The 144,179-nt window shown below is 40.7% G+C and overlaps 3 protein-coding genes and 1 non-coding gene across 7 annotated transcripts; 3 read left to right on the top strand and 1 right to left on the bottom strand.

Annotated features, from left to right (window-relative positions):
• Positions 1–45,441: 45,441 nt before the first annotated feature.
• LOC111751864 (U6 spliceosomal RNA) lies at positions 45,442–45,548 on the top strand. Its single transcript, XR_002786924.1, has one exon. It is a non-coding gene; the product is annotated as a U6 spliceosomal RNA (small nuclear RNA).
• Positions 45,549–52,358: 6,810 nt separating this feature from the next.
• On the top strand, positions 52,359–67,067 carry CDKN2AIPNL (CDKN2A interacting protein N-terminal like). 2 transcript variants are annotated; one of them, XM_003404780.4, is made up of 3 exons: positions 52,359–52,636; positions 54,484–54,583; positions 60,193–60,317. In XM_003404780.4, exons 1-3 carry the CDS (start codon positions 52,398–52,400, stop codon positions 60,202–60,204), a joined length of 351 nt encoding a protein of 116 aa, XP_003404828.1. In that variant the 5' UTR covers positions 52,359–52,397; the 3' UTR covers positions 60,205–60,317. The 2 variants fall into 2 exon arrangements, with proteins under 2 accessions (XP_003404828.1, XP_010588996.1); XM_010590694.3 differs by lacking the exon at positions 54,484–54,583 and having other exon boundaries at positions 60,193–67,067.
• A 495-nt stretch (positions 67,068–67,562) lies between these two features.
• Positions 67,563–85,997, bottom strand: UBE2B (ubiquitin conjugating enzyme E2 B). 2 transcript variants are annotated; one of them, XM_003404496.4, is made up of 6 exons: positions 85,848–85,984; positions 83,720–83,800; positions 82,366–82,391; positions 77,245–77,334; positions 73,889–73,977; positions 67,563–71,136 (listed from the first exon to the last, which is right to left on the bottom strand). In XM_003404496.4, exons 1-6 carry the CDS (start codon positions 85,889–85,891, stop codon positions 71,008–71,010), a joined length of 459 nt encoding a protein of 152 aa, XP_003404544.1. In that variant the 5' UTR covers positions 85,892–85,984; the 3' UTR covers positions 67,563–71,007. The 2 variants fall into 2 exon arrangements, with proteins under 2 accessions (XP_003404544.1, XP_064132390.1); XM_064276320.1 differs by lacking the exon at positions 77,245–77,334 and having other exon boundaries at positions 85,848–85,997.
• Positions 85,977–135,457, top strand: CDKL3 (cyclin dependent kinase like 3). Of its 2 annotated transcripts, none has more exons than XM_064276348.1 (12): positions 85,977–90,317; positions 92,803–92,997; positions 105,878–106,056; positions 109,770–109,882; positions 111,369–111,508; positions 124,475–124,563; positions 126,519–126,672; positions 126,782–127,104; positions 129,449–129,542; positions 131,082–131,244; positions 131,989–132,086; positions 135,076–135,457. In XM_064276348.1, exons 1-12 carry the CDS (start codon positions 90,153–90,155, stop codon positions 135,133–135,135), a joined length of 1,773 nt encoding a protein of 590 aa, XP_064132418.1. In that variant the 5' UTR covers positions 85,977–90,152; the 3' UTR covers positions 135,136–135,457. The 2 variants fall into 2 exon arrangements, with proteins under 2 accessions (XP_064132418.1, XP_064132423.1); XM_064276353.1 differs by lacking the exon at positions 135,076–135,457 and adding an exon at positions 134,351–134,621.
• Positions 135,458–144,179: the final 8,722 nt, after the last annotated feature.

The following is a 144,179-nucleotide window of genomic DNA, read 5'->3' as shown; positions in this document are numbered from 1 at the left end:
GGCTTCCTATAGTAGGAAGGGCTGTGGTCTGGGATCAGGGAACTTGTGTCCTAAAGCTACTACTAAGTGCCACCTCTGTGTGCCAGCCATGGCAGTAGGTTCTTCACATATGTTGCCACATTTAATCCTGCCTGTAAGGCAGATACTGTTATTACCCTCATTTTACAGATAGTAAAACCAAGGCTTAGAGAGATTAAGTGATTTACCAGTTGAGGAGGCAGGATTCAGACCCAGGCAGGCTGCCTCTGGAGCCCTGCCCTGCCCTCATTCTGGTTCAGCTTCTTGCCCAAGTTCCAGCTCAGGTCCTTTGCCCCCTGTCATGGATTGAATTGTGTCCCCCCAAAATATGGGTCAACTTGGTTAGGCCATGGTTCCCAGTGTTATGTGGTTGTCCTCCATTTTGTGATTGTGACTTTATGTTAAAGAGGATTAGGGTGGAGTTGTAACAACACCCTCACCCAGGTCACATCCCTGATCCAATGTAAAGGGAGTTTCCCTGGGGTGTGGCCTGCACCACCTTTTATCTCTCAAGAGATAAAAAGGAAAAGGAAGCAAGCAGAGAGGAGGGACCTCATATCACCAAGAAAGCAGTGACAGGAGCAGAATGTGTCCTTCGGACCCAGAGCTCCTGTGTGGAGATGCTCCTAGTCCGGGGAAAGATTGATGAGAAGGCCAACAGAGAGAGAAAGTGTTCCCCTGGAGCTGACACCCTGAATTTGGACTTTTAGCCTACTTTACTGCAAAGAAGTAAATTTCTCTTTGTTAAAGCCATTCACTTGTGGTATTTCTGTTATAGCGGCACTAGATGACTAAGACACTCCCTCTCTCCTCCTTCTACCCTACAGTGGTCTTGAAGGCTGGTATCCAATGGTCAGGCAGATTGTGCCCAGCTGCCAAGATCCCTGTCCTTGCCTGGCACCCTCCCTCTTCCTCTGCCAGCTACCCTGCCCAGCCACAGCAGCTTTGGCCAGCTAGAGACAGGCTGGCATGGGTGCATTAGACCTTGTGCATAGAGACCAGGGTTGACAGGCTGGGATCAAAGCCCAAAACTGCAGGAGATAGATAAGATGTTGGGGCAAGGGTCTTGGCTGGTGCTGGATCTTGTGTAGCAAAGGAAGACTGGAGAGCAGGCAGCCCTGGGGGACCAAGAAGTGAGCTCAGGCATCCTGTTACCTGAGAGCAGATCCCGTTCCATAAAGGTTGAGGAAGATTCAAGCTAGTTATTCAGGAAAACTGTAAGGCTAAGGGTGTCCTAACTATAAGATGGTGTTGGAGGACCCTCAAGGTCTCCCGAAGCCCCCATATTGTTCAGTCAGAGTCATGGTCTAGCCTGGGGCATCCCTGCCTTGCAATCTTCCTGGCCATAGTGGAAAACCTCAGTTCAGTGGCATTGAACCCCAAAGGTGGGCTCCTCCTTTAGCTAGAAGAGCCCCCTTCTTGTCCTCTCACCTGCACTCCCAGTCGACTCTTGATCTTTCCTTGCAAACAAATTGCTCCCAACTTCAAAGCATTATAATTCCCCCCAAAGAGCAATCTTGAGAATGTCAAGGAGAAATTATTGAATTATGCTGGTTGGCAGAAAAATCTAATTTATAGCAAAGCATTTCTCCTGAAGTTTTAATAGATTTTTTTTTCTTCCAATGGGTTTTAATGTGCAGTTGTTTCCCGGGCTTGGAAGTTTAGTTTGAAGCACTGACATTGCTTTTCAGTTCTTGATTTATTACCAGCTCCCTGCTTTTGAGCCCAACAGCAAACCCAATGTCCTATCTTCTCTCAAACGTGAGAAGACTGTGCTCTCTGATCAACCTGTTGTCATCTGCTGGCATTGCCATCTCATTAAGGTTATGAGGGGGCCTGGAGACCTGGCTGAACCCTTTCTGCCCTCCTTGCCAGACTCCCCAGGGCAAGTCCCCTCCTTGAGGATTTTACTGGAGCGGAATCTCAATACTATGTCTGTGAGGATATGGCTGGCCTGTGGGGCCCCACTGGGGCAGGGGCATGGCTAATCTTCCTCTCTGCCCACTCCTTGCTCCCCAGCCTGTCAAGATGTCTGGCACAAAGTAACTGCTCAGCAAACAGATGTGGGATAAAATAGACAGGGGGTGTCAGCATTTCTGCTTGGGCTAATGATATAGCTCAGGCTCCCATTATCAAAGTAATTTTGTGTTGCCATCTTTGCCCAGGCTCCCATCCAATGGAGTGGAATAGTCTGGGCACAGCATAGTAGGAAGCAGGCAAAGGTGCTACCTGGAGGTCTTGAATTATGGGACCATGGCCAGCTCTAGGGAAAGGGGCTGGATGGCACCTAAGGCATCAGATAAATGCATTCCCCCTTGGAAGATGTGAAGCTCACTGAGCCCCCTGTCACCTTTCAAGAGAATCTGACTAGGGCAATGCTTAATCAAGACTTGCTAAGGAGATTGAGATTTTTAATGAACGATGGCTGAGAATGGAGATATTTAGGTATAAAATAGATTTCTTTAGCCCTTGGAAGAGGAGCCCTGGTGGCTCAGTGCTTGGCTGCTAACCCAAAGGTCAGCAGTTTGAACCCACCAGCCACTTCATGACAGAAAGCTGTGGTAATCTGTTTTTGTAAAGATTACAGCCTTGGAAACCTATGGGGCAGTTCTACACTCTCCTATAGGGTCACTATAAGTCAGAATCAACTCCATGGCAATGGGTTTGGTTTGAGTTTTAGTCTTGGATGATGACACCCATTTTAAAAATGCAGAAATCAAGGCTCAGAGAGGGGCAGGTGCTCATGAAGATTTCGCAAGTGGCCAAGGTAACACTCAGATCCAGGTGTTCGACTACCTTGGGGCTCCTCTAATAGAAGCACGGGAGGCTGTACCAGGCCCTTTGTTAGCCTGACCCTGCTGGATCCAGGAGAGACCAGGCTACTATGGGAGAGTAGAGATCCCTCAGGTCCAAGGACGCTACCACCGTCCAGTTTTGGAGCAGATTGACAAGCCTATGGAGGCTTCTTCCTGAAGGTCACAGCTGTTCTCTGAAGGTGCCTTCTAGCAATCCTCCTATCCTTACCCCATTTGCCCAAATATCCAAAGCCGCTGGAGGTTTCAGCCTCTTTTTTCCCAGTTAGCCCTGATGTGGAGCCAAGTGGGAGAATGGCCTGGTTACAGACGGGTAGGGAACAAGTGGCAACAGGCAAAGGGTCTGCCTCCTTCCCCTCATTCCTTTTCTCTATACTGTCCCCTTCCTCATCCCTCCCTGACTTCCTGGCCCCTCAGCCCACCTGGGAACTTGGGTTTCCTATCACAAATGAGTATCAGGACAGAATACAAATGGCCTGACCCCAGGAAAGCCTTTAGTAGTTCCTGGGGGCCAAGGGCTCACCCTGTCCAGAGTCCTTATCTGGACTTGAGGTGGGGTGCATGTGGGTGGGTGGCGGAGTCACAAGACATGATCCCATAAACAGGAGAAGCCTGGTGTGTGGGTTGCTTTGTTTACCACCCAGAGCAAGATGGCAAGCCAGGGAGGGGACTTCTGTCCCCACTCTTTGCCCAGGATACTGGGGCAGAAGGATGGAAAGGAATCTGTTGCACTTGGCAATGGCAGATGAAGAATGGAGATGGAGGCAATTGTGTGATTTGGGGGAGCCCCTTGGAGACACCTTGTAGAACTCCTGGTGGCTGGAATGGAGGAGGCTTCTTGGGGAACCCACTGCTGCCAAATTCCCCCCAGATGGCCTAATCCAGTCACCATCAGCTCCTCTCTTTACAGCCTCACTGGCCTTTGGTAGGCCTACCCCCACAACCTGGCCTTGGCCTGCTTCAGCAGCCTCAGCAGCCCCCCTTCTGCATACCACCAGGCCCAGTAACTACCTGAAGTGGGCACTGGACACTCTGTGAGCCCCCTCCCACCCCAGCCAGCAGTCTGGGGCATATTGATGAGCCAGCCAGGAGGAGTGTTTTGGGGGGGAATGGGGGCAGAAGTCAGGGACAGGTGTTTCTGTTCAACTGTAGGGACAGAACCAGTCCTGGAGCTGAGGATCCTGGTGACCTTGCTCCTATAAGGAAAGTGTCTTCCCACCTCAAGTTACAGAAGCACAGGATAGGAGGCATCATAGGGAGAGAGCAACCTGTCCAAGAAGCCATTTCTCCAGAGGCCTGCCTCTCAAGGATACACCAGACAAACTCTTGCTCAGGAGGGAGGGGAAGCTGCCACACTGTGAGTCTATCCTGTCCCTCTAGACTTCATGATTTCCCAAAATGCCACCTCTTCTGGGACAACTCCCCAGGCCTCCCTCTCTGCCAGAGGCTCCGTCCCAGCCAGCCAGAGCTTAAGTCGCCTGACTCCCTTTCCAGTGCTCTTTCCTTTACCCTCTGGCAGGCATGTGACTGCGCCAGATATGGCAGTGAGCCAGGCCCAGGACATCTTTGTAGCTGGTGGGGGACAGGGGCTTGTATCTTTTTAAAGTGAAAGGAGAAGGAAACTTGAGCAGGCTGGCCATCCGATCTCAGCTCCTGGGGATGGGGAGCTTGGGGGAGAGGCCAAGGATGGGACTCTTTCCTGAGGGGTGTCGGGAAGCAGGGTTCCAGCACCGACTGACACTTTCTACAAGGGCGAGATGGAATTTAGGGATCAGAAAGCTGCTGATGGGACCCCAAATGCATGCAAGTCTGTCAGGGTAGGTCTGGTGGCTTTGAGGGTCCCAAATAGGGAAGGTTCCAGAGAGGCTCAGCCCATGGGGTCCCAATCCCATCTGCAGTCTGGTAAGATGAGAGGTAGGGCAGCCCAACCCTGGAAGGAGCCTTGCCTAGGCAGGGCCCTGGCCTCACCCTGGAAGCCCCCCAATGCCACGGCCCCTGCCAATCAGCCATTCTGAACAGACCATAGGGCCAAAAGCTTTGCCCTCTGGTGAGTAATTTCTCAGGGTTTGTGTCTAGCATCAAGATCAGAGGTTTTGCTCCCCACCTCTCAAGGAATCGCAAGGAAGAGCCCACTTGGGGGCCCTGGGGGATGCTTCTGATCTGAGAGATGGCTCTGGAGGTAGCATTGGGGGAGGTGTGTGGACTTGAAGCACTTGGGGCAGGAGGCTCCTGTACTGGGTCCTCCAGCCCACGTACCCTGGCACAGGATCACTGGGTCTGAGTCTGACAGGCACCAGAGGTTGGCATGCCTGACAGTGGTCATACAAAAGGCATGCCTGGCACCTCGGCCGCCTGCCCATCCCTTAGTCCCACTGCCCCTCAGCACAGAGCAACAAGGGCAGACTGGGAGGGACTGAGCTTAAAGGGCAGCCTGGAAGAATGGGGTTAGATTCAAAGAACTTTCGGAATATAATGAGGGAGTTGGTGAGCTGAACATTATTGCTCTCAACAACCCTCAACAACCAGGTGCCAGCCTTGTCCCTTTAACCTGTTCTTCCACTGATCAGGTCTTAGGAAATGGCATTACTGTTCATCCACCCCACACCCAAACACTCTGAGCAGCAAGACCCACAGCCAATCTGGCAGCAGGGCTTGGTATATCTTCCTCCAAAACACATCCGGAATCTGTCTGTAGCCTTCCACCTCCACCACCACCCACCACCCAGGCCAAGTCACTACCAATTCTCTGGATGCCTGCTGCAGGCTCCTCACTGTCTGCTCCTACCCATGCCCCCTGCTGTCCATTCTCCACCCAACAGCCACAGTAAGCTTCTCAAAATGCAAGTCAAATGGCTCTCTCCCCTGCTCAGACCCTCCAGGGTGGCTCCGATACTCTTTGGGTAGAGGCCCTGCCCAATCAGGGCTCCAGCCCCATCTCCTGCTACCTTGGTGGCTGCACTCAGCCACGAGGACCTCACTCTGTGTGCACCTAGGTCTTCACTATAACTCTCCCATCTCCCTGGCCTCTTGACTGTCACCTACTTATCTTTTTAAGACTAGGAAGACTTTCTGAATCCACAGTCCCCTCCAGGGCACTCAAAATCCCTGCTGAACCTGAATCCATCTCGCCCCAGCATCTGTCATCCCTTCCTGTCTTATGCCTTTATACTTAAGTCTCCTCCACTAGGCTGGAGGTGCAATGGTTAAAGCGATTGTTAACCTAAAGGTCGGCGGTTCAAAACCACCAGTGGCTCCATGGGAGAAGGATGTGGCAGTCTGCTTCCGTAGAGATTTACACCCTTGGAAACCCTGGGGGGTTGCTATGAGTCAGAATCAACTTGATGGCAATGGGTTTGTTTTAATGGGTACTAGGGTGGCAGTCACAATAAAGACACTGTACAAAAAACAGACATGTGAAATGGACACAGTCCATCATCAGTCATTTTCACCAACATCACCACCATTTCTAACTCTTACTGAGCATATTTTATGTGTAAGTCACTGTTCCAAGCATTAGAGGATTAAGTCATTTAATCTTTACTACAACTTTATGAGGTCAGATTTTTCTTAAATTGCAAAGGTGCCCCATAAGAGGTCCACTGGGGCCTGAAGTGGACAAGAAGGCTCTGCGGTACAGATAGGAGTGGAGCTGGGGCTCCAAGGATGAGGAGCAACTGGTAGATGGGGCAGGAGGAGGACATTTCAGACTAGTATGAAGAATAATCATGACAGTAGTTATTTATTGAGCACTTACTATGTACCGTTTACTGTACTTAAGTGCTTTATATTTATTATCGTATATGATGCTTGCAACGACCTTGAGAGGTGGATATCATTATCCCTATTTTACAGACAAGGAGACTGAGCAGCTATTGTGGGCCTCTCCCAGTCCCAAACAAACACACGAATGAAGGGGAAGAAATAAGGGAATACGGGTCTATAGGAATATTTAAGGCATCTGATCTGGACCAGAAAGTCAGTGAGATTTTTCCTGAGAAAGCAGAGACCTAAGGATGAACAGGAGCTAAACAGACAGAGGAGGGGGAAGAATATTTCAGGCAAAGGGAATAGCATGTGCAAAGGCCTGGGTTGGGGGAGGGGGACACTCCCTGAGAGGGAAGGGGTCCATCGAAGGTTACCTGGGAAGCTGAGGCCAGAACTGAGGCTTTGGGGTTCCTAGGTTATATTCTTTCCTCCATATTCCACAGCCCAGGGTCAGCTGCCACTGCCTCAGACAGCACCCCCAGTTCCTACTGGTTGGGTGCATCCACTGTACCCCCAAGTGCCCAGAAAAGCCCAAGACCAAACCAGAAGGCAGAATATCAGAATTGTGCAAAGAATACCTGATTGTGTCCAACTTTGTTGAAGCTCCTTGAGGTCCCTGTGGCTTGTGGGAGCCTCTGGGTTGTGTTAAATAAAGTATAAAGACTAAAGGACCAAAGATTGAGCATCAAATAGTGAAATGGTTCCAGCACAAAATCTAGGTTCTGAGCAGGGCTTTGAACCAATTTGTTCCAGTTTGAACGCCTGGTGAGAATCTGCACTTCCATCCCAGATATACTGAATCAGAATCTACATTTTAACAAGATCCCCAGGTGATTCTTATGTATAATAAAATTTGAGAACCACTGCCCTACTAGGAACTTGTTAGAAATGCAAATTCTCAGCAGGGGTTTGAACCAGAATGAACCAGTTAGAAGCTCTGGTTCTAAGGATGAGGTTGAGAGGGAGAAATGGAGTTAGTCACCAACTGTCTCTATTCTGTATTCAAAAGCAAAGCTTTTTGCTGATTGACTAGGGACATCGGGCTTGCAAGTCAGGTGAGCACTAGGTTGGCAGGAGGTGGTCTTCTGTACACCTGGGGCATCCGTTTCAGGATTAGTGCGTCCAGCTGCCTCTGTGAGTACGTGGCATGCCCAAATGTCATTATTTGGTGCTCCATGATATGCCCCAGTCAGGTCTTCACTGATGTCAGCAGGTGGGATGGCCAGGTCAGGGCTTATCACTTGCCACAGGGCTTCATTGTTTTAGGCATGAAAGGGGGTGGAGTGCCCCAGACCCTCACACCCTGAATCCAAGCCAGTTAACAATTGGTGGCCAAGTGCAACTCTGGATCTGGAATCCACATCTACAACACTGGGCCAGGGTCCCCTTCCTTTCCCTTACCCTACCTCCTGTGCTGTGTGAATCCTACCTCTTCTCTATATTCCACTGCCTCTGCCCTAGTCCAGGCCACATTACTGCTCACCCAAAGGTATTGACTTCCTCCAAAATTATCACCTCCAGCTCATGGTGTATACAGCAGCCAGAGTCATCTGTCTTTAAGCCTCTGCTTAAAATCCTTCCTTGTCTCCCCTTGGCCATTGGGACAAAACTTTTTAGCCTGGCAGAGAAGGGTATGCAGACCAGTCAACCTCTCCAGCCACTCCCACCTCGCACACTAGGCTCAGCCACAATAAATTTTCAGTTTCTCCAAAGTCATGCTTCCTTTCACCTTTAGGCTCTTGGTGTTCTCTCTGCAAGGAATGCTATTTCCAACTTCCCCTGGCCACTTCCTGCTCATCTTGCAGGTGTGGTTTAGATGCCAACACCTTGAGAGAGCCTTCTCTGAGGTCCCTAAGTTGGGTTTAGGTGTTCCCAACTTGGTGCACCACAGTACCTTCTCCCCAATGAAATATTTATTAGAATTGGGGTTGGGGGAGAGATGTGGTCCCTCATCTCCCAGGTTATTTGGGGAAGATATCTGTTCTCTGCCCTCCAAAATCTCCAGAAGTATGGGCTGGAGTCCCTGGAGAAGGAGATGCCAGTGCAGCCCTAGTCTTTCGCCCAGATCCATTCTAAGGACAGGGGGTCCATTTATTCCCTGAGTGGAGTCGTCTTCTGGGACACACTATAAGGAGAATCACTGCTTTGCCAGCAGGGCACACAGGTTCTCTGTTGTTTGGTGGTAGAGGGGCTCTAGGCTGACCAGTCAGAATGTAGGAGGTCATAGGGGTTAAGGAAGGCCCCAAGTTGGAGAAGGAATGCCCTGATTTCCAGTCTCGTCTCTCTCTAGCTGATCAAGTGACCAGGCCACTGAGGCTGCAGACTTCAATTTCAGCTCAGCCTGGGCTTGTAGTGGGGGGTTGTGTAGGCCAAGATGATTCTCCAGAGGCCTGGTTGTGTCTTGATCTTGAGTTTCTGGTTCTTCAGTTAATATAATGAATATTCCCACACAAAGTAGAAACGCCTCCCTGGGGCTCTGTACTTTGAACCTACTTGTAAAGGAACCAAGGGGTCTCATGGCTGAACTTGAGGATTTCCCCACCCCCACCCCAAGCCAACCCAGGTTGTCACTCTCCAAAACCTTCCACTAACTCTGCTCATCCCCACCTCTACCCTGCTACCACCTTGTCAACAAGTGTTTATAGAAGGGCCCCTCACATGCTGGGTAAAATAGGTATCAGTATATGTGTCTGTCTATTAACTGGGGTGAGTTGCAGGGAAAGGGGAGTGGGGATGACAAACACTCATTTTACTGTATACACGTCTGCAATGTGGGAATGTTTTTACAAGCATGTGTCACTCCTGTAATTAAAGATGCAAATCCAGTAACAAGCTCCATCCCTTAAGCCATAGGTTCAGAAGGCAGAGGATGGCAGGGAAGACTTGCTAGGTGAGACAGCATGGGACCTGGGCTTGGTCAGGTGGGTAAGGCGTCTACACCAGTGACAGGGAGGCACGTGGACCAGGTAAAGGCAAGCTCCGGGGCCCCAGGATGGGAGAGATTTGTGGGCTATAGTATAAAAAGGATGGTTAAGCACACACGTGGCTGGAGGAGGAGTATATGGATGGACTGGTGAGAGGTGAGTTGGTACCAGAGGGGGTAGGGCCTTGAATTCCAGGCTGAGTAGTTTGTAATTAAGGGGGTTTCTGAGCCAGAGTCATGTGACCTGAGTTAGACCTTGGGATTAGAGCTGGCAGAGGTAAGAAGAGGGCTAGGGCTGTCAGGAGGCTCTTTATACACATTTGTGAGGAGGGCAACAACCAGGGGTAAGGGGTTCCTGGATGAACACATTGGGCTGGCCAGAGCCTAAATGCCAAGAGCAGGACCTACCCTCCATCTGCACTACAAATCTGCTCATAGCCTCACTGGGCACTGACATCTCTGTGCCTAAGGTTCTTCGTTCATCTGTAGCAGGAGACAGGGTGCTATCCCTGTGTGGCTCTGGTTTAGCCTAGTACCTGCTGTTCCCTACGGTATCCCAGCCCTAGAGAGGAAGTGGTACCTGCTGGATCTTGGGGCCCCTGGTTCCTTCTGCCTTCATAGACCAACTCCAGAGAAGCTGTTTGTTTTCGGGTCCCTGGTGAATTCATTTGCATCTCACATTTTCTTGGGTCCTGGAGGAACAGGAAGCTTGTACACCACAAAGAGAGTAACTGGGGTTTGCCAGCATGAGCCAGCTCTTGTTCTCACACTGCAGGGCCAGCTGCAAGAGGCAGGATGGGTGTTTTGGCAATGCTGGGGGCTCCCAGGCTTTCTGGGGGAGGCCCAGAGACATCAGGGGACTAGCTTTGACAGCATTGGGGGAGGGCCAGAGTGTTCCACTCAGCCCACCACCTAGTCTTGCCTTCTGCCCCATCAGAGGTTCCTGGGGACAGTCAGGCCCACAGATCTACCAGGGTCACTCAGGGATCCACATGGAGAAGTACTGGGGCCTAGGCTTGGGCAGGTTCTCTAAGTCCCAGACCCGGAGAAGCTCCCACAACCCTCTTCATCATTTTTGGTACCTCCACTATCATGGCCAAGTACTGAGGACTCAGAGATGACAGGAAGCCCAACAAACCCTACAGAAAAGGAACATCTTCCCCCCTCCTCTGACTCCTCTGAGTTGCTTAGTGGAAAGAAATCAAAACCACACTCCACTACGAAGGGGCCCAGAAAGTTCAGAGTATAGTAAACACATCAGGCAAGGAAATTCCCTTACCTCTACCTCAGGCAGTTTCACAGCTCAGGACTCTGGGGTCTGCTGTTTCCTCTGCCTGGGATTCCCTTCCTCACCTGACCCTTTTTGCAGGCAGCATCTCTTCTGTGAAGCTTTCCTTTACTACCCCACTAGCATGTGCCCTTCCCCCATCACTGCATATTGCACCCTCTGCTGTTTTGTTTTATTTGTGTGTCTGGGGTGATGTCATATAAGCCTTCCTCTGCTCTGTGTCCCGAGGGTGTAGCCTAGAGCCTGCCCCATTGCAGGTGCTCAGTAAGCATTGGTGCAATGGAACCGTGAAGCACAGTCCCAGACTGACTGGGCCAATTAGGACTGTTTTCCCTTCCTCACCAATACCTACCAGGGACCTCTCCCTCTGCCCAAGCTTGGAGCCTGACCTCAGCCATACCTGGGGGTGTCTCTCTTGAAAGAGCTCACAAACTAAGAGTTGGCAGAGATCCCATGAGGCCTCTGGTGAACTTGGGACTCAAGCCAAGGCAGAGTGGGAAGGCTGGGTGTCATGGATTGAATCGTGTCCCCCCCAAAATATGTGTCTACTTGGCTAGGCCATGATTCCCAGTATTGTGTGATTGTCCATCATTTTTCATCTCATGTGATTTTCCTATGTGTTGTAAATCCTACCTCTATGACGTTAATGAGGCAGGATTATAGGCAGTTATGTTAATGAGGCAGGACTCAATCTACATGATTAGGTTGTGCCTTAAATCAATCTCTTTTGAGATATAAAAGAGAGAAGTGAGCAGAGTGACATTGGGGCCTCATACCACCAAGAAACGAAGAGCCCAGAGTGAGCGTGTCCTTTGGACTGGGTGGCCCTGCACTGGGAAACTCCTAGGTCAGGGGATGATTGATGATAAGGACCTTTCTCCAGAGCCAAAAGAGAGAAAAAGCCTTCCCTGGAACTGGTACCCTGAATTTGGACTTTTAGCTTACTAGACTGTGAGAGAATAAATTTCTCTTTGTTAAAGCCATCCGTTTGTGGTATTTCTGTTAAAATAGCACTAGATAACTAAAACACTGGGCACTGTGGTAATCCCCTCACGGCTCTGAACTGGCCCTTGTGCAGGAGCACAACATAAGGAGTACAAGGATCCTTCAAGGTAAGGATCCACCACTGTCCAGGCAGGCTGTGGCACAAGGAGAAAGCCAGCCCCTGCCAGAAGAGCCTTGGCAGTACCTGCTGTCCCCTTGGGCACCCCAGCCCCAAGCTTCTTGCTCCAGGCTTTGCATTCTTCTAGGATCACAGTTTCTTCTGTCACTGGCCACTTGACCAAGCCAGAGCTTTGCCCTCCTCCTGCTAGGGCGGCTTTTCTCCCTTGGACTTCTCTAGCCTTAAAACCTTCCAGCCAACATAAACCAGAGACTACATCAGCCTGAGACCAGAAGAGCTAGATTGTGCCCGGCTGCAACCAATGACTGCCCTGACAGGGAAGGCAACAGGAAACCCCTGAGGGAGCAGGAGAGCAGTGGGATGCAGACCCCAAATTCTCGTAAGAAGACCAGACTTAATGGTCTGACTGAGACTAGAAGGACCCCGGTGGTCATGGCCTCCAGACATTTTGTTGGCCCAGGACAGGAACCATTCCCAAAGCCAACTCTTCAGAGAGGGACTGGACTGGACAATGGGTTGGAGAGGGATGCTGGTGAGCAGTAATCTTCTTGGATCGGGTGGACACTTGACACTATGTTGGCATCTCCTGTCTGGAGGGCAGATGAGAGGGTATAGGGGGTTAGAAGCTGGAGAAATGGATACCAAAAGAGAGAGTGGAGGGAGGGAGCGGGCTGTCTCACCGGGGGGGAGAGCAACTGGGAGTGTGTAGCAACGTGTATGTAAGTTTTTGTGTGAGAGACCGACTTGATTTGTAAACTTTCACTTAAAGCACTCACAACAACAACAACAACAACAAAAAAAAACCCTCCGGCCAGCTGATGGCTCATCTTCTGCTTGGCCAGGCCTCCACTGCCCAATCCCCACCCCCACCCCACCCAGCTTGAGTCAGCACCCAGCTGACTGCTCAAGCTCTATCTCTAAGAGGTCTCTGGGCAAATTTGCAGCTCAGTTTTAAACACTTCTGCATTTGGTCTCTTTGATTCATTGATCAGGAATCATGATTTTTTTAAAAACACAGCTGGTAGAGATGTCCATCTGTGCTTCTGCATAGGGATCAGTAAATCAGGCTGCCTGAAATTTATGTAAACCTGCAGGTCTGGGTGCAGAATGAGGCTGCCCTCACATTGCCTCCTGGGATGATATTCTCATTTTCCGGACCATCTTAATTCTTGGGACCACCCTTGGCTAGGCTTCTAGGGCTGGGTCTGTTTTTTATGCTCATTTGTCTCCTGAACTCCTCTAAGGACTACTTTCTCTTTAAACTGAGATTCACTAATTACAGGGCAAAGCTCTAATCTGCACTCCCCCCTGCCCACACACACAATCATTTTCCAGACAAGATGGGTCATAAGTACTTAGCCAGGTCAGTAACCCAAGGTAGTGATGCTCTCTATGCCTCCTTCCCCCTACCCCTCGCCCAGTGTAACATTCACAAGAACACTGCTGATGTGGCAGAGACTGCCAACTGCCCTCCAGGATCTGGTCTAGTTGAGCATATGGCCCTTAGAATAAATACTAAATTTTCTAGTCTCCCTTGAAGCTATGTGGCCAAGTTCTGACCAATGAGAGATAAGTAAAATGATGTGTCTGACTTCTGGAAAGCATCCTTAAAGGAAAAAGGCATGCCCTAATTCCTTTCTTCCTTCTTCTTGCTAGCTGGAATGCATCCTCAGTGATGTGATAGCTGGAGTTGGAGCAGCTATTTTGGAACATGAGGATGAAGTCACGCTTTGAGGATGGCAGATGTGGTAGCCAGTTTCCAAGATGGCCCCCAGTGATTCTCACCTTCTGGTATTATGTCTTTGTGTAGTTCTCTTCCACACTAGATAGAGCTGACCTATGTAACCAATAGGATATTGCAGAAATGAGTGTGACTTCTGAGGCTAGGTTATAAAAGATGTTGTAGCCTCCACTTTACTCTGTCTTGGATCACTTGCTCTAGGCTAAGGGAAGCCAGCTGCCATGTTGTCAGCATACTCAAGTAGCCCTATGGAAAATTATAGGTGGTGAGGAATTGAGGTGTGCTGCCAGTAGCCAGAATCAACTTGCCAACACTGCTGCAGTCCCAGTGAAGCCTTTAGATGACCACAGATGCATATGACATCCTGACTGCAACCTCATGAGAGAGCTTAAGGCAGAACCAGTTAGCTAAGCCACTCAAATTCTTGACCTACAAAAACTATTTATTGTTGTTTTAAGCCACTGAGTTTTTAAGTAACTTGTTATGCAGCAATAGAGCAGAGCAACAAAATTGAAGGAGCTTTGGCCCTCTGAAACTGTGGAGGGTCAGAGCAACCCTTGACTCACTCTTCCCTTCCTTCCTTTTTCCCTCCCTCCTTCCTTTTCTTCCTTCCTTTCTTTCGTTTGTAAAAAAGAAATAAACTTCTCTTATTTTCACAACTATTATTTTGAGTTTTCTGTCACTCACAGCCAAACCTATTCCTGTTTTGGCACCACTTATTCAGGCAGGACCTCTTCTATGAATTGTTAGCTGGAAGTGCCTTTTGGAGACCATCTTAGTCATCCCTAATGCCAATGGCACATTGAAGCCGAAAACCTCCTAAGGTGATGGGCAGCTTATGTCTAAAAATGTCTGCAAAATTTTTTTTTTTTTTATAAATGAGACTAAATGGGCACACCAGCCCAGAGGCAAGGAAGAGAAGTACGAGGGGACAGGAAAGCTGGTAATGGGGAACCCAAGGTCAAGAAGGGGAGACTGTTGACATGTCATGGGGTTGGAAACCAATGTTACAAAACAATGTGTATATTAATTGTTTAATGAGAAACTTGTTTGCTGTGTAAACCTTAATCTAAAGAACAATAATTTTTTTTTTTTTATAATGAGAACCACAAGCCAAAGATCAGGAGACCCTGACTCCACACCCTCCTATGGGATCACACTCCATTTTTGTGACCTGACTTGTCACAGGAAGATACTACCTGCTTATGGGGCTTTCTGGGATGTCCACGAGGCCCAAACAGATTTGTAATTATGTGCTTTGGAAAGTGCCAAGTCCTTCTACTAACCAAAATATGACTCCTAGTATGAGTCTGGCTATTTCTGGGTGGAGCTGGTTTACCTCAGCATTTGCAAGTGTCCCTTTCATGGACCAACTTTCAGGTGTGCATCTCATATGGCCTACTGAGCAAATCCTTAGCAATGATGAGATGGCCGGCTCCGATTCATTCAGCCATGGCAGCTGACAGGACTCTGTGATGGCAGTCTTGTTAGTCTATTCTTTTTACTAAAATGCTCCTTCAGGATACTCTGGTTGTAGGAAAATGGCCAGCCTCTCTGAGGTTTTCTGTCTTCTTCCTCCCATGCCGAGTCCTGCTTTCTCAGAGACTACAACATCCCTGTGACCTGACAAACACAATTCCTGGATCTGCTTATGTCCCTCACTGTCTTCCACCTGGTTCTTGTCACATCCTGGAATAGCTTCTCTCTGAAATCGTAGCCTCCTGAAAGCCTCTTAGACTGTCTATCTCTCTAGATTTTTCCAGTACCTCCTCTCCTCCTGGACTTGAACCTTAATAAAATCTTCAGTCCTTAGAGACCTCAACTGTTTCCCCATCCTAGCCCAACTGAATCATCTGAACAACCATTAGTCCTCTCTAACTCTGTATTAGTTAGGATAATGCTAACTGCTGTAACAAATAAATCTCAAAATATATACTGACTCTGACAATATAGTTTATTTCTTGCTCGCATAAAACCCCAACTGGCCCTAGTTTCATGAGCAGCATCTGGGGTCTTAAAAACTTGAGAGTGGCCATCTAAGATACAATTATTGGTCTCTACTTGTACGGAGCAAAAGAGAATGAAGGAAACCAAAGACTCAAAAAACAAAACAAAAAAAAAAAAACTAGTCCTTAGGGCTAATAGCCCACATGAACCACAGCCTCTTCTAACCTGAGACCAGAAGAACTAAATGGTGCCCAGCTATCACTACTGACCACTCTGATCTGGGACACAATAGAAGGCCCTGGATAGAATGAGAGAAAAATATAGAACAAAACTCAAATTCCTAAAAAAAGGCCAGATCTGTTGGACCGATAGAGACTAGAGGAACCCCTGAGATTGTCATCCTAAGTTACCCTTGGAACTAGGCACTGAAGTTACTCCTGGAGATCACCTTTCAGCCAAATAATAGATCGGCTTATAAAATAAAAAATATCACCCTTGAGTTATGTGTTCCCTTAAACAATTAACTATATGAGACTAAAGTGTCAACATTTACCCAAAAGCAAAGATGAGAAGGCAAGAATGGGAAGGAAAGCTAGATCCATGGAACAGAACAAACAGAATGGAAATAATGAGAATGCTGATACATTGTGAAAATTATAACCAATGTCACAGAACAATTTGTATAAAAATTATTAAATGGGAACCTTACTTGCTGTGTAAGCTTTTACCTAAAACACAATAAAATATTTAAAAACAAAGAAACAAAATCCAAATGAGTGTTACTTATCAGTGGGTATCTCTCATCCAAGTGACAATTAAGGGACCTAGGCTCCTTCTATCCAGTGGTTCTATAATCTCCATCATGTTTCCAAGGAGCATCAAAATAGAAGAAGGGGAAATGAAAGGTGAAGAAGATGCATCTGCTTCTTAACCATCTTAGGCTAGAAATGACAACATTCCATTGGCAATAATGTGTCACTTCGCTCCTCTCAGATGTAAAACATAGGACACTGGGAAACTTAGTCTCTGATGGGGAAGCCCTTTTGTAGCTTCAATTCTATTCTGTGAAAGTGGGGGGCTCTCTGAGCTCCATACCCTTCACTTCCTTCTGCCACACCCTCCTAGCTCACCCCAAGCCTGGCACTACAGGCCAACCTGCCATCCTGGCTTCTATATCCTAGAGAAAATCCAAGGTGGGGGAGGGGGCAGACTAGTTCCAATGCAGATTCACGACCTCCAAAGCTACTAGGCCCCTATATTACTAGGCCTGTGTCAGCTCCTCTCTTATTTCCCATTACAAATGTTCCAAACGTTCCCTCCTTGTCCCTAGGCTTCCCTCATCCTCATTCTCAGCAAGTGAGAACTGTAGGGCCAAAACTCATGATGCCCCTCCACTTCTTCCCCTGCTCCTCCCTCCCACCACACTCATAGAAAATTGTCCTTGCCCACATTCACTCTTAGTTTTTTTTTTTTTTTTTTTACATTCACTCCAGCCTCCTCTCTGCAGCCTCATAGCCCAAATTTCTCATTAAGTTTCAGACCTGTGCATCCACCTGCCCCCTGAAGGCTTCCACCTGGACGCCCACAGGCCCTTCATACTCACCGTGTCTCAAACTAAACTCATCACCAACCAGCCCATCCCTCCAAACCTGCTTCTTCTGTGGTTTCTTTCTCATATGTTGGTGACAACTTTACCACACCTTTGTCTCAACTAGAAGCTGAGGGTCATCATTTTCTTGTTTCTCAGGTTAAATTCTGGCCAAAACATTTCTTAAATCAGTTCCTTCTATGCCCTTCTCCAGTTCAGGTCATTACTTCTTGCTTGAATGACAAAAATAAAAAAAACCCAAAACAAACCCGTTGCCACTGAGTCGATTTCAACTCATAACCACCCTAAAAGATAGAGTAGAACTGCCCCATAGGGCTTCCAAGGAACAGCTGGTGGATTCGAACTACCAACCTTTTGGTTAAGAGCCGAGCTCTTAACTACTGCACCACCATGCTCCTGAACGACTATAGCTGCCTCCTAATGGGTCTTTATGCCTCCAGTCTGTTGTCCTTTCAACCTGTTCTTTACAGGCAACTGGAGTGATTGTTCTGAACTACAAATCTGACTACAGCACTCACTTTCTTGAACTCCATAATCTGTAAACGAAGCACAAGACTCTCTCGAGCCCCCAAGGGCCCATGTGATTTGGCCCCACTGACCCCTTCAGTCTGTTCCTCACCATGCTCTTCTTCCCTCGACAACTCCAGCAACACCAGACTTTCCTCTATACTTGCCCTGTTGGTCCTTGATGCCCATTGGGGTGGGAACTAGGGTGGGTACTCCTAGAATATCCTTTGGTTTTCTCTGTCTCTGCTTATCATAGTACTTAATAAAGCTCTTTTTGTATGTCTGCCTCCTAACTCCTCAAAGGCAGGAGCTGAAAGTCTTCATCTCAGTATCTCAGTACTTGGTACAGTACTTATCACACAGTAGGTGCTCAATAAATGCTCATTGAATGACTGAAGATGTTGAGACGGTACCAGTTTAAGAGATGGAAAACCTTGATTTAGATAGAGCTCTTTTTATTTTGTCTTACGCTGAATGAACATCTCTTTTTTTTAGAAGAACTGAGTGATATATATGTGTGTGTGTGTGTGCGTGTGTATACACATATATGGAAACTCTGGTGACATAGTGCTTAAGAGCTATGGCTACTAACCAAAAGGTCAGCAGTTCAAATCCATCAGATGCTCCTCGGAAACCCTGCGAGGCAGTTCTACTGTCCTATAGAGTAGCTATGAGTCAGAATCGACTCAATGGCAATGGGATATATATATATATATATCTGAAATTGGATTCTTTGCTTGAGAGCCTCCCCATCAATTAATCATGACTGGCCATTTGCACAAAACCTCTTCTCCCAAGCATTTTGCATAGAAGGGCTATTTTGCACAGCTTTCCTGCCCATGCCTCTCACTGGATCCCTATAGAGGCCCTTGGAGACAAGCCAGAAAGGAGCACTGCTCCCATTCTTAAGATAAGATTTCAGTTCACAGGAGATGAGATGATTGTCCAAGGGTATAGAGAGAGTCAAGTATTTATTATTTTCCATTTTATCATAGACCACCTTACCCCCTGCCCTCTGAGGCTGACACAAGGCCCCATCATGCCAACACACTGGCCATGGGCTCTGTGGGAAACTGCCTCATTACTGGTGAGGACTGATGGGCATCCCAGCCCCTTAGGTCCTAATACATCTTGCATGTCAGCTGTTCTCTTAGGTAGGGAATTATTGGAAGAGACACCTGCCCAAGCTGACCCACGCATAAAGGGAGATTCTCACAGAATCCAAATGCAGGAAGTCATCCCAGGGTCCAGAAGATCATTAGACAGGTAGTTTGTCTTTCTCCCAGAGCAACAGGCCTTTTCTCTCTGAGTCTCTCTTCTCTTCCCCTTTTCTCATCTCTTACAAAGTCCAACATAATCTCCAGCCCTGAGTCTGCCTGATGTACCATGCCAGTGCCCACCCCCCACCATAGAAGCAGAGTGTCAAAGCCTTGGGAGCACTTGGTTGACTCAGCCAAGGGAATAGGTTGGTTCTCTCAGGTTAGGCTTTCGTCCCTAGCCCATCATCCACAGTATGGGAGGGGAGGGTTGGGTCAGATGGTATGAACAGGGCAGCAGGGGTTGTGGGGAGGAAGAATTCTAGGAGGGATGTATGTAGGGTAGCCAATGACAAGTGTAAGGAAAAATTGTGAAAGGGTTTGAAATTCAGTGAGTGTCCTGAGTAACTTACCTATCCAGGTTATCTCTGCTTTTCGTTGTCTTTGACAAGGCTATTTCTCAACTTCCTAAAGATCGAAGTTCAGCTGCAAAAATTTGATAGTAATGCAAATAATTCTTGCCCACAGAAATGAATATTGTGTCTGGTGGAATGCAACTAATTTTTTATTGACTGGTAGATATTGACCAGTTTTGCATCCTTTTCTAAAATTATTTCAGCATGCCTTATCTGACTCAAAGTGTGATACTTTGAGTTATCCTTTGAGCTCCTTATAATATTTTACTAGTTCCCTCATTAATTAATGAGCTAAATTAAATATATGACACATGTTAATTTTTTTAAATAATATTTTGTTTTAGGTGAAAGTTTACACAGCAAGTTAGGTTCTCATTTAACAATTTTTATACAAATTGTTCTGTGACATTGGTTATAATTTTCACAATGTGTCAGCATTCTCACTATTTCCATTCTGTTTGTTCTGTTTCCATGGATCTAGCTTCCCTTTCCCTCCTTGCCTTCTCATCTTTGCTTTTGGGTAAATGTTGACACTTTGGTCTCATATAGTTAATTGTTTAAGGGAACACATAACTCATGGGTGATTTTTTTATTTTATAAGCCAATCTATTATTTGGCTGAAAGGTGATCTCCAGGAATAACTTCAGTGCCAAGTTCAAAGGATAACTTAGGGTGATAGTCTCAAGGGTTCCTCTAGTCTCAGTCCAGTAGGTCTGGCCTTTTTTTAGGAATTTGAGTTTTGTTCTATATTTTTCTCCCATTCTATCTGGGGCCTTCTATTGTGTCCCAGATCAGAATGGTTGGTAGTGATAGCTGGGCACCATCTAGTTCTTCTGGTCTCAGGTTGGAAGAGGCTGTGGTTCATGTGGGCTATTAATCTGGTGGACTAGTTTCTTCTTTGAGTCTTTGGTTTCCTTCATTCTCTTTTGCTTCATGAAGTAGAGACCAACAATCGTATCTTAGATGGCTGCTCTCAAGCTTTTAAGACTCTAGACGCAACTCACCAAACTAGGATGTAGAACATTAACTTTGTGAAACATATTCTGCCTATTGATTAAATTGTCCCCCTCGAGACTATGGTCAAGCCTTTTAACCCAGTAAACCAGTCCCTTGAGTTGTTTGTTTTATGTCTAGGAAGGCTCTTCAACTGTGCCCCCATGTGGTTTGTTATATATGTAGACATATATGCAGCACACACAAACGTGTATAAACATATGCCTACAGATGCATGCATGTACGCTTACTCACATATGCTTTCTTATATGCTTATACGCATCTATATCTACCTATGTAACCACACACATACTTTTTGGTTGTTTTTACTGTTACAAAATCATATATGTTATAGCATTTACCAAAATTGTCCCTTTTTCTTGTGTACTTCTTAGTGTCTTTATTTACCTTGGTCAAGTTGTGCTGACTTCATCCATATTTGGGATTGCCTTTCCCATCACCAAAAGTAACAAGTGTCTACTATTTAGAAAGTGATTCCCCCTGCCTCTCTCCCCCATCCCTGGTAACTATCAAAGAACTTTGCTTTCTGTGTAAATATCTATTCTTGACTTTTTATAATAGTGGGACCATACAATAGTAGTCTTTGTGATTGACTTATTTCACTCAGTACAGTGTCCTCCAGATTCATCCATGTTGTAAGACGTCTCATGGATTCCTCATTATTCTTTATAGTTACATAGTATTCCATTGTTTGCATGTACCACAACTTGTTTATCCATTCATCCATTGATGGGCACTTAGGTTGTTTCCGTCTTTTTGCTATTGTGAATAATGCTGCAATGAACATAGGTGTGCATATGTCTATTTGTGACACATGTTAATTTTATGTCCTAGGAGAGTCATGATTACATCTTCTTTTAAAATTTATTGTTTAATTTAGACAAAACCTGTATAATCATATAATTCATTTAAGAAACATTACTGATGCAGAGAAAAAAAACTTGAAGGATACACGAGAAACTGTTAGTGGTTACCTCTGTGGGAAAGAATGAGGGAGTATGTATTTACTTTTCATTTTATATATTTTTGTATTATTTTAATTTTTAATTATGTGCAGGTTTATTTATTTTAAAAGAATTTCAGTGGAGTTGTCTAGGCAAAGTGTTTATGTGTCATTTTGTTTTCTTTTTAAAATACTTTGCTATATAAAAATAACAGCATTCACTTTCTAATTGGTTATTAAGCTGTATGTATTATTATTATTTTTTTTAATGTATGGTTGTTTGGACTTTTTTGACTCTACGTTATATTTTACAGTGAAAGTTTTTTTTAAAGCCTGACACGTATTATTGTTAAATTTTGTAAATTTTAAAGGAAAAAGCAAACCAAATAGACAAAACTACACCTTGGTATATTGCCCCAAGCCAGCTATGAGCAGCCAGAGGTGGTCACAACCAGCTGCCTGCCCTCAGGGGAGAGAATAAGGTTTGGGCTCCACCCGTAGGCCAAAGGGTTGCAAGTACTCACTACACTCACCTTGTGTCAGGAGCTGCTCAAGTGAGGATACTCTTTCTCATTCTTCGACCCCTTCCCGCTTCCCAGGCCCTGGCAGTTCAGCTCAGAGAACACTTGATGGAGGAACTGGCTTGAGTGGGAACATTGTTCCACCTGTCCCTCCTCCCCGGACAACTTGAGAGGCATCCTGCCCTCCCTGGCTTGAAGCTTGCAGCTGAAAGGGGAGAATCACTGCCAAACCACTTCTTGCACAATAATGCATTTCTGAGAAAGGCACACAAAAATTTTGTCAATGGAATTCTGTCTTCCTCCTGACTTACATGATGGTCTAGATATGCTCTGGCTTCTGTGTTCATGGGTGGATCATCCACATAATGGTTCCATTAACCAACATGTATCGTTATTAATTGCAGTTGAGTTGATTCCAACTCATGGTGACCCCATGTGCGCAGAGTAGAACTTCTTCATAGGGTTTTCAAGACTATGACCTTTTGGAAGCAGATTGCCAGGCCTCTCTCCTGAGGAGCCTTTGGGTGGGTTTGAACCCACCCAGGGACTCCAACCAACCTATAAACCAGTACACCCATTCCTCACTTATTAACAAGGTTAGGTTCCAAAGACCAGGTTGTTATACAAAAATTTGTAATGTGCAAAAATGGAGGATGATCACATCAGATCACAAAATGGAGAGTGACTACATCATAACTACCAAATTACATCATAACGTAACTGACAAATTACATCATTACATAACTGCCAAACTACTGAGAATCATGGCTGAGCCAAGTTGACACATAACCTTAACCATCACAGCCAGCATTACTCTCACCTTGTACCTCGGCGTTAGTTCCTGCCAAACATATGTCGTTAATGTGCAAAATAGTTGGGTAGTAGATTTTTCACTATTGTTGTAAATGTGAAATGTCAAATAACGAGACAGTTGATATGTGAGGAGTAGGTGTATTTTTTTAAGTACATGAGGATAGACCCTTTCCTCTAGAGAGCCCTCCATCAACAAACCTTGGATATTTGTCTTTGCCGTTTTCTTAATTAGGAGGGAACCACTTACAAGCAATAGATCCACCTCTCAGCCCCAGGGCTTTCCCCCACCCCCTGCCCCTGCCTCCTACTTTTGGCACAAGTATGTACAGTCCCTTGCATTTGGCACATCTGCACACAGGTGCTTCATTAATGAACCCATGGCCAAGGTATACTGAAGAAGAAGGAAGGCATGAGACTCATGCCTCCCCTAATTCCTTGTACGCTCTCAACTGACCTGCCCAAGGCTAGCTCTTCCCATACTTAACACTCATAGCACAGAGCCATGTTTGCCCTCTGGGGCTGGTGCTCCACAGGGGCAAGAGGACCTTCCCAAGCATCAAGCCACTTTTCATTGACTGCTGTGGGGAGCAAGAGCCTTACCCTTAGGGTCATTTCCTGGGACTATCTGAGCCCAGTGCCCATCCCGCCCCCATGTCATCTGACCACATCACTCTCTCCCTTAAATCCTTCAGTGGCTCTCCATTGCCTGCAGGATTAAGTCCAAGCTCCATAGCCCAGTCTTCAAGTCCCTTGCTTCCTAATCTGGACCCAGCTATATCTCTGGCACCATCTCCCTACACTGTAACCCACTGCCTAATCACTCATTCACTCATGCACACTGGAGTCTGACTTGTTCATAAATCTAAAGGCTGTTTTCCAAGCCTGTATAGCTGCCAAAGATGCCTCATTTCAATGGCAGCCCCTCTCTTATTAATTGATGTCATCCAAATCGCACTGCTCTAGATTCAGAGGCAGGTATTGCCAGTGCACACTCTTTGGAGAGCCTTACTTGGTGCTCCAAACACTTTGGGGTCTGCACCTGGGTGAACATCAGGCAGATCACTTTCCAGAGTGGCTCTCTCCAAGGGAGCAGCTGCAGATCCCTCCCGCCTCCCAAAAGCTCTCTGCTATGGAGCAGAGACAGTTGTATTAGGACACATCACAGCACCTTGCTGCCAAAGTGACAGCTACCATTACGTTTTGGCCGACAGCTTGAGATGAGAGAATGTGCAAATAGCTAAGGCCTCAGAAGTCTCTGTGAATCAGCAGTTTGTGCTGCATGTCCAGCTGGTGGGTGGGGTGGCCCATCCTGCCAGTGGCTCAGGTCACCTCTTAGTGGGCAGCCTGTTGGTTACAGACCTCAAGTTAGCACCAGGGACTCTTAGGTGAAGACTTCCACTGAATGGTGATCGTTAATGCCCCCAAGGACCACCCCAGGGCCCAAAGGAGCAGACCAGTCAGGGTGGCCAAGCCCAGGAAAGGCCCAACCCCAATGTCTGATTGTTAGGCAAAAGTTAGGGCAGCCTAGTGCAAGGTGTGCTCTTGATGGGCAGAGGGTCTTTATCAAGGGCCTAGGGCACCACCTCCACAAGGAGTGTCACTACCATAGGATGTGTGCAAAGGAGTGGTGTCAGTTATGGATGCCAAAGTGCAATAATAAAAACAACCCCCACAGCAGCAGAAGCTGCCGTTTATTGAGCCCTTCCTTCCCTGTGCCAGGCACTGTGCAGACTGCTCTACAACCATTCCATCTTTTAATCTTCACCACAACCCAGTAATGTGGGCCCTGTTACTGTCCCCATTTTACCAACGAGGAAACTGAGTCTCAGAGAGTAATATGACTTAGGCCACACATGGCTGGTAAGTGTGGAGAGAGAATTTGAGCTAAGACAATCTGGTTGCAGAGCTTGATTGGTTCGTGTCTGGTTTTCCTGGTTTGGCCCTTTAAGTCCAGGAAACTAAGAGGCCTCCAGTGTATTGCTCAAATACAGTGAGTGGAATTGGGGCCTCCGAGTAGACTTTAGCCTGGAAACCAAGATTTTACCAAGGAAAATAAACAACAGCTATTTCAGGTGACAGGTGCTGGCCCGTGGAATTAAAAAGCCAAAAGGAATTCTTCATTGTACGTTTTTGCATGTTCAGCAGAATGAGTGTCATCAGGAAGCTGCTCCGTGGTCAGCATCTCCTCCGGAGACAGAGGGCAGGAGCAGGAACTGTCCCTTTCCCTCTGACTCGCAGGCCCTTTCAGGGTCCTAGCACCCCAAGATAGCCTCTCATGCGTGGGGCTTGCCCAGGTGCCAGGCAAGGCCTCTGGGAGGGGTGGGCTGCTGTTCTCAGGGCTCTCCGAGGAATGCTGCAGCCCTCCTGAGGTCCCTTGTAGGAGCAGAACCTGCCTGTCCTCACCTCCTGCCCAAATGCATACAGACGAGGAGGCAGCAGACTAGCAACTCTGCTCAACATGCTTCCAAAGTGGAAGGCCGGTGGGGCTGCGGGTGTGGGAGCATTTGTATTTCAAGTGGCTGCTGCCCATGAATCACCAATTTCATTTTGTGCTCACAGCTCTGCGAAGGCATCATTTCCACCCAGCCTCACACGGAGCTGGCGGCCAGAGCCTCTGAGTGGGCTATAAATAGCAGATCATCAACTCACCTCTTCTGAGCTCATCACAGGCTCCTTGGCTTACCGTGTGTCTTCCCGCTGCCTGCACATCACTGTCACTCAGATTTCCCAGGTGGGGCCTGGCTGAGAGGCCCAGTGCACACGCTGGGGGGCTGCAGGATTTCCGTTCCTGGAGCTGCTCAGGGTGACAGCGAGGGCAATAGCAGACATTTGAAGATCTTGACATTTAAGGCGTCATAATTATAATCTCGGGTCTCTGTGCTCCTCTCCAATTAAATGCAGCAGCAAGGGACTGTCATTTCTCTACAAGTCCTAGAAAAAGAAGGCAAAGGAGTCACCAAACACACTCAGAGAAAGCCACACGGAGGACTACGTGGGTAGCAACAAATGAAAGGTTTCATGCTTTCTTGTGGACTTGTCTCCTATCTGAATGAAGCATTTTAGGCCTTTCCGGCTCTGAAAGTGAGATTGCATTTTTTAGTATTATTACTCTTATAAAAAACTCTACCATTTATGGCACGCTCCCTGTGTGCCAGGCCCTGTGCCCAGCCTTCACACACACTGTCTTAAGGCATTGCAACAGCCATAATGAGTTTATTGTTGTTATCATTCATTTTCTATAGGTGAGGAGGCTGCAGCTTGTACAGGACAGGGGACTCCTCCAGAGTCACACAGACAGGATTGCAGTCTGGGGCTGCTAGGTTCCAGAGCCCCACCTCTGAGCCACCAGACTTTGTGCCTCCTCCAGAGGATGACTCTAGGTGTGTGTCTCCATGTGTGTATGTCCATGTGTGATCTGCAGGGTCTAAATTGTTGTCTCACTTCCCCATCTCCATGTACTCCATGACTGTATGTAGAAAGAAGCTAGATGCCCACAGATTCATGGTCTCCCAAGTCCCATGACTCTCTGGAACCTTGACTATCCCATTTCACCATCTTCTAGGTTTTTCTGCAGAGAGGACACAAGCCTCCATGAAACTCCCCAGGTCCAACTCGATGGTCTTCCTCATACCTCCCTACCCTTGAGCCCCAGAAACAGGCAGAGACCAGTTGGGGCTCCCTCCCAAGGAGGCATTCCTCCAATTTGTTTCCATCTCTATCTCCCCAGAGTCACAGCCCCATGTTGGGGTCTAGTCCCATTTAGCCTGCCTGCCACAACAGCCTTCCAGTTCACAGCTGCACCTGGAGAATGTTTTGAGAACACAGATTCCTCATTCCCTTTCCAGACCACCTGAAACAAAATCTCAAAGGGTAAAGGCCAGGGTCTGGATTCTAAAAAAGCTTCCCCAGTGACCTATCTAGCCAGGGTTAAGAATTACTTGTCCAACTGGCCTCCTAGACTCCAGCCCCTGCCTGCCCTGAACCCTCCGGCCCACAGCTATCAGTTTAATTTTCTTAAAGCACCCTTTATCTCATGTCACACTCCTGGTCAAAATCTTTGGATTGCTCTCTATTGCCTGTAGACCAAAAACCAAACCTGTTGCCATTGAATCAATTCCAACTCATAGTGACCCTGTGAGACAGAGTTGAACTGCCCCCATAGAGTTTCCAAGGCTGTAATCTTTATGGAAGCAGACTGCCACATCTTTTTTTCTCATGGAGCAGCTGATGAGTTCAAACTGCCAACCTTTTGGTTAGCAGCTGAGCACTTAACCACTGTGCCACCAGAGTTCCTTCCATTGCCTACAGTAAAGTCCAAAGTCATATGTGAGACATTCCAGGCCTATACGTCCTGGTCCATTCACTCTCCTGCTCCCTCCTTGTGCCCCATCCCAAAGAGCCACCTTTCCCTCTAACAGGCTCCTGCCCCTGCTTTCCCTCCTTAGTCTGTTTAGACCTTAAATGTCAGCTTGGCACAGCTGGGTACTTCAAACAGCAGTGTTCCCTTCCCTAAGACTTTGAGCCCTTCTTTAAGAGGAATGATAGGAGCCCTGGTAACATAGTGGTTAAGTGTTCCACTGCTAACAGAAAGGTCGGTGCTTCGAACTCATCAGCTGCCCTGAGGGAGAAAGGTGTGGCAGTCTGCTTTCGTGAAGACGACAAACTTGGAAACCTTATGGGGCAGCTCTACTCTGTCCTACAGGGTCGCTGCGAGTCAGAACTGACTTGACAGCAATGTGTTTGGTTTTGGTTTATAAGAGGAACGACAAATTTTTGCTAAAATGCCCCTCAAAGCTCAAGAGCCACATGCAGCTCTTTAAATGAGGGGGTTTTTTTCTGGCCTGCGATGAAAGGCAATCCGTCAGCAGATACAAAGATACAACACAATAGCAGTAATGTGTAAACACAGGATAGCAGGAGAGGTGGGGCTCATGATTAATTCAAAGAAGGTATTTCGGCATTCTTCTTGCTTTTATTCATTCAAGCACAGAAGACAGAGAGGGTCCTGTAAGCATTGGCGCAAGAGCCATATTTCAAAGTGCCGCTCATGCTTTTCTATCCTCTGTTCCCAGGCAAAAAGGCAGAGAAACATGCTGGTGTCTTGTTGTTGTTGTTCAAAAGGTGAAGAGTGTTTTACTGATATTATTAAACAGTGTGTGTTTGGACTTTGCTCCATTTCCCAAAAGAAACACCTACCCCACAATGAAATAAAAAGTGTGTTAACTGAAAGCAAGAGTTATTTCAGAATTGGGCCTGGAAATTGTTACCATCAAGTGCTCCCATGTGAAAACTGACACCAGAGAACTTCTGGCTAAACATGGTAGAAGAGTCTCTCATAAATCTCTCTCTGTTCCCTCCCAAAACCCTACAGAAAACAACTATAAAAAAGTTAAAAAAATATATATATAAACCCACAATGTCTATGAGAATAGGAGAGGAGATGGCAGTAGACGAAAGATGTCAACACGTTTTGGAAGATGGGAAGCTGAGGAAGGAGTGGTGAGTCATACAGCAGTGTGGAGGAAGCTGAAGCCCTGATACCTTCTGGGAGGGGTTCTGGATAAGAACCAGCAAGTTTGCTGTGGAAAAAGAAGGCATAGCTGTAAATGGGAGCAGAGTCCTAGGTGGGCAATGGGGTCACTACACCTTGTCTGCTCCTGCAGGAAACCTGAGGTTTACACCCTGGGTTACTTGGATGGACACTTTAGATTCTATGGAAGGTGGGTATGAAGTACAGAGCTGAAAACATGGGCAATAAACAGAAGTCTAGTTACTGAAAAATAAACATTTCCCTAGCCCCTTTTCCTCACCTAGCTTCTAGAACTCTAGCAGCCAGGCATACCTCCCACCACCAGGCAGGAGACTAAAGAATCCTTTTCTGTAGAAACTGAGCAGATCTAAGGAAAAGACCTACAGATACAGCATTTGGGGACCCCAACAGAAAGGCCAGCTTACCACCATTCAGCCTGTCCAGGATAGTTCACCATTAGACAAGCTCCACCCAAGCACAAAGAACACCCAATCATCTCTTTAGCACATAATTCTTAAATACGGTTGAAGAGCCAAAGATCACGCAGACATTTAAGGAAAGCCTCAGAAATAAGAGACACGTTGGGGGCAGTGGAGGAAGAAAGCAGAAATTCAGCAAGGAGAAGAAAAATGCTATAAATAATATCCCTGAGGTAGGAAAATAAGGTTTGCAACTCAAGGGCCATTATCATGAAATGTCAGAACACCAGGAACAAAGAAAGGACCCTAAAAGGATTCAGAAGGAAAAAAACAGTCCAATTCAAAGGATCAGGAATCAGAATGACATGGGATTTCTTCTCTATAACACCGGAAGCGGGAAGATAATGGAGCAACACCTTCAGAATTCTGAGTGAGGATCATATACAGCTGAGAATCTAAACCCAAATCATCAATCTGGAGAAATGGTAGACTAAACGATATTTTTAGGCATGGAAGATCTCAAATAATTTACATCTAATGCTCCCTTTCTAAGGAAGCACTCTACTCAAACAATGGGTGAAAAAGACATGCTCAGAACTGGGTAGAGGAAGGGACGCCCAGGCTGATAGTAAAGGAGACCTAGGATGACAGCACCAAGCGTAGGGATGAGCGCCCTTTCTGAGCCAGAGAAAAGAGGACTTCAGGAATAAGATGGGCTGGATGAATTACCCGATAGGCGTGACTAGATAGAAAAATACGTTAAGAAGCTATGGAGGGCTGTGGACATTAGTATCATTAAGTTTATTTAAAAAAAAAAAAAAAGTAAATAAGAAATATGAGGCAGTTACTAACTACAAAAAGAAACCCATTGTAAAAACGGCTTGGGGGCGGTGTCTGACCTTCTCCAACCCCACAAGGGGGAAAGAGAACCAGGATCAACAACCCAAGGCTGATTCCTATGAGGCGGGGCCAGGCAAGCCTCCTTTCTCCATCATCTTTACTAAGTCTGACACGAACTGCCCCTCCCACAGCACTCTCTACTGGGTTCAATATTTCGTTGCATGGCCACACAGAACTCACAGACAATTCTCACAATTATGAGGTTTATTAGGGAAGTAACAGTTACAATTCAGGCTCGAGAACACTAAGGATACAGTTCTTCCATCAGGACAGTCCCTTCCCAGTTGTGCTCACAGGCACGCCTTTCTCTGCCCAAAGGCATTCGGTTTTCTCTGTCAGGGGGCTGGGAAGCCCACTGTGCTATCTCCTGCCACTGGGTCTCTGCTCCCGGGTCTCTCCTGCCACTGCTTCGCACCATCTTCAGGGTTCTCTCCCTTTCTCCATTCCTGGCTGTTCTTCCTTCGTTGTAGTACGATCCTCCTCTCTGCTCTGGAATTGGCTCTCTTTTAAGGCAAAACTGACAAATCCCCTTGGTAGGCCACAATTACCTATCGCACAGTCCCACTCAATCACCTGGGTGGGAGTTACAAGACCATGGCTAGAAAGGCCACACACTAATCAATCTATTGCACCAACACACACAAATTATAAAAGAAAACAAATATAACAGCAAAAAAGTATTTACCTAGACATAATAATGTAAACACAGAACATCGATTTAACCAAAGACTTAATAAACGATGTTGGTAGATGAGGGAGGGAAAGAAGGATGCAGGTGGTGGTAGGAAAAAGAAACAAATCTTTATCTCCCATACTTGCAAGCAAATGGATAACCTTTAAAACTGACAAATCAACGAAATAGCAGCATAAGTGTATTATTTAGAAATACTCGGGAGGGGGTTAAAACTGGGAGAAACAGCTTCAAGAGTTTAAGTGGGAACCTCTGGAGATCAGACTAGGGGGTGGTGTTCAGTGGGACCGGGGACAGCTATATCTCAGCATATGCCTTTGAGTACTACTTGATTTTTTAAATTTTTCTGCATGTATACATTATTTTCACAAAGATTAAGAGGAATTTTTGAAAGAAAAATAAATAGAAAATATTTAAATTAAGAAATACAAAATTACAGATCGTTAGAAATTCATTAACTACATGTCTGTGAGTTGTTTCTGTCCTGCTTACCTCCCACCTCCTTTTTTTTTTTTTTTCCCAGAGGCTTAAATCTTAACTGGAAGATGTGGCAGGGTTGTCAAATAAAATACAGGTGGGATATACTCACACTGAAAAATTATTTGTTGTTTATCTGAAATTCAATTTTAACTGGGCATCCTGTATTTTTATTTGGTAAATCTGGCAATCCTTAATATAGGCTCTCCTTTTACTAGCCCGTTAGGCCTGTGGCTAAAGAGATAATGGAACCAGAAAGTTCTTCCGCAGTTAATGGTCACAGTGTGGGAGATGTGTATAGAAACTGACAAATGTACTGGTCAGTTACTGAGCTGTGATTTGGTATCTAGGCAAGGTGTGTGTGGCACAGTGCCAACCATTCCCTGGCCAGTCTATGTGAGCCCAGAATTGTATTTGAGAGATTGCAGGACCCACTTGAGGGCCCAAAGCCTGGCCCTCTTCCCTCCATCTGTCCCTCAGGGCTCAAGACCTGTTCCCCAGTCTTCTGTGGGGTCTCATATCCCTGGGTAGCACTCCTTCTCCCAAGAGCAGGGAAGGCAGGATGTGAAGTGACCTCTATTTAGCTAAATTAAGGAGTAGGGTGTCAGCATCACCACCTCTTGCTTTTTATTCAAAAACTATCTCTTTAAGCAAATATCTTACACCGATACCTAATCTTGTCTGCAAGGTGGGCACTTAAGAGTTTTGCTCTCAGAGGGGCTTTTATTCTTGAATTGTAGGGAGATCCTCCATCACCACTGACTAAAGGCAGGAATGTAATCACTTTCTCCCTTTTGTGATTGGGAAACTGTTCTTTGGAATTAATAGAATTAAGGCTAATGAGACAAGTACTCTTGAAAGTGAAAACCATCTCTGGAAAATATACATATATATTCTGGAAATACATAAATATGAATTTATATGGAGAAAGAGAAACAGCTAAAATCTGGATAATTGAAAATGTGAAAGGACAAGAATATAAAGCATTTTTGTTGTTTTGCTATTATTATTGCATATGCGAATAGATGTCAACAGCAGCTCAAGTCCATTGTTGGGGTCACTGTGTATTTTGAGTGCCTTCTAACATAGGGGACTCATCTTCTAGCACTATATTGGACAATATCCTGTTGTGATCTATAGGATTTTTTTCCTAGACTGTTTCAGTCTGGAAGCTCTGACGAAACTTGCCTACCATGGGTGAGCCTGCTGGTATTTGAAACACTGGCGGCATAGCTTATAGCATCATATTGCTATCGTTGGGTGCTGTTGAGTTGATTCTGACTCATGACAACCCATGTGACAGAGAAGAACTATCCCATAAAGTTTTCTTGGCTATAATCTTTACGGCAGTGGATCACCAGGTCTTTCTCCCACAGAGCCTTTGGGTGGGTTAAAACTGCCTTTCTGTTAGCAGTTAAGTACTTAACTGTTTGTGCCACCTTCCAGCATTATGGCAACACACAAGCCATCATAGTATGGCAAACTGATAGATGGGTAGTGGTCTACAACACCAGTGGCTGGAACAACAAAAGGTTTTTGCTTTGCTTAAATATCCCTTCAAATTTTCTAAGAACAAATGGCTTATCAATGGATGAATGGATAAACTAATTGTGGTATATACATATAATGAAATATTATGCAACAATAAAGAATAATGATGAGTCTGAGAAAAATAACATGGATGAATCTGGAGGACATTATGCAGAGTTAAATAAATCAAACACAAAAGGATAAATATTGTATGATACCACTTTTATAAAAAGTCAAGAATAGGTATACATGCAGAAAGCAAAGTTCTTTGGTGATTACCAGGGACTGCAAGGGGAGTGAAGGGAAATCACTTACTAGATAGTAGACATGTGATAATTCTGGTGATGGGAAAGGCAATACACAATATGGGGGAGGTCAGCACAAATTGACCAAGGTAAATGAAGACACGGAGAGGTACAAGAATAAAGGATAACTATGGTAAATGTTATAGCATATACAATCTTGCAACAACAGTAATTACAAGCAAAAAATATGTGAGTGGTTATATAGGTACATATGTATGCTACACGGGTATGGGAAGGCATATGGGAGTACATGCATGTGCATATATAGGTATATTTGTGGGCATATGCGTATATATATGTTTGTATGTGCTGTGTATATATTCATATATGCAATAAAGCACATAGTGGGCAAAGTTAGGGATACTTCCTAGACATATCCAAATACCTAGTGGGATTGATTTACTGGGTCTAAATGCTCAGGACTATAGTCTCGTGGGACAACTAGGTCAATTGGCATAACTTGGTTCATAAAGATAATGTTCTGCATCCTAGTTTGGTGAGTAGCATCTGGGGTCTTAAAAGCTTGTGAGTGGCCATCTAAGATACAACTATTGGTCTCTTCCTGTCTGGAGCAAAGAAGAGTGAAGGAAACCAAAAGCTCAAGGAAGAAATTAGTCCATAGGACTAATGGCCCATGTGAACCACAGTCTCTTCTAGCCTGAGACCAGAAGAACCAGATGGTGCCTGGCTATCATTACAGACAGTTCTGACCAGGGACATAATAGAAGGTCCCAGTTAGAACAGAAGAAAAATGTAGAACAAAACTCAAATTCCTCAAAAAGACTGGACTTAGAGACTAGAGGAACTCCCAAGACTATTGCCCTAAGATACCCTTTTAACCTGGAACTGAAGCCACTCCCGGAGGTCACCTTTCAGCCAAATAACAGACTGGCTTATAAAATGAACAATGACATCCTTAACGAATGTGCTCCTTTAAACAATCAACTATATGAGACTTATATGAGACCAAGTGGTTAACAGTTACCCAAAAGTGAAGATGAGAAGGCAAAGAGGGTGTCTTAGTCATCTAGTGCTGCTATAACAGAGATACCACAAGTGGATGGCTTTAACAAAGAAAAGCTTATTTTCTCACAGTCCAGTAGGCTAGAAGTCTGAATTCAGGGTGCTGGCTCCAGGGAAACGCTTTTTCTCTCCATCGGCTCTAGAGGAAGGTCCTTGTCATCAGTCTTCTCTTGGTCTTGGAGCATCTCAGCACGGGAATCTCGGGTCCAAAGTATGCGCTTTGCTCCCAGCACTGCTTTCTTGGTAGTATGAGGTCCCCATGTCTCTGCTTATTTCTCTCTTTTATATCTCAAAAGAGGCTGGCTTAAGACACTCCCTAATCTTGTGGACCTCATCAATATAACTGCTGCTAATCCATCTTATTACATCATAGTGATAGAATCTACAACATATAGAGAATTCACATAAAATGGTGGACAATCACACAATAATGAGAATCAGGGCCCAGCTAAGTTGACAGATATTTTGAGGGGACACAATTCAATCCACAACATTCTACCCTTTAAAACCAAACCCATTGTCGTAGAGTCGATTCCGACTCATAGTGACCCTATAGGACAGAGTAGAACTGCCTCATACGGTTTCCAAGGAGCGCCTGGTGGATTTGAACTGCTGACCTTTTTTGGTTAGCAGCCGTAGCTCTCAACCACTATGCTACCAGGCTTTCCACTTGGCCCCCAAGAATTCATGTACTTGCCACATGTAAAACATATTCACCCCATTGTATAGCAAAAGTCTTAAATCAACTCCAAGTCCAAAGTCCAGAAATTCTTCCTCATCTGTGAAATCTAGAATACAAGTTATCTGCTTCCAAAGGTACATTGGCAGAACAGGCACATGCTAGACATATCCATTACAAATGGGAGAAACTGGAGGGAAAGAAGGAATAATAGGCACCAAGCAAGTCAGCAGAACACCGTTACATTTACCCTCAAGGCTTTGAAAATAATCCTCTGTTCTCTGAGACCATTTACACAATAGCCCCGCTCTTCAGACTCTAGGTATTGGCCACATTCTCCAGATTCTGAGTGGAGGCCTCTTGCCCTGGGCTTCAGCTCCGCCTTCCAGGCCCACTGGAACAGCAACTCTGCTCCATCGGCTTTAGGCGCACAATTCTCCTACTCCATCTGAGCAGCAACTCCACCCTTAGAAACACCAGAGGCCATGGCTCCACCTTTTGAAACCCCAGACATCCTGCCATACCTTTTGAGACTGAGGCAGCTTGGCTTCTTGTGTTCCTTGTCTCTTCAACTTCTGCTTCCTGGTTTCTTGGCCTCTCAGCTCCTTGGGCCTTGCACCTGCATCTGCCCTGCTGGGGCAAGTGTTCCAAAACTCAGTAGCTTTACCAATAAGTGCCTGGAGGCACCCCACTCTGCCAGGAAGCCTCCTGAGCACAGGCACTCAGCTCTCTCACTCCATGAGTTGGCTCCAGCGCTGTCTCACTCTGGTCTCCTGGTTCTGCTGCTGCTTGTTCTCTGCCACTGCTCGTTCTCTGCCACTTCTCTGTCATTCATAGTTTCAAAACTGCTTCCACATTTTAGGTGTCTGTTAGAGCAGCATCCCAGTACCAAATTCTGTCTTAGTCATCTAGTGTTGCTATAGTAGAGATACCACAAGTGGATGGCTTTAACAAAGAGAAGTTTATTGTCTCACAGTCTGAATTCAGGGCACTGGCTCCAGGGGAAAGCTTTCTCGACAGCTCTGGAGGAAGGTCCTTGTCATCAGTCTTCCCTTGGTCTGGGAGCATCTCAGCACAGGAACCGCAGGTCCAAAGGACGCACTCTGCTCCCAGCACTGCTTTCTTGGTCGTATGAGGTCCCCATGTCTCTCTGCTCATTTCTCTCTTTTATATCTCAAAAGAGGCTGGCTTAAGACACTACCTAATCTTATAGACCTCACCAATACAACTGTTGCTAATCCATCTTATTACATCATAGTGATAGGATTTACAACATACAGGAAAATCACATAAAATGGTGGACAATCACACAATAATGAGAATCATGGCCCAGCAAAGTTGACAGATATTTTTGGCAGACACAGTTCAATCCATGACAGAGGGGCAGGGAAACTGGATGCATAGAAACAGGGCTGGCGGGGTGGAAATGGTGAAACTGCTGACACATTGCGGGGATTGTAACCAATGTCACCGAACGATTTGTGTATGAATTGTTGAATGGAAATCTAATTTGCCGTGTAAGCTTTCACCTAAAACACAATATTTTTTTAAATGTCTGTGGTCCTATATTTAAAAAATAATTGTGAAAGATTTCATTATATATCTAGTTCAATCATGAGTTTATTGTAGACTGGTGAGATGACCAATTGAATTCTCCCAACGATGGGGAACTCATTTCTACCCAAGAAAGTCTTTTGGAACCTTGATTGTGCAGTGGTTAAAGCACTCATCTGCTAACCGAAAGGTCTGCGGTTTTAACCTACAAGCTGCTCTGCAGGAGAAAGATGTGGCAGTCTGCTTCTGTAAAGATCACAGCCTCGGGAAACCCTGTGGGGCAGTTCTGCTCTGCCCTATAGGGTTGCTGAGTCATGATGTTGTCTTTTTCAGACAGGTCTAATTGTTTAAACTTCTATCATTTAAATATGAAATCTGCATTTATATAGCTCTCACTCTTTGGTCCCATGCCTATCTTGAAAGCAATGAAGAATGAGCTGTCTCCTACAAACAGCCCTTCAAAGATCTGAAGACAAGTACAGGGCCTCTCCAACAGTGTCCTTTGCTTCTCATATAACCTGGTTTCTGTTTCTCCTTCTTCTTGCCCTTCCCTGGGAGCACTTTAGTTCATCAGTGCTATGCTTAAAATAAGGCACACAGACTGAAGAGTTAGTTCTTCTGGTATGGCCCGAGGCATGCAGAAGAGCAGAGAACTATAACTTTCTGTGATCTGAACACTGAACATCCATTCAGTAAAGTAAAAGCAGCCACTAGACTGGTCTTATAAATAAGAGCACCAATTTTAAGGGTTCTGGCAGAGAGAAGGCTCATTTAATTCAATAGGAAAAAAAAAAGTAAGCTTACATTTACAACAGGTTAAAACATTCATGCATTTTGATATAGAAATGGCATTTTATATGAATATAAATAATGGATTAACAGAGACTTCTGTAAGATAGATGCTAACCTGATTTTAATCTTTACTACCTTTGCAGTAAATAGCAGGGTAACTTCCTGCAGTAGGAAGCCTTTGGGGAACTTAATTTCTATCGCCTTGTGATGTTAACTGAGCAATTATCATACGTAAGACCAAAAAAGTTTTGCATATTATTTGTCCTTGTGGGAGCTGTATGCTGTTGGAGAGTCAGGATGCCCCGAGAAGCCCTGGGAGGGGAATATTCAGCATTCAGAAATACTTCGTTTAATAGCGGCAGATTCCAAGGTTTCAAAGCTTTTAATGGCTAACACATCCCCTTTGGTTGGCAAAACCTTCCTTTGCAGAAGCTGTGAAGCAAGGTTGAAGAGCTCCAACGCTGAAACCTAAGAGCCCACTTCACTTAATATTTTCAATGCACCTGCATTTTCTGCTTTCCCAAGTCAGATTGACCAAGGATAAAACTGCTTCTGCAGTTCACTTGGCTATTTTAGATCAGTTTTATCATGTATGGAGGAAAAGTAGGTGTTTTTTTTTTCTTGGGTACTTCTAAGACCTCCATGAATTTAGGTTACTTGCTGAGCTTTCCATGGTGGGAAGGAAAAAAAAAAGAACAACCCTAGGTTCCGTGTTTCAGCACTCTCATATGACTGTCTACTAGAAGGCCTCTTCTAAGGCATTTCCAGAAGGTTTCCACCTGTTGGACTTACATTCCTTTTTAGGGCTCAAAATCTGAACGGAAGAGCTGGAGGTGCTGAAGGGTAAATAAGGACTAACGGAGTTCACAGCCCCATGGTGCCAGGGCCAGAGACTTCTACAGATTCAGCAGCCACAAAGTGGTGGCTGCACAAATAGAAGTGCTCAAGAGAGTCTGGAAATCCAAGAATACAGGAGAGTAGTGATTGCAGTAACTATCCACAGGCTTTAAAGCGTAATCCTTCAGCTGGTAGGAATGGAAACTTAAATACAAATTTTCTGGAGGGTAATTTGGCAAGACGTAGTAAAAGCTTTAAAAGTAGGCATGCTCTTCTGAATCTGGAATTCCACTTCTAGGAAATTATAAGATGGTAAAAACCATGGCTATCAACAGAAATTTAGTTGAAAGATGTCAGAGAGGCATTGATTATATTTTTTTATAATTTAAAAATAGGGCCATGTTCCATTTCTGAAGGAACACTGCAACAGTTTAGTTCTGAATCTTTCCACACTCCAACAATGACAATTAACAACAATAAACCTGCAAACTACTTACTACATGAAACCAGCAGAAAACTGCAACCTTCGAATTGTTAAGAGCTGTTAAAGGTGGAGCAGAATGGGCAACCTTGTGAAGAACCATGAGTGAGAATGGGGATGTAGTGCCTCGCAAAGTTCAAAAGCTCCAGCAATTATTCCCTTCCAGAAGGGGTGGACACCATTCTGAGAGGGAAATGCTGAGAGCAGGGCTTAAATTTAACGAAGCAGGTTTGCTGGGGACAATGAAGTCTTGGAAAGTGCTGGAAAAAGTAAAACTCTTATTAGCCGGTACATCCTCTTAGAAAACAAGAGCTGGGAAGAAACCCAGAAAACACACAGCTGGACAGAGAAGCTCTCCTCAACCAGGCTGGGTTCTGAAATCCAGAGAAGTAGCTCCTCACAGGGGCCATGTTTGAGGCCCTTCACTGTGGCAACCAAGAGAGTTACCCTAGCCCCACCTCTCTACCATTTCTCCAGGGCAACAAATACTACCATATAAACAGTTGGGCAACAACCACAAGACACTCAAAGGAAGAAACAGATGGGCTAAGGATTCTATCCAGCCAAAGTGATCTTCAAGTATAAAGTCTATTGTTAAAAATAAAAATTTCACAATATTAAATTTGTATATGAACTCATTAGCTTTATTTTTCAGTTCATGAACCGGGAAACATTTGGTCTGAAAGTCAGACAAGAGTTCTGAAGCGCATACAGGCAGAAAGGCTTTTGTAAAAGCAGACAAACAGAAAACAAGGAAGATATACTGGGTAATTTTTGGATTGGTTGGGAGGCATTTTCTCTCCTTATCTGAGGATCAAGGAGAAATTTTGAACCAGGTTAAACTGATCAATCAAGTCCTGATTAGCTAGCTTAGGTTTCCATTTCTGGGAGAATCAACTGATTGACTTGGATTTCAACTCCTTGGAAAGTTAGGTATTTACATGAAATAGAAACTTAGGTTTCAGTTTGCTGACTTGAGGCTCAGCATCAGTGACTCCATTTTGGACCTAGTTAGTTTATCACTATAGACTAAGATTTTAATATCTGTAAAAAAAATGAGGGTATATTATCCTCCTAAGCCCTTTCAAAGAACCTACTAGAACCATGGACCAGCAGCATCCGTATCACCTGGAAGCTTGCTGGAAATGCAGATTCTCATGCGTCATCTCAGACCTACTGAATCAAAAATCTGCATTTTAACAAGATCCTCAGGTGATCTGTATACACATTAAAGTTTAAGAAGCACTGTACAGGGGACAAGCTTTAGCCAACCAAGAGATGACTGAGGAAATCAGGGTAAAGTCACTTTTCTTGAGCAGTGAATACATTTAACTGTAGAACTAAGATTAAAACAAATGTAGAGCTTTTTTTTTTTTTTTTTTTTTAAAAAAAAAGAGATTAGGGTGACAGATCAGAATGCAAATACTATATGCTCCAATATTGTAGAAATGACTTGGAGCCAATAAAAGTGGAAGAAAGGAAAGAAAAGGTAGCAATAAGAATGAGCTCACTCTCAAGTGGATACTTGAGTCTATGTGGGCAACTCCTGTCTGATGGCAAGATGAGAAAGAAGAGGGGGACAGGAGTCGGTTGAATGGACACGGGGAATACAGGCTTGAGAGGAGGAATGCGCTGTCTCATTAGGAGGAGAGCAGCTAGGAGTACATGGCAAGGTGTGCATAACTTTTTGTATGAGAGACTGACTTGATTTATAAACTTTCACCTAAAGCACATTTAGAAAAAAAAAAAAAAAAAAAGAATGAGCTCACCGATTGCCACAAATTGATTGACTCAAAGGATAGTATTTAAGGCTTCCACATAAAGTAGAAGTTTAAACATATCTAACATAAACACTAAGACTGATAATTCTAGAGGGAACAATAATTCTGGAGGAAGGAGAGAGGATAAGACTACAAGTTAATTTTATTGTTGTTTATAGTAGGGAATCAAAAGATACTGTCCCAAAAGAGTATTTTACAAAGGTAACTCTTGGAATAAAAATGCAAACCTTCCTAAATATCAAAACTGCATTAAAAAAAAAAAAGAGCAAATATATAACAAAATTACAAAAAACATAACATGAAATAATATGACAGAATTAAGACCAAGCATATCTCTCATATCAATAAATAAAAATGAGTTTAATTCATCTATTTTAAAAAAGGTTTTCAAAATCGATCACAAAGTCAAATTCAACTCTAGGCTGTATGCATTTAAGACAAAATGATTCAGAAAGGTTAATAATGATCGGATGGATAAAGAAAGGCATACCAGGAAAATACAAACATTAAAAATTTTAATATTCGACAACAAAGAATTCAGGACAAAAAACTTTGGACATGATAAAGGCTATAATTCACCATAAGAAATGAACAGTTAAGAATATCTATCCATGAAATAACACAGCAGCAATACACTAATGAAAGATGACTTTGATTCACCTTTCAAGTCCCCTGGAATACACACACACACACACACACACGCACATGCCCGCACACACACATACACAATGGACTACAAACCAAACCTCAATAAATTCCCTAAGTAAAAATAACATAGGTAGTGTTATAGATTGAATTGTGTCTCCCAAAAATATGTGTTGTAAATTCTAATCCCTATACCTGTGGTGGAAACCCTGGTGATGTAGTGGCTAAGAGCTACAGCTGCTAACCAAAAGGTCAGCAGTTCGAATCTACCAGGCGCTCCTTGGAAACCATGGGTGGCAGTTCTACTCTGTCCTATAGGATCACTATGAGTTGGCAAAGGGTTTAGGCTTTTTGGTTATACCTGTGGTTATAATCCCATTTGGGAATGGGTTTTCTTTGTTAAGAGGTCATATCAGTGTAGGTGCGTTTTAAGCCTATCGCCTTTGAGATATTAAAAAAACAGATTAGACACAGAGAAGCACGCAGAGATGGGGGAAAGGAGATGCCACATGAAGATCATCAAAGAGCTAAGGAACAGAAGCTGAAAAGAGACAAGGACCTTCCCTGAGAGCCAACAGAGAGAGAAAGCCTTCCCCTAGAGCTGGCACCGCGAATTTGGACTTCTAGCCTCCTAAACCGTGAGAAAATAAAAATGTTTATTAAAGCCACCCGCTTGTGTCATTTCTGTTACAGTAACACTAGATAACTAAGACAGGCAATATTGTCTAATAATACAATAAGCATTGAAATGCATAGCCCATTCAGAAAACATGCTCCTCCATTTTGACAGTAATGGGTTTGGTTTGGTATTGGTACGTGCAGGGTGTGTGTGTGTGTGTGTGGTCTGTATTAAATAATTCCAAGACCAAAGAAAAAATACAAATTGAAAGTGCAGGATTTCTAGAAAACAGTAATAATGAAAACTCCATATAGAAGAATCTATGTTATAGAGCTAAAGCAGTGGCCAAAGGAAATTTACAGCCTTAAATAACTATATCAACATGAATAATAAAAAAAAGAAGAGCTAACTTAAAAAGCTAGAAAAAGAATTAAATAAACCAACAGAAATACAGAAATTAATCAGTTTAAAAAATATATAGTACAACCTATAAATAAGCTTGTTTTTAGGATTTACTGAATAAGGTAAGCCACAAGCTAAGTTAAACATAAAAAAAAAAAAAAAAGACAGGAAATGCACAAATAACCTTAAAGTAGAAATTATAAAGGGGAAATAATCACACAAAGGAAAGTTCAAACAAAACAAAGCAAAACCAAGAACTCATAAAGAATACTTTACACAATTCATGCAAATAAATTTGAAAACTTATATGAAATATACAATTTTTCTAGACAACTTAAGTTACCAAAACTGACCCAGGAAAGACAGAAAACCAAAACAGACCAATTTATACAAAAGAAATAGATTTGAAAAATACCAAACCTCTCAAAAAAAAAAAAAAAAAGCCAACAAACACCATGCCCATGGTTTCACAGGGGAATTCTACAATTCTACTAACCTTTAAAGAACAGATGATCCCAATGACTTTTAAAATATCTAATAATATAGAAAAGATGAAAACCTTTTATTGATACCAAAATATGATAAGGATTGCAAGAAAACAGAAAAAAAAAATAACCCAATCTTATTTATAACCATAAATGAAAAAATCCTAAATAAAATTTTAGCAAACAGAATTCAAAAGCACACTGAAAAAATACATTATGACCAAATAGTTTATTTAGAAATGGAAATAAGGTAACTAGAGCAGAGAATGTGGGGGTGAGTAGGAGGAGTTGAGGTATTAGGTAGGGTGGGGGTCCCAGATTGTGCAGGGCCCTGTGAGCCACTGTAAGTACTTTGGCTTTCACTCTGAATTAGATGGGAATATTTTAGAGGTTGTGATATGATCTGACACTTTTAACAGGATCACTCCGACTGTTGTATTGAGAATAGACAGGGGACTATGGCGTTCCGATTAACTTTACCCAAAGACTTTGGTGTTTGTCCTCTGTTCCTGAGAGATAAAAAAAAAAAAAGAAAATCCTTGGAATTTTAGAATCTTTGATAAAGACTCTAGACCACACCTAACAAGTTAGGTGAGGTGATAAAGCACTCCAGTGGGGCTGGCCAGGTCAGAAAGACCCACCTCACGATCACCTTGTGATATCCACTGACCTCAGCAAAGAGGGGCTGGAGTTTGAATTACATAATGAGGCCCCAATAAAACCTCTGAACACTGAAGTTCTATGGGCTTCCTGGTTGGTGAAAGAGATCCATATACATAGGATAGCAAAAAAAAAAAAAAGGAATAATATGTTCCTTTTTGGGACATGGAAACTTCACATTGAGAATCTTGCCAGGTCTTGCCCTATGCATCTCTTCATTTTTATTACAATAAAACTGTAATTCCTAAGTACAGTGCTTCTGTGAGTTCTAGTGAATTATCAAACCCAAGGGAGAAGTGGGAGTCAGCAGGTCAGAAGTGAGAGGGGCTTAGGGACTCCCAAGTTTGCAGCTGGTATCCTAAGGGGGTAGAGGGAACCCCTGAATTTATAGCCAGCAGGTCAGAAATGAGGGGAGCTCCTGGGGGCCCTCAAGCTTGTGGCTGGCATCCTGAAAGGTAGTGGGAAAACCAGCAGGTCAGAAGCATGAGTGTCATGGGGACACCCAAGTTTGTGGCTAGCATCTGAAACTGTGGACCTACTTGGAGTCTACAGGGCTGTGTCCTTTAACTTGTGGGCTCTGACCTAGCTATGGGTGGTTAGAGTCAAAGGATGAACTGCTGCATGGGCAGTTGGTGTCAGGATTGAACAGAGAAGTGAAAAAGTGAGGATTTGATTTTTATTCTTATAGGGGTCAAAGAGAAAAGGGGGACCTCTTCGAAAGCAATGGAGTAATCCAGAAAAGAAATGACAGTAGCTTGGACCAGGGTAGTAAAGATGGTAACAACATCAGATGTTGGATGTATTTGTAAAATGGAACTGATAGGACTTAACTGCCGTGGGGCATGGCAAGTTAAGGGTGAAGCTTTAAGGTTTTGGGCCTTTATAAATGGAAGCACAGAGTTGCCATTAATGAGAAGGAGAAGACTGGGGGAGGATGTGCTTGGGAAATGCCAACCAGGAGTGCAGTTGTGGACGAATTAATTTGTGAAGCCTATAGGGTCACTGTGAGTAGGAATTGACTCAAAGGTAACAGGTTGTTTTGGTTTAGAAACCCTGATGCAGTAGTGGTTAAGAGCTACAGCTGCTAACCACAAGGTCAGCAGTTCAAATCCACCAGGTGCTCCTTGGAAACTCTATAGGGCAGTTCTACTCTGTCCTATAGGGTCACTATGAGTTGGAATAGACTCAATGGCAGCTGATTTTTTTTTTTTTTAAGACATCTAAGTGAAGGTGCCAAGTAGGCAGTCAGATATACACCTCTGTAGTTCACATAAGTGCCATGGGTTGGACATGCAAATTTAGGAGTTAGCAGTTTACAGATGGCAAATCCAAAGAACTATATTTAAACTTCTGTTTATGTGCTACGATGTCCACTATTATTGCTGTTAGGTTCTGTGATCATTAAGGTTGTGTGTCAACTTGGCTGGGCCATGATTCTCAATGGTTTGGCAGTTATGATGTAGTTTGGCAGTCGTATGATGATGTGATCTCTTTTATGATGAGTTTGATATAATGCGATCACCTCCATGATGGGATCTGCTATGAGTAGCCAATCAGTTGAAAGAAAGTTTCCTTGGGGGCAGGTGTGTGTGTACGTGTGGTCTGCATCAAATATAAGTGGTTTTTTTTTCTGGCAAGGCTCACGTGCTTTTGCTCACTCTGGATCCTGCAGTTGGCTCCTGTTCATCTGACTTATGGTTCCTGGGACTTGAGCTAGTAGCTTACCTGCTGTCTTGTGTCTTGCCTGTTGATCTTGGGATTCGCTGATCTTCGCAGCCTGCGAGCCAAGAGCCCACTTGTCCGACCTGCTGATCTTGGGTTCACCAGCCCTTGCAGCAATGTGAATCAGAACCCTCTATCCTGCCCCACAGACTTAGGACATTCCAGCCTCTACAATCTCACAAGCCATTTCCTTGATATAAATTTCTCTGTATATATTTATACACTTTACGGGTTTTGCTTCTCTAGAGAACCCAGCCTAAGACAGGTGCCATCGAGTCAATTCCAACACATAGCAACCCTATATACAACAGAACGAAATGCTGTCCAGTTCTGTGCCATCCTCACAACAGTTGCTATGTTTGAGCCCATTGTCGCACCCACTGTGTCAATCCATCTTGTTGACAGTCTTCCTCTTTTTTGCTGATTCTCTACTTTACCAAGTATGATGTTCTTTTCCAGGCACTGGTTCCTACTGATAACATGCCCAAAGTAAGTGAGACAAAGTCCCACTATCCTCACTTCTAAGGAGTATTTGACTGTACTTCTTCCAAGACAGATTAGTTCATTCTTCTAGCATGGTGTCCACTAGTCATGTCAAAATCTCTTACTCCTCTTCATCTCCACTGGTGGTGGGATGAAATGTTAGAAGGATAAGGGCAAAGGGAATAATCAAAAATCAAACCAAACTCGTTGCCCCAGAGTCTATTCTGACCCATACAAGTGACCCTAAAGGACAGAGTAGAACTGCCCCATAGGATTTCCAAGGAGTAGCTGGTGGATTTGAATCACTGGTTAGCAGCCGAGCCCTTAACCATTGTGCCACCAGGGCTCCATTTAGGGTATAGTATAGAGGAAAACTGAGTCAATTCTGAGCTCCAAAACTTTACTTCACAAAGGACAATGATTCTAGCCTTCTCAAAACCCGAAAAGTCCTGCTGGACCTTTTTCCTTCCTTAAACACATAAGCCTTGGTTTATGAGCTACTGTACACAGGGGAGTTCCTGGCACTTGTTTTGAAGGACACAGCCTTGGAGAGCAATTATGAGTTATGATCCAGCCCTCTTTCTTGAGAGTTTGACTTGTATCCAGTCACTTAATTATGATGAACCATTTTCCTCACCTTAAATGAATAATAAAAGTGCCTGTGATCTGCCCATTTCACATGAGCATTTTGCCATCCATACATTAAAAAAGAAAGAGACAGAGATGAAGGTGCTTGTTTCAGCAGCACATATACCAAAACTGGAATGATAAACAAAAGATTAGCATAGCCCCTGTGCAAGGATGACAGGCAGATTCATGAAACATTCCGTGTTCTTTTAAATAGAATAAATGACAAATCCCACATGATCATCCCACAAGACACAGAAAACGCATTTGACAAAATCCAACACCCTTTCATCATAAACTCACTCAACAAACTAGGAATAGGAGGGGAACTTCCTCAATCTGCTGAAAACATCAATGAAAAATGCACAGTTAACATCATACTTCATGATGAAACATTGAATGCTTTCTCCTTAATATCAGCAACAGACAAGGATGTTTCTCTTAACACTTCCATTCATTCTTATAATGGCATCTCTAGCCAAGGCAATTAGGCGAGAAAAGTAAACAAAAGGCATCCAGATTATAAGAAGTAAAACTATCTCTATTTGCAGATGAAATTATCTTGTATATAGAAATTTTAAGGAATCCACTAAACAAACTATTAGAACTAAGAGTTCAACAAGGTTGCAGGATAGAAGATCAGTGTATACAAATCAATTGTATTTCTACACACTAGCAATGAATAAGAAAATGAAATTAAGAAAACATCCATTTACAATAGCATCAAAAAGAATAAAATACTTAGGAATAAATTTAAAAAAAGAAGTGGAAGACTTACAAGCTGAAGACTACAAGGAATTGCTGAAAGAAATTAAAGACCTAAATAAAGCGGTTGCAGCAATACATCAACAGGGAAATGCCAGAGTTCAAGCTGGATTCAGAAGAGGATGTGGAACGAGGGATATCATTGCTGATGTCAGATGGATCTTGACTGACAGCAAAGAATACCAGAAAGACGTTTACCTGCGTTTTATTGAAATAGTCAAATGCAAAGGCATTTGACTGTGTGGATCATAACAAATTATGGATAACATTGAGAAGAATGGGAATTCCAGAACACTTAACTGTGCTCCTGAGGAAGCTGCACACAGATCGAGAGGCAGTCATTCAAACAGAACAAGGGGATACCGCGTGGTTTAAAGTCAGAAAAGGTGTGTGTCAGGGTTGTGTCCTTTCACCATACTTATTCAAACTGTATGCCAAGCAAATAATCTGAGAAACTGACTACGTGAAGAATGCGGCATCAGGATTGGAGGAAGATGTGTGAACAACCTGGGATATGCAGATAACACAACCTCGGTTGCTGAAAGTGAAGAGGACTTGAAGCATTTACTGATGAACATCAAAGACCACAGCCTTCAGTATAAATTACACCTCAAACATAAAGAAAACAAAAATCCTCACAACTGAACCAATAAGCAACATAATAAATGGAGGAAATAGTGAAGTTGTCAAGGTTTTCATTTTACCTGGATCCATAGTCAATGTCCATGGAAGCAGCAGTCAAGAAATCAGACGACATATTGTATTAGGTTAATCTGCTGCAACAGAACTCTTTAAAGTGTTGAAAAGCAAGGATGTCACTTTGAGGACTAAGGTGTGCCTGACCCAAGCTATGATATTTTCAATCGCCTCATATACATGCGAACGGTGGACAATGAATAAGGAAGACTGAAGAAGGATTGATGCCTTCGAATTACGGTGCTGGTGAAGAATACCGAATATACCGTGGACTGCCAGAAAAATGAACAGATCTGTCTGGGAAGAAGTACAGCCAGAATGCGCCTTAGAAGCAAGGATCAAGGGACTTCATCTCACCTACTTTGGACATGTTACCAGAAGGGACTAGTCCCTGGAGAAGGACATCATGCTTGGTAAAGTGGAGGGTCAGCGAAAAGAGGAAGACCCTCAACGAGATGGACTGACACAGTGGCTGCAACAATGGGCTTAAGCATAGCAAAGATTGTGAGGATGGCACAGGACTGGGCAGTGTTCTGTTGTACATAGGTTTGCAATGAGTCAGAACTGACACAACGGCGCCTAACGACAACAACAAATAAATGGAAAGACATCCCACGATCATGAACCAGAAGACTTAATGGTGGTGTTGAGATGGCAATACTCCCCAAACTGCAATTCCCCCTTCACAGTGCCAGCTGGTCTCCTTCCAGGAATTAGCAAGCTGATCCTAAAATTCATAAATGCAAGGAACTCAGCACAGATCAATCTTGAAAAAGAAAAAAAAGGTTTGTAGGGCTTATACTTCCCAATTTCTAACCTTACTACAAAGCAACAGTAATCAAGACTGGTACCAGCATAAGGATAGAGATATAGATCAATGGAATAGAACTGAAAGCCCAGGAATAAACCCATACATTATTGGTCAACTGATTTTCAACAAGGGTGCCAAGATCACTTAGTGGGGAAAGAACAGTCTTTTCAACAAACGATGCTACGACAACTGAACACCTATTCTAAAGAATGAAGGTAGACCCCTACCTTCACACCACTGACAAAAATTAACTCAAAATGAATCAAACACATAAATGTAAGAGTTAAAAATACAAAACTCTTAGAAGAAAACATAAGTATAAATCTTCCTGACTTTGGACTAGTCAATGGTTTCTTAGATATGATACAAAAAGCCCAAGCAACCAAAGGAAACACAGATACACCAGGCTTCATCAAAATTAAAAACATTTGTACTTCGAAGAATACTATAAAGAAAGTGAAAAGACAACCCATACGATAAGAGAAAATATTTATAAATCACATATTTGAAAAGAGTCTAAGGTCCAGAATATGTACAGAATTCTTAAAACTCAACAATAAAAAGACAAATAACTCAATATCTGAATAGACATTTCTCCAAAGAAGACATAAAACGGCCAATAAGCATATGAAAAGACGCTCATATCATTAGTCATTAGGAAAATACAAATCGAAGTCACAATGATACGTGACTTCAAATCCACTAGGATAGTTGTAATTAAAAAAAAAGGAAAATAACATGTGTTGGAGAGGATGTAGAGAAACTGGAAACCTTACACATTGCTGGAGGGAATTTAGAATGGTGTAGGCACTGTGGAAAACAGACTGTCAGTTCCTCAAAAGGTTAAACATGGACCATTTCCACTCCTATATATATAGCCAAGAGAATTGAAAACATATGTCTACACAAAAACTTGTACACGAATGTTCATAGTAGCATTATTCATAATAGTCAAAAAGAAAACCACTTCCTTCAACTGGTGAATCCAAACCAAAACCAAAGCCACTGCCATTGAGTTGATTCTGACTCATAGCAACCCTATAGGACAGAGTAGAACTTCCCATAAGGTTTCCAAGGAGCACGTGGTGGATTTGAACTACTGACCTTTGGGCTAGTAGCTGAGTTCTTAACCACTGCACCACCAGGGATCCAACTGGCAAATGGATAAACAAAATATGGCACATGCATACAGTGAGACATTATTCAGCCATAAAAAGAAATGAAGTACTGATTCCTGCTCTGACAGAGATGAACCTTGAAAACAAGCTAAGTGAAAGAAGTCCGACAGGAACGGCCACATATGGTATGGATTCCATTTTTATGCAATGTCCAGAATAGGAATTCCATAAAGATAGAAAGTAGGTAAGTGGTTGCCATGGCCTGAAGGAAATAAAGAGCGACTGCTAATGGTGAATGGGGTTTCTTTTTGGAACGATGAAAATGTTTTAAACTTAATTTGTGTTGATGTTTGGACAAATCTGTGCATATACTAACACCACTGAGTTATACACTTAAACGGGTGAATTTTATGGTATGTGAATTATATTTCAATAACGATACTAAAAAAATGAGTTAGAAAAACTGGTCTTTTCTATATTAGTAAGTACTCCACTCTAAGAAAATCTGAACCATTTTAAACAACAATTTAGAAATAATAAAGTGGGCAGCAACAATTGGACTTGTTGCAGGGTCCTGCCAAGTGTTGATATTAACTAAAGTTTTAGACTGCTTTCAATTTTGAAAGTACAATGTTAACAGTTTCACATCATAAAAAAGGCTACCTATTTGCGGACTTTTGGGTTCTTATAACCTTTATGCGTGCCTGAATATTTTTAAGTATGGACATATATGCATATACCCCATCATAGCCAAAAGGGATGCTAAATAGGGTAATTGCTGGATGACCCCGAGCTTTTTCACATCCCAATGTGGACTTGGCTGTGTCACTGCAGGTGTTGTTCACAGAGCCCAGGTTCCTATTTCTGGCCCAGCCTCCGCACTGTGCAATCAGGTGATCAAAAATTTGGCTCAGAAAACCCTCAGGAACGTTGAGTGTTTTTCAAAGTTGGACTTGGAATCAGAATTACTTGGAGTCTTGACTCTGAGCATCCAGTGGTGGTGCCTGAGTATCTGCTGTTTTTTGTGCGTGTGTGGTAAATACACTTGTAACAAAACATTTTTCATTTCAGCATTCTACACATGTACAGTTCAGTGACATTAACTTACATTCATCATGTTGTTTAACCATCACCCTCACCCGTTCCCAAATTTTTCCATTACTCTTGACAGAAGCTCAGTGTCTCCTAAGCACTGAGTCCTCCTTTCTCCCTCCCTCCCTCCTGCCACTGGTAGCCACTAATAAACTTTGGTCTCTATACACTTGCCTATTCTAGATACTTTGCACAATGGGATCATATAATTGGTCCTTTTGTGACTCACTTATTTCATTATCATAACCTTATTAAGGTCCATCCATGTGGAATCTGCTATTTTAACAAGCACCTCAGGAGATGTGATCTGTGTTCAATTTTGGGAATCCCAGCTCTGGACCCCTATTTCTGATTGCCAGGAGAAGCTGGGTCTGTCCTTGGTTTCACAGACCCTGCTCTACGCTCTCTGGCCACTTGGGTGTGAATAGCGCACCACTCTACTGTTAACCACAAAGGAGTGTCCCTGAGCCTGGGGATGGGTCTTTAGGCACAGTCTACTGCTCAGAATGCCTGGTATTTCCATGCTGTATCTGGCTTCTGTCTGTTGGGGGTCCTGATACCCTAACAGAAGCTGCAGAAGCAGTAGACAGCACATGGTCAGATCCTCCCCTGGGCCCCACTCACTACGTAGGACCTGCACTATAGTCCTAGATCCTGGATTCTAGGCCCAGCTCTGTACTCCAACCCTACATTTGATGTTGGACCATGGGGAAAGCCTATTAAGACTGACAGAGAGTCAAACGATTTCCTAGTTATGGTACTTGAATGCTTCTGGCGATGGGGAACTCACCACTTACAAGGAGGCCCTTCTGTCTCTCAGGGGGTCTACTACTTGACCCCAGAACAGGCAGCAGAGTCATGCCAGTTAAATAAACACCCTCAGGCCTATCTGCTCATCTCCTCTGGACACATCCATTCCAGCTCCTTCCAATATCTTTTGGAAACGCAGACGTCATTTGTCGTTGTTTGTCGTTAGGTGCTGTCGAGTCAGTTCTGACTCACAGCAATCCTGTGTGCAACAGAACGAAACACTGCGTGGTCCTGCACCATCCTCACAATTGTTGCTATGCTTGAGTCCATTGTTGCAGCCACTGTGTCAATCCATCTCGTTGAGGGTTTTCCTCTTTTTCAATGACCTTCTGCTTTACCAAGCATGATGTCATTCTCCTATAGGGCAGTTCTACTCTGTCCTATAGGGTTGCTATGAGTTGGAATCAACTTGACGACAATGGGTTTGGTTTTTTGGGTTTATGTCCTTCTCCAGGGACTGATCTCTCCTGATAACATGTCTAAAGTATGTGAGCTATGGTATCGCCACTCTTACTTCTAAAGAGCATTCTGGCTGTACTTCTTCCAAGACAGGTTTATTCGTTCTTTTGGCAGTTGGTGTTATGTTCAATATTCTTCACCAACACCACAATTCAAAGTCATCAACCCTTTTTCGGTCTTCCTTATTCATTGTCCAGCATTCAAATGCATAGGAGGTGACTGAAAACACCATGACTTGGGTCAGGCGCACCTTAGTCTTTAAGGTGACATCTTTGCTTTTTAACACTTTAAAGAGGTCTTTTGCATTAAAATCCTTCATTGGTTCTCCGTTTGTCTTTGGATCTGGATCACAATCCCTATTGGTGGTCTATTGACTGACTTCTGCAGTCTCATCTCTTCTACTCTTCTGGGATCTCTAGGAGCCAGTCACACAGATCTTGCTGCTCTCTTGCCAGGTCAGACTCTCTTGCTATGGCCTGCTCTCCTTTACCGAGTTAACTCCTACACATCTCTCAGTTCTCCAGCATTGCTTCCTTGGAGAAGCCTTCCCTGGCCCCAAGTCTGGATCAGGTCCTCTATTTATTCATTGTCATAGCAGTCGTATTAATACTTGTCAAGAGTTGGAATTTTCCATTTACTTGAGCAATTATTTCACTAATGTGTGCTTCCCTCACTAGACAGGAAATTTCATTAGAGCAAGACTCTGACTTTTCTCTCATTGTATATACCCAGCACCTAGCAAACTGCCTGGCAGGATTTTATTGGTTAGATGAATGGAATGGACTTGCTCCAGAAAGGCGCGCCCACAAGCTAGATGGGGTGTCGAGACCATTGAGAATCGATCAAAGATGAACCCCAGACAGTCACATGCATGACCCCAGTACTGACAGGTCTGAGTCCAGGACCCCTGACGTCGCTCAGGATGAGGCGGTGCCTGAGGATCCCCCCAGGGCATGAAGGACACAGTGTAGTTCCGGCTGTCAGGTGGCTGCCCAACTGGAAGGGGGACGCCCTGATTCTGTGCGTGGAGGCCTCAGTTACCGTCTCGTTCCTCGCTGGGTGGTCAGCAAACAGTCCTTGCAGTGTCTGGGTAGACTGGCGTTAGGCGCCGCGAGCTGCGGAGGTTTGAGGGGCCGGGCTCAGCCGGCAGGTCCTCCCCCTCAGGACCGCCAGTCCCCGCGAGGGCGCTCCAGGCCGGTCCTCCAGAGCAGTCGTGTGCCGCTGGGGCTCTTCTAGCCGCCGTGCAGTGGCGCGGTGCGCGTCGGGAAGGCGGTGGGCCGGTACGGCGCTTGGCGGCGGCGGGAGCCATGGTGGGTGGCGAGGCGGCTGCTGCGGTGGAGGAACTGGTTTCGGGGGTGAGGCAGGCGGCTGACTTCGCGGAGCAGTTCCGCTCCTATTCCGAGAGCGAGAAGCAATGGAAAGCCCGGATGGAGTTCATCCTGCGCCACCTGCCCGACTACCGCGACCCGCCCGACGGCGGCGGCCGCCTGGACCAGCTGCTGTCCCTCTCCATGGTCTGGGCTAACCACCTCTTCTTGGGCTGCAGGTGCGGTCCCCTGCCCTCCGATCCACAGCCCTCATCCATGGCTTTGTCCTGAATCGATTCTTTGCCCCAGGCTGAACCCGCTGAACCTTCAACCGCCTTGGTCCGGCCTGCGGCTGATTCCCACCCTGGTAGTCCCTTGGAAAGATAACTTTTCTGAGTCGCAGTTTTCTCATTTGGAAGAGGCGTTGTTGTGATGATTACTGTACTACAAGGTGAAAAGCACTTAGCACAGGGCTGTCATCCAGCAAGGGCTCAATACTTGGTAGGAGCTGAAGTTGCCATTGTTATTTTTATTATTACAGTAATTAGCTCAGACCATAACTTTTACTGAGTGCGTTTTAAGTCTGTTAGCTCCTTTAACCCCCATGATAACCGTGCGGAGACAGACACCAAGACCCCCATTTTACAGATGAAGAAGCTGAGGGAGGGGAAGGGATAGACCTAAGGGTTATGCAGCTTCTGGCAGGACAGGTGGATTTTACCACTTCTGGCAGGATGTAATCTCTGTCCATTGACTATTACTCCCCAGTCACCGGCCTGCTGGGCTGTGAGCAGGTGCCAGGGTTGCCTGCCTGCCGTCCCTCTTATGAAAAATAACAGAAGCCTTTTTGTCAGGGTCGGAAGCCCACTGCATCCTGGCTACTGCAGCAAGATGGCAAGGGCCTGCTTTTGGAGTGCCTGTTAAGGCACCCCTTATAGGTTCGCTCTGAGTTGGAATCAACTCCACAGCAATGGGTTTGGTTTTTTGGTTTGGTATACCCAGGAGCCCAGTGGTGGCACAGTGGTTAAGTACTCGGCTGCTAACGCAAAGGTCGGTGGTTAGAACCCACCAGCTGCTCTGCAGGAGAAAGACATGGCAGCTTGTTTCTGTAAAGATTTACAGCCTTGGAAGCCCTATGGAGCAGTTCTGCTCTGTCCTATAGGACTCTATGAGTCAGAATGGACTTAACAGCAGTGGATTTTTTTGCTTTTATACCCCACCACGGAGCTCTGCTGGTGCAGTGGTTAAGAATGCAGCTGCTAACTGAAAAGTCGGCAGTTCAAACACATCAGCTGCTCTGTGGGAGAAAGATGTGGCAATCTGCTTCCATAAAGATTTCAGCCTTGGAAACCCCGTAGGGCAATTGTACTCTGTCCAGTAGAGTCACTATGAGTCGGAATCAACTTGATGGCAACGAGTTCGGTTTTTGGTTTCATAACCCACCACGAGGAAGGTGGCAAATCTGGGTACTCCCCACACTCTTTTATTTTAGAATTTCCTGAAATTGTGTTAGGATAACAGGATGACTTATGACTATACCTGGATGGCTGCCTGCCTCTGGTCACGTGGCCTCTCCAGGCCTAAGCCACTAAGTTTGGTTTTCAGACATTGAGGGTCATTAGAATAGGATTTGGGGAAGCAGTGTTAGATGCATCTATTCCTTCTCTCTGCCTTCTTTTTTAACAGGATCTATCCAAGTTTAGGCAAATGGCAGAGAATTGGGCAACTGAGCAAATAATGTCATTTTTATTAGACTAACATTCCACGTGTGTTTAAAAATTTATTTATTTATTTTTTGGCCTTCATACCATATCCAAGAATATGTACTAACAGAGGTATGGTGCCTTTATTTTTATAAATATAAAAACATCTGCTCTCTTGGTATTCCTAAAGCCCACTTCTGTATCCATAAGCAGGAAGAACTGTTGCCTAACCTGCTGCTGAACATGTTAATAGGTTTCTCTTGCAATATCAAATCAGTTCTTTGAGAGTTGAGTTTAAAGCCCAGCAACCAGCAATTTCATATTAACCTACAGTGACAAATAATTTTTCCAAGGCTTTTCCCTTACTACTTTTTATTGTGCAGTTACAACAAAGACCTTTTAGACAAGGTGATGGAAATGGCGGATGGGATTGAGGTGGAAGACCTGCCACAGTTTACAACCAGAAGTGAATTAATGAAAAAGGTAAACAGGATTTCCAAGTGCATTTAATAAAATAGTGTAGTTAACAGCCCCTGCCTTTAAGATATGTGTAGAGTGTGTCGCTTTTTGAATGTTCTTGTTTAGTCCAAAAGGTCTAAGCCCTTTCATTTTTAAAAAAAATTTTATTGTGGAAGTTTACCCAGGAAATTGGTTCTCATTTAAGGATTTCTATACATATTGTTTAGTGATATATTGATTATATTCTTCACAGTATTATCAGCATTCTCATTACTTCCATTTCAGTTATTCTGTTTCCATTAATCTGTCTTCCCTGTCCCCCTTGCTTTCTCATCCTTGGCCTATGGTAAATGTTAACCATTTGGTCTCATCTAGACAGTTATTTTGAGGAGCACAGTACTCACAGCTGATATTTATTTTATGATCCAATCTGTCATTTGGCTGAAAGGTGACCTCTGGGAGTGGTTTGAGTTCCAAGTTTAGAGAGTGTCTCAGAGCAATAGTCTTGGGGTTCATTTGTCTCAGTAAGTCTGGCCTTTTTTTTAGGAGTTTGAGTTTTTTCCTACATTTTTCTCCCTTTCTATCTGAGACCGTCTAAAGAGCCGCTGGTTGGAAGGGTTGATAGTGGTAACAGGGCACCATCTAGTTCTTCTGTTTTCAAAGTAGGTGATGTCATTGTTTGTGTAGACTATTGGTTCTGTAGCCTAGTTTCTTTGAGTCTTTGGTTTCCTTCTGTTTCTTTTGCTCTGGACGAGTAGAGACCAACAGTTGTATCTTAGATTAAGCCTTTCATTCCTATTTCCCCGTAATTGCTATAAACCTTTTCATAATTAGATAACAACACAGTATGATAAATTCTGCATTGTGAGTGGAGTAACACATAAACTTGACCCCTTCCATTTTCCTGGGTACATCCTGTTTTGAGCTTTTTCCTTGATTTTTTAAGTAAATGTTGGCCAGAATGCTAAAGTTTCCCACTTCTTAAAAAATCTTATTGGTAACAGTAACTCTTCCTCACCCCAGCTGATGAGAGCCAGACCAGACTTGTTTGGCCACTCCAACTTGCTGATGAGAATGTAGCAGGAGTAATGTCCAGACACCATAGCTCTTCCCTGTTCTTCAAGGCCTAGTCTGGTCTGTGGCTATGGACTTTTTACACAGTGAGCTGTTGCCTAGATCCTTCTATTAGGACTTTGGGGCATGCGACAGAAGGAACCTTAGTGGATAGGGCTGTTCATCGCAGCTGCTTTCCAGAATCACTCCCAGACATTCTTATTCTAACTTGCCTCTGTCTCCTCAGGCAGCAGAATTGTTCCCTTATATCCCAAAGTTCCATTGGCACTTTATGCAGGCCTCTTCTAGAGCATAATTTGTGACTTATAGTTATTTGTGTGCCTCTTTTGCCCCCAGATTGTGACCTTTTTGAGGAAAGAAATGGCACATAAAGTTTGGTGCTTATAACTCTAAAACCTAGTGTAGGCTTACCCCAGAGAAGGTGCTCAGAAAAGTGCATATTAAATTGACCAAAAGCAACGGAGTAAAAGTCTGTTACCCCGTTTTAGTTCTGCCCTCAGAAACGTAGGTCAGCCCTTGCTTCACCCCAATTTGGTCTGGTTTTGGGAGGCAAGGCCCTTAAGGTGGTCTCCATCTAGGTGGGTGTTAGGTAACTAATCAAATCCTCAGCTGTCCAGAAAGTATGCCAGGCCCAAACAGCACTTCCCACTTAATTTCAGATGATTTTCCTAAAAATCCTCCTTTTAGTTTTTAATCTGAACCTGGAACCAAAAGTTTCAGGGAGCCATGTGAATTGGGCTTTATGGATCCCCTTATGTGATACTTGTAAACATTCCTTGACAGTCCTGGTTGGGTATCTCAGAGGGATGAAGTTCCTGGGACCCTGCCAAGGAGGGGCTAGACAGCTGCTGAGAGCCCTCCATTGGGTGGGACGGGAAGGGAATGGGCTGAGCCTTCACCTCTTCACTGCTTATGGCAGACTCCCTCCTTGCTTTTTGTTCTCGAGAGGTATTCTACCTTCCCTCAGATCTATTTTTTTTCCATCAGTTCTACATTATTACTTCTCTGTCTTGTATGGCTTCTGAAAGGTAGTTTTATTCTTTCCAGTATGCTAGGCTAGAGATCAGACCACTTTATGATATTGGACTGCAGACCCTGGAGGAGACTAAGGAGGTTTTTTTTTTTTTGAACATTTTATCGTGGTTTCGGTGAAAGTTTACAGAGCAAATTAGTTTCCCATTCAACGATTTATACACATTTTGTTTTGTGACCTTAGTTGCAGTCCCGTCAATGTGATAGCACTCTATCAACTTCCTTCCTGGGTTTCCCATTTCCATTCGCCCATCTTTACTGTCTTCTGAACTTTGTTTTTGGGCAAATGCTGCCCTTTTAGTCTCATGTGGTTGATTGTTCTGAGGAGCGCATTCCTCATGGGTGTTATTATTCACTTTATAGGCCTGTCTATTGTTTGGCTGAAAGGTGATCCCTGGGAGACTACGGAGGTTTTTTTCATTGGTAGGCATGTCCCAAACATTATTCGTAGACCATTGTGAAAAAGTGGGTGTGTTGCGTGTGAAGAGGTGGTCTGTTTAACTTAAAAATTGAAAAATGGTCTTGAACCTCACAATTATAGAGAGCCTCTGCCCTGGGCTGTGCATTCTTGGTTGTGACTGTACAGTGTGCCTCTCCAGAGAAGTGTCCTCAGGCATGAACCTGGCATCCGTAAACACCACTGCTGTCATTATACCAATCATTAGCACTTAACTACCTGGACGAAGCCAGAAGGAAGGCTATAATTCCATCATAACATCTTTGGATTATGTGTGTTTCAATTTCCTTCAAATTAAACTTACGTTTTCTTAGTAACCAAGTTTAATTTTAAACTGTTAATGCCACTGAAAACGAAATTTAGCTGATTCTGAAAACTGAGATACTTAGAGGGCACATAGAGTTTTGCCCATCCTAGAGAAGCCCATCCTGAGAACAGGTCACCTGGTCTAGGTGCCACAACAGACTTATGTTTTGTTGAAGGCATCCCTCTCCATTGAAGACCGCCTAGGGAGCCCAATGGAAAGAGGCCACAGAGACCCAAGGACTTCCCAGCAGTAGTTTTGTCCCTTCCCTGAGGTTTTGCATGTAATAGAGGAAGCTGGCAAACATTAGGCAACACTGTCAGCTCAGAGACAAAAAACCTGGTGTCAAGCCACGCACCTGAAAACGTCTGTTGTTCTTCTGCCCAGAATTGATCCTTAGCTCTAAAATTAAAGAGTTTAGTTGGATTTTAAAGCCAGCTAGCAAGCAGAAGTGAATTGCCTGGCATTGTTGGTATCTTAAGACCCAGACAGTGAAGATAGCTTAGACACGTCGCTCATTAAAGTAAGATTTTAAAAATACTTTATGGCTATTAGGCAGCTTTGAGGCAAGTAATCTCTGTGGTCTGTCCAGCTGGTTTTTTGTTCTGGGTATTTTGGTCTGAGAAAAGAAATGTGTGTTGGCCTCTGACAGGCGTGATTTGTCAAGCAGTTGCAGTGTATGGTTTTTCTTTTGAAAGAGATTCAAACACGAATATATTCGGAAAATAATCTCAATTTTCTAACAGCCATTCCTAGACACCTACTATCAGCCTTTGATCAGCTTAGCCATTAATGAGTGATAATTAACAAAGAGCAGCAGCTGACTGAGGAAGGGTGTTATTACCATGACTGTCAGAGTTAATTTTTCCAAGGTATTGTCTTAATCAAGGAGAAGGGGGAGTGATTCACGAGGAATAAGAAGCTATCATTATTGGCTCAAAGAAAGAAGTTGTCAGTGTAATTACTTGTCCATTTTCCCTGAGAGCATTTTTATCCCAAGAGGGAAAATGACATTATGGAAAATGACTGTATATGAAATATGAAAGAAAAGTTAGGAGAACAAGTTTGCCTACATTTCTTTTGAGCATTGGAGCCCTGGTGGTGCAGTCGTTCAGTGCTCGGCTGCTAACCAAAAGGTCCGTTTTTTGAACCTACCAGTTGTTCCTCAGGAGAAAGATGTGGCAGTCTGCTTCTTTAGAGATTACAGCCTTGGAAATCCTCTGGGATGTCACTACTCTGTCCTGTAGGGTTGCTATTAGATGGAATTGACCTGAAGGCATCGAGGTAGGTTTTGGTTTTCTTTTTAGCATTATGTCCAGTCTTGGCAAGCTCTGAGGTATGGAGCAGCCACTCCATTGGTGTGGAAAGAGCTGGGATTCTAAGGAAGCAAGTATTGGTGAGTATTTAAAAAAAAAAAAAATTCAACCTGTCAGATTGGTTAAATCAGGGGAGGTCTTGTATCACAAGATACACGCTCCGTGGAGTTACCTGTGCTTTTCCGTTATCCACTGGAAATTGAAGCAGCCAGGAAGGCTGTGTCTGACACCAAAGGCTAGTCTCGCTGTGCGGTGGACTCAGTAATACCAGAGTCAGGATGACTGGATTAGCTGCCAATACCTTTTGGAAAGATGTTGTCCATACGTGCAGTGGCCATAGTCAGCGGCAGCTGTTGTGCTGCTGTAGTCTTGGTCTGTTCTATCAGAAATTCAGGAGATGGCCTGGGGGGTTCTTTGTCACTTTGGACTAAAGATGGTTTCTTTGGGTAATAACTGCATTCTCCTAAAAGGAGAAAGGCTTGTTTTTTGCTTTTGCTGAGGAATTTAGCTTGTTTTTATATCTCTCAAAGACTGGAGTCTTAGCTAGAAAATAGGTCATACCTTGAAAACTCTGATTACTAAAAAGACTCTCAGATTGATTCACTCTCACTGCTAAATGTTAAGGAAATCCGTTCAAATCCAGGTGACAGCCAAAGTGATTTCTTCACGCCCTGCTTAAAAGTTGTCTATAGCCAAGTTTAAATTTACCAAAGGTGCTAGAGAGTACTCAAAAAGAATCTATCTGCTTCAACTTGTCACTATTTGCAGACATGCTTTTACAGTTTGTAACAGTGTGAAACCCAGAAATACATAAACTTCCCATCTCTTAAAACCCTGACTCAATGTGAAATGTTGTGAATTACTACCTGAATTCTGCTGCTTTTAATTTAGAACAATAAGTGTTTGTGTGATTTTGTTTTTAGATCTCTTCATTGCAGAGCATGCCAGGAAAAAGTTGTATTTTAAGTATTTCCGTTATCACTTTAAGTTGGGTATGCTTACAGATCACAAGGAGCCCTGGTGGTGCAGTGGTTAAGTGCTTGGCTGCTAACCAAAAGGTCAGCACTTTGAACCCACTGGCTGTTCTGCGGGAGAAAGATGTGGCAGCCTGCTTCCGTAAAGATTACAGCCTTGGAAACCCTATGGGTAGTTCTACTCTGTCCTTTAGGGTTGCTATGAGTTGGAATTGACTAAATGACAACTTTTTTTTTTTTTTAAATAACAGGTGAGAAGTCAAGAAAACTAGGTTTAGGCTTCCAAATGGATGTTGGGGTCAATGTTTTGTGGAATTTTCTGTATGTAGTAAAATAATTTCTAAGACTGCATGCCATCTGTGTAGTACATAAATATTACATCACTGTTAGATTTTAATTTATGAAGGTGAATTTGATTCACTGGGCTACATGGCCACATAACCTTTTCTTTTTCTCCCCCCTTATCTCCTCCCCAGCATCAAAGCTAAGGTAGAAGATTTATCACATTTTCATCATCAGCTACAGGCTCAGCAAAGAGGCTGGGATAAATGTGACATTGACCCCAGCGTCTCTTTCAAGACTCCTGGTATTACCAACAGAAAGAAGAGAGGCAGTTGGAATGAAATGGTATTACCAACAGAAAGAAGAGAGGCAGTTGGAATGAAATGGAATCTGTGTGGATTGGCTTTTTAGAAGTTCTTATGCTTCCGGAAACTATCATTGTAAAAGTATACACGGGCACTTTATGTATTTATAAATCATGCACTCTAAGAGTTCATTAACATTGGGAAGGCCCTCTTCTGTTTTTAAATGTCAAAGTTTTTATTAAAAATGCCTTTTTTTTAATGTTAATAATGTCAGGTAATGAATTTTACAATTTAGATTTTTTAACAATGTTCCTTTTTAAGTATGAGTGTTTTATGCCCCTCTCTCCACCCCACCCCATCCCACCCCACCCAGGCAAAACAACCTTTATTTCCTTATTTCTACCTCAAATTGATGCCATATATATACCCCCCTTCCCACACACACTTATCTGTTTTTTTTATGGTGAGAATAAAATCATAGGTCTTAGAGGGTCTCTCAGAGGTACCCACTGTCTTTGGGGAAGAGGCAGCCTAACTAAAGTATCTGGGTTTATTTTAAAGCTCCTTGACATGAGATTCCACAGCTTTGCCAGGCAGCCAATCAATTTGTAGATTCTCTAGAAGGTCTCCCAAGTTGCTGAGCTAAGGCTTACATTGTTTTTTTCTGGAGGGAGCCTGAGGCTTCAGTCTTAAAGACTTGAGGAACTGCTTTGGATGTAGCCCCTCAGGAAATACTTGTTTATTGGAGTCCTGCTTGTCTCTGAAATTTTTATATTAATTTGCCCCTTTTTAGTTAGGTATCTTTTCTGTACCCTTCCCTGTTCCTGATTCCTCTTTTAGTATCCACTATTAATTTAGAACAATAAGTGGAAATCTCCAGGCATAAATACTGGGAGAGGGGCTTCCTTTAGAGAGCAACAGTCTGCATCAGCAGGATTCATTCAGTGCCAGGCACTGTGCTTGGTACTGAGGATAAAAAAAAGTGAGGATAGTGGAGAATAAAGACAGTGGACCCTGCCGTAGTGTAATCTACTGGTGAATATAGGTAGTTTAACAGATGTGTTGAAGAGGAGAGCCTGCTGGGGAAGCATGGAGTCTTGGGCCAGAAAAATGGGACAAGACTCACCCACGGCTTGAGGCTAAGGCTGGGCAGCTCCCCTTTGTGGGCCACATTCTTGCCACTTCCAACTACTAGGATGGACTGAGTGAAGAGACCAAGGAGGCAGTCTATCTCTGATCTGTAACTGAATAAGCCATTTCTCTCCTCTGAGCCTTAGTTGGAGAATGGAGATCAAAGAAATAACCTCTCACAAGGAGGTATGGCAAGGATTAATTAAGATAGTAAATGTTAGGGAGCCATAGTGCTCACTGAGCCTTAACCTATTTTTGTCTTCAAATGTAGTCCAGCCTCTTTACATTTTGATTTATCTTTACAAATTTGTGAGGCTTAAAAAAACAAATTACAAAGTGGAAAAATCTGATTATTCACTGTGTGTGTGTAAATATTTTAATTCATCAAATTATAACTATGCCTTCAATTGAGACTTCTAGGTCAGAAACAATGGCTGAGTCCCTTGCTCCAATGAAATTGATTTTTTCAGAAATGTACTAGAGTTTAATAGCAAATAAAGGACATCTGGGAGGAAACAGAAAGGATTATTCACTTTTAAGATGCATTTTTTATTAGAATTCTCATCATGCGTGCCCTTTTCTTTTTGAGAGATAATGCCAAAATATAACGATAGCCATTTAGGAATGCATCCTTTGCATAAAATGCAAGTTTAAATTGTGGAATAATATTGTGTGCTGTCCAGTGGATTCCAACCAATAGCAACTCTATATGACAGAGTAGAACTGCCCCATGAGGATTCCTAGGCTGAAATCTTTATGGGAGCAGATTGCCAGGTCTTTCCCCCTGCAGAGCAGCTGGTGGGTTCGAACCACTGACCTTTTGGTTAGCAGCTAAGTGTTTTAACAAATGGTTAACATTGTGCCACCAGGGCTCTCTTCTGGAATAACATCTCCCTCTCCATACCAATTTCCTTTAGGCTTTGTGTGTGTGAAAAAAAATTTAAGACCAAATTGAAAAAATTACATTCTTCAAAAAGATCCAGTATTCAGTATTAGAGACAGATATAGCTAATTATTTGATCAAGACATGTGAATATGTACCAGGAATAGACTGCTTATATTTTTAAATGTTCAGATGATTGATTTAAATAAAGGCTTTTTATTTTTATCATTCAGAAGTTCTTTTTGAAGACTTCTCTAGTTAATCAAAATCAAATTTTCAGATCCTGTTTTCCCTGTTTTTTTCATCTTTACAACCTCTGCGGCTGTCTCACCTATAAAATTAACCACTCTTTTAGAATTTCATCCTTTGTTTTTCTGAAGGAGAAAGCGGCATAGAAATCTGCATTTTTGCATTGCAGCACTCGTGTATAGTAAAAGGCCCACTGTCAGCCTTGGAACAGTTCACATCAGATACAAGCGGCAAGATTCTGGCCTCTTCATATGTACAATCCTGCCCACGAGTTGGGGTGAAGGATTATAAGAAGGGACTTGGTAAAGTATCACTTTCCAAATGGAAGTTAATGACGAGAAAGGATCTTTTCTGTTTGTCTCAGACCTTGTGAGAAGCAATTACTAACATCCAGTGTAGTTCATTTAGGGTGTTCAGTTACCTTAACAATGATGCTCTTTGATGTTATCCAAGCCACACCCAGAAAATTGCTCTTTGAAACACTCTTGTCTCTGGCCCACCTGACCAATCCTCTATGTTAGCAGAGGGAAGGATTCAGGATCCATTCAGACCTGTAGCTCACGTATAAACTATCACTGCCCATTCTCTGATGCGTTGCTAATCTCTAGTAAATAGCAGTGAAAATGCATCTGAAATGAGGTTTATGTTACCCTAAATGTCAGCTGGGTGTTTCCCAACTGTCCAGCTCTAAAGAGTGCTGGGTGCCTTATGTCTGGAGGAAGACAATCAACTTCTGTTGGTGTCTAAGGCTGTGTGCGCCATAACATCTAGTCATGGCTCTTGTCCTTGACTAGATAGTTTCGGGACGACTTTGTTCCGTAGGAATAAAAGTCAGCATGAATCCTCCAAGGCAAGACAGTCTTAGTACTTAAACAATTTTTGGACATACGGAAATTGCTTCACTAAAATATTTTGCACACTTTGTGCCAGGTGCTTTTCTAGGTACTGAGCATGCGGCTGTGAATAAAACGGGAGAAAAATTTTGCCCACATGGAGTCTATATTCTTTTTAATAAAAATAAGCCAGGTGAGATTGTTTCTTTCCCCGAATTTCACTATGCTCCTAAAGTTGAATCCTGGGGGGTAGGTGATTACCGTGGTGGCTGCCCTTCTCATTTTGGTTTGAAAGGTTTTCTCTCAATGCCAGCATTACGGGTAGAGTTCTTTGCATGAGCTGTCAGTGATGGAAATGGGCTTGAAGCCTTGCCCGTAGATGCCCACACACTGAGAGCCAACTGGGCCACTATTTGTAAGCACTAACCCAGTTAATATTTTTTTTGGCCGTTAACCATTTAGCCCTTCATTGAACTAATGCGACATTATGTTGACTGAGTCCCTCCGAGTCTAATCATGCAAGTCACTTCTAGTGACTTTAACCTACTATTAGAAGATGCCCCAAATGGTAGAAGATATGCCGTCTTTCACCAAGGAGGTGAAGCAAAGAGATTCCATCAATTGTTGACAAAAATTAAACTGTTTCCCGTGAACACAGATTTTCTTGGAAATTATAGAGAACAGAAATTGATATTAAAGTCCCATTAGATTTGATCTATCATTGTAGACCTGGGCATGTTGGCCAGAGCTGCTTCCTTGACTGTGCTGTCAGACGAGGATGCCTGCCTCTTTAGAGCTTCAGCTGGGGGCCCCATCCCTCTTTCCCAGCCCAGAAATGGGCTAATGAACAACAACAACAAAAAGAATTCCTTCAATATAGTCCTCCCTTCCACCTTCCTTGCCTGGGAGAATGTTGCTGGTTGGGGCCTGAGGCAGGTCTTGGCCCTCCACTGATTGATAGTGAAAGGACAATCAAGGCTAGCCTTGAGCTGTGTGGGTCTAGTGGTTAAAGTCCACGTTGTAAAAGCCAGCAGCAAATTCTCATCATGTTAGGACTGCATTTTCTTTTCCCTCTGACATTTTGTTATATTAAGAAGACTGTTTCTAGTAGGTGTGAGCTGGTATTTTCTTCCTCCTGAGTTACCTCTCAGGGTGGGCATCTTCAAAGTGGTGATAAGGATTCCTACCTACTTCAATCTTTATTGGAGGATTCAGTGGAAAAACAAAGTACCGGCACTTGGTGGGCTCTCATAACCACTTCCTCATTCCTGCCCTAGTTTCCCTTTGAGGCCAAGCAGGGAAAATATGAAAACTCTCCAACTAAGTTAGATTTACACAAAAGGAAAGGGAATGCCCACAATTACCCCACCCAACCAGGCTCCATCCTCAGGGCTGCAAAGGTGGACCTTTTAAGTGCAAGTTGCAGAGCAAGGCCTAAAAGAAACTTGTCATCCATTAGGTACCCAGCACATGTGTTGACTGAATGAATGGTAGCAGGCACTGAACAATGCAGCATCAACCAAATGGCAGACTGCTCTGGAGGGCAGGGGGAAACAGAACTTCCAGAGGGCTGCCATGAAGAAATGACCAACCTTGGCCAGAGCTTACGTGGCTTGCACAACCCTCTCCCATAGTAGGTGCTTCAGAGCCTCTGTACCACCTGGGTATACAGCCTGTGGGTATACTTGTTTTTGCCATAGGCATGGCCTTTGCTATATAGCATTGGTACAGAGGGCAGTGCCTCTGGCACCTAGCCAGGGAAAGGGCTCCTGCACGCTGGGCGACAAAGCTCGGCCCAGGGTTTTGTCTTATAAACTGACTCGATTGCTCATCACTGAGTGTAATTGCGGGCCCCAGCTGGACCATCACCTATGGTTGCCACTTCTTAAGCCAGCTATTCTAAACCTCCCAGGTGGCCAGACTATGACCCATTTCTTTCTACCTCTCTGTATTTTTTTTTCTCTATTTACCAAATTATCTTTCATGACTATGTTCTCCTTTTATAACAAAAAAGAAAACTTGTATTAAAGTGTCCCCAAAGGATTAGGAGCTTGGAGCCAGGAGGAGGCCCTTTGCTGTCTCTTAGAGGCCTGGTCCACTGCCCAGGTCTGAGCAGACACAGCCAAAGTTTGTCTGGAAAATGGTTCTCAGTCCTGGGCTTTAAGTCTCCATTTTTGATGCTTAGATTATCTCTTACAGCTTGATCCTTCAGACCTGGTCTTGAGGGGGTATCACAGTGATTGTGGTCTGGTCTCAAGCTGTTCTGTACAAAAGGTGACCCAGTCCCTATCAAAGAGCCAATGTGTAAAGACTAACAAAAGCCAGAAGGGTAACTTTCTCCCATAGATAGGTTCAAACTCACTATTGTCAGGCCTTGATACTACCTGGCTGATCTTCCTGGCTTACAGATCCTTTGTACCCACCCCTGGGATGGACCTTGTTTTCACTCTGAAGGTAAGCTCTTGATGTTCCTGGGAGTCTTCACTTGGAACCATAGCCTATGTGCCCATACAAGAACAGTCCTGTAACCAAAACCCACTGCGACAAAGTAAGGTTACCAATTAAGATTTTCTTTGGAGATAATGTTCCAAGCCTTTAGCCAACTCTGGTGATACGGGTTCTGGATTCCTTCCTATTCTTGGCCCAGCACGGTTTTTAAGCCAAGCAGAAACACAGTGTTCTACTGGAAGAAGGTATCCCTCAGGTTTGGAAATGATACAGCAGGTAAGCAGCTTCCTGTTTGTCTTTGCACCAGCACCACCAAGCAAAAAACAAAACTTCCCAACTTAGTTTTGTAAAATAACTTTACACAGAGCCCAGCTAAAGAGCAGCAAGTTTCTCTGCAGTTGACATTCTCCTGTTGAGCCCAGCTAGTCCAGTTCAGCTGGTGGGCTGTGGTATTCTTGGCAAAAGGACTTGTTTGTAAAGGAGGAGGGGAAAAGGGCAACTGTATCCTTTGGGCTTCAGACAGGAAGCAGCGAAACCAACCTTTTGCTCTCCAGAGGTCTGCATTAAGTGCTCTTATGTTTGCATTTTGGCAGCCTTAAGAACGCCACAGTACTCCTCCCTCACTCCCAGAAGAATGATAGGCAGCTTCAGGATAGGAAAGGATGGCTCAGGTTGATGGGGAGTCTCAGAGGATCCTTTCAGTGACAGGCTCTGCTCCCCTCTCCACAAGCTCACACCTAATGGCACTTCATGAATCCTAATCTTCCAGGTCAGACTTCAGGTAGGCTAACCTTCCCAAGGGACTACAGAAGCATCACACTTGTAACCAAGAATATCACCATGTAAAGACCTAATGAGCTAAATGATTATTTGCTTCCTCTCAAAAGAATTTGTCCTTTTTATTAGGGTCTTCTCAAACATGGTATTGCAGAAGTCACTGATAAAAGCCTAAGGTGGCCAAGCTTTAGCTCTGACGAAACGCCAGAGTTCTGAGAGTCAGTTCATGCACTCTTCTTAGCCAAGTATGAATCTTCCATGTACCAAAAAGGAAGCTTGGAGCCAGTCCTTCCTGCTTCTTGAGTTCAACTCTCAAGGAGCTAATGCTGCTGAGTTGAGGGAGAGCCACACATTCAACAAGGTTTGTAAAGGACATGGCTCATTCATCTTTTTGGCCAACTTAAAAAAAAAAAAAGCCCTAGCCCAGTTATAAATAGAGAAAACTTTATAAAAAGTCACTCTTTTTAACAATAAAATTTAGTTTCTAATATCTCTGCTGTATGCCGCATACCAGAATAACTTTAGAAAACCACTGGGAACTGAAGTCACTACCATTTTGGCACAAGGCCCTGTTCATTTATCTACAACAGCTTTTCAACTACTGATTTTTCTATTATTTACATATATAATTCCCACAAAACTGAGATGTCTTTGAGACTCTGCATTGCTGAATGCAATACAAAGGAATTGTAATAAACACTATCAGGACCCCAAAATTTGTCAGATACGACCCTATCTCCCAGAACTTGGGAGATATAACTCTAAATTGTGTTCGAGTCCCAGGGTTAAAGCATTAAATAAAACTAAGTAGTTAGGCACCTTGTTTACTGAACAAAAAGCAGACTGTTGCTAAATACAGCACCTTTAATAGCTTCCTTCCCTACTACCTTCCACCTACGTAAGTCTTTTTAGATCAGTTCTTAAGTTATTTATAGTCATGGAATTTTTTTTTTTTTGGCTAGTTTGGGAGGGTGGGTTTCCACATACTCAAGAATATTTGCAAAAAGGGGAAAAAAATAAGTCACGGTCCTATATATCAAAGACCAAAGGGCTCCTATATACAAACTTTGTTTACATTTTTAAAACGAGGTGGAAAATGGTGCTCCAACCTTTTCATTGGATAGACCCAAGTCTGTATGTGACTCTAAATCAACTAAAGAATTTTCACAAATTGGGATGAATATTTATTAAGGTTCAGTAGCATTTCCCAAACTAAACTCAATCCTTTAATATCTCTTAAAGGACAGTACAGTTACTGGTTATGTGGTGTGATAAATAGTGTATATAGCCTTTTTCATCATGTTCTTGTTAATACCTACCAAATGATTATGTGGAATTATGCAAATAAAGTGCTTGTGGCCCACCAAGGGGATTGGACAGCTTGCTAGTAATGCAAATAAGGTGCATGGCGCCCTTGTGGGGGTGGGGCCATGTAAACAAGGTGTATGGAAGCCCACTGAAGAGACTGATCGGTTTTGCCACCCCACTAGCCTTAAAACGAGCCATTCCAGAGGTGGAAAGGGGGGACCTTACTATCACCAAGAGCCAGGAGTAGACTGCATCCTTTGGACTCGGGGTCCCTATGCTGAGAACTTCCTAGAACCTGAAGGCAGAGCTAAAGAGCTGTAACACTGGAGATCGCGAGAAGAGTCAGCAGAGAAATGACGGCACCAGAGTGAAGAGACGAGCATGAGACCATGGACTTTCTGGCTCATGGAGCTAGGAGGCTACAGTGGGTGTGCTGACCCAGAGTGAGAGGTTGAGCACCTTCCGGCAGGAGGCTTCCTGACAGAGTAGGGTGCCTCTGGGCACTTACTGGCAGCCCTAAAGAGCTTTGTAATACTTGCCCAAGCAGGGTAGAAGTGAGGCCAAGAGCCAGAGGGAGGCCTGCCTGCCGGCACGGCTGACAATCCATCCCAACCAAAGAACTACATCCTGAGTCATTCTTGATTGTGAACTGTATGTAACCTGTTACTTCCCTAATAAGCCCCATAATTGTATTATCTATGAGTTCTGTGCAGCCACTGCAACAAATAATTGAACTCAGCAGAGAAGTACAGAGTGCATATGCCTGACCTCCACCTCACAGGAAATCAGCCATGAGCTGATGCTGATCTTGATCTCCTCCCTCACAAAGTTTGAGGAGATGGGACATCTGCGTTGCTATTTTTACAGGTTAAAAGACCAGACCACCTGGATTCAGACCCCAGCTCTGTCACTTAGCTGGCTGACCTTGGGCAAGTAAGTTAGTAACTTTGTACCTAGTTTTCTCACAAATGAAATATAACAGTACCTGTATCTCATAGGGTTATTGAGGTTGAAATAATACATATTATGTGCTTAGAACAGTGCCTGGGACAGAGTGCTGTCTGTTGGAGCTATTAGAGGAATTACATCACACATGCATTTAAACTTGAACAAATTGAACAGTACAACCTCATACCAAAAATAAATATCTGTTTTAGCCTCTTGCCACATCACACGTTAACTTGGTGTTTAAAGGTAGGTATTTTTCGTATGATGTAATCTTATGAATTGAAGGTTTTTATCAGGTACTCAACCAAAGAAATGGGAATCTGTTCCAAGGCTGAAGAAAAAACTGGAATTTTTGAGAGATGGAACAATCCTAAGGATTTTTTCCATGGGAAACATGAAGTAGGTATGACTGTTGCTACATATGTTAGTCGCTGACCTTTCCACAAAGCAAAATGTAATTCCCTTCTAGTTATCTATCAATACCTGACACGTTCCAGTTTTAAATATGGAAATGAAAAATAGGTTAAGGATAAAAATGGATTTTGAAGCAGTATCCAAATGGCATTTAATGAAATAAGAGGAGAGTCCTCACAGATACTGCATATTTAATCTAAGAGTCAGTCACTGGGGTAAATGTCTATAGAAACTAATTTGTTGTAGAGCTGAACTATAAAAGCATCACACATTTAATATAGCCAAAAAGTACCTTTAAACAAAACATCTTTTTTTCCCCCATGATTCCAGTCAGTAAACTACCCTTTGAATGAAAGATCAGCACTTATCCATTTTAGTATTACACTTGGCTTAATGAATAGAAGTTGCAGACATTACCATCCTGTAACCCAGTACTCCAATAGAGAAAAACCTGCTAGCTTACTCCCCTTCTGTGAGCTACTACTGATAAGACAAGAAAGTCTTGGGGTTTTAATATTTAAAAAAGCTGTTTTAACTAGCAGAAAGACTACACGAGTGGCTCAACAAAAATTACTAGCATATTTTCCATTTTCTATACTTTTTGAACACATAAGACAGCTTCGTCTCAGCTTTCTACAATACTGTGTTTTAAATTTATCCAATAAACTAAGTTCAGTACAACTTTTATACAATTTAGGAGATTAAAACAAAAAAAATCTCCACAAGAGAAAGCAACTCAGCAGGCCGTGGTGGTAAACATTCCCCAGAATAAACAGATATGCAACTGTATTAAAAGGCAGTTTTTAAATGTTTAAATTATACCAAGATTCCTTGCAAACACCTGCCTTGCTCCAACTAATGCAATCAATTCTTATTCATTGTTAATTGTGGGGCATGAATTTTTGGAAAATGTTTATAGACTTTCTTCATCAATCAAAAACCTTTTAAAGATGCTTTCAAGTAGCAGAATAAGTTGCATCAGCTCTCCGTTCATGGTAGAGGTGCTAACTGCAAAAGGTACAGTAACATAAGTAGTGCATGAAGAAACCGTAACAAGTGGCCTAAATACAGAACTAGACAGAATCAAGCCAGTTATGCAATTAAAACTAATCTAGGTACATTCAAAATAAAATATGAAATTATAATTGGTGTTTAGAATCAAATTTGAAGAATTTCTTGATAAAATATAAATCTGTTCTCTTGAACTTGGAAATGAAACTATCAATTGTGGAGAGCTAGAGACTTATTAACCCATCCTACACAGATAAGGAAATAAGTGACAAAGTCTCTTGCACTGAAGTTATGTATTTTAACAGCTTTACATGTAATATTCATATATAAAAAACTTTAAGTGCTTTTCTCCAATTTAAAAATCTAAAGAATTCAAAAATAAGGCATTCAATATTTGAAAAAAGTACAGATTTACAAAATGTGTATATTCTGTCATGAAAACTCCACACCAACATTATACACTTGGAAAAAAATACAAACAGGATATATTACAAATTTATGTAGCAATAACTTAGTTCACACCATGCAATAAAAAGTACATTAATCAAGATACACAAGCTTTTGTAGGTTCTAAACTGAAGGACTTTTTTTTTTTTTTTGCAGAATCCTTAAAACCTGTGGCACTTAAAATTTGTTAGCCTTTCTACTGAGAGGTAAATTATACACAACAATGATGAAAAAGATTAACAGACCAGTTGTCTATTATGAATCATTCCAGCTTTGTTCAACAATTGCCGAAACTCTTTTCTCATATTCTCGTTTGTTTTCCTGATAAAGCTGTGCTGCCTGGCTGTTGGCTGGACTGTTTGGATTTGGTTCATCCAGGAGAGACTAGAGGGAAAGATAGGGCAGAAAAAATTTAGATTTATTCTTCATACCAGCAAGGGGTGAGATGTGGAGCACAGAAAAGTTACACGAAATGACAAATTATTCAATAGCAGAGATTAGCATTTCTTATGTAATTTTTAGGTCTAAACACTTTCAGAAATGACCTGATACAATGCTACAGTAAGAGGGCTCCTACTGATAAGACAACTTAAGCTTCCAAAACAAATAGTTCTTAGTTACTTCTTGTTGTTAGGTGCCGTCGAATTGGTTCTGACTCATAGCGAACTTAGGTACAACAGAATGAAACACTGCCTACTCCTGTGCCATCCTCATAATCATTGCTGTGTTTCAGCCCATTGTTGCAGCCACTGTGCAATCCATCTTGTTGAGGGTCCTCCTCTTTTTTGCTGAAGGCTTTACCAAGCATGATGTTCTTCTCCAGGGACTGATCCCTCCTGATAACATGGTCCAAAGTACATGAGACAAAGTCTCCCCATTCTCCTAAGAAGCATTGTGGTCGTACATCTTCCAAAGACGGGTTTGTTTTTCTTCTGGCAGTCCATGGTATCTTAGGCTGGGTTCACTACAGAAGCAAAACCAGTGAAGTATATAGATATGTAAAAAGAGAGAGAGAAACTTATCTCAAGAAAATGGCTCTCATGGTTGTAGAGGCTGGCAGGTCCTAAGTCTGTGGGTCAGGCGTCAGGCTGGAGGCTTCTCCTGAGTCATGTAGGGGCAGGGGCAGAAAACACCCAAGACTGGCAGGTCAGATGACAGGCTACTGGCTAATGGGCGCAGAAGCTGATGAATCCCAGAATTGACAGGCAATATGGCAAACCGCTGGCTTAAGTCCCAAGAATTTGAGGTCAGATGATGACAAGCCAGATGCAGTATCCAGAGTGATCAAAAGCCAGGGAGCTTTGCCATAAAGTCCATATATGCTGGATGCAAGCCATACCCCGAGGGAAAATCCCCTGGCTAAATTTTTTTTTTTTAATCAGAGTAGAGCTCATCATGGAGGTGATTACATCATTACATAACTGCCAAACCACTGAGAATCACGGCCCAGCCAAAGCTGACACACAACATTAACCATCACACATAGTATATCCAATAGTCTTCAACAACACTGTAATTCAAAGGAACCAATTCTTAAGTCTGCTTTATTCACTGTGCAGCTTTTGCATGCATATGAGGTGACTGAAGTACCATGGCTTGGGTCAAGCCGCACCTCAGTGATCAAAGTGACATCTTTCTTTTTAACACTTTAATGGGGTCTTTTGCTGCAGATTTGGCCAATGCAATACATCGTTTGATTCCTTGACTGCTGCTTCCATGGGCACTGATTGTGGATCTAAGTAAAATGAATACTGACAACTTCAGTATTTCCTCCATTTATCATAGTTGTGATGATTTTTGAGTTATGTTGAGGTGTAATCCGTACTCAGTCTTTGATCTTCATCAGTAAGTGCTTCAACTTCTCTTGATTTTCAGCAAGGCTGTGTCATCTGCATATCACAGGTTGTTAATGGCTCTTCCTCCAATCCTGATGCCACATTCTTTATCATACAGTCCAGTTTTTTGGATTATTTGCTCAGCATACAGATTAAGTGTAAAGCATACAACCCTGGCGCACACCTTTCCTGACTTTAAATCACGCAACATTCCCTTGTTCTGTTCTGATGACTATCTCTTGGTTTATGTACAGGTTCTGCATGAGCACAATTAAGTGTTCTGGAATTCCCACTCTTCGCAATGTTATCCTTAATTGTTATGATCCACACAGCAGGATGCCTCTGCATAGTCAACAAAACACAGGTCAACATCTTTCTAGTATTCTCAGCTTTCAGCCAAGATCCATATGATATCAGTAATGATATCCCTTGTTCCACATCCTCTTCTGAATCTGGCTTGAATTTCTGGCAGTTCCCTGTTGATGTACTACCTGTGACCATTTCAAAATTACCGTCAACATAATTTTACTTGAGTGTGATATTCATGATATTCTTCAATAATTTCTTCATTCTCTTGGATCACCTTTCTTTGGGATGGGCGCAAATATGGATCTCTTCCAGTCGGATGGCCAGGTAGCTGTCCTCCGAAGCTCTTGGCATAGACTGAATGCTTCCAGCATTGCATGTGTCCGCCGAAACATCTCGACTGGTATTCTGCCAATACTTGGAGCCTTGTGTTTCGCTAATGCCTTCAGTGCACTTGGACTTCTTCCTCAATACCATCGGGTTCTTAATCATCTGCTACCTCCTGAAATGGCTGAACACTGACCAAATCTTTTTGCTACTGTGACTCTGTGTATTCCTTCCCTCTTCTTCTGATGCTTCCTCATCGTTCAATATTTTGCCAATTACCTTAAACACCTCTAATTTCAAAGATATCAGAACAGTATTTTTCAGCATACTGATACCTTCTCTTTACCCAGGAGATAAACAGCTTGATTTGGTTAAAATAGCAACTAACACTTTCCAAGGTTAGACCCTATTACTGTGATTACTTCGCAAATGTCTGACATTACATTTGGTGATGAATCTTATTTTCTTTAGTCAACAAAATATATACGCATAGGTAGTACCAAAGAACAAAGAGAGAAGCTGAAAATCAGACCAGTTAGCTGAAAATCATGGATTCTTGTCTGAGCTCTGCCATTGGTTACCTGGAAGGTGGGGAAGTTACCTTGCTCACTTAGTCTTTAGATTGCTCTTAAAGGATTGTATCCCACAGAATCCTAACACAAACTTACCTGAATTGATGTTAAGATAGAAGATACATCATATGTTGGACTCCATCGGTTCTGAAGGATATCTAAACATATGCTACCATCAGCATACACTGCAAAGACAGTATCAGAATTGTTTACATATTAACTTTGTCATATTTAACGGTTATCAGAAATCTCTACCACAAACAGAATGCTTGGTCCAGTCAGAAGTTCTGAACCATATGCAATAACTAAAGTATCTCAGCTTTCTGTCTTTTAGGAGAACCAATCTTAACGCTAACATCTGTTTCATACATTTTTGTCAATTTTTTCAACACACACCATATAGCAAATCCATTTAAAGTCCACATTTCTAAGTATTCTTAAATAAAGCTCTTAAAAAACTGCTTGTTTTTTTGACATAGAAATTCTATCCCTAGAAATTATTCTAAGGAAATAATCATGGACATGCACAAAAATTTATCTACAGGAGGTTCACTATAATACTATTTATGAGAGTGAAAAACTGGAAACTACCTTGTGTTCCATAAAGAGGGGACTACTTAAATAAATGGTACATTCATATAACCAACACCAATGTAGCCACCCAAAATGACATGTATCTACCTATATTTATTGATACCCATAATACATTATCTTAAAAAAAAGTTTCCAATTATGTAGTCTACTTTTTGGTAAAAACTTGGTATGTAAATATTTTCATTTAAAGGAGATATGGTCATAAAAACATTTGTAAGACTAAATGCTAAAATGCAAGTAGTGGTTATCTGTAGATAGTAGAATTACAAATGATCTTATTTTCTTTACCTTTTCTTGTGTTTTATAATTTGTTTTTGCACGGTTTTCAAAATCATTTTTTAAAAAGTCTCAAATATTCGGGAGGCTCTTTTCCTCCCTTGGACTGATTATGTGAAAATTCAAACAACAAACATAATATTTTACCCACTTATGAGACTATTTGTCGAATAAATTTCTAGGTGCAGAATTACTGTGTTAACAAAGGGTAAATCCATTTAAATTTTATTTGTTATTGTCAGTTGCTGCTGAGTCAATTCCAACTCATGGCAACCCCATGTGTGCAGAACAGAACTGTGCTCCATAGGGTTTTCAAGGCTGTGACCTTCAGAAGCAGACTGCCAGGTCTTTCTTCTAAGGTGCCTCTGGCTGGGTTTAAACCACCAACTTTTCTGATAGCAGTGGAGTGCTTATTAACCATTTGCACCACCCAGGGAGTCCTTTAAATTTTGTAACTCTCGTTGCTGTTGAGTTGATTCTAACTCATAGTGACCCCACAAGACAGGGCAGAACTGCCCCATAGGAGTGGTTGATGGATTTGAACTGCCGACCTTTTGGTTAGCGGCCAAGTGCTTAACCACTGCACCACCAGGATTCAACTTAAATTTATAAACACTTTTAAATTGTGGAAAGCTTCATGAAACAAGACATGCCACCCCACATAAAAACAGGAATTAGTGCGGCTTTTTTTGGAGGAGGAGAAAATCACACTTAAACACTGTCATTCCTCAGGGCTCTACCCTAGGCCCTCTTCCCCCTTTATACACCCCTCTGGGCCATCTTACTCCCATGGCCTCAGTTACTATCCATGTATTCAGTACTTCTATTAACTTTAACCTAGGTCTCTCATTTTCAAAGTAGTATAGCCAACCACTTACTGTCTATCTCACAGGAACATCAAACTTAGTATATCTAAAGAAAAAAATCATCATCTGTGTAAAACCCATAAAAGTATAAAATGCTCGAAAAGTTCTGAACTCAAAATGTTAATAAGAAGTAATCCAAAAGTAAACTAGAACCCAAATGTCCATCAACTCATGAAGAGATAAACAAAATGTGGTATAGTCAGACAATGGAATATTATTTGGCAATATTAAATGAAACACTGATTCATCCAACAACACAGATGAATCTCTGAAGCATTTATGCTAAGTTAGAGAAGCTAATCACAAAGGATCACATATTGTATAATTTCATTTACATGAACTATCCAGAATAGGCAGATAGAATATAGACGTGGGGGGAGGGAGGTTAGGGGAGAAGTAGTTGGGAAGAAATGGCGAGCAACTGCTAATTGGCATGGGGTTTTTGAAGGGTGATGAAAATGCTCTAAAATTATTTGTGGTGATGGCTGCACAACTTTGAATATACTAAAAACCACTGAATTGTAAAAATTAAGTGGGTGAACAGTGTGGTATGTGAACTAAATTCTAATAAAGACATCTACCCTGATTTAAAGAACTCCCTTACTATTTGAGTAGATTCAATACCAAGACTAAGCCAGAAAAAGCTACAGTGGAGTAACTGGAAAGTTGAGAATTCCCCAAAACAGAAAATAAAATAAAAACTACCTTAAAATAAATAAATAAATAAAGGTAGCTGGAAGTAAAAAGCAACTTCACAACAATGAAGCACCAGAGACTAAATCTATTATTAGGAAATTACCTTGATTCCAGACACAGACAAACACACGTCTCCTCTGGGTAGTTAGCTCTGCCTGGTAATCAACCCATCAAATCTGTAGTACTAGAGACATAGGCAAAAGGACCCCTGAAAATGTTCTCCCTGAAAGTTAGCTGACGGGGAAAGACCACATTCAAATGAACCAAGTTTACTAGGAGCCAGGACTCGAGGGCAACAGGTTTGGTTTGGTTTTTCGCATGGTAATTTATAACCTAGGAACATAAATGTAATAAAAGCGAACAAGAAGTCAAGGGAGACCAAATTTAATTACAAAAGAGTCTCTCAGCAACCATTTATTTAGTAATAAACTTTTCAAAGTGAAAAACGGGACCAATCTTTTGAAAGGAGAAATGGAAAATTATATTAAAAGCCTTAGAAATATACAATGCTTTGACCCAGTAATTCTAAAAATTTCCCCTAAGGAAATAATGATGGGTATTTGAAGATTTACTTTCAGGTATATTAAAAGTGCTTGTTAAAATGATGAACACTGAAAAAACCAACAAGTGGACACTGATTAAATTACAGTAAACCTGTAATAGAACATTTTGGAGCCATTAAAAATTATAGAACTATCTAAAAAAATGTTTATAGTATATTAAAATATATATACATATACACATGATCCCAATTTTGTATAAACATTTATGTGTTTTTAAAAAACTATGAGTAGTGAATTCTTTTTTATATCTTTCACATTTTCTATAAATAAATACGTATTACTTTAAAATCAGGATTACTAAAACAAAACAACTTTACGTCAAATTTGGAACCCTGGTAAGATTCCCACTATGAAAATGTGGCGAATATCCACACGGAAGCAACATCTACAAGTGGGCTAACAGTGAGAAGTAAGGAGCAAGACCTAGACTTACAAAGTCTAATAAACTGCTACTTACCATTTGGATGAAACATTTTGGATAAAAACCTAACAGTTGGTGGTTTATTTGGATATTCTTCAGAAAATTCTATTACTAGTTTAAAAGTACCTAGGTAGGAAACAAACCAAAATGATTATGGTAACGTCAAGCATAACCTCTCAATCTCTTTTATCAATGAATTCGCAACCCCATACTGGTTTTTGTACAACCACACAAAATTAACGTCTATTTTGGTTTAGTACATACAACATATTAAATATACTTCTATGAAGACATAACACACAGCACTGACAAGCACTTTCATGTGCTATTGGTGGGAATGTTAACTGTCGTATTTTTGGAAGACAATTTGGCCCTAGCAACCAAGATTTAAAATGTACATTTGGGGGGAAAAAACAAACAAACCCACTGCTGTCCTTACACGACAGAGTAGAACTTGCCCCATAGGGTTTTCAAGGAGCCAACCTTTTGGTTGGCAGCCCAGCTCTTAACCACTGTGCCACTGGGGCTTTTGTGCAACTACAAACAGTTTATCATAAAAGTATGGGGTGTGAAAGGATTTTGGGGGTGGGGTGGGGCTGACTAACACATGACAAAGGACCCAAACTGGAGGTATAACCAAGCAAAACCAAACCCACTCCTGTGGAGTCAATTCCAACTCATAGTGACCCTAAAGGACAGAGTAGAACTGCCCCATACGGTTTCCAAGGAGGGCCTAGGGGATTCAAACTGCAGACCTTCTGGTTAGCAGCTGCAGCTCTTAACCACTACGCCACCAGGGTTTCCAAGATTGGAAGAATGGGGCCTAACATAGTACCTTCACTGGTAATATATTTGGTATACAACCTCCACCTGTTTATTGTATTTTTTTGTTGCTGGGAATTTGGGACTAGAGAGGTCAAAGACACAATCAAAATCAAAAGTAATTTCTATTTCATATATTGGTATATTAATATAATAGAGATGATCTGAAATGTTAATAAAGATGGTCTTGTGCCTAATTACATATTTTTAATGTATTTTAAAATTTTGTTATAAAATAGTTGCACATTGTAAAAATTTTCGGCAAACCACAAATAGAGAGCAGCTATTCTAAAGCTTTTTGGTCTTAGATCCCTTTACACTCCTACACCATGGCTAGGCTGAATGCGAAATTGGGAGAGAGAGGCATGCAACAACAATAGTATATACCGTTTTATGGTACAGAAGTACCATACATACAATAGAGAATAGCCTCAAGAGCACCATAAATAATAGTAAAATATAAAATAATTAGAAAGTGATGAGGTTTATTTATTATCTTTGTTTTTTATGTAATTTAATATCTTAATAGCTGTTTAAAAACCAGCTGGCAAAAAATGCTGGAATTTTAACAATCAGCTCCAGCGAATTAGTACAAGCTGCCTCTAGCATGCCACTGGTTATACCTATTAATATTTGCTGCACAGGACCGAACAACATTTTGTTCCGTTATACATAGGCTTTTTATGAGTCAGAATTGACTTGACTGCACCTAACAACACAATAACCACCTAAAAAAATTATGACTAAGAAAAATCTTAAACTATTAATTCATTAAAAAAATTGCAAACCCATTATACATTAACATAAGGAAAATTTTCAATGAAAAATATATTTCCTCAAAAAAAAGTTACTGAGAAGTATAGCATTGTTCTACATTCTTGCAAGTCTCTTAAGTATCTGGCTTAATAGAAGACAGCTAGATTCTCATATCTGCTTCTGCACGCAATCTGTTGGAACACGTTGTTTTGGTTGAAGTATATGAAGAAAATCTGGCCTCACACAAATTTGTAATTGAAAAAGGGGTTGTATCTTAATAACAGAGCTTCTGGGTAGTACAAATGGTTAACACACTCGACTGGTAACTGAAAGGCTGGAGGGTTCCAGTCCACCCAGAGGAGTCTTAGAAGGCCTGGTGATCTAGTTCCAAAAAATGAGCCACGGAAAAACCCTATGGAGCACAGTTCTACTGGTCCACACACAGGACCGCCATGAGTTGGAGTCTATTTAATACCAACTGGTTTGGGGTTACTTTAACAGCCCTTTCAGATTATTATGGATATCCTTTTCTGACATTACACCAAACAAGAAGAGGTAGTTTTTAAGGGTCAGCTGCAATGTAGAATCTGAAACCCTATCAATAAACTTATTTTGACTGATACATTAAAACCTATTGCACTTCAAATCTGAGTAATCATAGTTTGTCATTCTTTCAAATAAAAACAAAGGTCCATGAAAAATATCGTTGGTTCAACAATTCAAGTAATTGCAGAGGTGCTTTTCCTCCAGACAACCACCATTCTTCAATATGCAGCAGAAGTCTGAGTACAGAATATTAAAAAAGGCATATACTCAAGGGTTGGAATTTAATAATATTAAGTTTTACTGTTCCATCAAGCGATTTTTAAGTGAAACCAGTATCTCTTAAACTTTAAAGAATATAAGAGAGTTTGGTGTCACTGTCTTCATTTGTGGTAAGATGCTAAACTGCTTAGGTGCAGCTTTAGCTATCATTAGTTTTGTACCATTAATGAGTATCAATACAGTGAAAAAGGCAAATAATGTCTTCATATTATTATGAACAAAGTTTTGATCACATGGACCCCAGGGGTTTATGGACCACACTTGAGACCCCTGGTATGGAGTAAAAAGCTGAAATCTTTTTTTTTTTTAATTTTTATCGCGCTTTAAGTGTAAATTTACAAATCAAGTCAGTCTCTCACACAAAAACTTATATACACCTTGCTACATACTCTGAATTGCTTTCCGCCCAATGAGACAAACCACTCCCTCCCTCCACTCTCTCTTTTCGTGTCCATTTCGCCAGCTTCTAAACCCCTCTGCTCTCTCATCTCCCGCCCAGGTGGGAGATACCAACATAGTTTCATGTGTCCACCTAATCCAAGAAGCTCACTCCTCACCAGCATCCCTCTCCAACCCATTGTCCAGTCCAAACCCTGTCTGAAGTGTTGGCTTTGGGAATGGTTCCTGTCCTGGGCCAACAGAAGGTCTAGGGGCCATGACCATTGGGGTCCTTCTAGTCTCAGTCAGACCATTAAGTCTGGTCTTTTTACGAGAATTTGGGGTCTGCATCCCACTGCTCTCCTGCTCCCTCAGGGGTTTTCTGTTAAAAAGCTGAAATATTGAAGTCCTTTTTTGAATTCCTTATCCACACCTTGAGGTAGTAACTGGAACCAGTGTGATATGTCACCCTTTAATATACCCACGCACTTGCATGTATACATTTAATAAAAATGATACACTATTTCATATATTACAATATACATTACTCTGCAACTTTTTTTTTATTCAGACCTATGTCCAGTCTTCCTTGTTCTTTAACTAGTACATAATGTTCTAGAGCCTGAATACATCGTAATTTGCTTAACCATTTCCCCTATTGGACATTCAAATTATCTCCTTATGGACAGTGCTGCAATCAATATTCCTGTACAAACATCCTTGATGAATTAATTCTAAAGCCATTTTGACAATTAAAACAAAGTTGTTTAACAATTAAAAAAAAAATCCACGCTATAAGTAGTGAAAATCTAAGTGCTTTGTTAAATTTGCTAAGTTCAATAATAAATACACATTAGAACTAATTTCCCACTTTCCTGGCTCCTGGTGAAGATACCTAACCTGAGATGCAAAAGATTATGCAGAACATGAACCATTATGAGTTAGATATTAGTTGCATGTGAAGCTACTGGCAGTTATGTTTAAGAACAATTTCAGCTCAACTCACTATGAATATAACCCAGTGCTGTCGAGTCCATTCCGACTCATAGCAACCCCATAGGACAGAGTAGAAGTGCCCCATAGAGTTTCCAAGGAGCGCCTGGTGGATTCGAACTGCCGACCCTTTGGCTAGCAGCTGTAGCACTTAACCACTACGCCACCAGGTAACAAAATAAAAAAAGGCAAGATTATCCTCCTGGTATTTACCACAGGGACATCTTTAGCATGCTACAGGCCACCTAAATACAGTCACGTGTTGCTTAATGTCCACAATATGTTCTGTGAAAGAGAACATTATGTGATTTGGATGTGTGAACACCATATATTTCAGACAGTCCCCAGGTTACAAACATCAGACTTACAGATGACTCGTACTTGAGAATGGACTGTCATAAAGCATATGAAAAATTTGTTAAATACAATGGTTCATAATAATGAATGCACACACTACTTTGTAATGCTCATGAAAACTCTGCAGAGTTTGCGAATGTTTCTTTTAAGTGTTTCATATGCATAAACCAAAAACCACACCAAACCCAATGCCACTGAATCAAACTCTGACTTATAGTGACCCTATAGGACAGAGCAGAACTGCCCTATACGGTTTCCAAGACTGTAAATCTTTATGGAAGCAGACTGCTGCATCTTTCTCCCGCAGAGTGGCTGATGGGTTTGAATTGCTGACCTTTCAGTTAGTAGTTGAGTGCTTCACCACTGCACCACCAGGAAAGGGTAAAATATATACTATATGCTAAAACAAATATCTGACTGATCCTAAATAAGAACTGTACGTACCTGTTCCAACTTACCTACAGATGTGATTTAGACAGGCTTAGGAATGGATCTAAGTACATACAGGAACTCTGTATATACTTAGCAAAGCTATACGGGACACTGTAGTACACCTGTATTGACTAGCCAAGATACTATATGAAGTGCTGTATTTCAGGAATCTGGCAAAGTAATATATAGATGAGATACATGTGTTGTGTGCAGGAAGCTGTTGTGTTTGCTACATTTTGTTACTTCTTAACTCTATTATAACCTCAAGGGACCACAAACATATATGTGGTTGGATGTTGCTCTAACGGACACTATGGAGCACATGCCCGTATAAACTATTCTCAACCTCAATCTTGCTATCTATGCTTACGGTTCTGCAGCCAAATAATCAAAGTAAAAGAGGAAACTGGCAAATGAGGTGATCGAGCTGATGTGGGAAAAAAGCCCTTTGTGAACTATGAATTCTCTGCAGCTTTATTTAGTTTTAATCTAGCTGTTAAGAGAAAATGGTTTTAAGTAGATACACTGGTGCTACAATTTCCTACTTAAAAGCACCCTCTTACTACTATAGAAAACATACTGAGAATAACTTACCATCTTCAAAAGGTGTCCCTTCTGGTCTGAAAACAAGAAGATTTCTGATTAAAATCATGTTTTTCCTTCTGCTTTTTCCTGATCTTCAAAAGTGGGAAGGATTAGCTCCAACAGGGAAGGAAGGGCTTATTCTTTATTCTGATCATTTGTGGAATTTTTAGGATTTTGTTAAAAACCATCTTAACTCTAGATTTTCACAGATACGTGCATAAAGGATAACTTCCATTTTCTAAGTATCCTGTTTAGGATGGCTTTATAAAAAAAAAAAAAACTTGTCATAATTTTAGCACCAAAGAATTTAATTTATAAATGCTGACCAGTCATTTTATAAATCTGTGTATTCTTAGGAGAAAAAGTCATCTTTTTTCCAATTTATTTCAATAAAAGGGAAATTGATAGTTTAAGATAATTATGACATCAAACCACAGTGATTTACTTTCCAACAGTTAGTAGTTCCCCAAAATCACTCTTGTTCAAATTGGCTAGGTATAGCTGATGTTACCAAGAATGTCATTTTCTTTTGCTCTTTTTCTCTTGCCTCCATGTCCCAATTTCACCTTTCCTAAGCAGCAGCACAAAGTTTATTATTTGCAAGGCACATTCAGAATTAAAAAAAACATTTAACAGTCTGAATGTAATGGATGGTCACTTTAAAACAGTGTTTTGCTTCTTTAATTTTTTCTTTCTAGTCTTTTTTTTTTTTTTAACGTATACTCTTGTAACTGATTCTGTGGCAACTGAGAATTTCTTTTACCAATGCATTCCTTCAAAACAAATCTGAATTTCAAATTTTAGTCCAAAACCCTAGTTCAAAAAAAATGAAAGAAAAAAAGGATCAAGTCCAGGGGCAAAAAAAAAAGGCATTAAGGAAAATTTAAATTAAAAGGCATATATGTAAAACATATAATTTGTAAGAAGGCTGTTTATCAAATGGATCCATTCAGTTATTTTACACTGGGCTGTGAAACATTTTCATTTACATTCTCGCCATAGAGAAAGTTCACAATGTTTTTGGTTCCAAGCCTTTTTACAGTCGCAATAAAATGTGAGCAGAATACTTACCTGGTACATTTTGTACAAAAGAATTTATCTTTTCTCCTTTATTATTCAATTTAGTTTCAAATGGTATTTTTCATTAAGTAAAACCAAAATGACTATAAAATCAATACGTAATGCTAAAGCGCAAATATATTCTATGTAAGTGCCAAAATTCTTAACCAAAAAATTTTTTCTAATTTATCTTGCAGTTTCAGTCCTTCAGGTCCCTGATTCCACCTCAGTCTTTTTTCTAGACATTTGTTACATATTAACTTTTCTCAAGAATCACCACACCTATTGTTACCTTTCAACTCACCCAAATATAACTGCGTTCCACTGCATGATGTTGTTTTCAGATGGTGCGCCACTAACACCCACAGGTGGGTCCTCTTGCAACCTAGGAATCCATAGTAGTAACTTTAAAAATCAAACACTAAGGACTCCAAGGAGGCCAAACGAAACACCGACGTTCTCTATATCATCTACTTTGGCGACACAAACTAATTTCCTTAGCTTATGTTGAGCTGGAATGAACTATACCTGACTTAAAAAAAAAAAGGTATATATACTTATTAAATATCTCTGCAAATTTTCTATAAGTCCCAAGGGCTTGGGATTCATCCTTTTCAAGTATTTTCAAGGTTAAGATATGATCTCTTGAAAAACTGATGCATACAGACTGTCCTCCTGAACAACAAAAAAAACCAAAAGCAAAACACACAAACTCAAGTGCAAAAATATTTTTACAGAACAGGATCTGCTGCTCTAAACAAGCAAAGATTGAAACTCCTAACCACAGCTACGTGTGCAACACACACACACAACCTAAGTGTAAATGCTAAAGGACTGCAAGTGCTTATTTATTTTTTGCTCATATTCTTTTAATTAGGAAATCAGTTTTAGGAAAGAGAGCACCTTTATCACATTTGCTTCAGTTAGCGATGGCATTTATAGTAATCTGAAGCTTCAGTTTGGTCTATTTTAGGGCTCTATACTAAAAACCAAATCATACCCGGCAAACCAGGAGATCCAATACAAATTCTCATAACCCCTGGAAAACTACCAAGGGGGCCATGTGTTCAATCCAGAATTAAGCAGAGAAAACCAGTAAGCAAGTAGGGGAACAACGGACAGGCTCTGCAAGCTTTAGTATTTGAATTCCAATCATAAGAGTTAATCTGAAATCTACAAATTTCAAACTTTAGAAAGACTTTTGGACTAAACAAAGTATATTCTTTTAAAGACTGTCATCTAAATAAAAGCTCTATCATCTATCAATTATTATTATATGTGGCATGATACTTTCCCCTTTAGTCCACATAAAAATGGTTTTTACTCCACCTCAAGGATATTAAGCCACGAAGAATAAGACCCTTAGAGAAACTACACATTGCTTGACGCTCATCAGAGGTGAACAGCTAAGAGAAGCTCTGAGTGATTTCAGCTAAGTTGGGCAAAGCCCGAAACAATAGTTTCCAAATGCCTCAACTACGGCTTTATAATGGGAAAGTTGGGAGGTTACTTTAACCTTTTACACTCCCCCAGAAAACTGTGGCTTGTGCAGAGAATTGCGGTACTAAATCCTCTCACCCCTTATTTTTATTTTTCTCAACCTCCAGGTATTCAGTAAGAGGTAAACAACTGAAAAAATCATTTCCTCCTCAGTAACCCTAACACCTCCTAACAAAGCCCTACTTTACAAAAAGAGGCCCAGGGAGTATCAGGTTAGCGCCCGTTTGACAGAAGGCATGTTTCCAGAAGGATTTGGAGATTATAGATAGGGCTTTATACACCAGAAGGCACTGGCACCGGAGCTGGCAGCCCGGGGCCCAGGCCTCCCGGCCAGTTCTCAAGGTCCTTTCAGGCAGGCGGGGGCAGAGTCGGGTTTCGCGGGATGGGTTAGCAACCTCCGGACCTCTCACTTCAGACCCCACCCTCAATGCTGAAAGAAAAGGAATGCCGAGGCGGGGGGAGGGGGACCTTTACCCCAACCTCTGGCCCTCAAAGGAGAACGTGGAGCTGTTGAACAAAGCTGACGAGTTCAGCAGACAGGGAACAAGCTTCTGCATCAGAGCTCACTTTGGGGAGGCAGAGAAAGGGCGCAGTAGGGTGCAGGGGTGGGAGGATAAGGTTTGAGCGCTTGGACAAGACGTCGGGAAGCTGGCAGAAGTGGGCAGCAGGGAACCTTAGGCCGGCGACAGCCACCTTTTTTGTTTACTTTTTTTGGCTAAGATTGAGAGGGGGAGGATATCGAGATTTCTAACGCCGCTAGGGAACAGCAAGAGGGAGTGGGTGCGAAGACTACCACTGGGTTCCCGTCGATCCCGCTAGGGCCCACAGCCAGTCCCCTTAGGGTCGTGAGGGGAACGTGTCCGAGGTCCCCGCCCTGCAGCTCCATAGCTTTGAGAAGGAGCCGTCGGCCAGGTGAAGGTGAAGGCCCTTACCGCTTGAAATCCCGCATGAGCCTCCTTCTGGCCGGGGTCGACATGCTCCAAGCTGCCCCGCGGTCAGTCTGAAAGAAAAGAGTTCCGCACAGCCCCCCCCACCCCCCGGCGCGGCGGCCGAGTCACTGTGGGTCACCGCCGCCGCGCTGCACAAACAACCCTGCAATGACGTCTCCCTCCGCCGCCTCCAGATCCCTCCGCCCTCCGCCAGTACCACAGAGGGAGGGGAGGGGGACAAGGTGAGCGACGGCGGGATGTAGGAGAGCACGTTCCGGGAGCCTCTCAGCAAGGACCGCTCTCATTTTGGCTTCCTGAACTCCTCGACAAGTTGGTATTCTTTATGCTTAGACCCATTGGATTAAAAGCCATCGTGACCGAAACACCACCCTGTTTCCCCCCTTCACTGACTTAGGCTCGGCTGGGTGGGGAGAGACGGACGCATCCGGGTCCAGGGACTTCAGGGAAAGGAGGTGGAATGACGTCAGGTCACGTGACACCGGCGGCGTTGTCAACAATCCACCCCTGACGGGGAGGGGTGAGGTAGCTAGAACCACGCGTCCCTATGACGCGATTAGAATGGATCACGTGGGACCGCCGCCTGAATCAGTCTCAGCCAGCTCTATGATGCGGGTACCCAAGTTTATGGGTATTAGGGTGGGGTACACCTGTATCAGTCTGTCTCACGTACAGGGACTACATTATCGATGAGGTCATGCCGGAAGCAGGTTTGTCTTTCTAAATCTTTAAAATGGAGCCCAAAATAATTTGGACATAAAATTCCCTCTCGTTGTTTCAGTGGTTAATCAGTCTGGCTCTTAAGGCAAAGTAGTAGTGTAGGGACTTTCTCGATCTTTTAATAAGCGCAGCATTAAATGCTGAGGCCCACACGAAACAAAATCCCCTGAAATTCTTCCTTAGGTCACCAAATAGCCTCTTTCTTTTGCAGTGGAGTTTTCAGGATTGGAAATTCTGGGCAAAGATTAAAAAACGGTGTACAGATTGTCCACGGCTTTTTTGTTGTTGTTGTTTAAAATAAGCACGGAATTAAAAGTTTTGTTTTTCCTGTATGGTTCTCTCATTTGAGGACTTGTGTTAAGAATCCATGGGTTGGGCTACGGTAGGGAATCGTATTTGTCAAGAACTGCGAGGGTGCGACAGGTGATCTGTTGTTAAAGAAACCTACAAATACGATTCAGATCTGCGGGAGATGTGCTGACATGGGTGGGACTTATTTATATATCTAGCCTGAGAGAACTCATTTCTGGTTTTCTACACTAGCCAAGCAAGGCCCAAATGAGCAAGAAGTGTCCATCCTGTGCCATTTTCTCTTCACTGAGTTTCCTCCATCTATAGTCTTTAACTGACTCCAGGTCTTTGTTGCTCAGGATGACTCTCAGTAATTTTTCATATTTACTTGACAAATTCTTCAGCTCAAGGCAGGGAAATTTCTTTGCATTGTATCAGTCTTTCTTCAGCTTGCCTGTATTTCCAAGAAACCAGGAAGGGTTAGCTTTACTGGTACCTCCCTTTTTTCAAATCCTGAATTCTATCGTTAGCTTTTAGTAACAGCCTTGGTGATCAAGCTAAAAAAAAAAAAGCTAGGCCTAACTCTTGATAGGTCCTGCTATTCAATCACAAATGTGATTCTCTAAGTCAAAAGCTGATTTTTTTTGCCTTCCTACCATATTCTCCACAGCTAGGGAGTAAAACAGACGGTATAGGGTACCACGCAGTGAAATGCTAAAGAAAAAAGGTTAAAGAGTTACTTTTTAAAAACCCTGTGATGTAATTTATCTAGCAATTTTAATTGTACATGGTTTTCCAAAATGAAGTAACATTTTTGACAAATTCTGTCAAGGATCTTCATAGTCTTAGAGCGATGTATAAGGAAGAATCATTGGCTGTTCAGGTCTCCAAGCCTGCCACAGCCTATTTGTAAAATGAATAATTTCAAGCTAAAACTGTATAAAACCCATTGCCATCGAGTCATTCCAACTCATAGTGACCATATAGGGCAGAGTAGAACTGCCCTGTAGGGTTTCCAAGGAGTGCCTCGTGGTTTCGAACTGCCGACCTCTTGGTTGGCAGCTGTAGTACTTAACCATTACTGCTGCCAGGGTTTCTGAAATTGTATAGTCTTATCAATTCCGTGGAAACCCTGGCAGGAGTAGTGGTTAAGAGCTACAGCTGCTAACCAAAAAGGTCGGCAGTATGGAATTGACTCGACGGCAGTGGTTTTGGTTTTTTTGTTTTGAACAATTCTGTGGCTCTAGATTGTGAGCTCACTGAGGGCAGAGACCAGTCTGATTCATGTTCTGTTCTTTACAAATATTTAACCCACAATAAATGTTAAATAAATATGCTTACAGCAAGTCTGGGCTGGCTGTAAGATTAACTTTGACACTCATAGATTACAAGGATTTTTAAACATTGTTGAGTAACTTTTCAAAAGGAAAGACGACTCTGAATATTTTGCTAATGAAAAGGAAAACCAGGATCATTCCTCCTCACTCTCCCCACTCAGAAGCTCTAAACCGTAGCAGCATATTAGAAACACTTGGAGGAACTTTTAAAATACCAATTCCTTTACCCCAAACCCAGTGCCGTCGAGTCGATTCCGACTCATAGCGACCCTATAGGACAGAGGAGAACTGCCCCATAGAGTTTCCAAGGAGCGCCTGGTGGATTTGAACTAGGGTCTCTTTGGTTAGCAGCCATAGCACCTAACCACTGCACCACCAGGGTTTCCTCCTTTACCCCATCCCAAGTGAATCAGAATTTCTGGGAGTGAGGACTTCTTAAAAGCTATCCAGGTGTGATTTTAATGTCCATGTTGGGGTGGGAAGCACTGGGCTAGATTTATTAGATAACAATATTAGATAATAATTTATTTAGAGGAAGCATGGTGGGATTTGACCTTATACACTTATCTCATTTTACAGAAGAAACTAAAACCCCGAGAAAGGCAGTACTTCCTAGGTACTTGTTCGGCATTACTCTAGTTATTCATTTTTAAGCTGTCACTACAGTTGAACCCTATGTCCAGTCCTTAAGCAATTAAACACTGGCCCCTTTTTCTCTGTGCTATTGCATGTCACTCCCTGTGTGTGGTAAAATCCTTTGAATTACTTTCTTCAGGGTCTTTTCCCCAAGGGGCTATTTTAACATGTAGTGAGGGACTTTTTTAAAAAGGATTACTAGGAGTTGGAAGAAATTTTAAAGAGAGGTGTTCACGAAATATTCTTGATGATATACCCGTTTAAGGATGAATGTCAACACCTGAGGTCAAACTCAGGTCCATGGAATATTATTGTACTAAGTAACTTAAAATTTTAACAAAAACCACACAAGACTTTCTTGGAAGTCTCGCTTTACAAACTATCACAGCTTAATGACAAAAGCCATTCTTTTAGCGGCGGGTGTTCTCCAGCCTGGTGGCGTCCGCGACGCATGCCACACACTCATGCTGATGTCAAAATGTGGATGCTTCCCATCCCGCTCAAAACTAACCTTGTGAGGAGGCCCCGAGTTTGAGCGAAGCCAAACCCACCAAGACCCCAACGGATCCCCAAGCAAGCTTCCATTTTAGCGCGCTCCAGGAGCCCTTTCCGCTTTTTCTCACTTTCCTTCCGGGTCGGACCCGGCCGATAATCCGGTCTTGCGCACTAGGGGCAGAGTGTTGTGCTCGTCGCTGCGTTGCCATGGTAGCGGGCGGCTGCGAGCTGGCGGGGTTGGCTGGCAGAGGCGGGTCCGTGTCCCGTTGCCCGGCTGGGACTGCGCGGAGCTAGGCTGACAGGACTGCAGAATGGGCTGAGGCGGCGGTGGCTGCCCGGACTAACTCGACAGCGGGGTGAGGGGCGCGACTCCGGTCCAGGACCTTAGACGTCGGATTTGAGGAGCGGGCGGGACTTAGGCTTTCCTCAGTCCCGGGCCTGATGTGTGGGAGCTGCAGTGGTGCGGGGACCTAATATTTGACGAAGGAATGACAGGAAGTGTTGGGACTACACACTTCATAGATGGGTGACACGTAGTAAGGGAACCTCAGTGTTAATGGGAATAACCGAGGCAGCCGAGCCATAAGTTCTGGTAAGGGCAGGAGCCCCATAGGAACACTTCATTGGCGGGCTGGCGGAGTGCTCAAAGACAGATTCTGTGGAAAAGATTCGTGATTTTTTCTATGTTTCTGTATTTGAAAGTATGGGTTTATTTTGGAAATGCATTATCCAGCTTGAATAAATAAAACTATAAACGTTTAACATTTTTTTTTCCTTTATTTCTCTGAGGAAGTAGAAGCCAGACTTTAAAATGGAGATGTATGAAACCCTTGGAAAAGTGGGAGAGGGAAGTTATGGAACAGTCATGAAGTGTAAACATAAGGTTACTGGGCAGATAGTGGCCATTAAGATATTTTATGAGAAACCAGAAAAATCTGTCAACAAAATCGCAACGAGAGAAATAAAGTTTCTAAAGGTTTGCTTCTTTTGCTTAATTGTTCTATAAATCATAAGAGAAATTGTTAGAGAATAAAAAAAATTGTTTACAAGAATATTTCAGTTAACACATGTGCTAAGACATTAACTGAAAAACAAGTGTGATACTCCGTTTATTATCTAACATTTTGTAATTTTATAGTGATAAAAGATGCATGTGCTTGTGTATAACTTAACAAAAGCTATGCGAAGTGTTGTGAAATAATTATTCAGAAATATTCTAGTATAATGAATATTGAATAAAAATGACTGCTTTGTGCAAGGCATTGTGCTAGATTCTGGGACTATAAAGATGTAAGAGATAGTCCCTGCCCTCAAAAGAACTCTGTGCACCATAAGTGAAAATGTAATTAGAAGACCTTTTCCCAGAGACTATCTCTAGTTCTTTCTTTAACTCTATTGCACTTCAGTTGATTATTTTTCTCTACTTAATCATTTTGTAAAAATAACCAATATGTGGTAAAAACACAGAGATGAACTTGAAAATGCAATTTACTATTATAGTGAAACCTGTGAGAGCTGGAACTCCACGGGACTGCCTTGTTTTTTCAGGTCTCCCAAGTTTCCTGCCTCTGACAGGGTGCAATCACCACTGTTCTGTTGTTCCCTGTTCAATGGAAAATATTTGTTTTCTTTCTCTGACAGGTTTCTACCTTACATAGGTTCTGGCTTTCACAGGTTCTACTGTATAACTATTATGTAAAATTATTTTGAGACAACTTAACTGTTTTCATTGCCTTAATGTAGAATTTTTAATTTTGGCACGTTCTAACTCCACTAGAGAGATTTCTTGGACTAGTTAACATTCTTAATCTAGAAAGATCGCCATAATGACTTAGTTTGTATTAAGTTTTTATCTCTGTTAAAATTTTATTAAATAAATTATAGTTAGAGTAACTAGTGAAAATATCTGTAAAAAAGTTATCCGGTAATGGAGAAAAACAAAATTAAACAACTTTAAAAGGAGTAGTGGAGCATTTCCAGGGCTTTCCTTGTTTGTCTGAGAAAGTACCTGCCTTCTCATCCCTGAGTAATCTCCCCTAGTTTATGAACTCATATTAACCCTTCTCCGCTTTGTCTTTGCCTTTAAAAATAAAGACCAGATAGGTAACCAGTAATTTTCCTTAGATGAAGGATTAATATTATAGTGTCCAAAGGTAGGCAGTTCTTTTTCCTGCTGTCAGCATGTTGTCACTGCAGTACTCTGGCATCTTGCCAACCTAGGAAATTGAGATCAAATGAAGGAAAGAAATCTGGCATTGTATTTTGGCATGTTTTTTTGTTAGTCATCTTAAGAAGTTTAGTGTCTATATTAGTACAGAGAATTGGGAAAGCTGACATTGTGCCATTGGAATGAAGGCAAGTTTTTTTTTTTTTAAATAAAAATACAGTTTTCTATGAAACCAACATTATGTATACCCCTTACTTTTTAGCCAAATGAATAAATATTTTTGATAATTTGAAAAAATACTTAAGAATTAATTATAATTGTCAGTATATTGAAAAACAAAATAAACCAAAAACCAACCATTGCCATCAAGTTGATTCCAACTCATAGTGACCCTACCGGACAGAGTAAAACTACCCCATAGGGTTTCCAAGGAGTGGCTGGTGGATTCAAACCGCCGACCTTTTCGTTAGCAGCTGAGCTCTTAACCACTCTGCCACCAGGAAAAATAGAATAAGCATCATAAAATATTAAACTTCATTTGTTTTCTAAGCTGACACATGGCTATTTTTGACATCTCGAAGTTATGTCAATTTCAGTGATTGCCACCATTCTAAAAAAGTGTTTGTTAGAATAGTACAGACAATGAGTAGAATTTTACCCACAGATAAATGTATATTTATGTAAAATTACTGTGACTACAAATTGGTCTTTCACACATCTGAAGAGATATCAAGAGTTTCTAGCCGTTTTGATACTCTTCTGTTTCAGTTTGATAAGTTTATGATGTCCACCTAAAACTTGTGGTTTACTCTCTAGAGTTTGGGGCCAAAATCAAAATAATTGCTTTCTATAAATTCAAGTCAAATACTCAGTGCTGTTGAAATCCATGTTCACTTGAAAACATAAGGACCTTTTAAATTTCAGGTGTTAAATTTAATCACAAACAAGTTAAAGGATAGCAGTATATCTCTTAGCAGCATACCAGGTTGCATTACAGTACTCTAAAGTATTTAGATAAACAATTTAATATTAAGTATTAATATAAGTATTTTCGTAAGCAATCAAATGCCAATTTGAGGTAAGGCAGTGCATCTCGCTTTGTTCTATAAATACTGATCATGAAATGGATTAAAATTTCCATGAAATAGGAATGTAAGCAAATCATCTGAGAAATTTTGGTTGAAATGCATGAAGGAAAAGAAGCTGAGGGTATTCTAAAAATTATGTAGGTGTGGTATGTTCAAATTATTGTGCATGAAATAATTTATTAAAAATGTGTTTCTTTCATTAATAGCAATTTCGTCATGAAAACTTGGTCAATCTGATTGAAGTTTTTAAACAGAAAAAGAAAATTCATTTGGTATTTGAATTTATTGACCACACAGTATTAGATGAGTTGCAACATTATTGTCACGGACTAGAGAGTAGAAGACTTAGAAAATACCTCTTCCAGATTCTTCGAGCAATCGAATATCTTCACAGTAATAATGTAAGTGCTTCAAAGTAAGCCAAAATGTAGGATGACTATGAATTGTGTCATTTAAACAATGTTCTGTTTTTATGAGGGTTGTTGAAATTATTTTTCTGTGTAATATTAATTGACATTTTAAAATGGAGGTGGGACGTAAGATACAAATATATGAAAGTGGTCTTCCCATTTGCGATCTTACAATTTAGTTACATAGTCAAAGAGCATTTATTGAACACACAAAAATTGTAATTGTAGGGCAGACCAAGTATGGGATGCCGGATGGAGGTATCAGTAGTTAGGACTAGAGGAATCAACAGCCAATTGGGCAGCCTTTACTAGAAAAAGTACGCGAAGATGTTGAAAGGGCCATGATTTGATGGAGACTTGATCAAATGAAGGGAATTTTGGAGGTAGGAACTAGAAACTAGGCCATGGGAATGACAAGTAGCTGTGGATACCTTAGGGGAAGAAAGGAAAAATAAAGTGACTGAAATATGTAGGACCTTATAGCTTTACTTGTGAAAAACCAAAAAAAAAGAAAATAGCAACTATTCTGATTTTTAGTGTTGCCTTTAGCATTGCCTAGTGTTTAGCTCAGCAGGATATTATAGAGCTATGCCTTTTTAAAATTATTATTATAGCTTTTTTTTGTTTTTAAGGAGCTCTGCTTTCTGGAATATTAAATATATATTCAGGAAATAGCTCAATAGTAAAAGCCTAAAAGCCTCTAAAATAATTTTACTAGTAAGTGATATAGGCATCACCATCACTGACTGCCGTGGAGTTAATTCTGATTCATGGCGACCCCATGTGTTGCAGAGTAGAACTGCTCTCCATAGGGTTTTTAAGGCTGTGACCTTGCGGAAGCAGATCGCCAGGCCTTTCTTCCCAGATGCCTCTGGGTGAGTTCATACTGCCTAATTTGTGGTTAGTAGTTGTCATGGATTGACTTGTGTCCCCCCAAAATACCTGTAGTATTGTGTGATTGTCTACTATTTTGTGATTTTCCTTTGTGTTGTAAGTCCTGTCACTATGATGTTAATGAGATGGATTAGCGGCAGTTAATGTTGATGAGATCTACAAGATTGGGTTGTGTCTTAAGCCAATCTCTTTTGAGATATAAAAGAGAGAGGCCAGCGGAGACACAGGGGGATCTCATACCACCAAGAAAGCAGTGTGGGGAGCAGAGTCTGTCCTTTGGACCTGAGGTTCCTGCGCAGAGAGGCTCCTAGACCAAGGGAAGATTGATGACATGGAACTTCCCCTAGAGTTGGCAGAGAAAGCCTTCCCCTGGAGCTGACGCTCTGAATTTAAACTTGTAGCCTACTGGACTGTGAGAGAATAAATTTCTCTTTGTTAAAGCCATTCACTTGTGGTATTTCTGTTACAGCAGCACTAGATGACTAAGACAGTAGTTAAGTGCTTAACCATTTGTGTCACCCTGGGATCCTTGGAAACTCTATGGGGCAGTTCTACTCTGTCCTATAGGGTCACTATGAGTTGGAATCGACTCGATGGCGCTGGGTTTGGGGACACTAAAATAGGCACAAGCCCATCAAGCTTGTTGCTGTTGAGTCAGTTCCAACTCATAGCGACCCTATGGGGCAGTAGAACTGCCCCATAGGGTTTCCAAAGAGCAGCTGGTGGATTCAAACTGCTGACCTTTTGGTTAGCAGCTGTAGCACTTAACTACTACGCCACCAGGGTTTCCGACGTAGGCATAGCAAATATATATTCCAGACTTTTCAGAAAGCTTAATGTTTAACCTTCTGTCTTTGTAGCAGTGTGTCTCATTTTGTGGCCTTGAAAAATATGATTGTGATAACAACTGGAATTCAGATTGTAATCTACCTGCCAGCCGAATCCATGGGAAGACAGTATAATGTGGTAATTAGAATCAGACTGTCTGGAGTTTCCACCACCAGAGATGTTATGGATGACCACACAACTTGTGCAGTATACAACTTGTGCAGTATACAACTTGTGCAGTATACAACTTGCACAGCCAAAGGCAGCAGCCCTGTTATTCTGTGACCTTTGGAAAATTATCTAACCTCTCTGAGCCTCATTTTCCTTTTGTGCAAAATGAGCATAATATACTACCTCAGATTTGTTGTAAAGATCCATTAGGTGCTAGGTATAAAGTGCTTAGCACTGTGTCAGACACATTTTAAGTGCTCAATAAATAGTGCTGGAAAGGAGTTAGGAATATTTGTATTTGTATCCCTCCAGAACCTTGTCTGTAGTAGACTAAAATGATGCTCGACTTAGCCAGACTATTAGAAGACTTCAAGTAAGAGGTAAAACTAAAGTTAGTAGAATCTTGAAATGTAGCCAGAATTTTATTAGAATAAAAGAGGAAATGCATTCAGATTGGGTGCCTCTGTGAAAATAGAGGTAGATCTGAGCAGAGCTCTTTGGAGAGTGGTGATGATCAGCTTAACAGAGATCAGGTGGCACAGGTGCCCTGGGGATAGATTTTCCAGAGCCTTAAATTCATCCTGAGGAGTTAGAACTTTATGGTGAGGATGCTGAGGAACCATTGAAGGCTTTTGAGTTTGACAGTAACAGGATAAAAACAAAACCTAAACTTACTTTAACAAGATTAGAGAATAGATGTGGATAGAGACCCAGAGAGATTAGGTGAGAAACTGTTGTAATAGTCCAGATATGAGGTGGCAAGGGCTTGAACTTGGATAGTGGCAATGGGAAGGAGAGGAAGGATGGCAGGGGGAGAAGATAGAGATTTCAACAAAACGAGAAATGACAGGATTGGGGAATTAGATGTGAGAGGGATGGGGAAAAAAGGGGAAGAAATCAAAGGTAACTACAGGATTTTTAATTTGAGAGCAGGAGAATTGTGCTATTGGCAGAAACTGATTTTAGGAGAGAGAATTGTTTTTAGATATATTAATATACTTTAAGAGATAGTAGGGAAATCTAAGTAAAAATAGTGATTAACCAATTATGTAATTTGACCTTAGGAAATTGGTGGAACTAGATATACAGATTAGGGGATTTTCTTCTCAGAGTCTGTGGTTGAAGAGGTAAGGCTAGATCACTCTTCAAGGAATAGAGGGAAAAGTAAAAAGTGGTACTCATCACCAAGTGTGGAAGAGTATCTGTGTGTGGGAGAGGTGAGAGCAGCAGAGAAGGAGGCCTAGATAGAAACAGTCATAGTCTTTTATTCTCTTGGTCTTGTTTAGCACCTGGAGCAAAATTATCCCTCTCTCTCCACTAACCTTACAGAGTATTTTAGTTACCTTGGAGAATTAAGACAGCCATGAATATTGTGGCTCATTAAATATTATTATACTTATTATCTGGACATCTGGGTTGGGGCTTTAATAATTTAAGATTACCTTCATGTTGCCAAAATATTAAGAAAATAAACTGCTTCATCCTAATAGCTCCAAATTTCAAGCAGATGATTGGTATTTAACTATGAAACATCTGAGATATTGTCTGACATGATATCTCACATCCTTTTTAATAAAAATTTGTGAAGTAAAGTACTATTCAGTACCAGAAGAAGCTTTGTCTGTTATCTAGTGCTGCCATAAAAAACAGAAATTTATTCTGTCACAGTTTAGGAGGCTAGAAGTCCTAATTCAGGGTGCCAGCTTTAGGGGAAGGCTTTCTGTCTCTGTCTATTCTGGGGGAAGGTCCTTGTCATCAATCTTACCTTGGGTCTAGAAGCATCTCAGTGCAGGAACCCTGGGTCCAAAGGACGTGCCCTGCTCCCAGAGCTGCTTTCTTGGTGGCATGAGGCTCCCTGTTTCTCTGCTTGCATCTCTCTTATATATCTAAAAAGAGATTGACTCAAGAGACAACCTAATCTTGTGATTGAGTTCTGCCTTATTACCATAACCGCCTCTAATCTTGTCTCATTAATATCACAGAGGTAGGATTTACAACGCATAGGAAAATCACATCAGATGACAAAATGGTGGACTATCATGCAATACTGGGAATCATGGCCTATCCTGTTGACACACATTTTTGGGGGACACAATTCAATCCATAACAGCCACTAACAACAACAACACACTTTCCACTTGATTGTTAGGGTTATCTTTTCATATAGTGCATTAGCATCTAATTTTATAACATCAGATTGGAAAATTGAGCAAATTGAAGCTCTCAGTGATTTAGAACCCAGCCTGTTTGGGCTGTTGGAGGTTGTGGAGATTTGAACTCTCTTATTTCATGGGTATTTAAATCCAAGCACATTGGGCTATTGTGGAATTAACTTTACCCAAAGAATTCCCTTGGTCCCTGAGAGAGAACCCCTAAAGCCTTAGACTTTCTCCAATGATCGAAGTGTCTTTGGTGAGGACTCATGTTGAAGCTGTCAACGATTTCACTTTACTTGGGTTCTCAATCAACACCCATGGAAGCAGCAGTCAAGAAATCAAAAAACACATTGGATTGGGTAAATCTACTGCAAAAGACCTTTTTAAAGTGTTGGAAAGCAAAGATGTCACGTTGAAGACTAAGGTACGCCTGACCCAAACCATGGTGTTTTCAATTGCCTCCTATGCATGTGAAAGCTGGGCAATGAATATAGAAGACCAAAGAATTGACGCCTTTAAATTGGGGTGTTGGAGAAGAATATTGAAGATACTATGTACTGCAAAAAGAACAAACAAATCTGTTCCGGAAGAAGTATAACCAAAATGCTCCTTAGAAGCAAAGATGGCGAGACTACGTCTTATATAGTTCAGACATTTTGTTAGGAGGCATCAATCCTTGGAGAAAGACATGCTTGGTAAAGCAGAGGGTCATCGAAAAAGAGGAAGACCCTCAATGAGATGGATTGACACAGTGGCTGCAACAATGGGCTTAAGCATAACAATGATTGTGAGCATGGCACAGGACTGGGCTGTGTTTTGTTTTGTTGTACATAGGGTTGCTATGAGTTGAAGCCAACTCGATGGCACTTAGCAGCAAGAACAACAACATGTTGGGTAGGCACTGACTATGCCAGAAAGACCCACCACATAATACCAACCTTATGAAATGGACTGACAGGGTGGGAGGGGTGAGAAAGATCCTGGAGTTTCAATTACATGAGGCCCCCCCTCCCCAATAAACGCTCTGGACATTGAAGCTCCTTGGGCTGCCTGGTTGGTGATAGACATTGGTGCACATGGGAGGGTAGCATGTCTTTGGGGCATGGAAATTCTGTGTTGGGAATCCTCCCAGATCTCACCCTATATGTCTCTTCATTGTATCCTCTTGCTGTAATAAAACTGTAATCATAAATGTAGTGTTTTCCATGAGTTCTGTGAGTTCTAGCCAATTATCGAACCTGAGGAGTAGTGGGAGTCAGCAGGTCAGAAGTGGGGGTAGGCTGGAGACCCCTGAGCTTATCGCTTTCATCCTGAAAGGGAGTGGGAAAACCCTGAATTGGTAACCAGCAGGCCAGAAGTGAGGGTATCATGGATACTCTCAAGCTTGTGGCTGGTGTCTGAGGTCTTGCGCAGACTTGACAATCTGGAGGACTGTGCCTTTTAACTTAAGAGATCTGACCTAGCTCCAAAGGTTAGGGTCAGAGGAAGAAGTGCTGTATGAGCAGCTGGTATCAGAACAGAAGTGGAACAGTGGGGAACAGAACTGATAATAAATTGATTTGGATTGATCAACACATTTGGAGTCAGAGAATTTTCCAAATAGCTAAGTATATTATAAATCAGATTGTAATATAGAGGTTTATATAGCTCTGCAGCATTCTACTGCACAATAAAGGAGAATCAAACTCATCGGTTGAATGCAAAGTCTGATTGTTTATACAGCATACAAAAATTAAGTCAAAATGTCTCAAAGACCTAAATGGAGGAGCTAAAACTATAAAACTCTTAGTAGGAAACATAGGTGACCTTGGATTAGGTGATGATTTTTTAGATATGACATTAAAAGCATAAGCAATCAAACAAAAAATAGATAATTTGGACTTCATCAGAGTTAAAAACATTTGTGTGTCAAAGGACACTATAAAGAAAGTGAAAAGGCATCCCACAGAATGGGAGAAAATATTTGCAAATCATATGCCTGGTAATGATCTAGCATCCAGAATATATAAAGAATTCTTAAAACTAACAATAAAAAGACAATGCAATTAAAAAGGGGCAGCAGATCTGAATAGATGTTTCTCCAAAGAAGATACGCAAATGGCTGGTAAGCACATGAAATGATGCTCAAAAATACCAGCCATCAGAGAAATGCAAATCAAACCCACAATGAGATACCATTTCACACCCCATACATGTTGTTAGGGGCCGTTGAGTTGGTTCCGACTCATAGCCACCCTGTGCACAACAGAATGAAACACTGCATGGTCCTGAGCCATCCTTACAATTGTTATGCTTGAGCTTATTGTTGCAGCCACTGTGTCAGTCCACCTCATTGAGGGTCTTCCTCTTTTCCGCTGACCATGTACTCTGCCAAGCGTGATGTCCTTCTCCAGGGACTGATCCCTCCTGACAACATGTCCAAAGTATGTAAGATGCAGCCTCGCCATCTTTGCTTCTAAGGAGCATTCTAGATGTACTTCTTCCAAGACAGATTTTATCATTCTTTTGGCAGTCCATGGTATATTCAATATTCTTCATCAATGCCACAATTCAGAGGCATCAATTCTTCTTCGGTCTTCCTTATTCACTGTCCAGCTTTCACATGCATATGATCCGATTGAAAATACTATGGCTTGGGTCAGGCGCACCTTAGTCTTCGAGGTGACATCTTTGCTCTTCAACACTTTAAAGAGGTCCTTTGCAGCAGATTTACCCAATGCAATGCATCTTTTGATTTCTTGACTGCTGCTTCCATGGCTGTTGATTGTGGATCCAAGTAAAATGAAATCCTTGACAACTTCAATCTTTTCTCTGTTTATCGTGATGGTGCTCATTGGTCCAGTTGTGAGAATTTTTGTTTTCTTTATGTTGAGGTGCAATCCATACTGAAGGCTGTGGTCTTTGATCTTCATTAGTAAGTGTTCCAAGCCCTATTCAGTTCCAGCAAGCAAGGTTGTGTCATCTGCGTAAAGCAGGTTGTTAATGAGTCTTCCTCCAATCGTGATGCTCTGTTCTTCTTCATATAGTCCAGTTTCTTGTGTTTCACCCCCGCCCACATGTCTGTCAGTTTGTCGTACTGTGGGGCTTGCGTGTTGCTGTGATGCTGGAAGCTATGCGACCAGTATTCAGATACCAGCAGGGTTACCCATGGAGGACAGGTTTCAGCTGAGCTTCCAGACTAAGACAGACTAGGAAGAAGGAGCCAGCAGTCTATTTCTGAAAAGCATTAGCCAGTGAAAACCTTATGAATAGCAGCAGAACATTGTCTGATATCGTGCTGGAAGATGAGCCCCTGGTTGGAAGGCACTCAAAAGATGACTGGGGAAGAGCTGCCTCTTCAAAGTAGAGTCGACCTTAATGACGTGGATGGAGTAAAGCTTTCAGGACCTTCATTCTCTGATGTGGCATGACTCAAAATGAGAAGAAACAACTGCAAACATCCGTTAATAATCAGAACCTGGCATGTACGAAGTATGAATCTAGGAAACCTGGAAATCATCAAAATGAAATGGAATGCATAAACATCGATATTCTAGGCATTAGTGAGCTGAAATGGACTGGTATTGGCCATTTTGAATGGGACAATCATATAGTCTGCTATGCTGGGAATGACAACTTGAAGAGGAATGGTGTTGCATTCATCGTCAAAAAGAATGTTTCAAGATCTATCCTGAAGTACAACGCTTTCAGTGATAGGAGAATATCCATACACCTACAAGGAAGACCAGTTAATACGACTATTATTCAAATTTACGGACCAACCGCTAGGGCCAAAGATGATGAAATAGACGATTTTTGTCAGCTGCTGCAGTCTGAAATTGATGGAACGTGCACTCAAGATGCATTGATAATTACTGGCGATTGGAATGCGAAAGTTGGAAACAAGAAGATCAGTAGTTGGAAAATATGGCGTTGGTGGTAGAAACAATGCTGGAGATTGAATGATAGAATTTTGCAAGACCGACAACTTCTTCATTGCAAATACCTTCTTTAACCAACATAAACAGCGACTATACACATGGACCTTGCCAGATGGAACATGCAGAAATCAAATTGACTACATCTGTGGAAAGAAAGACCCAATATGTAGATATAATAAAAATAATGAACAGGTGTTGGTGAGGAAGTGGAGAAATTGGAACACTCATCCATTGCTGGTAGAAGTGTAAAATGGAAAACAATCTGCATGACACAGGTTGTTAATGAGTCTTCCTCCAATACTGTTGCCACATTCTTCATGATATAGTCCAGTTTTTCGGGTTACTTGCTCAGTGTACAGATTGAATAAGTATAAAAGGTACAACCCTGACGCACACCTTTCCTGACTTTAAACCACGCAGTATCTTCTCATTCTAACGACTGCCTCTTGGTCTATGTATAGATTCCTCATGAGCACAATTAAGTGTTTTGGAATTCCTTTTCTTCACAGTGCTATCCATTAATTTGTTATGATCCACACAGTCTAGTGCCTTTGTATGGTCAATAAAACAAAGGTGAACATCTTTCTGGTATTCTTTGCTTTCAGCCAGAGTCCATCTGACAGCAGCAGCGATATGCCTCATTCCACATCCTCTTCTGAATCCGGGTTGAATTTCTGGCAGTTCCCTGTCAATGTACTGCTCCAGCTGCTTTTGAATGATCTTCAGCAAAATTTCACTTGTGTGTGACGTTAATGATATTGTTCAATAATTTCCACATTTGGTTGGATCACCTTTCTTAGGAATAGGCATAAATTTGGATCTTTTCCAGTCAGTTGGCCAGGTAGCTGTCTCCCAAATTTCTTGGCATAAACGAGTGAGCACTTCCAGCACTGCATCCGTTTGTTGAATCATCTCAGTTGGTATTCCATCAATTCCTGGAGCCTTGTTTTTCACCAATGCCATCGGTGCAGCTTGGACCTCTTCCCTCAGTACCATTGGTTCCTGATCACATGCCGCCTCCTGAAATGGTTGAACATCAACCAATTCTTTTTGTAATAGTGACTTTCATCTTCTTTTTATGCTTCCTTTGTTGTTTAATATTTTCCCTGAGAATCCTTCAGTATTGCAACTTGAGGCTTAAATTTTTTCTCCAGTTATTTTAACTTGAGAAATGCTGAGCATGTTCTTCTCTTTTGGTTTTCTAATTCTGGGTTTTAGCACATGTCATTATAATACTTTGTCTTCTTGAGCCACCTTTTGAAGTGTTCTGTTCAGCTCTTCTACTTCATCATTTCTTCCATTCGCTTTGGCTACTCGATGTTCAAGAGCAAGTTTCAGAGTGTCTTTTGACATCCATTTTGGCCTTTTCTTTCTTTCCTGTCTTTTTACTGACCTCTTGCTTTCTTCATGTATGATGTCCTCGATGTCATTCCGCAACTCCTCTGGTCTGTGGTCATTAGTGTTCAACATGTCATATCTATTCTTGAGATGGTCTCTAAATTCAGGTGGGATATACTTAAAGTTGTACTTTGGCTCTCCTAGACTTGTTCTAATTTTCTTCACCATCAACTTGAACTTGCATATGAGCAATAGATGATCTGTTCTACAGTTGGCCCCTGGCCTCATTCTGCCTGATGATATTGAACTTTTCCATTGTCTCTTTCCACAGATACAGTCAGTTTGATTCCTGTGTATTCTTTCTGGTGAGATCCACGTGTATAGTTGCCGTTTATGTTGTTGAAAAAAGGTATTTACAATGAAGAAGTCATTGGTGTTGCAAAATTCTATCATGTGATTGCCAGTGTAGTTTCTAACACCAAGGCCATGTTTTCCAACTACGGATCCTTCTTCTTTGTTTCCAGCTTTCACATTCCAGTCACCAGCAATTATCAATGCATCCTGACTGCGTGTTTGATCAATTTCAGACTGCAGAAATTGGTAAAAATCTTCAATTTCTTCATCTTTGGCCTTAGTGGTTGGTGTGTAAATTTGAATAGTAGTCATTAATTGGTCATCCTTGTAGGCATATGGGTATTATCCTATCACTGAGAGGACAGATTTTGAAATGTTCTTTTCGACGATGAATGCAATGCCATTCCTCCTCAAGTTGTCATTCGTGGCATAGTAGATCATATGGTGGTCCATACCAGTCCTTTTCAGCTCACTAATGCCTGGGATATTTATGTTTATGTGTTCCATTTAATTTTTGATGACTTCCAGTTTTCCTAGATTCATACTTCATGCAGTCCAAGTTCTGATTACTAATGGATGTTTGCAACTGTTTCTTCTCATTTTGAGTCCTGCCGTGTCAGCAAATGAAGGTCCCAAAGGCTTGACTCCATCCATGTCATTAAGGTTGACTCTACTTTGAGGAGACAGCTTTTCTCCTGTCTTATTTCAAGTGCCTCCCAACCTGAGGGTCTCATTTTCCGGCTCTATGTCAGACAGTATTCTGCTGCTGTTCATAAAGTTTTCGTTGGCTAATTCTTTTCAGAAATAGACCACCAGGCCCTTCTTCCTAGTCTGTGTTAGTCTGGAAGTTCAGCTGATATCTCTCTGCCATGGGTGACCCTGCTGGAATTTGAATACTGAGGGCATAGCTTCTAGCATCACAGCAACATGCAAGCCCCCATAGTGTGACAAACTTGACAGCTTGCTTAGTGGTCAGCTAATGATTGCACAGAGATTTCTGTAAGTCTTTATGAAACCAATAAATCTCCCACCATTTGCTGAGTAGCTCTTTGTGTGTGTTGGGGTGTGCTTTCCACACTCAGGGTGGCAGCTTATAATTTTTCCTTAACCTTTACTTCCTGCTTGTGCAGAGTCTTAAGGTCATGCAGAGGTGTAAGCTTAGGACTAAGTCACATCTTTCCTCAGCGTGCACACATCTCCGCACATACACATGGCTGTCTTGATTCCCAGGTATATGTTAAAGCTTTTCAAAGTTCATATGGAGACCTCACTCCCTAGCTTTTCTTTTTAAGCTTTTTGGTCAGTCACTCATTTGCCCAATTATTGCTGCCTCAAGCAGATGCAGTGTCAACAGTTGCTGCTAATTGTTTTATAAAGTGACCCCTTCACCCACTCCAGCTCCGTTTTCCCTCCTCCCAAAGGCTTTGAGTGGGATTTTTCAGAGGACTTCAGGTTAAGTAATGACAGTTACCTGAGAATGGGACTTTGGAGGCCCTCCATCCCTATTCTGCTCCCTCCAGTGCCTCCTAGATGGCTGGTTTTAACTGATTGTAGGATTGCTGGTTTTCAAGGCTATCGGGGGTAGGGGAATTGGCATAGAGGAAATTAAAACATGAGAGAGCTCACTGTTCTTCCTGAGATACAGCCTTTTTTTTTAAAATACTTACTGAATTGTTGCAAGTCTTTGGTCAGTTTCTAGAGTTATGAAAAAGTTGACTTTTGGCAAATTTTCTTAGTGTTTTTGTGGCTTTTATGGAGGAGAATATTTTGGGAGTTCCTTATTCCACCATTCCTGCTGACTTCACCCCTTTCAGTCTGTATCGCATTGCCTTCACAATCTGTAATTCTTTTGTTTGTGTATTTGTTCATTTTGCTTATTTTCTGCCTTCCTTATCAGACTGTAAGCTCCATGAGGGCTGGGATTTTGCTCTATTCATTGCCCGAGGTAGTACTTTTGATAGAATAGGCTGTCAGTAAATATTTATTGAAAGAAGGAATTGAATTAATAGCTCATAACAAGTCAGGGATGTTATTGAGTGCCTACCACATATAGATACTTTTATAGAGAAAAAACATCACATTGTCAGTTCGTTACATTTCCTTAAAACAGTAATCAAAGAGTTTGGATAGACTCACTATATACTAAATAATATTGGGGATACAGAATAAGTAGAAAACAGTTTTTACCTTCAAAGTTTTTGTATAGTTGAGAGAATAGATGACATAATTGAGAGTAAAAGTGTAGAAGATAAAGTGCCAGGTTTTGTGGCACAAACACTCAGTGTAGTAGTACAGCATAGGATGTGGGCAAGAAACTTATCAAGACAAGCTCTGACTACAAACTCTGAGATGTGAGATTCCCAAGGATGGCCTGCCATTGTCTTCATCCACAAGGAGCTAAGCACTTTTGATGTGAATCAAAAACTGACCATTTCATTGTGAGAAGAGAGTTTGTTTTTTCACGATAACCAGAAAAAAAAAGGAAACACATTTAGATTAATAAATAAATATTGCAATTGCCATACAACTAATTAGTGTTGGAGGGGGTACTAGAAGCTCTTCATGGTCCATTCTCTTTTCTTTCTATTATGCTGCCTCCCATAGCAGCTTAGTTTACCTCAAAGGCTATCACATGGGGTTGCTGTGAGTTGGAATGGACTCAGTGGCAACTAACAACAAAATCATTAGGACAGGCTCCTTTCAGAAGAGGAGAATGATGAAGAAAGATTTCCAAAACTTCAGTTGCTATTGGCAAAAGGGAAACTCAAACCAATAACTATTTTGCCTTTTATCTCAGAATTCCAATATATCTGATCAACAAATTCTGCACCTTAATTACCATGCTCTAAAAATTTTTTTTTTATTTTTTCTTCTACCACAGGACTTTTGCGCATGGTGAGCCCACTTCCTGAATTGGTCTTTCCTCCCCTCTTCCTCTAGTTTGCCTCTACTCATCCCTCAGATCTCAGTGTAAATGGAATTTCCCCTAGGTATTCCCTTCCTAATCTCTGTGACTGGGTCAGGTCTGCATTTTAGGTTCTCATAACGCCATGTTCCTTTCTTTTTTAGCACTTGGGACAGTCTATTTTTAACAACTTTATTGAGGTATAATTTACATACCATAAAATTCACCTGTTTTAAGTACACAGTTAATTGATTTTGATCAGAGAAACTCATTTTAATATATTGTATCTTCTGTTTGTTTTTTAGATCATTCATCGAGATATAAAACCTGAGAATATTTTAGTATCCCAGTCAGGAATTACTAAGCTCTGTGATTTTGGTTTTGCAAGAACACTAGCAGCTCCTGGAGACATTTATACGGACTATGTGGCCACACGCTGGTATAGAGCTCCAGAATTAGTATTAAAAGATACCACTTATGGAAAGTACGTGTGTTTCGGAATTCTGCCTAGCCTTTCCTGGACATCTTTTTCCCTTGGTGTATCTGTCATCCCTATTACTGATACCTTCTGCCTTCTGTGCATCGGTTGGGGCTGAGAAGAGAGACACCTCCAGTAGTATTGTAAGAGAAAGGCCCAGCAGGTGGTCGTGGCACTGGCTACCACTGCTGCCATGCTTGCCCCCTGGGACTCAATGGCCATAGCCCCAGTAAACCAATGCAGAAATTTCTCAGGGCCTATCCAGACTTGCTTTAAGCTGTGTCCCCACCCTTGGCAGAGTTGCCTCCTCCATATGTCTTTAGCCTGTGCATTCTGCAGAGATTTGTAAATCATTTATCTCACTCTGCCAGTGTTGCAATAGGAAATGCCAAGTTTCCTATTTTCTGGAAAATGGCACCCTCACTGCAGAGGATGACAATTTTTAAACTGTACTCTTCTAGGTGCCTCAAAAAGTAGCATGGTTTCAGCCTAATATGAAACAGCAATGTCATATAAAAACAGTGAGTCCTATAGAACATAAAGTAACCAAGGTGTATAACTGAATTCACGAAATGAGGAAAAAAAACCCAATTCTGACATGCTGCAATGAACATTGGTGAACCGGCATCTCTTTGAATCCCTGCTTTCAGTTCTTTTGAGCAAATACCTATGAATGGAATTGCTGGGTCATATGGCTGTTTTTTTTTTAACTTTTTGAGGAACCACTATACTGTTTTCCACAGTGGCTGTACCATTTTGCATTTCTACCAGTACTAGACGAGGGCTTCAGTTTCTCCACAATGGATGAAAATTTCAATTTCTCTATATCCTCGTTAATGTCTTTTTTATTTTAACAAGTTTCTTCCTTTTCACCTTACATTATCTGTTATATTTACTAGTTCAGTCTTCATTTCCGAAATGATTTTTTTTATCTCTAATTTGTTATTGAGTTTTGTCAACTAATTTATGAATTTCTCTAATTCTGATTTATATTCTTCTTTCAGGTCTTGTAACATTTTCTTAATGTCTGTTAGCTCCTTTTGAAATAGGGCATTACAATTTTGTCCTATTTCATGGGTATGGCTTTCTGGTGGGCTTTTGTTGTCTGCAGGGATGTTATTCTACTTCTTTTTCTCTTATAATTTTTTAAGTGCTGGGATTTAACTTCAGTACTTGAATGTTACCCATTTTTACGTGAAATTAGTTTTTCTGAACTTTTAGACCAAAAAAACCCATTGCCATGGAGTCAATTCCAACTCATAGTGACCCTATAGGACAGAGTAGAACTGTCCCATAGGGTTTCCAAGGAGCGGCTGGTGAATTCGAACTGACAAGCTTTTGGTTAACAGCCTGAGCTCTTAACCACTGCACTACCAGGGCTCTGAACCTTTAGAAGGAGGCATATTTCAGGATAGCTTTTCTAACTTCACAGAACTCCTGCTTCTACTTTTGTGTAGTGTTAAAAAAAAAAAAAAAAAAGTAGCTTGTTTTCTGAGGTATCCTGGCTCTGTTCCCCTCATGCACTTTTATCTGGGTCGTCTCATCATTTAGGAGCCCTGGTGGCACAATGGGTAAAGCACTTGCCTGCTAGCCAAAAAGTTGTTGATTTGAACCCACCAGCCGCTCCACAGGAGAAAAATGTGACAGTCTGCTTCTGTAAAGATTTACAGCCTTGGAAACCCTATGGGACAGTTCTACTCTGTCCTCTTGGGTCACTCTGAGTCAGAATAGACTTGACAGCAGTGGGTTTGGTTTGATTTTTTTCCGTCTGTTCTTTATTGCCATTATCCTGCCTCGTTTGATTCCTTTCTTAGCGGTTTCTCCTTAGTCCTTGTCCTAGAAAGAAGCCCTGGCTGGTAAATTTCCAGAGTTAATAAGAGGCATACACTGCTCCAGCCCATTTGTATCTTACCAGAGACCCCTTAGCTGACCTGCTACTGGCAAAACCTCCCAACTCAGCAGCTGTTCTTAAATTGACCTACTGTTTTTTCCAGTGACTACCTGTTGGCTATTTTGGGGCTCTCCTGTTCTCAGGTCAATAAGATACCTTGTTGCTTTCCTTTGCATAGACACTGATATTATGCAAGTCTTGTGACTGTCAGTGTTTTGTCCTCATCCACTTGTATTTTGTGGGGATATCTTGTCACTTACTTTTGTTTTAAATATTGCCCATGTATTTTTGGTTTTGGCATCCAATTACTCTGCTTTTGTGTGAGGATTTGGGGAGATTCAAAACGCATGCTGCCATCTACCCAGAATCTAGAGACTGTTGTTAGTTGCCTTTGTGTCAGCTTTGACTTATAGCTACCCCTTGTACAGCAGAACAAAATGTCCAGTCCTGCATCATCTTTGTGATCCTTAGTATGCTTGAGTACATTGTTGCAGCCACTGTGTTCTTTGAGTGCCTTCCAACCTAGGAGGTTCATCCTCCAGCACTATATCAGACAGTATTCTGTTGTAATCCATAGGGTTTTCATTGGCTAATTTTCAGAAATAGATCAACAGGCCTCTCAGTCCATCTTAGCCTGGAAGCTCTGCTGAAACCTGTCCACCAGGGAGGTGACCCTGCTGATTTTTGAAATACCAGTGGCATAGTTTCCAGCATCATAGCAACATGCAAGCCACTGCAGTATGACAAACTGACAGACAGATGGTGGACGGGAGTTATCAAATCTTAAAATCTTTATCAGTCGGATCAATGAAAAACAGATATCATTGTATGATTTGTACATTATATTGTATACAATTTATGTTTATTCTAAATATGAGGTTAGGTATCTATTTTATTTTAAAAAATTATTTTTGTCATTTTTGAGAATATACACAGCAAAATACACATCAATTCAGCTGTTTCTACATGTGCAATTCAGTGACATTGATTACATTCTTCAACTTGTGCAACCATTCTCACCCTTCCTTTCTGAGTTGTTCTTCCCTCATTAACATAAACTCACTGCCCCCTATGGTTTCTATTTAATCTTTCAAGGTCCTGTTGTCACTTTGATCCCGTATAGATAGATCTTAAAGAGGTTCGCTATCTTCATTTATTCAAAAGACCCAGTGATATAAACTATCTTTTTTTTAATATATATGTAAACTGTCTCTTAAAAAACAGATTACCTGAACAAAATTTGGATTATGACTGACTCACAATGGATTAAGATAAATAAAGGAAAGTAGCTGATAAAATATTTGGGATTTTTATTTATTATTTTTTAAATGCAAGATGATTTTAGTATTTAATTATTCTAATTCATAACTCACTTATACTGTCTTTATATAAGTATCTGTAATAATTTTAGAATTACAGTGACTTTATCTGTACTGCTACAGGGCTTCTCATGCAATTTAAGTAAAAGTTACTGAATTTTACTAATAAAATGTGATAATATTTAATGTAGATTCTTTAATAGGATGTGATGTTTCAGTGAAAATTTATAAACAATACCACTTAAATGAGGAGCCCTGGTGGCAGAGTGGTTAAGCACTTGGCTGCTAACCAAAAAGTGGGTGGTTTGAAACCACTAGCTGCTCCGCAGGAGAAAGATGTGGCAGTCTGCTTCTGTAAAGATTACAACATTGGAAACCCTGTGAGACAGCAATGGGTAACCACTTAAACATTTTTGTTTCTTAGGCCTTGATCTTATTTTAAAAGTTTTTAAAAGATGTTTTACATAGGCTTTGCATGAAAAAAACTAACTTATTCTTATTCATTCCAGACCTGTAGATATCTGGGCTTTGGGCTGCATGATCATTGAGATGGCCACTGGAAATCCCTATCTTCCTAGCAGCTCTGATTTGGATTTACTGCATAAAATCGTTTTAAAAGTAGGTAGGTATTACTGAAATATTCTGTTACATGCCTAAAAGAAATACTGCCAGATCAATTCTGCATGATTTTCAAATTTAGCTTTTTCTTCATAAGAACAGGGAAGCACATTGTTGGGTAGATGGCAGCAGATGGATGCCTTAAGCTGATAAAGAAGGCAGAAAACTCTGTTTTTACAAATTAAAAAAAAAAAAAAATACGGGTTTTGTAATATTTTCTTTGCCTGAGTACAAAGAGCTATGCCATATGTTAGTGGTTGATGGTCAAAAAAATAGTACGATAAGAACCTACTTCAATTTGCCTGAAAGTTGTTTTTAAATTTGGCTTCTATAAATCTTTGCATCTCTAAATGAGGCTTTTAAAATAATAGAGATGAGTCAGATGCTTTTTTTTTTAAGACCCTGGGAGATATAAAATCTGTTATTCACTCAGAAATTAAAAAAATAATTTTTTTTTTAACCACACTGGGTAGCCAGATAACTAAGTATTTCAATAACACCTACCTACTTTTAAAACGATTTTATACAGTAAATCCAAATCAGAGCTGCTAGAAAGATAGGGATTTGGGAATGTATTTGATGAGAGCTTAATTATCTGATTATCTGCTTTGTGACCCAAACATTGTGATGGTTAGCCATACACATGGCATGTCAATGATTTATTTTCCTTATATTTCTGAATGAGGGCCTTAAGGAGCCCTTTGTGTGGTGGGGAAGCTATACATCAACATGTAAGTATAGAATCATTAAGAAGGACTGTGACATTTCTGTGAACAACTATAAAAATTGTGAAATCTGGATAAATATTGATTTAAGATGTTGTTCAGAGCTGTAAAGTATTATACGTTTTTTTTGTGTGTAATCTTTAAAGTTCTGGTTATGAGGTTAACGCTAGAAGGAACTTTAGAGATTTTGGCATCAGTTCTCTCATTTTACAGATGAAGAAACCCAGGCACAGAAAGGGAAGAGATTTGCCCAGCTTTATAGAACTGATGATGGCAAAACTGGTGCTAGAACTTAGACTGTCCACTTGTATAGTTTTTTTTATTTTACTACTACTCTCTAGCCTTGTTTCTTCTTTGCAATACTTCGATTGCTAAGCAGTTTTAATAGTCTAGTTTTTTTTGAGTGAAACTTGCTGATGAGCACCTGCTACCCAAACCATTTAAATACATGGAAATGTGTAAAATTTGAATGTGCTCTTCCTAATAGCATTATATGTTATGTTTTATAGTTTGGGAAAAGAAAATGAATTTGGTGGTTTTACATTCTCTGTTAGGTGTATGCTAGAACAGATTAATGGCAAAATCTCAATTTTTTTAAATGACATATTCAGTTAGTTCCTTGTTCAGCTTTAAAAATTTAGGTTCGTAATTGTTATTCTTACCTCAGTTTCTAGTAATTTAATGTAGGTCACATAGCAATTTGATTATTTTGACTATAGACTAAGTTCCCTGTTTTTTGTGTGTGTGTGTTTTTTGTCTTTTCAGGCAACTTGACACCTCACTTGCAGAATATTTTTTCCAAGAGCCCCATTTTTGCTGGGGTGGTCCTTCCTCAAGTTCAACACCCCAAAAATGCAAGAAAAAAATACCCAAAGCTAAATGGATTGTTGGCAGATATAGTTCATGTATGTTAAGAGATTAAAGAGTTATTTCTGGAAAATTTACATAAATTATAATATAGTTTTAAAATATTACTGTAATGAAATACCAAAAGACTTAGTGATGTTATCTATTAAAAGTTACTATACTCCTTTTTAAAATTTACTACCAGTTCCAGTAATTGTGGTGTCAGTTCTGACTGATGGTGACCTCATATATGTCAGAGTAGAACTGTGCTCCATAGGGTTTTCAGAGGCTGATTTTTTGGCAGTAGATTGCTAGGCCTTTCTTCTGAGGTACCTCTGGTTGGACTTGAACCTCCAATCTTTCAGTTAGTAGCTGAGTGCATTAACGGTTTGTACTACCCAGAGACTCCCAAAATTTACTATAGGGAAATTAAAATTCAGAGACTGTTAGAACTAAAAGCACTTTAAGATAATCATGTCCATTATTTTTTAGTTTATCTCAATTTTAATGATAATTAGGGATAATCTGGAAAATTTTTAAGGACTTATGCTTATCACCGTATTTCATTAGCATTCAGTCTACCTGGGCCAGGAATCTGTTCTTTGTACTGTGGTGCCCTAAAGTATCCACAAGGCATTCAAAAAAAAACCCAGTATTAGCAGCTGTAATTTTAATGTTCTTCAAAGCTACAGTACCAAGATTCACCTTGAGTTGGAGCAAAATAAAAACACCGTATAACCCTTTTTTATTATTTTAAAGTTTAAATTTCAGTTTTAAACTAGATAATAAATATATCATACAAATAAAAAAAAGAAAAAAAATTTTTTTTATATCGTACAGCTAGTATTAAATTCAAAAGGTAAAAGGCTTACTGTGAAAAGTAAACTGCTTCTATTTCTATTCTCTAATCAGCCAATTTCTCTTCCCCAGTGTAAGCAAGATAGCTCATTTCTAATGTACAGCCCTTAAAAAAATGGTTATAATCCTGATCAGAAGGGGGAAATGCAGAACAGGATTTCATTCTCATGGAATCCAGACTTTCTGGAGCCATGGAGGCTGGATGAACCTCTGAAACTATTGCCCTGAGATAATCTTTAAATCTTAAACCAAAAATATCCCCTAAAGTCTTCTTAAAACCAAACAATAGTTTAGCTTGATGGGTAAAAAATGTCTTCCTTGAGCATTGTGCTCTTTTAAGATCTATCTGTATGGGATGAGATTGACAACAGCAATTTGAAAGATTAGATAGGAAACTTAGGGGGCAGTGAACTTATGTTAATGGGGGAGGAACAGCTCAGAAAAGGAGGGTGAAAATGGCTGCGCAACTCAAAGAATGTAGTCAGTGTCACTGAATTGTACATATAGAAATTGTTGAATTGGTGTATGTTCTGTGTATATTCTCAACAACAGCAACAAAAATAAAATAAGTTATTAAAAAATGGTTATCTAAATTTCAAAGTAAGTGTAATATTTAAAACAAAGAGCTCTGGAATCATATAGCCTGCATTTAAAATGCAGCTCTGCTACTAATTAGCTCTGTACCCTGGGAAAAGTTACTTAACCTCTGTGCCTTTGGTTTCCTCAGCTATAAAATGACAATTATCGTTCTTCTGGGTTTGGAAGATAAAATGAGGTATTGGTAGAAATGTGTTTAGCAAGGGGCCTTGAATGAGCGGCCAACAAATGTTAATGTTAACTGTTGTTGCTGTCATTTAGGTAAACCTAGACATATTAACACATATTTCTAAAGAATAAATTATTCTTGAAAGAAAAAAAATACTTCATTGTTACTTGGAAAGAACTAGATCAGATTTATTTACTACATTTTATTTACTATATTTTCAGTTTAATTTTTTGTTGTTGCTGCCATGGAGGCCACTCCAACTCAGGGCAACCCCATGCATAATGAGATCAGACCACTGTGTTCCACGGGATTTTCATTGGCTGATTTTTTGGAAATAGGTTGCCTTTTTTCCTAGTGTGTTACGCTGGAAGCAATGGTAATTGAGTGGTAGAATTCTCCCTGTCCATGTGGGAGAACCAGGTTCGATTCCAGGCCAGTGTACCTTATATGCAGCTGCTACCTGTCTGTCAGTGGAGTCTTGTGTGTTGTTAAGATGCTGAACAGGTTTCAGCAGAACTTCTAGATTAAGACAGACTTTTTTTTTTTTTTTAATTTAGATGAAGGTTTACAGAACAAACTAGCTTCTCATTAAACAATTAGTATTATCTTGGTCGTCTAGTGCTCCTATGACAGAAATACCACAAGTGGATGGTTTTAACAAAGAGAAGTTTATTCCCTCACAATGAAGTAGGCTGGAAGTCCGAATTCAGGGTGCTGGCTCCAGGGGAACGCTTTCTTTCTCTATCAGCTCTGGAGGAAGGTCCTTGTTATCAGTCTTCCCTTGATCTGGGAGCATCTCAGCACAGGAACCTCAGGTCCAAAGGACACACTCTGCCCCTGGCGATGCTTTCTTGGTGGTATGAGGTCCCCATGTCTCTCTGCTCAGTTCTCTCTTTTATATCTCAAAAGAAATTGGCTCAAGACACTAATCCTGTAGATCTCATTAATATAACTGCCACTAATCCATCTCGTTACATCGTAGTGATAGTATTTACAACACATAGGGAAATCACTTCAGATGACAAAATGGTAGACAGTCATACAACACTGGGAATCATGACCTAACCAAGTTGACAGATATTTTTGGGGGGCACAGTTCAACAAGTACACATACTATTTTGTGATGTTGGTTGCCAACCCCATGACATGTCAACACTCTCCCCTTCTTGACCTTGGATTCCCTATTACCAGCTTTCCTGTCCCCTCCTGCCTTCTTGCCCTTGCCCCTGGGCTGATGTGCCCATTTAGTCTCACTTTGTTTTATGGACCTGTCTAATCTTTGGTGAAGGGTAAACCTCAGGAGTGACTTCATTACTGAGCTAAAAGGGTGTCTGGGGGCCACACTCTTGGGGTTTCTTCAGTCTCTGTCAGACCAGTAAATCTGGTCTTTTTTTTTTTCTTTTTGGTGAGTTAGAATTTTGTTCTACATTTTTCTCCAGCTCTGTCTGGGAGCCTCTGTTGTGATCCCTGTCACAGCAATAGTAAATGGTAGCTGGGCACTATCTAGTTGTGCTGGACTCAGTCTGGTGGAGGCTGTAGCACTTAAGGTCCATTAGCCCTTTGAACTAATCTTCATTCTCCCTTACTCCAGACGGGGTGAGACCAGTGGAATATCTTAGGTGGCTGCTCACAAGCTTTTAAGACTCCAGATGCTACTCACCAAAGCAGAATGTAGAATGTTTTCTTTATAAACAATATTATGCCAATTGAGCTAGATGTTCCCTGAGACCATGGTCCCCACAGCCCTCAGCCCAGTAATTAGGTCCCTCAGGGAGTTTGGATGTGCCTATGCAGCTTCCATGACCTTGCCTTGGACAAGTTGTGCTGGCTTCCCCAGTATTGTGTACTATCTTACCCTTCACCAAAGTTACTACTTATCTATTGTCTAGTGTTTTTCCATCCCCACTGTTCCCCTCCCTCATAACCATCAAAGACTGTTTCTTTTTGTGGGTAAACCTTTTCATGAGTTTTTATAGTAGTGGTCTCATACAATATTTGTCCTTTTGTGATTGACTTATTTCACTCAGCATAATGCCCTCCAGATTCATCCATGTTATGAGATGCTTCACAGATTCATTGTTGTTATTTATTGTTGCATAATACTCCATTGTGTGTATGTACCGCAGTTCGTTTTTCCATTCACCTGTTGATGGGCATCTAGGTTGTTTCCATCTTTTTGCTATTGCGAACAATGCTTTAATGAACATGGGTGTGCATATGTCTGTCCGTGTGCCTATTCTAATTTCTCTAGGATATATTCCTAGGAGTGGGATTACTGGATCATATGGTATTTCTATTTCTAGCCCTTTAAGGAAGCTTCATATCATTTTCCAAAATAGTTGTACTATTTTGGATTCCCATCAGCAGTGCATAAGAGTTCCGGTCTCCATGCAGCCTCTCCAACATTTATTTTCTGTTTTTTTTTATTTGTGCCAGTAATGTTGGGGTGAGATGGTATCTCATTGTGGTTTTGGTTTGTGCTTCTCTAATGGCTAGTGTATGCTGAGCAAATAATCTGAGAAGCTGGACTATATGAAGAAGAACAGGGCATCAGGATTGGAGGAAGACTCATTAACAACCTGCTTTATGCAGATGATTCAACCTTGCTTGCTGAAAGTGAAGAGAACTTGAAGCACTTACTGGTGAAGATCAAAGACCACAGCCTTCAGTATGGATTACACCTCAACATAAAGAAAACAAAAACCCTCACAACTGGACCAGGAAGCCACATCATGAAAAATGGAGAAAAGATTGAAGTTGTCAAGGATATCATTTTATTTGGATCCACAATCAACACCCATGGAAGCAGCAGTCAAGAAATCAAAAGATGCAGTACATAGGGTAAATCTGCTGCAAAAGACCCCTTTAAAGTGTTGAAAAGCAAAAATGTCACCTTGAGGACTAAGGTGCACCTGACCCAAGCCATGGTTGTTTCAGTTTTCTCATGTGTATGTGAAAGCTGGACAAAGAATAAGGAAGACCAAAGAAGAATTAACGCCTTTGGATTGTGGTGTTGGCGAAGAATATTGAATGTACCACGGACTGCCAAAAGGAACGAACAAATCTGTCTTGGAAGAAGTACAGCCAGAATGCTCCTTAGAAACAAGGATGGCGAGACAATGTCTCACATAGTTTGCACATGTTATCAGGAGGGATCAATCCCTGGAGAAGGACAACATGCTTGGTAAAGTAGAGGGTCAGCAAAAAAGAAACGAATCTCAACGGATGCATTGACACAGTGGCCAGCTACATCAGTAGACTCAAGCATAGGAACAATTTTGAGTATGGCGCAGGCCCAGGCAGTGTTTTGTTCTGTTTTGCCCAGGGTCACTATCAATCAAAACCGACTGAATGGCACCTAACAACAACAGCGGCTAGTGATCTTGAGCATTTCCTCATGTATCTGTTAGCTGCTTGAATGTCTTTGGTGAAGTATCTGTTCATGTCCTTTGCCCATTTTTTAATTGGATTATTCATCTTTTTGTTGTAGAGGTGTTAGATTTTCCTATAGATTTTAGAGATTAGACCTTTATGGGATTTCTCGTAGCCAAAATTTTTTTCCCAGTCTGTAGGTTCTCTTTTTACTCTTTTGGTGAATTCTTTTGATGAGCAAAAGCGTTTAATTTCTAGAAGATTCCAGTTATCTGGCTTATCTTCTGGAGTTTGTGTGCTGTAAGTTATGGTTTGTATTCTGTTAATGCTGTGCATAGGGCTTGTACTGTTGATCCTATTTTTTCTTCTATGATCTTTATAGGTTTTGATTTTATATTAAGGTCTTCGATTCATTTTGAATTAGTTTTTGTGTATGGTATGAGGTATGGGTCCTGTTTCATTTTTTTGCAGATGCCAGCCCCATTCGTTAAAAAGACTGTCTTTTCTCCATTTGATGGACTTTGGGACTTTGTCGAAGATCAGGTGAGTGTAGGTGGATGGATTTACATCTGGGTTCTCAATTCTGTTCTGATGGTCAATGTATCTGTCATTGTACTAATATCAGGCTATTCTAACTACCGTGGCTGTATAGTAGGTTCTGAGGTCAGATAGTGCCAGTTCTACTATATTCTTCTTTAATAGTGCTTTACTTATCTAGGGCCTCTTCCCTTTCCATATAAAGTTAATAATTAATTTTTCCATTTCTTTAAGGAATGCTGTTGGTATTTGGATCAGGATTGCATTGTATTTGTAGATTGCTTTAGGCAGAATTGACATCTTCACAATGTTGAGTGTACCTATCCATGAGCATAGTATGTTTTTCCATTTATGTATATCTCTTCTGGTTACTTGCAGTAGTGTTTTGTAGTTTTCTTTGTGTAGCTCTTTTACATTCCTGGTTAGATTTATTCCTAAGTATATGATTTTTTTAAGGGGCTATTGTAAATGGCATTGTTTTCCTGATTTCCTTTTTGTAGTTCTCTTTTTTGGTGTATCGGAATCCAACTGATTTTTGTATATTTATCTTGTATCCTGCAACTCTGCTGAAGCTTTCTGTTAGTTTCAGTAGTTTTCTCATGGAGTCTTCTGGGTTTTCTATGTATCAAATTATATCATCTGCAAATAGGGACAGTTTTACTTCTTCCTTACCAATTTGGATGCCTTTTATTTCTTTTTCTTGCCTTATTGCTCTAGCTAGGACTTCCAGTACAGTGTGAAATAGGAGTGGTGATAAAGGGCATCCTTGTCTTGTTCCTGTTTTCAAGGGGGATGTTTTCAGCCTCTCTCCATTAAGAATGATGTTGGCTGTTGGTTTTGTATAGATGCCCTTTATTATGATGAGGAATTTCCCTTTTATACCTACTTTATTGAGAGTTTTTATCAGGAATGTGTGTTGGATTTTGTTGAAAGCCATTTCTGCATCAATTGAGATGATCAGGTGATTCTTTAATTTTATGTATCTGGTGAATTACCTTGATTGATTTTCTAATGTTGAACCATCCTTGCATACCTGGTATGAATTCCACTTGGTCATGGTGTATTATTTATTTTGATATGATGCTGAATTCTACTGGCTAGAATTTTGTTGAGAATTTTTGCATCTATAGTCATGAGAGATACTGGTCTGTAATTTTCTTTTTTTGTGGTGTCTTTGCCTGGTTTTGGTATCAGGGTTATGCTGGCTTCATAGTGTGAATTTGAAAGTATCACTCTCATTTCTGTGTTCTGAAATAGTTTGAGTAGTACTGGTTTATGCTCTTCTTTGAATGTTTGGTAAAATTCAGTGAAGCCATCTTTTTTGAAAAAAAGCCAGGGCTTTACAAAAAAAATTTTTTTTTATTACCTTTTCAATCTCTTCTCTTGTTATGGGTCTGTTCAGATTTTCAACTTCAGTTTGTGTAGGTAGCGTGTTTCTAGAAATTTGTCCATTTCCTCTTGCTATTCAAATTCTTTGTAGTATTATTTTTCATAGCACTCTGTTATGATCCTTTTTATTTCACTTGGGTCTCTTGTAATGTCCCCCATTTCATTTCTTATTTGGGTTAGTTGCATCTTCTCCTGTTTTTCTTTTGTCAATTTGGCCAATGGTTTGTCAGTCCTTTCAAAGAACCAACTTTTTGTTTCATTGATTCTATTGTTTTTCTATTCTCTATTTTTTATTTCATCTATTTCTTCACTGATCTTTATTATTTCCTTTCTTCTGATTGCTTTTCTCTTTCTATTTGTTCGAGTTGTATAGCTAATTGTCACGGATTGAATTATGTCCCCCCCCAAATGTGTGTATGAACTTCGTTAGGCGATGATTCCCAGTATTGTGTGGTTGTCCTCCATTTTGTGATTGTAATTTTATGTTGAGAGGATGAGGGTGGGATTGTAACTCCACCCCTACTCAGGACACCTCCCCGATCCAAAGTAAAGGAATTTTCCCTGGGGTATGGCCTGCACCACCTTTTATCTCTCAAGATCCAGCAGAGAAAGAGAAAGCCTTCCCCTGGAACTGATGCCCTGAATTTGGACTTGTAACCTACTAGACTGTGAGAAAATAAATTTCCCTTTTGTTAAAGCCATCCGCTTGTGGTATTTCTGTTATTGTAGCTCTAGATGATTAAGACACTAATGTTTTGATTTTGTACCTTCTTTTTTTGATGTGTGCATCTATTGCTATAAATTAACCTCTGAGCACTGCTTTTGCTGTTTCCCAGAGGTTTTTGTATGGTGTATTTTCATTCTCGTTTGATTTTAGGAATTTTTCAATTACATCTTTCATTTCTTCTGTTACCCAGTGGTTTTTAAGCAGGCTGTTATTCAGTTTCTATGTATTTAATTTTTTTTTTCCTTGCTGTCCCTGTTGTTAATTTCCACTTCGATGGTATTGTGATCAGAGTAGATACTTTGAATTATCTCAGTGTTCTGGATTTTGTTGAGGGTTCCTTTGTGGCCTAAGATGTAGTCTGTTCTGGAGAATGTTCCATGTGTATCGGAAAAGAATGTATGCTTTGCATCTGTTGGGTGGAGTGTTCTATACATGTCGAGTTTGTTGAGTGTGGTCTTTAGATCTTCTGTGTCTTTGTTCAGTAGTTTTCTTTACAGTGAATGGTGTGTTGAAGCCTCCTACTATTATTGTGGAACTGTCAATTTCTCTTTTCAGTGCCGTTAGAGTTTGTTTTATGTATTTTGGAGCCCTGTCATTGGGTGCATAGATATTTATTGTGATTATGCCTTCATGATGGATTGTCCCTTTAATCATTATATAATGCCCTTCTTTGTCTTTTATGGTGGATGTTGTTTCAACATGTATTTTATCTGAGATTATTATTGCCACTTATAGTCTTTTTTGGTAGTTGTTTGGTTGATGTATTTTTTCTATGCTTTGATTTTTGATAAGTTTATGTTTTTGTTTCTAAGGTGTGTCTTTTGTAGACAGCATATGGATAGGTCCTGTTTTTTTTATCCACTCTGTCACTTTCTGTCTCTTTATGGGTGCATTTAGGCAGTTTACATTCAGTGTAATTATTGATAGGTGTGAGTTTATTGCTGTCATTTCGCAGTGGTTTCTTTTGTGGTGCTGACATTTTCTTTGTTCCTCTTTCTCTCCTGTTATGCATTCCTTTTGTTTGTGGATTTTTTTTCATTTCTTTCATTTTTGTGTTTACTAAGACTTTATGTTTTTCTTTATTTTGATGAGTAGGTTTGTTAACTTTCTTTGTTAACTATCTATCTTCCTCAGTTTGAACCAGTCTTTTATTACTTTGTATCACTGACTTCCTTTCTATTAGAAAGTTCTTTACCTACCTCATTTATTCCCTCTTTTATTGTTTTGACGTTGTTGTCATTTACAGATTAACCTCTCTGATTCCCTGTTGTAAATCTTTTAGTTTTGTTTTATCCTGGAGAGTTCATTACCTAGGTTGGTATCTGGCTGATGGAATCTTGCATCCTAGGTTCAGGCTGTTGTCTGATGTCGTTGGTTCTCTAACTGAATGACTCCCTTTAATCTTGTACCTTTGGGTCTGGTTTTTACATATTCCTTTAATTTCTGTTTATCTGGAAATGTCCTAATGTCACCATCATATTTGAGTGAGATTTTTGCAGGATGTATTATTCTTGGTTGGCAGTTTTTTTCTTTCAAGATTTTATATATGTCATCCCATTGCCTTCTTGCCTGCATGGTTTCTGCTGAGTAATCAGAGCTTAGTCTTATTGTTTCCCCTCTGTATGTGACTTTTTGTTTTCCTTGAGCTGCTCTCAGGATTCTTTTTTTGTGTTTGGTTTTATTGAGTGTGATTATGATACGCCTTGGATTTTCTTTTGGAGTCTAGCCTATTTGGGGTTCATTGAGCTTCTTGATATCCTTCATGATATTAGAGAAATTTTCTGTCAGCAGTTCTTCAGTGATCCTCTCTGTGTTTTCTGTTTTCTCCTCCTCTCCTGGAGCTCCAATCACTTGTAGATTTTTGGTTTTGATTTTATTCCACATCGTTCTCAGGGTTTCTTCATTTTTTTTTCGTTCTTTTCTCTGATTTTTCCTCAAACAAGGTGGCATCCAAGGATTTGTCTTCAGTTTCACTGATCCTGTCTTCCATTGTTTCAAACCTATTCCTCAAATCTTCTATGACACTGTCCATTTCTGAAATCTAGTTATCTTTTGCATTTCTAATTGCTGTTTTTGTATAATTTCTAGTTGTTTATTTATTTTGAAAATTTTTTCCTGTATTATTTTGCCGATTTCTTCCATGGTTTTGTCTTTTCCATGATTTTGTCTATTTTTCCCTTATTTTTTCTCCTTTTTTTTCATCACTTGGATAGCCCTGAATATTAGAGATTTGAATTCCATATCAGGTAGTTCCAGTGCCTTTTTTTCCTATTGGAAGTTCATCTGGTGTTTTATTTTGGATGCCTACTAGAACCATCCAAGACAGACTTTTTTAGTTTTACATAATTTTAATTATACCTATATGATGACTATAGAAAAAGTAAAAATACAGATAAAAAGAAAAGGTTAAGATTTTCCCACTCACAATTCAGAAAAAATTACTGTTTAACATTTTGATGAATATACTTACTTCTGTAGTCTTTTCCCAACCAAACATATTCATAGAAATTTATAATTTTAAAAAGGTGTTGTACTTTATATACTGCTTTGTAACCTTGGCAGTATATTGTAAATATACTACCATGTGAATGAATATGGAATTACCTCATAATTTCAGTGGTTACATTGTATTTATGAATGTGCCATAGTTTAACTGATCTTGCATTTTTGGACATTTAAGTTGTTTCCAGTTTTTCCTTGGTGGTGCAGTTAAGAGCTCAGCTGCTAACGAAACGGTTGGCAGTTCGAGTCCACCAGTTGCTCCTCGGAAACCCTGTGGGGCTGTTCTACTCTGTGCTATAGGGTAACTGTGAGTCAGAATTGACTCAATGGCAGTGGTTTATTTTTTTTTACTGGAAAGGATGCTACAGTGAGCATCTCTTACATATGTCTTTATGTATCTGTTTTATTACTTCCTTAGCATAAATTCTTAGAAGTGGGATTAGTGGATCAAAGTGTTTATACTTATTTGAGTTTTTAAAGATATATTTTGCTATTTTTTTCTCCAGAAAGATTTCACTGATTTATATCCAATGCTATTGCGAGTACTAATTTTCCTATGCTCAGTTCAACATTGGGTATCATAAATTCTTAAATCGTTGCCAATTTAATAAGCTAGAAATGGTATCTTTTTTTATTACACTTAGATGATTACAGGGGAACTTGAACATTTTGTTAATATTCATTGGCCATTTGTATTTCTTTTTTAAAGAATCCTTAACCTGTTTGTTAATTGGAATATTTGTCTTTTTCATATTGATTTGTAAGATAATAAGCATATTAATCCTTTGTTATATATGTTGCAAATACTTTTTTCCAGCTTGAATAATGCAGCGATTTGGAATTACACATTTATCAAGGGCAAAGTGCTTATAATGCTAGATCTAGTAATATTCCATTGATTTCTCTCGTTTTAGTGGTATTAGTACCATTTGGATTGATTTTGTAACTTTAAAATACATTTTAGTATCTGGTGTAGTGCACAGGATTTTTTTCTTAGATTTAAACTTCCTAACATTGCTATTGAAGTGTAATTTATGTACAATAAACTATACATATTTAAAATGTACAATTTGGTGAGTTTTAATAAATGCATATACCCATGAAATGACCACTGCAATCAAGTTACCAAACATTCCCATCACCTCCCAAAATTTCCTTATGTCACCTTGCAATCCATCTCTTCTCTGTTCCTGTCCCCAGTCACTGATTTACTTTCTGTCACTATAGATTATTAGTTTGCATTTTTGTATTATATAAGTGGATTATATATATATATATCTATGTAAGTGGAATCATGTAGCATGTGCTTTTTTATGTCTGGCTTCTTTCACATGGTATAGTGATTTAGAGATGCATTCATGTTTTTGTGTGTTATCACTAGTTTGTTCCTTTTTATTGCCAAGTAGTATTCCATTGTATGGAAATACCACAAGTAGCTTATCTATTCCCCTGTTGATAGCCGTTTGGATTGTTTACAGTTTTTGGCTGTTACTAATAAAGTTGCTATGAATATTTGTTTACAAGTTTTTGTGTGGACATATATTTTCATTTCTATTGGGCAAATATCTAGGAGGGAATGGCTGGGTCACAAGGTAAGTGTATGGTTAATTTTTTAAAAAAGCTATCTGTTTTCCAAAGCTTAACATTTTACATTTCCCCACCTGGAGCATGTCTTTAAATTTCCTGAGTTATATTATTCACAGAATGACTAATTTGTCTGTCTCTGATAGGCTGTGATTTGGGCAGAACTTTTAGGATGTTTCTGTTGAGTTTTATTGATGTTCTAAAATAAGCACATATTTTTAGCTAGTTTCAGAGTTTTAAGGATGTAGGTATTCCGCATCATAGAGTAGGTTATGGACTCAAAGAATTTCACTTTGTGAATCAATTAAAACTTCTACATTTTGAAATAAACAAAAGTATAATATTATATGTGATTACCTTGGATTTTTTTGTATTTTAATTCTGGCTTCTTACTAGTTATCTTGGACAAATTATTTAACCTCTCTGGGCCTCAGTTTCCTTAACTGTACAATGGGGATAATAATAATAACTATCTTGTAGGATTCTTGTTAGGATATTACTAACCAATTTGCTATGAACGTTTGTGTACAAGTTTTTGTGTGGATGGGAGAAGGCTAGAGTATAGTAAGCATCAATACAATTTACCTATTATTATTATGCTTTGCCTTCTTTAAGAGGAAAAATGAAAATTATAAAGCAGGAGGCTATTTTGGTTAAAGAAATTTGTTCTATTATAATTATAGTTATTTAATTGTACTTAGGTCCATTATGTGCAACTATTATCCAAAACCCTTTCTTTCATTGTCTGTTTTTGCTTTTTTTTTGGTTGTTTCCCTATTCAGTTGAAATACTCCCAAGGTAGAAAACAGAAAACAGCTATTCCAAAATCTTCCCAGGAGATTTTGGGGCTTGAGTATTTGTGAAATTGTGTTATGCCATAGAAGGAGCGCCAAATTAGGAGTCAGAAAACATGGATAAAAATTCTAGCGTGCCAAATCCTTAATCATGCTTCCAGATCTATATAAAATAGAAATGAATATCCGTGAAGTTTCTACCTCCAGGGCTGATAAGAGGATTGAAAATTCCTGCTAATTCTAGTAGAAACAGGCCGACCTCTGTTTTGACTAGAGTCATAGGACATTTAACCTGTAATAATGCTTTGCAACTGCAAATTTCTTAGGGAAATAAGAGGTCAGAATTTACTGTCAGAAATGCCTGAGGTTTAATTCCATCTTTTTGAGAATGCTTTTAACTCTGTAATTAATTCTTCATTTGTCAAATAAGTTTAATTTTTATAGTACTTGAGCCCTGACAAGAGCTCACTTAACATTAGACTCTTTCCTTTTTTAGGCGTGTTTGCAAATTGATCCTGCTGAGAGGATATCATCTACTGATCTTTTGCATCACGAGTATTTTACTAGGGATGGATTTATTGAAAAGTAAGGATTTTGAGTTCATACAGACTTTTTAGTGTTTGTATTAGAAAATTTTCCTAACGTGAGAATTGCTGCATAGATTGATGCTACCCATTGCCGTTTCATCAATGCTACACAACAGAAAAATTCATTTTGACAAAAACTTACTGAGTTATTGTATCAGATGTTGACTAGGCACATGGTATACCTACAAGGGACGTGTATAAAGATTATAATAATAAAAATAATTGCATGCAGCATTTATTACACAGTTACTACGTCCTGGGCAATATGCTAAACTCTTCACATATATTTTCAATGGTCATCATAAACCAGATATGAGAACATAAACAATCAGTACTTTTTGGGCTTTATTCCCGTTTGGACATCTGACTCAGAATAGTCTGATTTTCCTCTTCCTATTTTTTTTATGGACTCTCTAGGGAGCCCTGGCGCTGCAGTGGTTAAAGCGCCTGGCTGCTAAACGAAAGATGTTGAACCCACCAACTGTTCTTCCTCAGGAAAAAGATGTGGCAGTCTGCTTCCACACAAAGATTTACAGCCTTGGAAACCCTATGGGGCAGTTCTGCTCTGTCCTACTGGTCACTAGGAGTCAGAATCAACTTGATGGCAGTGGGGTTTTTTTGGTTTATAGATTCTCTGATCTAGAGACTATCATATTCAATTTCCAAATGCTTGTTTTCTCTGCTTTATTTATTCTCTGTTGTAGTGCCTGGTATCCTCCTCATCAATTTCAAAGTTCCCTGAAGAGGGGACCATGCCTCTTACAGCCCTTCTGTGTCACACTGTCTATGACATACTCAGCATATAGTATACACTGATAATCTAGGTTCACTAATCAGTCATGTTTCTCAAAAACATCATTTCTTATTTGAACTTTGAAAGAAACAGGAAGTTTTAAATTAATTGCAAAATCATTCAGTTGGCCTTCAGACATGGTTAGAGAGATGGACATGAATTTAAAATGTGATGACGTTAAGGTCAGGTATGGAAAAGTCCAGGAACTACCACTGGAGATAGAATAAGATAAGAAAAAAGTCAAGGAAAAGAGAAGTCTGGAGAGTAACTAGAATGTCAGGTATTTCACTCTAAAGAAAAGATGAGAAACTATATTGAAAGTGTTGATGAAAAGTGTCAGTTATTAAATAAATAAGTTGTTGCTTTGTATCAATTCTACATAGATTAAGTTTACTTTTCTTGGGTATTTAGATATTGGGATTTGACTATTATGGGGCAAAAGTATCTTGAGTTCAAGTTATAGGACCATAGAAACTATTTGGAGAGAGAACTTTTCCTTTGATAAGAGGCCTCTTCCTTTTATGGACCTTCTGCAATGCAAGAAAACTTTAACAGAAGTGTTTTACTTGTTTCATTCAGGCAGCTAGTCATACTGGTTCTTTCCCTGTACAATACTGGGAAGAGGTGCTTTTTTAATTGTGAGCCATGTGAATGTATTTTTCTATTCAGAAAGAAGGAAAACCAAACTAAAACTAAAACAAAAAACCTCCCTTCAATATTGACGTATTCTGTTACATTTTGTATGAAAATATTTCTGTAGAGTAAGAATTCAGAAACTTAGTAGTTCATTTTTTAAGTCTTGTTACTTTAAAGAAGCACAAAAAGGACAAAGTGATCTGAGTCTTGAGAAGGATGGTGTATTTACCAAAATTAAAAGTGATAACTTATTGAGTAAAGTTCACATTACAAAAGGAATCTAATCCATATACATCTATTTTGTATAAGTTTTATATAATAAATTCCCACGGTAAAATTTTTGAAAGGTATATCTTTACCAAGAAGCAATTTGGATTAGGTAAATATTGTGACATCTGTTGGCATGTATTATGTGGTGATTTCTTTATGCTGTAACTAAAATTAATTTACATCAATCAAATGGTTCATTACAGATAAATTATATAAATAAAAGGGTTATTTGTTGATGATTTTTATTTTATCAGATTCATACCAGAACTGAGAGCTAAATTATTACAAGAAGCAAAAGTCAATTCATTTATAAAGCCAAAAGAGAATTCTAAAGAAAATGAACTTAAGAAAGATGAAAGAAAACCAATTTATAGCAATACGCTGCTAAATAGTTCAGTTTTGGGAAAGGTAAGAATTTTAGTTTTCTTTTCAGTCAATATAACTGTATTTATAATTAGCATTTTAGTAACAAAAATAACTGTTTTCATCACTCAGATTTTGGATGTATCTATTCTAGGAAATAGAAAAAAAGCCCAAGGAGATTAAAGTCAGAATTATTAAAGTCAAAGGAGGAAAAGGAGATAATGCAGAATCAAAAAAGATAGACTATGAAGGCGGACATTGTCAACAGAATGCAATTGAAAATGCTCATGCTGTGTCTCAAGATAAGAAACCTGTAATCATTGAACCTCCAAACCCTGTCAACCCCAGCATTAGTTCTAATGGCATGAAAGAAGAATCACATGCTGGGGGTTGTATGACAATGCCACCCATCAATCTAACTAGCAATAATTTGATGGCTGCAAATCCTAATTCAAATCTCACCCACTCCAATCCAAGGTGAGCTGTAACAGGAAGAAGAGGCAATATGAAATGGACCTAAGTAATGAAAAGTTCCTGTATAATGGTATTTCAAAGGATCAAGTTCATAAACTGAACTTGAAGGTATATTGAAAGTATAATTATAAAAAGGGCCATTTACTGGATGGTTCTTATGTGTGCTATTGAAGAAACCAACTTTTCTTGCCTATATACATGTTTAATTTTTGCTAATGCTTATTGGAAAAACCTCTTTTTTTTTAAGATCCTCAGAAAAGTTTCTTCCCTTTTGAAGAAGAAAAAGTTGGTATGACCTAAGTTCTGTTATTGATGTGCCTTGGTATAACAAAATAAGCTTTACTTCTGTATCACAGACAATTCTTTAAATGGAGAAAGGATAGTTGAAAATAATCTTTTGTAGTCAAATAACCTTTCAAGGTCAAATATTTTGGGAGAAAAACAGCATATTGGTCAAGTTTTAAATTTAGCTGCTAATATAGATTGAGAGATGGTACCATGAATCTGGTTAATCACCGGCAGTCTAATGAACAGTGAGGGTCTGTCTAGGTAGTCTTCAGGACCTGTTCTAAATTTAGGGAGACTACTATAAATCTGTTCCTGGGTGGTCCAGAGGATAAGGCACTTGGCTGCTAACCAAAAGGTTGGTGGTTTGAGTCCACCCAGAGGTGCCTCAGAAGAAAGGCATGGCTATCTACTTCTAAAAAAATCAGTCGCTGATGTGTGGGGTGTTAAAAGCTAGTGAGTGGCCATTTAAGATGCATCAATTGGTTCCAACCCACCTAGAGGAAAGGAGAATGAAAAACACCAAAGACACAAGGAAAATATTAGCACAAGAGACAAAAAGGGCCACATAAACCAGAGACTGCGTCAGCCTGAAATCAGAAGAACTAGATGGTGCCCATCTACCACCAATGACCACCCTGACAGGGAATACAACAGAGAATCCCTGATGGAGTAGGAGAAAAGTGGGGTGCGGAATGCAAATTCATGTAAAAAGACAGTCTGACTGAGACTACAGGAACCCCAGAAGACACAGGCCCCAGACTCTCTGTTAACCCAGAACTAAAGCCATTCCCAAAGCCAACTCTTCAGACAAAGATTAGACTGGACTATAAGACATAAAATGATACTTGTGAAGAGTGTGCTCATTAGTTCAAGCAGATACACGAGCCTAAATGGGCAGCTCCTGTCTGGAGGCAAGATGAGAAGGCAGAAAGGGATAGGAGCTGGTTGAATGGACATGGGAAATCTGGGGTGGAAAGGGGTAGTGTGCTGTCACATTACAGGGATAGCAACTAGGGTCACATAACAATGTGTGTATACATTTTTGTAAAAGAAACTAACTTGAGGTGTAAACTTTGACCTAAAGTACAGTATTAAAAAAAAGGGGGGCAAAAAGAAAAAACCAGCACCAACAAAAAATCAGCTACTGAAAACCCTATAGACCACAGTTCTACTCCGACACATTAGGGGTCACCATGAGTCTTTATCAACTTGATGGTAACTGTTTTTTGTTGTCATTTGTTTATTTATTGTGAATCTGCTTTGGTGATTCAGTGGTAGAATTCTCACTTTCCATTTGGGATACCTGGGTTCAGCTCCTAGTTCATCTCATGTGCAGCCACCACCTGTCTTTCAGTCGAAGCTTGAGTATTGCTATGATGTTGAACAGCTTCTAGTAAAGCTTCCAGACTCTGACAGACCAGGAAGAAAGGGCTAGAGATCTGCTTCTGGAAATCAGCCAGTGAAAACCTTATGGGTTATAATTGTCCAGTCTATAACCAATCGTGGGGCTGGTACAAGACCAGGCAAATTTTTGTTCAGTTGTGTATGGGGCTGCTCAATGTAGCTATCAATGTCTAGGCGATGGATGTAGACTTTAGGTTCATTAGTCCAAGCAGATCCCAGCAGACTGGTTTGGGCTATATGTTATAAAGCTTAGTGGACTGCAGAGGTGGGCAAATGGATATGTGTGTGTCAGTCCAAAGGTACAGCAGACTACAGACAGCAAAAAGTCCAGTTGTTCTTGAGGTGACCCTAACACCGTGGTTCCAGTAATGGTGGTTGTAAGCTAGCCTTGGACAGCAAGCTCAGAAATTCAGAAACCTATAGAGGGGACCAAGTAACCCAACAGACCCCAGAGCATGGTTGCCACCACTGATGTTAGCTGTAAGTTAACTGCTCTCTGCCCTCTTATCACCTCTCTGGTCAGAGCAATTGGTGCTTGAGGACTGATGATTGCATTTTGGTAGTCAGTATTCAAACAGTAAATTTCCGTGATGGAAGCTGAAACAAAGTACTTCTGAGGAATTCTAATGCTTTCCCATTTGTTTTAAAATAATAGGTTAACTGAAAAAGCAAAAAAGAGACGGACTTCTTCACAGTCTACTGGACACATTATGTCTAATAGCAGGCAAGAGGATACAGGTCCCACTCAAGTAAGGCAAGAAGCTAGGCATTAAAATACAGCTTCTTTCAATGTTATCCCTGCCCCCTTTTTCCTTTTCTCTATCTTTGGGGCTCTAACCCTTTAAAAAATCTGCTTTTAGTTTCTTTTTTTTTTCTTCCTGAGATGGAACTAGTTCTTTATTTCCTTAGTGCTTCCACAAGTGTAGTTAATTTTCTATACACAAGAATATAGTGCTTGTGTATTTAATATCTGATGTGGGCAGAGTAAGATTTCCACCTTGAAAAGTGGTTTTTTACTTCCTAAAAATATTTTTACTATCTTTCTTTATACATTAAAAGCAATTGCTCAATAGACACAACTTACCTATTTTTCACTAGAAAAAAAGATAAGTATAGTTCATCCCCCATTTTTTTAACATAAGAAATTGTTTTTTCAAAATTGAAATGATTAGTATAGTATAATTTATAATAATACAATATTGAAGAAGACACAAAGTCATTTATAGCAGGTGACTGATTAAGTACATTAGAGTACACCCATTCAGTGGGATACTATACATTACATTCTGGAAGAGTGTTTATTGACCTAGGAGAGTTTATAATCTGTTGCCAAATGAGCAAAAACAGGGTAATACAAGAGATTATTCAGAATGCTGAGTTCACCAGTGTCTTAGTCATCTAGTGCTGCCATAACAGGTGGATGGCTTTAACGAAGACAAATTTATTTTCTCACAGTCTAGGAGGTTACAAGTCTGAATTCAGGGTGTCAGCTCCAGGGGAAGGCTTTCTCTCTCTGTTGGCTCTGGAGGAAGGTCCTTGTCATCAGTCTTCCCCTGGTCAAGGAGCTTCTCAGGCGCAGGGACCCTGTGTCCAAAGGATGCGCTCTGATCCTGGTGCTGCTTTCTTGGTAGTATGAGGTCCTCAACTCTGCTTGCTTTCCTTTTCTTTTACCTCTTGAGAGATACCAGGGAAACTCTATTTACTTTGGATCAGGGAGGTGACCTGAGTAAGGGTGGTGTTACAACCCCACCCTAATCCTCTCAACATGAAATTACAATCACAGAATGGAGGATAACCACACAATACTGGGAATCATGGCCTAACCAACTTGACACACACATTTTTGGGGGTACATAATATAATTCAATCCATGACAAGTAGTTTTTTTCCCTGGTGTTTTCCCAGTGTCCTTCATTGAGCACATTATTTAGTAATTAGAGATATAAGTTATAAATAAAACTAACTGAAGTTAATTCGTCCAAAGTCAAAATGCAGTAGATAGTATTAAAAATAAAAGTTTAGATTGTGGTTCTCATGATCAAGACTATTATTCTCAGAACATTAAATATGCTAAAAAGTTTGGTTTATTAAACTTCTTGGAGTTGAATCTGTTTATGTATATGTTTAATGGTATTCTATTCTACTTCTTAATTATTAAAATAGCCTTGTGAGATAGGCATTTTTGTGCCTCTCTTATACTATCTAAACAGCTAGAAAGTCTGGACTTACTATTCTATAAATAGTTATACCTATTACTTCAAACTAACTCTTTTTGTTTGTTTGTTTAGAGTCAAACAGAGAAGGGTGTATTTAATGAGCGAACAGGTCAAAGTGACCAAATGGCAAATGGGAACAAAAGGAAGCTGAGTTTTCCCAGATCAGACAGGAAAGAATTCCACTTCCCAGAATTGCCTTTCACAATACAGCCAAAGGAGATGAAAGGAGTGGAAGGTACACATTTGTTGCATGGCTTTGCATATCTCCAGATGGCACCATTACCAGAGCTTTTTTGTACTATAACTTATATTTTATAGTATGATTTAGGTAAAAAATAGTCAGTTGCTGAGACAGGTATTTTCTGTAAATTGCTGTTGAGATTCTTTCCCCCATCCCAATACTTCAGGAAGGGATAAAATTTAAAAGAAAAAATTTTAAAGAGTGGTTAAGAAAGCTTTAGTTGGTAAACTTTTCATTAGCTCAGTGTTGTTGAGATGTTAGAACAGCATTTGAGGAAGTGGGTTTGGTTCAGTATGTGACCTGGAACTTCCTATGTTTCTCCATGCTTATGTGCCCCGATAGTGGCAGGAACGTTATATGTGCTTCAGGCACCCAAGGATTTAGTAGATTAAGATTTGTAACAGGCACTGAGTTCTTAAAATCAAACTCCTGTTTTTGCATGGAGTAACAGTTCTTGTTTCTTTGAAGAACAGTGACACCTTGTGAAAAGTGAATATAATAGCAAGATCAAGAGGGCTAATCTGATACTGAGAATGAAAAAAATTTAAATGTTTTCTGTTAATACTTGGTAGACTGTAAACGTTTCATCATTAGTACTCATGATTTGTTCAATTTCTTTGTAATAAATCAAGAAACTGACTTTTGTGGATATCAGAATTTCTATTTGAAACTAAAAGGAAAATAAAATTTCAAGGTAGGAATAACAAGTTGCCATTGTTCTATATATTTTTGCAAAAGTTAAACAAGTAAAAGTGCAGAAGAGGGAGCCAAAGAAAACAGATTCATCTAAAATACCAACTTTACTTAACGTGGATCAAAATCAAGAAAAACAAGAGGTAAAACGTTTTTTGTTGTGGTTTATTGCCTTTACTAAGGAATTCTGTTTAGAGCCCTTGACTATGAATTTAGCTATTACTATTTGAAAGTTATATATAAAAAAAAAAATTTCTATAATCTTTGAACTCTAGAAATAGATCTATAGTTTCCTAGAATTACCAATTACTAAAACTTTTTTTGTATAATGAATACCAGCCCTTATTTGAATGTTGCATGATTAGAATACACAGTACCCAGGGAAAGTATAATCTGTGTTGTGTGTATTGCCAAGCATTGGAACGTTAAACATGTTAGATGAAGTGAATAATGATATAAACATGTAATTATACTGGTCATGAGCATGCATATATATGTGCTCTTCCTTAACTTTTTCTTTTCAATATATTCCCCAGCTCTGCTATCCACCTACAGTCCTATTTTTACAGATTTGCTCCCAGCTAGTTACCAGGTAATCTTGTTGAAGTGTCCCCAGCCCCCACTCACTAGAGTGGTTCTTGAATTCTCTATGGAAGCCTTGAAACCATCAATATTCAAATGAATACTCTCTGAAGGTACTATTTTAAGGGAAGAAGATTGTACTGAGCATCCACTGAGTTAAATCATGTACATAGCCCCCTATTCTGCATTCTTGTGAGGTCATCTCTATATGTGATTTATCAGCTTTATTATCTCAGTGTCTTTTTTTAAAAAATTGATTATGTATTCTATTCAAGATAAAATTAGCACATACCTAAAGGAAATTTGAAGAAATTAGAAAAACAGTTATAACTTTTATCTGAAACTACGTGGGAAGGCATTTTACCTAAGGCTATTCAATCTTTGGAAACGCTGGTAGCATAGTGATTAAGTGCTATGGCTGCTAACTAAAAGGTCAGCTGTTCGAATCTGCCAGGCGCTCCTCGGAAACTCTAAGGGGCAGTTCTACTCTGTCCTATAGGGTTGCTATGAGTCGGAATCGACTTCATGGCAGTGGGTTTGGTTTTTTTTTTTGGTATTCAATCTTTACAACGTTCAGATAAAAGGGTTGTCAGACACTGTTAGATGTATTCCCACTGGGACATTTAGGGCAATGACTTAGTCTCAGCATGGAACTTGTTAACTTCACAATCCAATATGCAGAAAAATTTTATTGTAGAACAAGAAAGCCATTCTTGGTTATCTTCTACTTCATTATAAAAAGTAATAAGGTTGTTTTAAATTTTTAAACTTGGAAAACTGGTGGTGCAGTGGTTAAGAGCTACGGCTACTAACCGTTGGCAGTTCAAATCCACCAGGTGCTCTTTGGAAACCCTATGGGGCAGTTCTACTGTGTCCTATAGGGTCGCTATGAGTTCAAACTTAGGTGAGTTATTTGTGTCACTGCATGTTGTGTAGCACGCCATTTGCTCACTTCTGAATGACTGGGTGAGTCAGGGCTCCTGAGTTTGGGCAGACTAGTAGTGTGCTGCCTGTGTTTATATCCCTCTGTCCTATGAGAGCCACGGGCAACTCAAATTATCTTCCAACGCAGGAAAAAAGGAAATCATACAACGGTTCTGCCATTTCTAGGGTAATAAATAGTATGGGAAAGCTGCTTTTTGCTCATATGATGTAGAACTCCAGAAAAGATGACCTTTTTAAAAATGACCTCGGAACAAGTCATAGTTGTTAGGAATAACTAGAAGTCATCGATAAGTGATAATTGGTTGTAGTTTATTTGTACTTCTCATTCCAATGCAGTTCCTGACAAGTGACTAAAATTGTATATAAGGCTAGACCAAGCACTTTTAATAAATTATTGTCAGAATTAAGAAAATTTCCTAAATTTTGAGTCTGTTATTTTAGATCACAAGAGAATATGACGTATTTTTAAACCATAAGATAGGGAATGGCAACTTATTTGTTCTATTCTTGGCTTTGCCGTTGACTTGTTTTTTGAATTAACCAGATCCAGGCACTTCCAATTGTACATTAAGCCCTTTCAGGCAACGTAAATGTGTATTAAAACAGTGCACACATGCATTGAATAGGCTCCATGACCAAGAGAAACCCTAAATTACTGTCAGTGAGTGACTTAGGCAAGAGAGAAAAGAGCCCATACTAATTGCCACCTTCAGTTCTGTTTGATGATGATAATAAAGAGGAATACTTTGCTAAACAGTCTCCATGTAGCTTATGAAATAACCACCAGGTGCAAAGTACAAGTACTTATCTGTGGCTGTATTTCCTTAGCCAGAGACTCACCATTTCCTCAATTAAGGTCCTGTTTCTATTTACTTTTTAGAATACAGGAAATGCACAAACTGAAAGGAAGAAGAACCTGCCAGATGTAGAGTAGAAAATGCAGCAGCCGAAAATTCAGGGAATCCCAGAATCACTGTATGGTTAAAAAAAAAATCCTTTTTTTATTGATGTTACATACACAAAAATGCTGACTAGAGAATTCTACAGATACACCGTAAATCCTTGTAGTCATGTGCATATTGACCTAAATTTATTTTTAAATTTATTAACCTTTATTCATATTTTCTTAATTTGAGCATAAATTTATAAAAACTGCCTGACTGGTGCATCCTAATAAAACTTCAGCTTACACTAAGTCATGTAATTTTATTTTCTGATCTATTCGCTCGGTCATGTTTGATTAGTAGTCATTCTTAGCTTTGGTTCAGAACCTTATTATTAGAGAAAGAAAAGTTTCTAAATGTGTAATTAAATGAGACCCCAGGATCTGGGAGCCCCAGACATTGCTGAGCAAACAAATACAGTTGATTAGCATGAAACGTGGATCTGGTTCCACCTGTGAACATTCTGGAGCAGCATTTGAACATATCATGAAGATTTTTTAAGGGATGGGAATTGAGCAAAGCATTGGAGCAAATCTTTTGACTTGAGCATGTTTGTCATTTAGTTGTTTACGTATGATTTAACATTAATACAATCAAGGTTTTGACAGCATATGTTTTTGTCCTCATCCCTGGGTCTTACTAGCTTGATTTCTAATTTTAGGGTGGAGATGGCCATTGTGAGGGGAAGAATTTGAAGAGGAACAGATTTTTTTTCTGGTAGAGTCTTTTCTTTTAAATAATCTTAAAAAAAAAAAACAAATTGGCAACTCTTCCGTTTTTATTTTACATGGAAATGTAACGTGAGCTGTTAAGACAGCCGTCCATCTGTATTAGCATCATCCAGCTTTTTGTTTTGTTATTAGGAAAACATTCATGTTTTCTTTTTTCATTTTTCCATCTAAGAACTCTGTTGATGTGATGTTTGATTTGGAATTAAAAAATCATCTCCTCTCTGTCTGCTTCTTTACTTGCCATGATGGTGACATATTCTGTCACATGACACAAACCGAACTTGCACTGATTTCTGTCCTCTGATAGACACATAAAGGTCCCTGGGTGGTGCAAACAATTTGCTCTAGGCTACTAACCGAAAGGCTGGTGGTTCGAATCTACCCAGCAGCACTGCAGAAGAGGGGTCTGGCAATCTGCTTCAAAAAGATTAAGAGCTGAGAAAACCCTGGGGAGCACAGTTCTACTCTAAAGCACATGGGGTTGTCATGAGTCAGAACTGACTTGATGGCAATGGATTCCACTTTTTTTTTTTTTTTTGGTTAACAGACACATAACCATAAGAGTTAGTTCTCTCCTAGGATGCGTAGGATTCCTGAAGTGAGTCGTTAATGAAATTTCTGACCTGTTATTTTCAAAGCTGTTCATTACCATTACATGGTTGAAAATATATTCTGTTGGTCAGCAACAAAAGCATTTTATAATAAGTATAAAACATCTGAAATTGATGTATTTTTCAAATCTTAAATTCTTTCATCCTTTTAAATAATTGCTGACATTCTTTCAGTTTCATAGTCCCTTTTTTGTGTACAGGCTTTTTCTTTTTCATAAAATAAATTATGTACAACCCAGAAGAGGTATACTACCAAAATAATGGTTTGTCCCATTTCTAAAAAAAATATAAATTTTGATTACTCCCCCCCACCCCCAGTGCCATCAAGTCGATTCTGACTCATAGCGACCCTATAGGACAGAGTAGAACTGCCCCAGAGCAATAAATTTTGATTATTTGGTATTTTACTAGGACTCTCGTAGAATTTTGTGTTCACTAAATAGACTTGGAAAACAATTCGTTTAGCACAATTTTAGGACCTCTTTTCGTCTCAGAAAAAGGTTTATTAGAATTAATAATAGCTGAGATTGTTGTACATAATATTCTTTCTAACAGACTGTTAGTGTTAGCAACTAATCTGAAAACTTTTTGAGGGATAGCTCCTCCAGGGAAACCAAGAGTTGTTCCCTGTGGTAGTAGGTTCAATAGGTATAAATCTTCCCATTGCCTGTTCCAGTTATCTCTTTGTCTATCTTTACACCAATACCGAAGGATTGTCAATTTTGGGGGTCAATTTAAAAAAAAAACACCTGCTGGTATTTTGATTGAGATCGTTAAATATATACATCAATTTGAAAAGAATGGATATCTTAACACTGTTGAGTCTTCCAATCTACGAGCATGGTGTAAATTCTCCATTTATTTAGGTATTCTTTAATTCTGTCAGCAATACTTTATAGTTTTCAATGTAGCTGTTTTATACATCATTTGCTAAATTTATCTCTCTATGAATGGTAGTTTTAAAATTTCATCTTCCAGTTCATTGCTATATATAGAAGTACAGTTTGTTTTTCTGAATTGATCTTGTGTTCTGAGACCTTGCTAAATTCACTTACTTAGTCCTAATAGGGTGTATGTGTGTGTGTGTAGATTTTTGTTGTTGTTAGCTGCTACTGAGTCAACCCCTAACTCATTATGACCCCATGCACAATGGAACAAAACTCTATCCCTATGATCACTTGCTGATTTGATTTTTGTGATCCATAGGGTTTTCACTGGTTTTATTTTTTTTTTAATAATCAGAGGTAGATTGCCAAGCCAGGCCTTTCTACTTAGTCTGTCTTAGTCTGGAAGCTGTTTGCTGGGAATCAAACCTGGGTCTTCCGCGTGGAAGATGCAAATTCTACTATGAACCACCAATGCTCCCTTGATAGATTCCTGAGGATTTTATTAGGATTTCTTATATAGGCAATCATGATATTTACAAATAAAGACAGTTTTACTTCTTCCTTTCAGATTTTTATGCCTTTTATTTCTTTTCTTTGCCTTATTGCACTGGCAAGGACCTCTAATACAATATTGAATTGAAGTAATGAGAGTAGACATGCTTGCCCTTTTTTCTAGAGCAGAGGGAAAGCATTTGTTTTTTTCCCATTAAGTATGATGTTAACTTTAGGCTTTTTGTAGATAACATTTATCAGATTGAGGAAGGTTCTTCTAGTTTCCTGAGAGTCTTTATCATGAATGCGTGTTGAAATTTACCAAAGGCTTTTTTTTTTGTATCTTGTCTTAGCCATCTAGTGCTGCCATAACAGAAATACCACAAGTGAATGGCTTTAACAAAGAGAAATTTATTCTGTCACAGTCTAGTAGGCAACAAGTCCAAATTCAGGATGTCAGCTCCAGGGGAAGGCTTTCTCTGTCGGCTCTTCCCTTGGCCTAGGAGCTTCTCCATGCAGCAACCCAAGGTCCAAAGGACACGCCCTGCTCCAGGCACTGCTTTCTTGGTGGTATGAGGTCCCCCTGTCTCTCTGCTTGCTTCTCTCTTTTATATCTCAAAAGAGATTTGCTTAAGACACTATCTAATCTTGTAGGTCTCATCAATATAACTGCCACTTATCTATCTCATTAACATCATAGTGATAAGATTTACAACACATAGGGAAATCACATCAGATGACAAAATGGTAGACAGTCACACAATACTGGGAGTCATGACCTAGCCAAGTTGACAGACATTTTTGGGGGGACACAGTTCAATCCGTGACACATCTACTAAGATGTTCTTATGATTTTCCTCTTTTATTCTGTTAATGTGAATTGCATTAATTGATTTTTTAATGTTAAGCCAACCCTGCATTCCTGGGATAAACCCTACTTGATCCTTTTTATGTATGGTTGGATTTAATTGTCTAATATTTTGTTAAAGATTTTTGCATCTGCATTAAAGGGGGATTTTAGTTCATATTTTTTTCTTGTATTGTCCTTGCTTGGTTTTAGCATCAGCATTATGCTTGCTTCATATAATGAGTTGGGAAGTGTTTCCCTCTCCTGTATTTCCTGAAAGTTTCTGTGGGATTGATTTAATTTTTTCCTTAAATATTTGTTAGAAATCACCAGTGAGGCCAACAGAGCCTGGATTTTACTTTGTGGAAAGGTTATTATTATTATTATTGTGCTTTAGGTGAGAGTTTACAAGTTAATTTCTCATTCAAAAATGTATACACATATTGTTTTGTGACAATCCCCACAATGTGATAGCACACTCCTCTTTTCTACCCTGGGTTCCCTGTGTCCAGTTGACCAGCTCTTGTCTCTTCCTGCCTTCTCGTCCTGCTTTTGGACAGGAGCTGCCCATTTAGTTTCATATATTTGATTGAACTAAGAAGTATATTCCTCATGTGTATTATTTTTTGTTGAAGACATTATGCTGAGTGAAATAAATCAATCACAAAGGAACAAATATTGTATGACCTCACTTATATAAAAAGAGAAGAACAGGCAAATGTATAGAGACCAAAGTTTATTAGTGGTTACCAGGATAGGAGGGAGGAAGAAAGGAGGGGGGTTATTGCTTATGGAGTATTGAGTTCAATTTACAGTGATAGAAAAATCACATTGATTAAGGGTAGGGTTGCACGGCCAATTAATGTAAGTTAAAAAGTTGAACTGGCAAAAGTGTGGTAGATACCTTTATGAAAAAAAAAAAAGAAGTAGCTGCTGCTGAGGCTGCTTATGCACAACTAACACCTTTTGGGTTAGGGTCTTTGGTTTGGAGGCTCAGGGTCATAGTTTCATATGACATCTCAGTTAATTGGCCTAATGTGTTTAGTGCTTCTATTCTATTTCCTAGTTTGTTGCGTAGTGCCTAGGGTCTTTAAAGTTTGCAAGCAGCCATCCAAGGCACAACATTTGGTCCCTATTCACCTGGAGCAACAGAGGAAGGAAGATAGTCAGAAATAGGAGGAGGAAACGGAATGTGTGGCTAATTGCCTCCACGAACAACTGTCTCCTTTGCCAAGAGACCAGAGGAACTAGATCATGCACGGTTACCATTACTGAACATTTTGATCACAGATTCTATAGAAGAATCTGTGATCAAAAGGGGGTAAATTCAGAACAGAATTTAAAATTTTCATGTACTCCAGACTTTCTGGAACCATGGAGGCCGGATAAACCCCAGAAACTATTGCCCCGATATAATCTTTAAAACTTAACCAAAAATATCCCCTAAAATCGTCTTAAAACCAAGCAATAGTTTAGCTTAACTAGTAAAAAATGTCTTTTTTGAGCATTGTGTGCTTTTAAGATCTATCTACATGAAAACAAACTGACAACAGCAACTTGACAGATTAGTAGGAACCTTAGGGGGCAGTAATTATGTTAATGGAGGAGGAACAACTCAGAAAAGAAGGGAGAGAATGGTTGCACAACTCAAAGAATGTAATCAATGTCAATGAATTGTACATGTAGAAACTGTTGAATTGGTGTATGTTCTGCTGTGTGTGTTCTCAACAACAAAACAAAATAAATTATAAAAAAATTTATAGCTCTGTTTCAAATAAATTGCTCCTGATTGACTTTCTGCCATTTTAGTTTAAGACGTCCCAAGTATGGATATGTGGACAGGAATTCATCCCCTTATTATTTAAGTAGGGGCTTGCGCATCTATCTTTGGTCCTTTAGACAAGCATTGTAATGATCATTTTTTCCTGTGAACAGTATAATGGGACTTCAGCAATGGTCATAGTTGGTAGGATGGAAATTTTATTGGCTCATAATAATTACCACAGGTATTAGGCAAGTATGTTTGAGTTGTACTTCGGGTGTGTTTACATTTTCTACCTATGACTGTGTCTTACAAATATTTGTTATATTGGTACAAAGCACTTCTATTCTGAGCAAATTGTTGAAGTACTAAGCTACCCACGTAAAAAATGGCTAGAGCATGAAGATATTAGAATGGGAATCAGAGAGTCTTTGGAAGAAGATATAGTCCTGATTTCTGTGTTTAATTTATTTCTATTCTATTCTTGCAGCCCCCTTCATCAACTTTGTGAAGGGGTTGGATTTCTAGGGCCTGAGTATCAACAGTTTACAGTGTAGTTTCAGTGTCTACTGACTAAGTCCACAAATGTGATAGACTGCTACTGCAGAGTCAACATTTTCATCAAATTCAAGGTCAAGAAAGGCATACCTTTTTAAAACACAGTTCTGAAAACATAAGAACAAACTATGCCAGTAAGAGGACAAGTTGGTTAAATTCAGAATTGTACCGCTACCAAAAATATAAATTCAGTGCCCCAAGTGGTTAAGAGCTGTCGATGCTAACCAAAATGTTGGTAGTTCAAATCCACCAGCTGCTCCTTGAAAACACTATGGGGCAGTTCTGTTCTGTCCTAGAGGGTCACTATGAATCAGAATCAACTTGATGGCAACAAGTTTGGTTTAGCTAAGTGGATATTGGGCCAGGTCACTAAAAAAAGAGCAGAATTACATACAGAAGCAATCAAGAAAATTTTTTTTCTTTTTAGTATAGTTTAGATGAAGGTTTACAGGACAAACTAGTTTCTCATTAAACAATTAATACACATATTGTTTTGTGACATTTGTTGCCAACCCCACGACATGTCAACACTCTTCCCTTTTCGACCTTGGGTCCTGCATTACCAACTTTCCTGTCCCCTCCTGCCTTCTTGTCCTTGCCCCAGGTCTGTGTGCCCATTTAGCTTCATTATGTTTTATGGGCCTGTGTAATCTTTGGCTGAAGGGTAAACCTTAGGAGTGACTTCATCACTGAGCTATGACTGTCCAGGGGCCATACTCTTGGGGTTTCTCCAGTTTCTGTCAAATCCAGTAAGTCTGGTCTCTCTTTTTTTTTTTTGGTGAGTTGGAATTTTGTTCTACATTTTTCTCCAGCTCTGTCCAGGACCCTCTGTTGTGATCACTGTCAGAGCAGTAGTAGATGGTAGCCAGGCACCATTTTAGTTGTGCTGGACTCAGTCTGGCGGAGGCTGTAGTACTTGTGGTCCATTAGTCCTTTGAACTAATCTTCATTCTCCCTTGCTCCAGACAGGGTGAGACCAGTGGAATATCTTAGATGGCTGCTCACAAGGTCTTAAGACTCCAGATGCTACTCACCAAAGCAGAATGTAGAACGTTTTCTTTATAAACTATGTTATGCCACTTGAGCTAGATGTTCCCCGAGACCATGGTCCCCACAGCCCTCAGCCCAGTAATTTGGTCCCTCATGGAGTTTGGATTAGTCTATGGAGCTCCCATGACCTTGCTGTGGACAAGTTGTGCTGGCTTCCCCAGTATTGTGTACTGTCTTACCCTTCACCAAAGTTACCAGGTATCTATTGTCTATTTTAGTGTTTTTCCATCTCCACCCCACCCCTCCCTCATAACCGTCAAAGATTATTTCTTTTTGTGGGTAAACCTTATCATGAGTTTTTATAGTAGTGGTCTCACACAATATTTGTCCTTCTGTGATTGACTTATTTCACTCAGTATAATGCCCTCCAAATTCATTCATGTTGTGAGATGCTTCACAGATTCATCATTGTTCTTTATCGTTGAGTAGTATTCCATCGTGGGTATGTACCATAGTTTTTTTATCCATTCATCTGTTGATGGGCACCTAGGTTGTTTCCATGTTTTTGCTGCAATGAACATAGGTGTACATATGTCTATTCTTGTGATGGCTCTTATTTCTCTAGGATATATTCCTAGGAGTGGAATTGCTGGATCACATGGTATTTCTATCTCTGGCTTTTAAAAGAAAGTGCCATATCATTTTCCAAAATGGTTGTACCATTTTGCCACCAGCAGTGCATAAGAGTTCCAATCTTCACACAGCCTCTCCAACATTTGTTATTTTCCTTCTTTTTTTTTTTTTAATTCGTAGCAATAATGTTGGGGTGAGATGGTATCTTATTGTGGTTCTGATTTGCATTCCTGTAATGGCTAGTGATGGTGAACATTCCTAATATATCTGCTAGCTGCTTGAATGTCTTCTTTGGTGAAGTGTCTGTTCATGTCCTTAGCCCACATTTTAACAGGATGATATGTCTTTTTGTTGTAGAGGTGTTGGGTTTTCCTGTAGATTTTAAAGATTAGACCTTTGTCAGATTTTTCATAGCCAAATTTTTTTTCCCAGTCTCTAGGCTCTCTTTTTACTCTTTTGGTGAAGTCTTTTGATGAGCATAAGTGTTTAATTTTTACAAGATCCTAGTTATCTAGCTTATCTTCTGGTGTTTGTGTATTGTTAGTTATGGTTTGTATCCTGTTAATGCCGTGTATTAGGGCCTCTAGAGTTGAACCTATTTTTCTCTTCTATGATCTTTATAGTTTTTGGTTTTACATTTATGTCTTTGATCCATTTTGAGTTAGTTTTTGTGTGTGGTATGAGTTATGGATCCTGTTTCATTTTTTTGCAGATGGACATCCAGTTTTGCCAGGACCATGTTTTAAAAGGGGCCCCGGTGGCACAGCGGTTAAGAACTGTGGCTGCTAACCAAAAGGTCAGCAGTTCAAATCTACCACCCACTCCTTGGAAGCCATATGGAGTAGTTCTACTCTGTTCTATAGGGTCTCTATGAGTCAGAATTGATGGCAATGGGTTTTTTTTTTTTTTTTTTTCCAAAAAGACTGTCTTTTCCCTATTCGATGGACTTTAGGCCTTTGTTGAAGATCAGGCGACCATAGGTGGTTGGGTTTACTTCTGGGTTCTCAATTCTGTTCCATTGGTCAATGTGTCTGTCATTGTACCAATACCAGGTTGTTTTGACTGCTGTAGCTGTATAGTAGGTTCTGAGGTCAGGTAGTGTGAGTCCTCCTACTTTATTCTTCTTCAGTAGTGCTTTACTTATCTGGGGCTTCTTCCCTTTCCATATAAACTTAATGATTAATTTTTCCATCTCTTTAAAGAATGCTATTGGTATTTGGATTGGGATTGTATTGTATTCGTAGATAGTTTTGAGTAGAATTGACTTTTTCACAATGTTAAGTCTGTCTATCCATGAGCATGGTATGTTTTTCCATTTATGTCGGTCTCTTTTGGTTTCTTGCAGTAGTGTTTTGTAGTTTTCTTTGTATAGGTCTTGTACATCCCTGGTTAGATTTATTCCTAAGTATTTAGTTTTTTAAGGGGCTGTTATAAATGATATTGTTTTCGTGATTTCCTTTTCATAGTTCTCTTTATTGGTGTGTAGGAATCCAACTGATTTTTTTGTATGTTTATCTTGTATCGGGTTGCTCTGCTGAACCTTTCTATTAGTTCCAGTAGTTTTCTCATGGAGTCTTTGGGGTTTTCTGTGTATAAGATTATATCATCTGCAAATAGGGACAGTTTTACTTCTTCCTTACCAATTTGGATGCCCTTTATTTCTTTTTCTTGCCTTATTGCTCTAGCTAGGACTTCCAGCGCAATGTGAAATAGGAGTGGTGATAAAGAGCATCCTTGTCTTATTACTGTTCTCAAGGGGAATGTTTTCTGCCTCTGCCCGTTAAGAATGATGTTGGCTGTTGGTTTTGTGTAGATGCTCCCTTACTCATCTAGTGCTGCTGTAACAGAAATACCACAGGTGGGTGGCTTTAACAAAGAGAAATTTAATTCCTCAAGTAAAGTAGGGTAAAAGTCTAAATTCAGGGCATCAGCTCCAGGGGAAGTCTTTCTCTTTCTGTCGGCCTTCTCATCTATCTTCCCCTGGACTAGGAGCTTCTTTACATAGGGAGCCAGGGTCCAAAAGGCGTGCTCTGCTCCTGGCACTGCTTTCTTGGTGGTATGAGCTCCCCCACTCTCTGCTTGCCTTTCTTTCCTTTTTATCTCTTGAGAGATAAAAGGTGGTGCAGGCCACACCCCAGGGAAGCTCCCTTTACATTGGATCAGGGATGTGATCTTAGTAAGGGTGTTACAATCCCACCCTAATACTCTTTAACATAAAATTACAATCACAAAATGGAGGACAACCACACAACAC

Source organism: Loxodonta africana, chromosome 2, assembly GCF_030014295.1.
Source record: "Loxodonta africana isolate mLoxAfr1 chromosome 2, mLoxAfr1.hap2, whole genome shotgun sequence".
Taxonomy (NCBI): domain Eukaryota; kingdom Metazoa; phylum Chordata; class Mammalia; order Proboscidea; family Elephantidae; genus Loxodonta; species Loxodonta africana.
This window is presented reverse-complemented; position numbering and strand designations above follow the sequence as displayed.

Excerpts from the sequence above, each read along its gene's own strand:
- CDKN2AIPNL (XM_010590694.3), top strand. The coding sequence starts at position 52,398 with ATGGTGGGTGGCGAGGCGGCTGCTGCGGTGGAGGAACTGGTTTCGGGG. Across the intron at positions 52,637-60,192 it reads CACCTCTTCTTGGGCTGCAG|CATCAAAGCTAAGGTAGAAG; the intron begins GTGCGGTCCCCT and ends TCTCCTCCCCAG.
- CDKL3 (XM_064276348.1), top strand. The coding sequence starts at position 90,153 with ATGGAGATGTATGAAACCCTTGGAAAAGTGGGAGAGGGAAGTTATGGA. Across the intron at positions 106,057-109,769 it reads AAAGATACCACTTATGGAAA|ACCTGTAGATATCTGGGCTT; the intron begins GTACGTGTGTTT and ends TATTCATTCCAG. Across the intron at positions 109,883-111,368 it reads TAAAATCGTTTTAAAAGTAG|GCAACTTGACACCTCACTTG; the intron begins GTAGGTATTACT and ends TTGTCTTTTCAG.
- UBE2B (XM_003404496.4), bottom strand. The coding sequence starts at position 85,891 with ATGTCGACCCCGGCCAGAAGGAGGCTCATGCGGGATTTCAAGCG. Across the intron at positions 83,801-85,847 it reads CTCATGCGGGATTTCAAGCG|GTTGCAAGAGGACCCACCTG; the intron begins GTAAGGGCCTTC and ends ATGGATTCCTAG. Across the intron at positions 73,978-77,244 it reads CAAAATGTTTCATCCAAATG|TGTATGCTGATGGTAGCATA; the intron begins GTAAGTAGCAGT and ends CTGTCTTTGCAG.